The 115,791-nt window shown below is 44.1% G+C and overlaps 1 protein-coding gene across 2 annotated transcripts; it reads right to left on the reverse strand.

Moving 5' to 3' along the window:
* Window positions 1-1,838: 1,838 nt before the first annotated feature.
* On the reverse strand, window positions 1,839-83,070 carry ABCG4 (ATP binding cassette subfamily G member 4). Of its 2 annotated transcripts, none has more exons than XM_082274545.1 (15): window positions 82,897-83,070; window positions 48,649-48,918; window positions 34,101-34,218; window positions 27,927-28,059; window positions 25,093-25,143; window positions 24,853-24,998; window positions 19,979-20,102; window positions 19,748-19,862; window positions 19,087-19,217; window positions 18,142-18,243; window positions 15,348-15,516; window positions 14,990-15,090; window positions 4,581-4,739; window positions 4,293-4,411; window positions 1,839-2,136 (listed from the first exon to the last, which is right to left on the reverse strand). In XM_082274545.1, the coding sequence occupies exons 2-15, from the start codon at window positions 48,872-48,874 to the stop codon at window positions 1,911-1,913; spliced, it is 1,920 nt and encodes a 639-aa protein (XP_082130671.1). In that variant the 5' UTR covers window positions 48,875-48,918; window positions 82,897-83,070; the 3' UTR covers window positions 1,839-1,910. The 2 variants fall into 2 exon arrangements, with proteins under 2 accessions (XP_082130671.1, XP_082130670.1); XM_082274544.1 differs by having other exon boundaries at window positions 18,142-18,246.
* Window positions 83,071-115,791: the final 32,721 nt, after the last annotated feature.

Raw genomic sequence — 115,791 nt, forward strand, 5'->3', positions numbered from 1 at the left:
AATGAGTATGAGTACACCTACGCCTACTAAGAGTACGTCTATGCATGAAAACAATTGAGCTACACATTACATATCACCGCAAACATTGGAGTGGAAGCAGAAATTCTCTAAACTGGGTACCAAAGTTTGGGAGCATGCACAATTTTAAGGCTTGACATATCGGGTATCTATTTATTCTTCACAATCTCATCTTTTATATTTTGCCAAGCATTGAGCGATATATTGTTTGTGTGCACTAAAATTAACCTTAGTGTAGTAATTATTGAAAATGTGCGTTTGATAAACATGTGCTAATATCATGTGACAGTAAAAATTGCAACTACCATTATTGTACTCTCCAGAGTCTTTGCTTTCAGAAAATATATATTGTTTGGGGGGGTGGGGGGTTTAACCAATCTTCATAACTAAAATGTGCATTTTAATGTATGCAAAATATGACAAAATAGCTTTTATAGAGAGGTAGTTAATATCTATAGAACAAAGTCAGGTAAGGGACTGCAGTAACATTTACTAAAACAAAATTGTACTCTATATAGCATACTTTCAGGGGATTTTTAAAAATATTTGATATTAAAGAATTTTGGAAAAAAAATTAAAGAAAGCAACATAATACAAAAAATTAAAATCAAGAGTAGAGAATACACAAAAGCAAAAGAATATTATTCGAAAGTATTTTGGCAACAGTATTAGCTAAAGATCTGTTAGACATGTATCCTGTGTGGGCATAACACTATGACTGCCTACTATTTCTTGCTTCTATATTGATGCTCACATAACTAGAAGCCTGGGCATTTAACAATGTGATCTCTTTTGAAAGAGAGGATCAGGGCTCAGATTGGATGATCATCCCTTCACTACAGATGAAGTCATCAAAGACCTGGGGTTTTAGTTAATTAAACAATACTGGAGGGATTCTGTAGCAGCATTTTCTCCTGGAATGGTATTTCAGTCCTTCTGTTAGATTTATCTAACCTTTCAAACAAAACTGTTAACATTGTGTTAGCACCATGGCAAAACCCAGTTTAACTTTAATGTCCTCATCCACAGCTACATGTATATACCTACCCCACACATCAATGCTGTTCTGTTTACTTACTGGATGCAATGAAAAACATTCCTGTTTAAACTCCAAATGTATCCATCTTCCCTGGTTGTGGAATAAATCTCTACGTTGAAGGACTAGGCATTACAGCAAACTATTTGCTTTGCTTTACATGGGCAAAACACAAGCTTGCTTTAAGTCAACAAGAAGTATAGGTCCTCTTTATTATCTGGTTGACGTCATGAATGACACCCTATAAAAAAAAAAAAAAAATCTAGATAAACAATGCTACATGCAGTGGGATATAATTATGAAGATCTGGTTCTATACTCTTGAGACAAGTAGAAGGAAAAGCAACAATATAATTCCTCCATCAGATGACAAGGTACTATTTCTTGCTTGAAAGTCCTCCAATAGCTAACAAGGTACTTCTTGCATTAAAGTCCTCCATTAGGTGACAAGGTACTTCTCCTTGCATGAAAGTACTCCACTAAGTGACAAGGTAGTACCTACTGCTTAAAAGTCTTCCATTAGGTGGCAAGGTAGTACTTCTTCCTTTGTCTTGCAGCCATTGGCTATCTTGGTCCCTAAGCTGATTTTAATTTGAAAGAGATTCAGTAAACATGCTTCATTACCCAAAAATTTGAACAGGAGACTTTTGTGCCACTCTCTGAAGAAACTGTGCATATTGTCATCACTTAGTTCAACTTATCATGATGGATGTTCAGAAAACAAAAAGTGAGATGTGACTGGAACATTTGAATGTGGGGATCTCCTAAGATGACTTTTTTGTAACAAGTCTCTGTCCTGTATTTCATTTGCTGAACAGAATTCTGTGTATGGCAATAAAATCCATGAATACTGCCTTCTACCGTTCAGACTTAACGCGGTAGCGTAACACAAGATAAGCGAGGAGGCGGAGCCCAAAAAAGAACCCTCCCAGCACTAGAAAGTCCACATATAGCTTTGCATCCTCAACATCTAATTGCTGCAGGACTTGTTGGGGATGCTGGAATGTGCAAGGAGGCTCAGTGCATTGAAGGTCAGCGCGGTCCATTCCGTAAATAGCCAGGATTACACCTTCAAATCCATATCTGTAGGAAAAAGGGAGATGTGATAAAAGCAGTACAGATAATCTAAATCTTCATTTGCTTCCTTTTGATCACATGCAAATCCGCAGCAATCCTTATGTACTTTTTTGGAATACCCTATATACTGTATACACAATAAATGACATACAGAATAAATCTAGGCTTAATTGTTTCTATATAGGCAAGGTGGTCCTTTACGCTGACATATACACATGTCATATGGGGGGGGGGGGGGTTTGATTTACTAATAAAAAATAGACTGTTCTCTTTGGAAGGGAAGTTACACTTTGCAAAGTATTTAACCCTAGAGTTTAGTGAATGAGCTGATGCTCTGTTCACTTCCATCATCCAATCATGTACAAGCAAAAATGCTGTTTTTTTATATTCACTAAGCCCTGGAGAAAATTCTCTTGCAAAGTGCAACTTTCCTTGCAAACTGGTCAAAATATTTGCCTTTAGTAAATCAACCCAATTCTGTCCAACATGTGTTACTGTATGTTTATCACCCATGAATGCCATTTAAAGCCTTATTGAAGCCAAACTGAAAATAGGGCAGAAACTTATAACATTGTTGTGCAAGCTTCAGTCACCCAGTATTTCCACTTTCAATCCCTGTTTCTTCGAGCACTGGTGACAAATCCGGGATAAACCTTTCCTGTTGGGAGCGTCACCAGCGTGTTTAGGAAATTAGATTTTGGGCAGAAACAATGCTTTACACACGCAAATGTGTCTAAACGCACCTAAACTATAGACACGTTTAGCCCTTGAGTGTTCATTCATTCCAATGACCAGACTTTATAATCAGGCCAATGGAATCCATAAACGCTCAAACGCTTGATGCTCCAGCTCAAGTCACACTGTGTGAGCATCTGTCCAATATACCGTACTACTGCTATGGCCCTTTCCTTTTCTGAATGATTGGTACTGTATACTGACTGTGTTCATTTATAACTAAAGCATATTATAGTGTGCTTAATATGCTTTAGTTTGTGAATGAACAGAAAGCCTCTCTGCACACAGCGCTTCCCATTTCCTCACTGTCCAGTGTAGCTGAGGCTGCAGAGAAAGGGACTGGGGAATTTTTAGACCCCTAATATTTCACCAAAGCCCCCCCCAAAAGGGCTCCTAAAAACTTGTAAAAAAAAAAAAGATAAAAAATAATATTGTAAAAAAATAATAAAATAAATAAAATGTCAAAAAACAATAATAAAAATAATACAAAAAAAAAACTACTGACACCGTCCACTGTCCTAATCTCTGACATCATCCACTGCTCCACTGACACACTCCACTACTCTACTGACTGACGCCATCCACTGTCCTACTGACACGTCCACTGCTCTACTGGGTGACACCATCCACTGTCCTACTGACACGTCCACTGCTCTACTGACTGACACCATCCACTGTCCTACTGAAACCAACCCCTCTGCCTTACTGACACCATCCACTGCTCTACTGACATACAGGTGTATATATATATATATATATATATATATATATATATATATATATATATATATATATATATATATATATATGCTTTGTATATACACACACACACGCATTTGTGTTTGAGCTTTGGGTGAACACTCTAATGCAGTAGGCTGCAAACACTTATGATAAAGACTCTGTTTGAACTGGAACTTTAATTACTTTATGGGTCTACAGATAATAGCTAACAATCTTGACTAGAGTCCTAATGTTTGCTAACAAGTAGCAGTCTGGCCACATAGCATGAAGGGACAGGCACAGACAGCTACTGACAGTTCCAGGAAATGTTTGGATTAAATATTGGAAAAAAAAGTTTTTATAAAAAGTTAAGGGGGCTGTAGAGTTTTCAGATCATCCACACAGTTGTAAAGCACTCATACCCACATGGATGTAAAGCACACGCATGGGTGTATGCTCTGAATGCAGACTACTTGCATTAAGAGCATACATTCATGTGCATGGGAGTGCTGTGCACCACCCCCAGGACATAACCACATACAGCCGCGTCTTCTAATTGATATCTATGGATGGCTGTACGCAACAGCTATAGGTCCTTGAAAAGTTTTTACAGAGGCTCTGGACACTGAACAGCCCCCTTATGACTGTGTGCATGGACATGTTAAGAATAAGATACAGAAATGTTGTTTAATTTGATCTCCTCTGACCTGACATATGAGATGTAGGAGCTCCATTGCAGATATGTCGGGATGGTTTTAAAGCTGACAAAGAAGCCTGAGAATAATAGTACAGGTATTGCAGTTACTGGGCCAACAAAGGTTGCAACCTAGAAATAAAAAGGTTGGTAAAATTAGAAATAGAAGTCAATTACAAAAATTCAACATAATAAAAAGAATGCAGGCTATGAGCAAAATTATTTTAATACACGTATAACTTTACACATAATCTGACCCCTAGACTTAAAGGCTAACGAGTTTGAAAAGACTGGAGCTCACCTGTAAGGAGTTGGATGCTGCACCAATAAGAAGCCCCAGAGACTGGGCCACAAGAGCAGTAGATGTAGAAAGAGCCGTAAAAAGGAGAAAACGTGTAGCCTCCAAGGGCTGACCAGTCATCCAATATACAATACTACAATATGCCACAGGACACAAAACCTGAAATTTAACATAAAATAATATATTAATCTATAAGATTTTGTACTATGGATCTGAATGTTAGGAGGATGATTGGATGTCACTGCTTTGATTGGGACAATAACTACAGCCTCAAAGAATAGCCGCCAAGGCTATATACAGCGCTTGCTAATAACCTATTACGATATATGAGTGTATAATTATAAAGTTAATTGAAAAAAATGATAAATATGGATTGAAAATCAGTGAATACAAATTATGATGGATAATAAATAGTAAATATATGGTAGCAAATAATGTGACAAATATTAGTGCAAAATATTATTAGTGCAAAATATAGTCCAACAAAAGTGACAAATATAACAGATATAAATCAAATAAAGTGATAACATCACAGGAAGTGACGAAACGCATCAGTTCTTAAACGCAAGGCGGTACGCAACCACGCAGTGGAAAGCAAGCCGGAACATTTTGAAAATTTGTTAAATTGTAATCTGAGCACATTAATCCTCCTAGGCGCGGGGAGATACACTATAGTCCAGTGTCATCTTCTTTCTACAATAACTACAGCCTACAAAAGCCAGTTGAAGTGGCGTAGGAAATGCATGCACTGTTTAAAGACTGAAGAGGTTTAAAGCTGGCCATACATACAGTATCTCACAAAAGTGAGTACACCCCTCACATTTTTGTAAATATTTTATTATATCTTTTCATGTGACAACACTGAAGAAATGAAACTTTGCTACAATGTAACGTAGTTAGTGTACAGCTTGTATAACAGTGTAACAGCTGTGCCCTCAAAATAACTTAACACAAAGCCATTAATGTCTAAAGTGAGTACACCCCCCAAGTTAAAATGTCCAAATTGGGCCCAATTAGCCATTTTCCCTCCCCGATGTCATGTGACTTATTAGCGTTACAAGGTCTCAGGTGTGAATGGGGAGCAGGTGTGTTAAATTTGGTGTTTTCGCTCTCTGGTCACTGAAAGTTCAACATGGCACCTCATAGTAAAGAACTCTCTGAGGATCTTAAAAAAAGAATCGTTGCTCTACATCAAGATGGCCTAGTCTATAAGAAGATTGCCAAGACCCTGAAACTGAGATTCAGCATGGAGGCCAAGACCATACAGCATTTTAATGGGACAAGTTCCACACAGAACAGGCCTTGCCATGGTCAACCAAAGAAGTTGAGTGCATGTGCTCAGTGTCATATCCAGAGGTTATCTTAGGGAAATAGACGTATGAGTGCTGCCAGCATTGCTGCAGAGGTTGAAGTGGTGGGTGGGGGGGGGGGTCAGCCTGTCAGTGCTCAGACCATATGCCGCACACTGCATCAAATTGGACTGCATAGCTGTCGTCCCTGAAGGAAGCCTCTTCTAAAGATGATGCACAAGAAAGCCTGCAAACTGTTTGATGAAGACAATTAGACTATGGACATGGATTACTGGAGACCAAGATAAACTTATTTGGTTCAGATGGTGTCAAGCGTGTGTGGCGGCAACCAGGTGAGGAGTACAAAGACAAGTGTGTCTTGCCTACAGTCAAGCATGGTGGTGGGAGTGTCATGGTCTGGGGCTGTATGAGTGCTGCACACACAAACACAACATTGAAGAAATTACACTTTGCTACAATGTAAAGTAGTGACTGTACAGCTTGTATTACAGTGTAAATTTGCAGTCCCCTCAAAATAACTCAACACACAGCCATTAATGTCTAAACCGCAGGCAACAAAAGTGAGTACACTCCTAACTGAAAACATCCAAATTGGGCCCAATTAGCCATTTTCCCTCCCCGGTGCAGTAGCGGAACTATCAGGGTCGCAGCGGTCGCGGTTGCGACCGGGCCCTGGAGTTCCGCTACCTGAGGGGGGGCCCGTCAGCCCCTGTTTTCTTACAGCGGCCGCGGCGTGAGGGGGCCCGTCCGTCCGTCCGTCCGCCTGATGACTGTTTGCTAGTGGTGGCTGAGTGAGTGAGAGACTAGGCTGGATGCCGCCTTCCCCGATCGTTGTGCGGAGAGGAGAGATACAGGCATGTCATGTGTGCAGTCAGTGTACTGTAAAGCAATCTACGAGTACCTGCATTCTGTGCATCCTGCTGCTGTGCTGCCTGCACCGCCCTCAGCCCTGCCGATCCTCCAATCCGAGAGATGGCTGATGCAGTGAGGCAGCAGGGGTGAACAGTCACTGAAAGTCAGCTGACCAGCAATAGAGTGCAGGGGGAAGAGGAGTTCTCCCCTCTGCCAGACGAGTGTGAAGGGATCAATGCTGTGTCTGCCTGAGCCTGAGTGACTGACTGCCAGACTTGTATAAAGTACTCGAAATTTCTACTTGAGTAAAAGTACAAGTGCTCGATCAAAAAATTACTTAAGTAGAAGTGGAAGTGCTCGCAGAAAAAGTTACTTAAGTAGAAGTACTAAAGTATTCAACATTTTTTTTACTTAAGTATTGCAAGTAGTTTTTTCAAAAAATTTGCTACTTAAGTACTAAAAGTAAAAAGTACCAGTAGTTTTGAAAAAAAATTTCTACTCAAGTACTGAAAGTAGAAGTACAAGTACTGTGTTATGTAGTTATTAAAGAAATAAGTCAAAAGTTTGAACATCATATTGTTTTTATTATTTCAAATGATTTATTCAAATGATTAACCTGTGTTTGTTAGTAGTTTCTTGATGCACTTTAAGCGCTGTAGCACCATTTATTTGTTTGTTTCATATTTTCTTTTTATTGGAAAGATTTGGTATAGCAGCTTTTATTATACACAGCCTTTATTTTCCTATGCGCTGATTTACAAATGACATTATACACATTTTTTTGAGCTTTATGCAACCTGCCATCTACTGTTCTGGCAGTGGTAATTTTTTTAAAAGTAACGAGTAACTATGCAGCACAAAAAGAAAATACTTGAGTAGAAGTATCAAAATCATCGAAAAAATGTAGTGAAGTAAAAGTAGAAGTAGGAGAAAAAAATTCTACTCTAGGAAAGTACAGATACCGCATTTCGGTACTTAAGTACAGTACTTAAGTAGTTCTACTTCGTTACTATACATCTCTGCTGACTGCTAATCGTAAGTGAACTTAAACTTGCCTTCCCAAACTCCACCCTTGCTGGCTTACTGGCTTGCTGCCTCTTAATGATCCCATCCCATGCCTGGCACAGAACAGATCTCATCCTCTACAACAGAGCTTTTGGGGGTGTAGGGATGAGATCTGCGGTGGTGGGGGGATGGGATCAGTAAGACAGAGGTAGTGGTGACACCACATCCCACCCCTCCTCCACCCCCCCACCATTGCCCCCACTGATCCCTCTCTACCATCAACCCTTCACCACTGCCATTGATCCCACCCCCTCCAATCCATCACCCCCTCTCATAACCGCCATTGATCCCACTCCAATATCCACCCACCCCCCTCACCATCACCGCCACTAATCTCACCCCCCTTCACCACCATCACCACCTCTGATCCCACACCCCTCCCCACCACCACCGCCCCTGATCCCACACCCCTCAACACCATTACCGCCCCTGATCCCACGCCCCTCCCCACCACCATTACCGTCCCCGATCCCACACCCCTCCCCACCACCATTACCGCCCCTGATCTCACACCCCTCCCCACCACCATTACCGCCCCTGATCCCACACCCCTCCCCACCACCATTACCGTCCCCGATCCCACACCCCTCCCCACCACCATTACCGCCCCTGATCCCACACCCCTCCCCACCACCATTACCGTCCCGATCCCACACCCCTCCCCACCACCATTAACGCCCCTGATCCCACACCCCTCCCCACCACCATTACCGCCCCCGATCCCACACCCCTCCCCACCACCATTACCGTCCCCGATCCCACACCCCTCCCCACCACCATTACCGCCCCCGATCCCACACCCCTCCCCACCACCATTACCGTCCCGATCCCACACCCCTCCCCACCACCATTAACGCCCCTGATCCCACACCCCTCCCCACCACCATTACCGCCCCCGATCCCACACCCCTCCCCACCACCATTACCGTCCCCGATCCCACACCCCTCCCCACCACCATTACCGCCCCTGATCCCACACCCCCCCCACCACCATTACCGTCCCCGATCCCACACCCCTCCCCACCACCATTACCTCCCCCGATCCCACACCCCTCCCCACCACCATTACCGCCCCCGATCCCACACCCCTCTCCACCACCATTACCGCCCCCGATCCCACACCCCTCCCCACCACCATTACCGCCCCCAATCCCACACCCCTCCCCACCACCATTACCGTCCCCGATCCCACACCCCTCCCCACCACCATTACCGTCCCCGATCCCACACCCCTCCCCACCACCATTACCGTCCCCGATCCCACACCCCTCCCCACCACCATTACCGCCCCTGATCCCACATCCCTCCCCACCACCATTACCGTCCCCGATCCCACACCCCTCCCCACCACCATTACCGCCCCTGATCCCACACCCCTCCCCACCACCATTACCGCCCCCGATCCCACACCCCTCCCCACCACCATTACCGTCCCCGATCCCACACCCCTCCCCACCACCATTACCGCCCCTGATCCACCACCATTACCGTCCCCGATCCCACACCCCTCCCCACCACCATTACCTCCCCCGATCCCACACCCCTCCCCACCACCATTACCGCCCCCGATCCCACACCCCTCTCCACCACCATTACCGCCCCCGATCCCACACCCCTTCCCACCACCATTACCGCCCCGATCTCACACCCCTCCCCACCACCATTACCGTCCCCGATCCCATACCCCTCCCCACCACCATTACCGCCCCCGATCCCACACCCCTCCCCACCACCATTACCGCCCCCGATCCCACACCCCTCCCCACCACCATTACCGCCCCCGATCCCACACCCCTCCCCACCACCATTACCGTCCCCGATCCCACACCCCTCCCCACCACCATTACCGCCCCTGATCCCACACCCCTCCCCACCACCATTACTGCCCCTGATCCCACACCCCTCCCCACCACCATTACCGCCCCTGATCCCACACCCCTCCCCACTACCATTACCGCCCCTGATCCCACACCCCTCCCCACCACCATTACCGCCCCTGATCCCACACCCCTCTCCACCACCATTACCGCCCCTGATCCCACACCCCTCCCCACCACCATTACCGCCCCTGATCCCACACCCCTCACCACCATTACCGTTCCCTTTTCCCACACCCCTCCCCACCACCATTACCGCCCCTGATCCCACACCCCTCACCACCACTACCGTCCCCGATCCCACACCCCTCCCCACCACCATTACTGCCCCTGATCCCACACCCCTCACCACCACCATTACTGCCCCTGATCCCACACCCCTCACCACCATAACCGCCCCTGATCCCACACCCCTCCCCACCACCATTACCGCCCCTGATCCCACACCCCTCCCCACCACCATTACTGCCCCTGATCCCACACCCCTCCCCACCATTACCGCCCCTGATCCCACACCCCTCACCAGAAACAGAAATGTTTTACTTTGTTATATTGCAAAAAAAAAATATAGGGTCAAAAACATGCTTTTTCGGGGGGGGGGGGGGGGGGCCCTTAATGATTTCTTGCACCGGGGCCCTGAGAAATCTAGTTACGCCTCTGCCCCGGTGTGACTCGTTAGTGTTACAAGGTCTCAGGTGTGAATGGGGAGCAGGTGTGTTAAATTTGATGTTATCGCTCCCAATCTCTCATACTGGTCACTGGAAGTTCAACATGGCACCTCATGGCAAAGAACTCTCTGAGGATCTCAAAAAAAGAATTGTTGCTCTACATAAAGATGGCCTGGGCTATAAGAAGATTGCCAACACCCTGAAACTGAGTTGCAGCAAGGTGGCCAAGACCATACAGTGGTTTAACAGGACAGGTTCCACTCAGAACAGGCCTCACCATGGTCGACCAAAGAAGTTGGGTGCACGTGCTCAGCGTCATATCCAGAGGTTGCTTTTGGGAATTAGACGTATGAGTGCTGCCAGCATTGCTGTAGAGGTTGAAGGGGTCAGCCTGTCAGTGCTCATACCATACACCGCGCACTGCATCAAATCGGTCTGCATGACTGTCGTCCCAAAAGGAAGACTCTTCTAAAGATGATGCACAAGAAAGCCCACAAACAGTTTGCTGAAGACAAGCAGACTAAGGACATGGATTATTGGAACCCTGTCTTGTGGTCTGATGAGACCAAGATAAACTTATTTGGTTCAGATGGTGTCAAACGTGTGTGGCGGCAACCAGGTGAGGAGTACAAAGACAAGTGTGTCTTGCCTACAGTCAAGCATGGTGATGGGAGTGTCATGGCCTGGAGCTGCATGAGTGCTGCCACCACTGGGGAGCTACAGTTCATTGAGGGAACCATGAATGCCAACATGTACTGTGACACACTGAAGCAGAGCATGATCCCCTCCCTTCAGGGACTGGGCCGCAGGGCAGTATTCCAACATGATAACGACCCCAAACACACCTCCAAGATGACCACTTGCCTTGCTAAAGAAGCTGAGGGTAAAGGTGATGGACTGGCCAAGCAAGTCTCCAGGTATAAACTGTATTGAGCATCTGTGGGGCATCCTCAAATGGAAGGTGGAGGAGCGCAAAGTCTCTAACATCCACCTGCTCTGTGATGTCGACATGGAGGAGTGGAAGAGGACTGAAGCAATGGTGAACTCCATGCCCAAGAGAGTTAAGGCAGTGCTGGAAAATAATGGTGGCCACTCAAAATATTGACACTTTGGGCCCAATTTGGACATTTCCACTTAGGGGTGTACTAAATTTTGTTGCCAGCGGTTTAGACATTAATGGCTGTGTGTTGAGTTATTTTGAGGGGACAGAAAATGTACACTGTTATACAAGCTGTACACTCACTACTCTTCATTGTAGCAAGTTGGTAGTGGGAATGGAGACAAATTTAAAATTAAGATTTACAGGTAATCCTACAATTAGCACTAATTTCCAGCTGCTATTATCTCCAGATCCACTGAATTGTTCATTGGTTTTCACTAAAGCAAACCTCTGCATATGCACAGGGCCGGGACTAGGGGTGGGCAGCAGAGGCGGCTGCCCTGGGCGTGATGGCATCATGTGAGGTGGGGGGTAAAGTATTCATAGCAGAGTTACTACCACTGTCAGCACTGAGCTGTGAGAAGAGAGCTGGGAGGAGGTTCAGGCTGTGATCTCTCTCCCCTCCAGGTTCTTGTGGAGAAAGGAAAGATGTGGGGAGATGTGTGGTAAAGGGGGAATTTGGGGGGTGGCGGGGGTAAGATTTGTTCTAGTAGAGGAAATTTGGGGGGGGGGGTTGGGCTGGGGGTGATTTGGGTTGTGTGCTAGGAAGGGTGATTTAGGAGGATTTGCCCTGAGAGGGAGCATGGGGGGAAGAGGATTTGTGCTAGAAGGGGGGACTTGGGGTTGTGCTAGAAGGCTAGAAGGGGTGATGGGGGAGGGGGGATTTGTGTTAGAAAGGGGGTATGGGGGTGATTTATGCCAGTAGGGATGACTGAGGAGGATTTGTGCTGGAAGAGCCAGATTGGGGGGGGGGGGATTTGTAGTCAGAGGGGAAATTTGAGGGGTAGAGTATTTGTGCTAGGAGGGAGGATTTGGGTCAGGGAAAGGATTTGAGCTGGGAGGGGGATGGGTTAGGGGGTGAAGATTTATGCTGTTTGTGGAGAATTTGGAATTCAAAGGGAATTGATGCTTAGGGGTAAGCGCGTGTAGATTAGTGCACAAATCTTTGCTGATGATGTTTATAAATCTCATGGGCGGGGTGGGGGGGGATTAAATCAAGTCAGATAGGCTTTTGCCCAAAAAAGTTAGTGGAAAGATTTGTTTAATCACTGCTTCTTCAGTAGACAGGGAAATAAAAAGAATATTTGTATGATCCTGTCCTCTGTCTTTGCATGTTTCTGGCCTCTATAATTACCTTCCAACCTTTAATTATATAATTGCTTGCTTTTTTGGATTTTTGAGCAATTGATGATATTTAAATACTTAAAGTTACAATGGAAAGGTAATGATATGCCTTAAATGTCATAGAACTACACAGATAGCAATGTTTTAAAGTAAAGATCAAGGTAATCTACACAATACTTGTACATTTAAAGCTGAATTCTGGGTAGGGCACGTTAAACATAGTTACACTGGTCCAGCGTGAAAGCTGGAAGTCACTGAAGTAAGTAATGTTGCTACAATGATCTCCATCAGTTTCTGAGTCCTGTGCCAAATGGCTGTCCGGCTGTTTACTGAACAAAGGAGGTTGCCTACTCGGCACGGGCAATATTCAGGAAACACTTTGCATTTTTTCAATTATTTTTAGCACCTTCTAGTGCAGAGCTGTCAGTAAAGGAAAGTTTACTTAGCTCAAGGCTAAGCCTGAGCTGTGAATCTGGGTCAGGGTTCAGTGACTTAGAGCTGGATGACTCATTCTAGCAGCCTCTTTGGTGCCTCCCCTTGTTTTCTGGGACTTTGGAGAACGTTCTAAACATAGTGGGTGGGGGTGAGGAAGGGCTGCTACGAATATTTAGGAGGGCCTCAGCCAATCCCAAGTAAAGGGCTGGCAGGGGGCAGACCACCTCATAAATAGACATGAGTCATGCCAGGAGGCTGTTGGTGGCCCTTGAAAGTGGCCCCTAGTCTGGTGGGGTGAGGTTGGGTCGGGCTGGAAGCATCCTGCCAAAAACACACGAAGGAAGCCCATCCTGGAGGCACAGGAGCAAGGAGTGAGGACAGCAGGAGCAGGTCAGAACTACTGGGAAATCTCCTGAGAGTCAGCTGGGTGGGCTGGTGAGTGTCACTCTGGACTGTAGGAAGAGGTTAGCCTGTGGGCAGGGGAGGACTGGGCCAGGGGGCAGGGGGGAAATTGCCCCCTGGGCCACTCTGATGCCCCGTAAAAAGGCTGCACCACTTCTGCTACAGACATGCCTAAAGGATTCCTGGTGAAGAGAAGTAAAAAGCCCCCATCGATGACCTACCGAGTGCAGGTTGAAGACAAGGACAGAGTGCAGGCCCCCCCCCCCCACCCCAGCATGGATGGCCTGAATTGTGTCTGAGGAGAGGCTGGTTTAATGTCCCACTGGAGACTCTCCTCCCCCGGCCAGCCCCAACCAAGCTGTCCCAGCTCACCCCAACTGCCCCCTACTGGCCAGGTTGGGAACCAGGATTCAGCCGGTAAGTAGAGAGTACCGAGAGCGGAGCTTCAGCCTGCAATGAGGGTCAGGAGGAGGACAGGAAGAGGGAGAGTGGGAGCGGGACCATGTCGCTGCACCATGGGCCTGTGGTTTGTACATGCCCCCTGGGCTGAAAGTGGCCAGTCTGCCCCTGCCTGTGGGGCTAGTGAAAGGGGAAGTTGCAGCCAGGCGGGTTGGCAGTGCCTGAAGAGGTGATGCTGGATCACAGGAGTGATACAAGCTGGACACTGTTCTTTTTTCTACATATACAAGGGGTCTCAGGTTCCTGCCTGTAATGGGCCAAGGCTTTAAATCTGATTGAGAGCCAGTCAGATCTTCACAGTGACCCAGCTGAGTTTTGCAAGCGAGTCCTGGAGGGAAAAGTGGAGCTGTATATAGAGACTGTATATAGGAAGAGTTGTCCCTGAAGTTTGTTGTTGAAGTATCTCCCATAATCTCTCATCCCTATCCAAGTTGTTACCCTCAATAAATAACAAAAATTAAATCACGGACTGTTCTCTGCCTCAAGAGTTCCTATGGAAATTTGGTGTCCCTGGCTGTGCAGGGTGGGGGATCCCTGTTAACTGCTCCTTAGGAGGTGTGCTACAGATTGTTAAGTGTTCTCTGATTGGATATGGTGGAGATTGTGACATCACCACCCCATGTTGTCCAATTAGAGAACACTTTGCATTCATAGAGAGAAATGCAAGTTATTCTCTGAATAGCCCTCGCAAGATTGCAGGGCTACTACAGTGATTTACAGCTTCCACAGAATGCAAAGTGTTTCCTGAATGGTGTCCATGTCAAGCAAGTGACCTCCTGTGTTCTCAATGCAGCAGGGCAGCCACTCGGCAATGGAATAGAAATTTAGTGTAGTAGCAGTGCCAACTACAGTGATTTTCAGCTTCCACAGGAATCCCACCGATATGGTTCATACAGAATTGCATTGTTCCAAGCTGGACTAATGTGTAAAAACATCCAAATCTAAACTTTAGCTTTAATCTCTTCAATCAATTCTTGGAATCATTTGCATCATTTATATTTCTTTATTAATGTAGGTAAATATTTATCGTAGGAAACCCAAGAACAAAGCATATTACCTGAAAGGGGACATCTGCCATTGTCTTAGCCAGATAATAAGCCTTCAGGCTGTACCAATAGTTCAAGTGTTCTCTAAGGAACACAGACATTTCCAGGGGAACTGTGGGTAAATAATCAATACTGTGATGAAGAAGAACAGGGAAGACTTACTGAAAACCTTGGATGAAAGTAATGAGTGGGGATGAAGTAAAGCAACTGGAAAATCAGAAAGTGAAATATACTAATAATAAAAGAACAGAAAAAATTAAAAGGTGAACCATGGCATGAAAAGAGGAGGTCAAATGAAATACATAACGAAACATAAATTAGGTACGGGAAGAAGACAAATATAAAGGATCATATCACAGTTGCTCTTACAGGTAAGTACAGTGGGCATGAGAGCTGCAAACATGAGAAAGAGCATGGAGAAGAACAGGAAGCCTGTGTTATTGAACACTTTGCTGGCATCATCCCCAATGTGCAGGTACAGTAGCCCAATCAGAACCCCGATACATAGGTGAGACATGAAACGCAGGTGAGTCAGGACCTGGGAGGGTGGGAAAGTACAACATTACATATAATGCTCTGCTACAGAGAAAATGAACTACTTGGAGCAGGAACAAACCAAGTAGCATCATTTTATACATATATAACCTTTGAGAGGGAAAGTCATAGGAATTGGAATCAGACATAAAAATAAAGACACTAACAAGGTAAAGATATACTGTATAGATTATATCCGGCATTCATTTTTTTATTCGAATAAACAGAAAAGACAGTAAACTATTCTATTCTATTAACATCTTCATTTCCATTCATGTAGGGAAATATTTAACTTAAGATATGACTAGGTTCTTGTTTTTACACTATATATACAGTATCTCACAAAAGTAAGTACACCCCCTACATTTTTGTAAATATTTTATTATATCTTTTCATGTGACAACACTGAAGAAATTACACTTTGCTACAATGTAAAGTAGTGAGTGTACAGCTTGTATAACTGTGTAAATTTGCTGTCCCCTCAAAATAACTCAACACACAGCCATTAATGTTTAAACTGCTGGCAACAAAAGTGAGTACACCACTAAGTGACAATGTCCAAATTGGGCCCAAAGTGTCAATATTTTGTGTGGCCACCATTATTTTCCAGAACTGCCTTAACCCTCTTGTACATGAAGGTCACCAGAGCTTCACAGGTTGCCACTGGAATCCTCTTTCACAGCTCCATGACGACATCACGGAGCTGGTGGATGCCCCACAGATGCTCAATAGGGTTTATGTCTGGAGACATGCTTGGCCAGTCCACCACCTTTACCCTCATCTTCTTTAGCAAGGCAGTTGTCATCTTGGAGGTGTGTTTGGGATTGTTATGTTGAAATACTGCCCAGCGGCCCAGTCTCCGAAGGGAGGGGATCATGCTCTGCTTCAGTATGTCACAGTACATATTGGAATTCTTTGGACTCCCCACCTGGTTGCCACCACACATGCTTGACATTATCTGAACCAAAAAGGTTTATCTTGGTCTCATCAGACCACAGGACATGGTTCCAGTAATCCATGTCCTTAGTCTGCTTGTCTTCAGCAAACTGTTTGCGGGCTTTCTTGTACATCATCTTTAGAAGAGACTTCCTTCTGGGACGACAGCTATGCAGACCAATTTGATGCAGTGTGCGGCGTATGGTCTGAGCACTGACAGGCTGACCCCCCACCCCTTCAACTACCGCAACAATGCTGGCAGCACTCATATGTCTATTTATCAAAGACATGCTCAGCATATGACGCTGAGCACGTGCACTCAACTTCTTTGGTCGACCTGTCCTGTTAAACCGCTGTATGGTCTCGGCCTCCGTGCTGCAGCTCAGTTTCATGATCTTGGCAATCTTCTTATAGCCTAGGCCATCTTTATGTAGAGAAACAATTATTTTTTCAGATCCTCACAGAGTTCTTTGCCATGAAGTGCCATGTTAAACTTCCAGTGACCAGTATGAGAGAATGAGAGTGATAACACCAGATTTAACACACCTGCTCTCCATTCACACCTGAGACCTTGTAACACTAACGAGTCACATGACTCCGGAGAGGGAAAATGGCTAATTGGGCCAGATTTGGACATTTTCACTTAGGGGTGTACTCACTTTTGTTATTTTGAGGGGACAGCAAATTTACACTGCTATACAAGCTGTACACTCACTACTTTACCTTGTAGTAAAGTGTCATTTTTTTTAGTGTTGTCACATGAAAAGATATAATAAAATATTTACAAAAAATTGAGGGGTGTACTCACATTTGTGAGATACTGTATATATATCATATCAAGAATCATCTTGATCACCAGATTATTTGAATTGACCACCATTTTATTGACATGGACGTTTTATGGATACTTTCTTGCTATATGGATTTTATTGACTTATATCACTATAGTGTTTGCATGAGATAATTGTAAAATTGGATGTATACTTTTTTTACATTAGCCATAAAGAAGGGGGAGGCTTTTCTTTTGAAATGCATTGGCTGTGCCTGATGCTCTCAACCATTTCAAATTGAACTTTTAAATTAAATTAACTGTTGTACCAGATGTAACCATCCAAGAATTCACCGTCTGGCGAGCGTTCCTTTTGTTTCTCTCAGAATGGTAGCAGTCTTGGACCAGAACAAAGTCCACCCACACCATATTTTCATCACGGATTTGCAAATTTTAAGGAAAATACACCTTACTATATATCCAATCTTCATGTTTTTGGTCTAGCATTATCATACACACATTAAGCCAGTAAAATAGGAAAGTAATGGGGTATTTGAGGAAATGTATATCTACCTAATCTTATATAATGAACATGTTTCTATATAAGCACAAGCTGTTTTCACAAAGAAAATAAAGGCTGTGTGCCAGGAGAACTTCTTGAGTAACGCTGGATACACACAGGCCGAAAATCGGTTGGTTTGGCAAAAATTGACTGGCTTTCGGCCCATGTGTGCAGATCCCTGTCTGACAGAAGCCGGTCTCATGACTAGCTTCCGTCGAACGGACATGTTGGATTTGTCCAAATACTTCTGCATTATCTATGAGTTTCTACTATTTATCTGGGCAAATATGCAAGTATTTTCACTGTTATCAGCACTTTCTATCACTGTTTAAATGTTATATTTCCCCACTCATTTAACATACCGTATCTCTCAGGATAGAAACAAATGTGCGTCTAAAAAGGATGGAGAACTGGTTCATAGAGCTTGTGGCAAAGGTGTGACTTTCAATATGGCCAGACATATCCTGCTGGGAGAGAAATAATATTGAATTATTATAACACTGAGGTATAATAATATGTCTGGCCACCTAATGCCCCCACTGCATGATCATCCTAAACAGTGCATGCTCATCCTAATGCCCTCACTGTATGAACATCCTAAACAGTGCATGCTCATCCTAATGCTTCCAGTGCATGCTCATCCTAATGCTTTCACTACATGACCATTCTTACGCCCCCACTGCATGACCATCGGAATGCTTTCACTACATGACCATCCTTACGCCCCCACTGCATGACCATCCTAATGCCCCCACTGCATGACCATCCTAATGCCCCCACTGCATGATCATCCTAATGCTTCCAGTGCATGACCATTCTAATGCTTCCAGTGCATGACCATCCTAATGCTCTCATTGCATGACCATCCTAATGCCCCCACTGCATGATTATCCTAATGCTTCCAGTGCATGCTCATCCTAATGCTTTCACTACATGACCATTCTTACGCCCCACTGCATGACCATCCTAATGCTTCCAGTGCATGACCATTGTAATGCTTTCACTACATGACCATCCTTACGCCCCCCACTGCATGACCATCCTAATGCTTCCAGTGCATGACCATCTTAATGCTTTCAGTGCATGACCATCCTGATGCCCCCACTGCATGATCATCCTAATGCTTCCAGTGTTAGATGATCTGCCTTCAAATACTGTTCATTAAGTAGTTGCAGTGCGTTCACTACAGAAGTGGGGGAGTTCTATTCTCCTTGATCTTTTTGGCAGCTTGTAAGGCTTTATCTTTTTTTAAAGCATCATGGGTCACTCCTATTGAGTAGGGTTTGTGTGTGAGTATATATACTTACTGTGGGACATAGGTCTAGTTCTATCATAGATGGTTTACTCTTTTCCCTGTGGATCGGGCACAGTCCATCTTCCACTGCTCGGAATAATACTGGATTTAGGTCTCCATACTCCCCTGAGGCTATTTCAATAACTAGATAGTAAAATGTTCAGGTTTAGTCAGATACTAAGAGTGCACAAAAATAAATATACATATACAACTGTAAAACTTTGGAGCTTATGTTTTAAGGCAGTTCAAGGTGAATGGAGTTCAGAAACCCATAGCAACCAGATTTAGGGCTCATTCACACCAGGCGCATTGATCTGCATTGATCATCGCAGGCTTAATGCAAGAACAATTGTTTTCCATGTGCTCTGTTCACACCATGCAAGTGGGTTGGCGTTCCATAAAAATGCAATAGACATAAATGTATTTTTTTTTGTTAACGGTAAAGAAAGTAAAAAGATAAAAATAAAAAAGATTAAAGTAAAATACTTTGCAGCTCTGGTGCACAATGCACACCAGCGCAAGTGTTATGTGCACTATAATGTGCACCGACTGTTGTAAATGGGCCCTTAGAACAGGGAAACCAATTGCTGACTGACCCTGTATGGGTGTTATGGGCTGCTGCACTTTGCCTATGACTCTTGGCCCTATTATATAAAAGCCTGAGTATAACTTACTGAAGTCCGCAGGGTTGTGGTAGGTTGGGCAGTGTAATCCTAATCCCTTCAGATATGGAATAAGGTGAGTTACAGACCCTCGATATATGCACTGACCCTGACTGAGAATATACAACTGAAAACACAGAAATCACAAAGATTACAAATGGAAATGAAGATCACTAACCTGACTGCATCAGGAGCTAACACATACATGTAACAGAAGAGGTATGCAAGCATACAGTTACCCACCTTGTCAAACATTTCAAACAGCTTGGCACTTGGTTGGTGTATGGTACAAATGATGGTACGACCGCCTTGTGCCAGAGAGCTCAATAATGACACCACCTGGAAACAGGATGCACTATCCAAACCACTGCAAAAAAAGGCAACAAAAGAGAAAGTATGACTGCTAAAAATTTTAGAGACTGATGGCAGATCATTGTAAGACAGCAACAACAAACCTTGGTCTTTAGAGCGGAACTCCAGGAAAATATAAAAAACACAATTTATTACACCTCTGTATTCATTAATCCATCATTAAAGATTTTGTAAACTTTTTTTTTTCAGTACATTTGCCATCATGCCTTACTCTATAATTTTTCATGAATCAATTTATTTTTTGTGAATCTATTGTGAGATCACCTAGAGATCCTACCAGTAACAACACTGCTTGCAAGCTGACAACAGTAAGCCACTGCTTTGCAAAGGGTGCCAGTGTTGTCGGCCTGAAATACAAGCTGCTTTAGTTTGCCAATGGGCTGCCTATCTGATAGACCTGATATGCCTTCTAATGGCCAATGAAAGAAGTGCACACATCAGTTTAACTAACCTGTTACTAACTGCAAGACTGTAGCTTAGCATTGTCAGTCTGAAGTGGAAAAATGCTGTTTACCAGCAAGATCTCCAGTTAAGAACATTGCAATAGATTTGCAAAAAAATATTTGTTTAAGAAAGCTGTATATAGTGGGACATTGATGTCAAACACACTAAAAAACAGATTTAGACTTTACACTATAAATGATTTAATGCAAGCAGTGTAAATACCTGACTATGGTAGCAGCCTTTTGCACTCTCCTGCACAGCAAAACGTGGACTGGAATAAGGGGAAAGCATCACAAGGTGCAAATCTATTGCGCTGCAGTGTCCCCTTGCTAAGAAGGAACATGCTTATAGCAGGAGAGAGCAGAGTAACAAACAGCCCATCAGTCTGCTGCTTCTTATTTCACTGTCCAGTTGCAGGCTCTGGAGGCTGGGGCAGGGACAAGACCTTTAAGTGTTACTTAATTGCAGCAGAGAAAATGAGGTCTTCTGCCCTATCACACTAGGTTGTGCTTTGTGGCATAGACATGTAGTCTTAGGACTGGAAGGATAGAAATCCAAATCCTGTGTATTTAACTGTTTGCTTAGAGTTAGTCCCGGTTCACACATATGCGATGCGGGAACCCTGCACGCAGGCAGTTCACACTGCCATATGGGTGTGTCAATACAGAGTTAACGACACCCCCAGATCAGTTCGCATATCGCAGTATGCGCATATGTGTTATGCAGTCATAAAGGGGTTAAAGCAATATTTTTGGCAGAAGCTACCAACAAGATCCAGTGTTAAATTGTTCTGTATACATAACTGTCAGACAACAAACTAACAATATATCGAAACAGCAGGCTGTTTGCAGTATATAATATCTTTGAGAGACCATTTACATTGTTTTGAGCTGCAACAAGCGTCCAACTTCCCCATAGTAAAAATAATGTCTGTTCCCATCTCAGTGCTGCAGAGAGGAGTGCTTTGAAATTTTTTTTTTGCATTTCAATGCATTGGATGCATGCAATGCACATAGAAGTAAACGGCAGTGCACCAAACCGCATGTAACGGCAGTGCACCAAACCGCATGTAACATGTAATAATAAATTAAATACTCAAAATCTTGCTCTCACCTCAACTTTTTTACAAGTCCTTCTCTTAAATGATCTTCATTTAAACATTGTGAAACATATACATAATTTCATATAATTTGTCTTAACCTGATTTATACAACACAGAATAACATCAATTACAAAAATCATTGCATATAAAGATCAATGAGGGACATCTTACCACTATGAACCATTGAAAATATGGTCATCCAAGAGTTTTACTAGAAGGATGTAAGGTCCCAAGATCACCATAAACATTCAAAAAAGGCAGAGAAGGGGAACGACAACCCAGTGGCTACAAAATGGGGCACTTATATGCTGGTCAAAGGAGGGGCAAATTAGATCTTTGTTCACTATAAAAAATATGTTTATGAATCAAAATAGATGTTAAGTAAACCACCCCCAAACCACCCCTAGAAATAGGGATCAACAAATAGGGCAGGTACAAATATTGTAGTTTATTAAGGGGATGCTGCTTAAATTCTGGGAGAATGCTAAACAAATTAGTTAACTGGTATGCAAATACCTGGTGGATGGTAAATATCTCCAAACAGTAAAGTCTGCAATCCTTAACATGTGTACACAGCAGAGCTATTTAAATACAGCCCACTAAATCTAACTAAAGAAGGAAAAAAAGATAGGTGGTTACTAGAGTCCCATTGCAGGGAGAAATAAGAAAATGTCCCAAATAGTGTTGTTTATTTTTAGAGTCTCACCATCGAATTTATAATCATGTGGGAGTGACTTGCCAGCTTCTCTGCCCCTCAGCACAGCTAACGGCAAAAGCTCCTAAAATACCCCTCCCGCCACGCCTGGTGTGTTGACGCAGAGCAGTGGCGCAGACACCAAGAATATGCCCACAACCACCCCCATTAGGCAAAACCTCAGTCTGATGGAAGTGTGCCACACAGGCACTTGGTGCATGCGCACAGCAGGACCAACTCGACCTAGGCACGCAGGTGGTGAGACACCAACATATAAGAAAGAAACATCAGTGTCAGCTTAATTCAAAAAGACAAAAGGTATAACTTAAAAGGCATAGGGGAATGTAGAGCTACCTAGAGGTCAGAAAAGAGAACAAAGTCCAAATCACAACACTAGCTAGGGAGCCCAAGGACATCCCAGAGACTGCCACATAAACATCGGCTGTATTAAACTTTTTACTACTTGAATAGGTTTAAATTGCTCAAAGAGTCATCTGACCACGGATAGTCAGAGGTAAGAAGAATATATGTATAGATATTGCAAAAAATGTTTTGAGTCGAAGGTGTCAGCCATCCAAAAGGGCCCAGAGAGAGGAGAGAGGTACCTGATGTTACTATGGGAACGAATAGGGTGCACAATTTGACACCAGGCAGGGGACTCCACCAAATGCCTATAGGTTTAGGTGGAGGAACCCCTAAAAACCAGATGCCCTGGGCGTCCGTACGACCAAACTGAGGCATCCCCATTTATGCCGCTGGTGGTTATATCAAGCCAAACAAAATAATCTATTAGGGATCAGTATTACATAGATTGGGATTGATGGGAAAACATTAACGAGTTTTGTAAGAATATAAATGTAAAGGGCACACAGTGTGTGTACCCACTCTGTGAGCCTACTTAGTTCCCCACATTGATCCTGTACATCAAAAAACTGTTAAGTCAACACTATAATAACAGTAATATCATACATGTGTAAAATCTATGTAAGAACATACATGGCGGAGAAACTTGTGTATCTTAAAGAAATGTTACAAATGAGCGAATATATGTATATATGGATATTATAGAAAAGACTTGAAACCTATGGATTCGTTTAAGCCTGGAGATTTAGTGGCTTGCAAAGTAACAATCCATTTTGTTTCACATCGTAACAGAAAATGATCCTCATCTCCACCCCTTTCATGAATGAGTGCATATTCCAATGGGCAAAACCAGATATTGGATGCATCATAGTTGTGGTACAGACCCACATTACAGCTAATGGGAGTTTCTGGGTATTTTTTATAGATCAAAGTTACACGGTCCCTAATTCGCTGAAAAAAAGGCCCATTTGGTTTTACCTACATAAAACGCTCAGCAGAAGTATTGCATGAGGTATACTACGTCAATAGTTTGGCAATTTGTGAAAAATTTGGGTTTGTATTGTTTGCCCTTTAGGTAAGTTGATGATGTCAGTGCATGGTACAAAACAGCAGATTTGATATTTGCCACATGGGGCAATGCCTGTCTGGGGAATTCCAGTTATTTCTTAGTGCAATTCTGTCGTATCCTTAGATACTGACTATAGGAGATACTAGAAACCAATGGTTTCGGATGTGAACTGGTAGTCAGTATCTAAGGATACAACGAAATTGCGCCAGTCTTTCAGACTTCGAAACAATGAGTTGAGAATCTTCTATCAATAAATGTATCTGTGTATAAATTATGAAATAAGTAAATGGTAATTGGCTTTCCACATGATTGGATAACTGAAATGAATCTTCGCTAATTTTTTGGAGTGAAAATTCTCAATTCCTTTAAGCCTGGTACACACTGAGTTTTTTTCACTGTCAGCTCTGGTCCAAGCCGCTGCACTAACGATTCTACTTTAGTACAGCAATCTCCCGCTGCTGAGCTGTTGTGTCCTAATGGGGCGGGGGGGGGACCCCCCCGAGCTGTTGTGTCCTAATGGGGCGGGGGGGGGGACCCCCCCCCCCCCTCCAGAACACTCCAATCAACAATCTCTGCTATTGGTTGGTTCCAGCATGCTTGTCTGACAGAACCCAGCCAAAAAGCCAGCTTCTCTCGGAACGGCTGCTGTACACACAGGCCGAATGAAGGCTGTTTTTTAGTTTTTTAACCGTCTGATGCTGCCTAGCATTCGGCTTGTGTGTACAGGGCTTTAGTTAATCAGCTTTACTATATAGAGAGGCTTCAACTTTTATTTTAGCTTGGAGCTATGTTCTACCCACCAGATTCTAGGTTTTCTCATTAAATTCATTGCAAAATTTTTAAAGCTTTTTACAGAAATGAGAGGGATGTAGCCCCAAGCTAAACCAAAACGTTGGGACTTTACAGTTATGTTATTACGTACAAAGCTTAGTTATAACTTCTAATATTATTGTTTGATTGACTGATTTTGGTACCATTTATATAAATAAGATTGCCAAAACATTTACATTGAATCTCAAGAGTCAACTTCAAATTATTACAGTACACTAGTAAGTATAATGGAAAATGTATACCTAGTGGGTTCATCAAAGAACATGACTGGAGGATTGTTGACTAGTTCCAGGGCTATAGCCAAACGCTTGCGCTGACCTCCTGAGAGGTTTACTGTACGAGTTCCACAGCATTCAAGAAGACCAAGGGCTGTCAAAATCTCATTTACCTGCCAAAGAAGAGCATTTATATATGCGTCAGTTACATTGGGCTTCAATATTTAGCTATACCTAAACCTTTACACCAAATTACCCTACACTCACCAACTTTCTTTTGACATCTATCTTCTCACTGAGTTTCAAGTTGGCAGAGACCTATTTAGAATTAGGAACAGAAGACAAGACATATTGAAAAATATAATATTTTTTAAGCTCAGTGTTTTGTTGCCCAGCCACATTGCATAACTTCTTACCTACCTCTGTCAGCTTTGTATTCTCACCAAATAAGTCACCTCAAACCATGCACCAAGCTACTAGAATGAGAACAGTTGAGCATCAACTCAACTTATATGAGGTATCGCAATATCTGTTGGATCATTTTTTTGTCTTTTTTTGATTTCTCTGACCTTGACAATACAAGAAAGATCCTGTAACTATAGGAAATACTAGAATGACTAAAAGGCTATTTTCTAGGCTTCATGTACAATGGCAGCTCTTAAACTTGAGTTTAGGAGCTTTTGGCGTTTTTTTGCCAAAGCTTCTAAACTCAACTCCATAAAAGTCTACGTGTTAATGTACACATACTGTAGGCTTTTAGCAAAGTTTAGGAGCTGCTGCAATTAGGTGACGTCCAACTTTCCTCAACCTCCCTCTCCTGAATGTGGTAGATACCACGGCGCAATTTTGCTGCGTTTTTCTTTTTCCCACGGCCACATTAAATGACAGCCAAGAGTACATGAAGCCTAAAAGTATGTGAACACTAACAATAAACCTATCTTTTGGTACTGTTTGATCAGTTCAGTATATCATTGAAAGCATTTTGTTATATCTGTTTGATGGGTGCAAAATTACTTGTTGACCTTGCCAGACATTCTTTAAGCTAATACTGTAACTACCTTATCAGTTGCATTGTTCCTAGTTACTTTTGGGGACTATAGAACTTCGATAGAAGAAGAGGATAAAAGGAAGTTTCTTTAACCCCATCCTGTTTCTGTTATCCTGATAATGTAAGGTGAGTGAGCGTGTAACCCTAGTACAGGAAGTGTGTTACTGGCAGAAAAATCAGGTAAAAAAATAAATCAATTCAAAAGGAAACTAATACAGCCAACTCATTAATGAACTGGTAATCTGCAATGCATTACATTTTTTCATTTGTGGTTGGATACTATTAGGATACCAAGTGCTGGTATCCAACAAAAGCAGGGATATGCAGATCAGTGTAACTGCACTTAACCACTTAAGCCCCAGCCCTATTTCGAACACTTTTTGTTTACAAGTTAAAAGCAGTATTTTTTCCTAGAAAACTACTTAGAACCCCCAAACATTATGTATATTTTTTTAACAAAGACTCTGGAGAATAAAATGTCGGTCATTGCAAAACTTTTTGTCAAGCGGTATTTGCGCAGCGGTCTTTAAAACGCCATTTTTTTGGAAAAAAATTGAAAAATCACATTTCACTGCATTTAAAAAATACTAAACAGTAAAGTTAGCCCATTTTTTTTGTATATTGTGAAAGATGATGTCACGCCGAGTAAATAGATACCCAACATGTTACGGTTTAAAATTGCGCCCACCCGTGGGACGGCGACAAACTACGGTCAATAGAGATCTCAATCTGCGACGCTTTAAATTTATTTAATGGTTACCAGTTTAGAGGTAGAGTGTAGCTCTTTTTTTTAAATTATTGCGCATGCTCTGGCGATCGCGGCGATACCTCACATGTGGGGTTTGAACAGCGATTTCATTTGCGGCTCGACTTGCGTATACGTTTTTTTTGTGCGCGAGCTAACGGTGACGGGGGCGGCGAAATTTTTTTTTTTTTTTTCCTATTTATTTTTTATTTTTTTTAAACTTTATTACAGGTTTTTTTTAAAAAAAAAAAATCTGATCACTTTTATTGCTGTCACAAGCAATGTAAACATCCCTTGTGACAGCAATATGTGTGACAGGTACACTTTATGGAGGGATCGAGGGTCTAAAAGACCCTAGACCCCTCCATTACACTTCCCTGTATGCAAAACGCCGAAAACGGCATTTTTGCATACAGCCGTTTTTTAAATTTGCCGCCTTTTGCAGCACAGTAACCCGGAAGTGACGTCATGGACGCCGCCTCCGGGTTACGTCATCGGAGCCCCGATCGATGCCGTTTCCGGCATTCATTGGGACTCCATCCAGCCGGCGGACGTGCCGGCTGGGTGCTCGGGGCTCCCGGTGGGACGGGAGCCCTGGGCAAAGCCACGGAAGGCGGCGGGAGGGGGGGACGTCCCCTCCCGCCCCCCCGGGTAACGATCGAGCGGCTCCCGAGCCGCATCGGTCGTTACCGACGGAAAGCCGACCGTCGGCTTCAAACCACGGTACCGGGATGATGCCTCTAACTAGAGGCATCATCCCGGTATAAACCCGCAAAGTGTACCGACGTATCGGTACGTTGATATGCGGTAAGTGGTTAATGAATCTGAAATCTTGCTGTGTATATGTGAACAGTGAACCAAGTGACAGTAAACCTAACTAGCAACCTAGCTATCATATAATATATACAAATGAAGGGAAGAACACAGATAAGCAGAGTAAAATAGGAGATGCAAGGAACAACGTTGGGCATGGATCAGGAAGAGGGACAGAATAGAATCAGCAACAAGGGGTCCCATGTGAGTGTTAAATGGTTTGTCTCAACACTCTAACTGCTACATCTGAAGGACAGTTTGTTCTGTTGAAAAACTGGCAAGATCACCAGATTAAAATAAGAAAACACATAAAAAAAAAAAAAATTAATGCAACCATTACATCTAAGAATTAGTAATCTCCAGTATAATAAATGTTTGCTTTTGGGTTTAATACTTCTTTAAATGAAAGAAGCTGAAAATGACCTGCTCTTAAACAAGACAATTAAGTCTTCCATTCCTGATTGTAAGAAACTCTGTTTATGCTGATTAACTCACCATCATCGCTTCCTTGACTGTTAAATGTGGTAATAACATGTCATCTTGCATTATATAACAGGACATCTTCCTGAATGTTCGTAGCTCCCTCGGCTTTCCATTTACCTGGATTTCACCAGTCATTCCACTGTCCCTGTTTTAAAAACATTTTAGCACAAACTTTGGGTTACTTTCTGGTCCTTAGTTATTCAATTGTTTTATTACAGTACCCAACACTATAAGGTGCCCTGCTTTACACCCCCCCCCCCCTCCCCGGGCCATTTCAGTTGGCTGGGATGTCATTCTCTTAGCAGGGCTCTTGGCAGCCCAGCAAAGCAAATTCGATTTTAGTCAGCAAAGAATCGACTGTTCCCAAGATAGCAAGAATAACTTGCCACTAATTTGAGGCAGTGTTTAATTGTAAGTCTGGTAACTTTCTGCACATCTTCACTGGCAAGTTGTACACTTGCAGAGCACTTGAAGCACAAGTTCTAGCTGACACATTTCCAATTTGTAGCAAATTTGCGAGGCAAGTCTCAAGCAAGAGCAAAGTTGCAGTGGTGAGTCTAAAGCATGAGCTCTGCAAGTCTACAGCATGACAATTCAGCCACAGTGACCTCTGTGGTGGGATGACTATTGCACAACATAACTGAACCAAAACTTGCAGCAGTCTTGCAGAATATTTGCAAAGAAAGTGTATTTGGAGTCATGCAATGCAGACTTGCTGAAATTATGGAACAAACTTGTGAAGCCAGCAAGTCTAGCAATAGCTTAGCAAGTCATTTTAAAACTTGAATCACAATTGCTTGCTATCGGGGTCATATTTGGTCGCTAGCCTTTGATGTTTCCTGTTTTTGAAACTGTCATATATCTGCAAACCACAGATATTCCAAATTTCAGGAGACTGAAGACAGAATGCAAATTCCCCTAACTCAATGAAGATAATATGAACAAAATATAAAAGTAAGAATTAAAGTAGAATCATAGGTAATAGTTTTTTTCATTTTGGATAGAATATAGAAGAGGTATAGGTGGAGGTAAAACCCCTGTCAGATTTTATTTTTTTTTTGCCCTTTGTGTCCCATTTGGGAGATTTCCCTTCACTTCCTGTCTCAAAGCTGAAAAAGAAAGTGAGAGGAAATTCCCAAAGGTGAAGGAATCCCTTGTTGTCACCAGGATCACCTGGTGTCCCCATAGGAAGATTTCCCCTCTATCCCCATGCTGGGACAACTCAAAATTTGGGATTTTTCTTTACCTTCACTTTTAGTGGTAACAGTATATAAGACAAATAGAGACGGTGACTTTCCTTAACCTGTAGAACAGACAGCAAAACCTGACAGGTGTTCTAACCCTCTCCACTCTATCTAAATCTACAAAAAAGTTCTGCCGCTAGTTATAATTTAACTCACCAAATCAAAATGTATATAAACCCTAACATTGAACATTGTCCTCTATAACTGTTCTAGATTGATGTTTAATAACAAGTGAAAATGTTGGCACCGCTCATCAGTACTTTCTTCTATATAACTCTGGTTCTAACAAATCAATAGGTTCACAAATACTTTGCTGAGGTATTAGATTGGAAGGTTAAGGCAACCTATCTCAGCACTATTTTCATATGAAAGCATACAGTCCACATATATATATTTTTTTATTTAACCACTTGCCGACCACCGCCCGACTATATACGGCGGCAGTCAGCCCCTCCCAGGCAAAGTGACGTACTGGTACGTCACTAGCCTGGGAGCGAATAGGGGGCGAGCGCGCGTTGCCGGAGGCGCGCTCCCGCCCCCGCTCATACCCGACGAAGCCGGTGCGTGTGACGATGTCCGCCGGTCACTCGCGATCGTCGGGTAGAGAGGGAGAAAGGCAGGCGGCTAATGTAAACAAAGCCGCCTGTCATTCTCCCCTGTGTAAAAGCACAGATCACTCGGTCCTGCTATGTAGGACTGTTGGTCTGTGCTGTTACACCACTAGCCACATCTAATGACAGTTAGAAACACGCCCCTAGGGACACACTTAACCCCTCCCTCTCCAATAAAGTTAACCCCTTCCCTCCCAGTGTCATTTTTACAGTAACAGTGCATATGTATAGCACTGATTACTGCAGTAATGTCACTGGTACCCCCAAAAGTGTCAAAAATGTCAGTCAAGGGTCCGATCTGTCTGCCGCAATGTCGCAGTACCGCAAAAAAAATCGCAGATCGCCGCCATTACACGCTAAAAATAAACAACAAAAATGACAAAAATCTTTCCCTTAGTTAGTAAACGCAATAACTTTTGCGCAAACCAATCAAAATACGCTTATTGTGATTTTTTTTTTTACCAAACATAGGTAGCAGAAAACAAATTGGCCAAAAATTTAAAAAAATTTTGATTTTTACATTTTTTTGGGGGGGAATTTCATATAAAAAAATGTGAAAAATATTGTGATTTTTGCAAAATTGTCGCTCTTTTTTTGTTTATAGCGCATGATCAAAAAATCGCACAGGTAATCAAATACCACCAAAAGAAAGCTCTGTTTGTGGGAAAAAAAGGACGTCAAATTATTTTGGGTACAGCGTCGCACGACCGCGCAATTGTCCGTTAAATTCACGCAGTGCCGAATCACAAAATAGAAAATAAATAGCAAATAAAGAAAAAATAATATAGCGTATACAATTGTGACACAAGTCATATTGTAATTGAATGTTATTAAAAATGACCTTTCCTTTTCAATCTGCAGCTCTGTAATTTTCTGAAAATGAAATGCAATATGGCTACCTGGAGGTGTTCTGAACACAGAATGTATACTGACCACACCCCAGAAACATAATTTCCTGCTTGTGTGATTGGCCCATCGATTTTCCCAGAAGTCTGCCTAAGATACAAGTCAGATTTCAGGCATCCCCTGGAACAAAAATGTCATTTTAGGTGAGATACTCCCAATAGGAAATCACTTCTAATGGTATGCAGGCCCAGCAGCTTTTCTCATTAGTGCTCTGCAGCTGCACAGCCGATTGATAATTCTGAGACCACTCCTAGTAGACTCATTCAGCACAGAAGCACAGAGGAACAAATAGTGATTTCTTCAGAATAACAAAAAGTAGTAGGAATCTGCAACAAAGATTGTTATAATCCTTGTAATGTACATAGATCACAGAGGGGAATGTTTTCTTTTCTCAACAAAAGTGGAGTTACGCTTTAAATTATCACAAAAAGAAGAAAAAGTAAAGTATGAACCAATCAAGGTGAGCTTGCATTGCTGCCATTAAAATGGAAGAGACTGAATCCCTTTGCTGACTGCAGGGCAATGCCAAGAATAGCTACTGCTGAAAATAAGGGAATCATTAAGAATTTGAGACAAAACTGATTTCCAGCCAAAAACTTGGACAGGTCCAAAAATAAGAAAAAGGTTAACCCTGCATTCGGCACATTTTGTGCATTATTATTATTGTATCATTGTGGGAGATCTGTCCGCTGATACCCGCTGAGCAGGTGAATGGCTGGTCCGTGTCTGCTCCTCTTAACAAGGCGGGCACAGTCTCCTTTTCCCTATGGGTGGTCAGATGTAAATGGACCACGTGTCCGTTTACATCCTATGCAACAGGTTTAGTGAATAAAATTATGTACTCACGTTAGTAAGCATATATTCATGCCCATAAAACAAGGTCCAGTGTGGAGAAGTGTACATCATCCGGTCATGGACATCCATCCTGCTGGAGCTGAAATCCTTTCGCCGTGGCCGGCTTGTACGGCAAGGTTAGAACCAGGAAGTAGGCTCGGTATATTTGTATCCAGGGTCGACTATCCACCAAGCCTTGCTGTCAAGCAAATACACCGAGCCTACTTCCTGGTTCTAACCTTGCCGTACAAGCCGGCCACGGCGAAAGGATTTCAGCTCCAGCAGGACGGATGTCCATGACCGGATGATGTACACTTCTCCACACTGGAACCTTGTTTTATGGGCATGAATATATGCTTACTAACGTGAGTGCATAATTTTATTAATTAAACCTGTTGCATAAAGTCTACACTTAGAGGCGCCTCTGTCTGTCTTTGTTTTAGCCCTGTGGAACCCCTGGCTTTTGGTTTCTGGATGGCTGCCCTACATGGTGGACTTTTTCTCCCCCTGTGCCATTAATGACTTTAACTCCATGGACTGTTGGCTCGATATGTGATCAAGCGCCTGTTAACATTGTGTATGTCCGTTTACACCCAACTGCCATCCGATCTGTTAGATTTATGGGAATCCCCATCTGTCTGTTTTTGTCTGTCTGTATCTGCCGCTCCATAGAGGATAATGGAGGGTCCGATCGGTTCGCCTGTGTGAAAAGGGCCTAAGTGTTTGGCCACCTGATCTCTGTTTAATAATGCTGGCTAATACCACTGGCTAATAATGCTGGCTAATAATGTGGGCTAATAACGCTGGCTAATAAAAATGAAGAAGGATGGAATCAAAAAGTTATGCCCTCTGCAATGATTAAACAGCATTGTTATGTTTGGGTCCCTAATTTGACATTTTTTGAGCTGCTTAAAGGATATATAACATGAGGTAGGAATTTTAAATCTTTAATGGCACTAACATTATACATTTGAGGATGGTATTTTATTTTTCCAGGGATTTAATGTTTATTTTATGCATTGGACAGCAGAAACTGGAGTATTGTTTTTATATACTGTAGCCCAGTGGGGAAACATGTTGTGCAATACACAAAGCATTTAGGTCTCATACACTATTATCTTCGTAGACCAAATATTTCATACATTTAAAAAAGCAAAAAATTGGGGGAGCAAACCCTGAACATGTATATCTAAAGCCGGTGCAGCTATGGACCAAGCAACATGTATATTAAAGATATACATGTTCAGGGTTTGCTCCCCCAATTTTTTGCTTGTTTATTATGTATTCGGTCTGACCAGACTTCTGAGGTTGAGCATCCCATCCCCCACACACACACCTGTACTCTATTGGTGTCCTCTATCAAGTAGATATAGGAGGAGTCCCCTGCAGTGCATTAGCACACCTTCCCAGCAAGGGGTGTTGTCTCCAAGGGTAATGCCCTGTACACACTATCAGATTATCCGAAGACTTTTGTCTTCAGATTTACCTTTTCTATGTAGTGCAAGGGCCTGCCGGATTGCATATAAATTGAAAGTGTTTAGGTTTGACCTCATATTATATGGTTTTGGTAAGTCTGCAGACAAAAGTCTTCAGATAATCTGATAGTGTGTACAGGGCATAAGAGAGGCTGGATTCACCCCTTTTTTATGGATAGTGTAGGACCCACTGATAATGGGGTACTTTGACGCAGTGGTGGGCTTGAGCACGATATGGCCATATGGTGGAACTAAATCCCCATTTTTATTTATGGATCGTCTCCATATTTGATAGTCATTTCTTTTGCATGGTTGCGCTATTCTTTTTTAATATTTCATACATTTAACCCAATATATTTTTAATTTCAATATTTCTTTATTATGATTTTCGAAAATAACAAATATAACCAAATATATTTTTACCTTGCAACCAGCTGTTAAGTTACTGAAAGCACTGAAAGGAAGATGTACAGTAGATGGTTTCTTTGTCTTTAAAGGTCAATGCCTTACCTGTTAACTAATAAATACAATACAGCGCCAATCAAAAAATATTCATAAATAGTATAAATAAATAAAAAACAGTGAATAAATAAAGTGCATAAAGTGAATTGGTGCACCAATAAAGTACGATAGATTATAAAATAGTCTATAATAATCCTTTATTCTGGAGGAGGAAGGAGGTGTATGGCATTAGTGCTAAAAGCTTGTTTGGCTCATTGTGACAGATGGGTCAGACACTAAGGTGAGCTGCTATTGAGCACATTATTACACGGATTACCAGAGTGTAGAGTTAACACCAGCACAAGCACTTTATTTTTATTCAGCACTAAAGATTTATTTATTTGTATATTTATCATATTTTTATATATTTATTATAGACTATTTTATAATCTTTTGGATTTTATTGGTGCACCAATTCACTTTATGCAATTTATTCACTATTTTTTATTTCTTTATACTATTTATGATTATTTTTTGATTGGCTCTGCATTGTATTTATTAGTTATCATTTGGGTGTAGTGAAAGTATTTAATGTGAGCAGCCATCAAATATCACGATTTGGATTCACTTTGCGGATTGCGCTGATTATTTCTTTGGTTTTAGATAATGGCTTACCTGTATCCAGCTAGAATATTCATTAATGTGGATTTTCCTGCACCAGACGGTCCCATAATTCCTATAAGCTCTCTGTTGCAGAACATGCCAGACAAGCATTTTAGAAGTGTCTTGTATCCTAGAAAGGGGCAATAGTTGAACACATCAGTCAAGAAATTATTATTTAGACATATATGGAATAAATATACCTTGAATTTTTTGTTTAGCCAGCAAATGGATCACTTTCATTTTTACATCTGATACTCAATCTTTTTACAGCCTGTCTGAGAAAAAATGTTGTTTACATACAAAAGTGCACATGACTGAGCCATCCTGACTCATAGGTACTTTACATTTACTTTACTTTATCAATTGGATCAGTCCCAGATTCCAATCAGACAAATGTTAGCTAACCTATTGTGCTCTGAGATTCCTTTGTCACACAATAAATATTAATTTGTACAACAATTTCAACAATTATATATATATATATATATATATATATATATATATATATATATATATATATATATATATATATATATAGAGAGAGAGAGAGAGAGAGAGAGGGATAAACCTGTTCAATACGTAGAAAAATTGAAAGCCTAATGAATATTATCATATCACACTACAGTATATTAACTAACATTTTCTGACCTCTGACTTAGTCCCGGTTCACACTTCTGCGATGCGGGAACGCTGCGAATATGCAGCATGTTCCTGCATCGCATCCGCACCCCTGGCAGTTCACACTGCCATATGCGATATGCAGGGGGTGTCAATTAAACGTTAACGACACCCCCAGTTGAGATTGCATATCGCAGTGCGATCTGCAAGTTCGCACAGAATTGGATCGCACTAGTGTGAACCACCATGCGATCCGATTCTGCTGCGGATAAAAAAAAAGGGTCATGTGTGTGTTTAGTACGATTGCGGTGCGAATTCAGCCATATGGCTGAAATTTGCACCGCACAGAGATCACATGTAGTGCGCTCCGAATTACGTGCGATCTCTGTGATCACACTAATGTGAACCGGCCCTGAATGAGAATCGCTCACATTGCTCTTCCACTAAAGAAGACATGTTCTCTTGATAAGGCATTCCCCTGACACTGATGCCTAACCTGTAATTAACCAGTTCTGGGCCGGAAGGCTTTGCCCCTTAATAACCAGGCCATTTTTTGTGATTCGGCTCTGCGTTCTTTTAACAGAAAATTGCGTGGTCATGAGATGCTGTACGAGTATTAAATTGATCTCTTTTTTTCCCCACAAATAGAGCTTTCTTTTGGTGGTATTTGATCACCTGTGTGATTTTTATTTTTTGCGCTATAAACAAAAAAAGAGTGACATATCTGAAAAAAAAAAAAAAACAATATTTTTCACATTCTGCTATATAACATTTAAAAAAAAAAAAAATGTACAAATCTAATTTTTTTCATCCCTTTAGGCCAATTTGTATACTGCTACATATGTTTGGTAAAAGAAATCGCAATAAGCGTATTTTGATTGGTTTGTGCAAAAGTTATCGCGTCTACAAACTAGGGGAAAGATTTATGTCATTTTTATTAATTTTTTTTTTTTTTTTACTAGTAATGGCAGCAGGGAGTGATCGTGGGTGGCCGGCGGCAATCACGGCCGCCAGCCCAGTGCATCGGCATCCCCGCTGCCTAGTGGGGGCGAAAGCACCCTGCCGACAGCGCGCTTGCCCCGCCAGCACCACCCGCATGACTGGCGTACACCTACCTCGGTTCCCGCAGGAGGGGCTGCTTGCCGCAGTATATCTGTGGCAGGGGCGGTCCGGAACTGGTTAATATTGACCTATGGGAATCGAATTCCTCTGTAAGCTTTATGTCAGTTGGTGTTGGTGTTGTAGGTGTGAGGGATTAGCTCGGTAGCGGGTGTGGATAACCCCTTTTGGGGGGGTTCGTCACACAGGGAGATAGCCGAGGAGTGGTTGAAAACAACAGTTTATGGTTTATTCGTCCAATTTCTTCAAAACAGTGCATGCAGCAAAAACATCAAAATAAAACAAAACACAAAATAAATCCTGGCCACTGTGGGCGTCTACCTTCTCACACACCGGAACCTATCTAAGGAGTCTTCCCAACCTACTCTTTGGGCAGACCCTGCTGGTTCTACAGCAGACACTCAAATGTCCATTTGTGTTTTCTTTACACAGAAAAAAATTCAACACCTCACCTTTAGAAGTCTCTCATCTGACTGCTCTCCCCAGCTTACACAGCCTCAGGAGACAGCAATCAATAGACTCCCTTTGGACAAGTTATAGAGATCTTAATTGCCTCATTCTGAACAGCTGAAAGTGTTCTCAACTTCCGTACACCTTCCTGCCTACCTCTGCAGCCGACACCTGATAGCAATTAGTGAATTGTCTAAACCAAGCAGAAATATATCTCCCGTCAGTGACAACACCCATAGATTTTCCTGACTTCCTGTCACATACCCCCCCCTCTTGTTTCAACCCTAGGGTTGGGACACAGGTTGACAGGCACGCATGTGCACGGGACAAACCATCTGCATTCCCCATTTGAACACCGGGGCGATGCGTTACCACAAAACTAAATTCCTGAAGGGCCAGAAACCACCTATTTATTCTCCTATTGGTCTCCTTGTTCTGTGCCATCCACTTCAATGGGGCGTGATCCGTCACCAGTTCAAACTGTCTACCCAGGAGGTAGTATCGGAGAGAATCCAAGGCCCATTTCACCGCCAAACACTCTTTCTCAATGGTGGCATAATTCTCTTCATGGGCCTTCAACTTTCGGCTGAGGTACATAACAGGGTGTTCTTCCCCATTGATAATCTGGGACAGTACAGCTCCTAAACCCACATTTGATGCATCTGTCTGGACCACAAAGTCTCGTGAAAAATCAGGCGACTTTAAAACTGGCTGGCTACATAAGGCCTGTTTTAAAGCCTGAAAAGCTGTTTCTGCCTCGGGAGTCCATTTGATCATGACAGACTCCTTCCCTTTGGTCAGATTGGTCAGGGAAGCAGCCTGTGAGGCAAAATGGGGAATAAAACGGCGATAATAACCTGCAATCCCCAAAAATGCACGAACCTGTTTCTTGCTGGTGGGACGTGGCCAATCCTTAATAGCTTCAACTTTGTTTATTTGGGGCTTGATTAGACCTCTACCAATGGTATACCCCAGATACTTCGCCTCTTCTAGCCCAATGGTACATTTTTTTGGATTGGCTGTAAACCCAGCTTTCCAGATGGAATCCAACACAGCCTGAACTTTTGGTAAGTGTGAGTCCCAATCCTCACTGTGAATGACCACGTCATCGAGGTATGCAGCAGCATAGGCTAGATGAGGCCGAAGGGTCTTATCCATGGTGCGTTGGAATGTGGCAGGAGCATTCTGTAACCCAAAAGGCATCCTCCGATATTGGAAAGATCCGTCTGGAGTTACAAATGCTGTTTTTTCCCTGGCCGACCCCGAGAGAGGAATTTGCCAATAACCCTTGGTAAGGTCTAACGTGGTCATGTACCGGGCAGTGCCTAGGCGATCAATTAGTTCATCTATGCGGGGCATAGGATAGGTGTCAAACTTAGTGATTTTATTCAGGCGGCGAAAATCATTACAAAACCGCCAACTTCCATCTGGTTTGGGCACTAAGACAATGGGACTGGACCAATCACTATTTGACTCTTCTATCACCCCCAACTCAAGCATTTTTTTTACTTCCTGGCGAATGGCATCTCGCCGGGCTTCTGGAATTCTATAAGGCTTTAACTTGACCTTATCCCCTGGGGTGGTGATAATGTCATGTTTAACTCCCGAGACCCAACCTGGCAGGTCTGAAAACTTCTCCCTATTACGGAGCACAAATTCTTTAACCTCCTGTTTCTGAAGTTTGGACAGAGTCTCTGCTATCCCAACTTCAGGGACAGCCAGGTGAACTGGAGCAGAAACTCGGGTAGTCTCAGCGACCAAGGACTCTCTATCCTTCCATGGTTTTAACAAGTTCACGTGATAGAGCTGCTCAGGTTTTCGTCTTCCTGGTTGGCTAATTTTATAATTCACCATCCCTATTTTCTCCAATACTTCATAGGGCCCCTGCCATTTGGCTAGGAATTTACTTTCGACCGTGGGGACCAACACCAACACCCTATCACCAGGTGCAAAAGAACGGACCTGGGCCCCACGATTGTAAATCCTTTGTTGAGCCAACTGGGCTTGGGCTAAATGTGCCTTCACAATCGGCATCACTTGGGCAATTCTATCTTGCATTTGGGCAACATGCTCAATCACACTTCGATGAGGGGAACTCTCACTCTCCCATGTTTCCCTGGCAATGTCAAGTAGGCCCCGGGGGTGCCTCCCATACAGCAACTCAAACGGAGAGAACCCTGTGGATGATTGGGGAACCTCTCTTATGGCAAACATCAGATAAGGGAGCAGATAATCCCAATTCTTTCCGTCTTTATCCACCACCTTCCTCAACATTTGTTTTAACGTTTTATTAAACCTCTCCACTAACCCATCTGTTTGAGGGTGATATACTGAGGTACGTAACTGGGTCACTTTCAGGAGTTTACAAAGTTCTCTTGTCACCCTGGACATAAACGGGGTGCCCTGGTCAGTTAGGATTTCCTTAGGTAGACCCACCCGGGTGACAACTTGAAATAACTCCTTGGCTATGGTTTTAGCAGAGGTATTTCGGAGAGGAATCGCTTCTGGGTAACGGGTGGCATAATCCATTATCACCAAGATGTGCTGGTGCCCTCTTGTGGACTTCAGTAAGGGCCCAACCAAATCCATGGCGATCCTCTCAAAAGGAACCTCGATAATGGGCAGGGGTACCAAAGGACTACGGAAATGGGGCATGGGTGCATTAATCTGACACACTGGACAGGAAGAGCAGTACAATTCCACTTCCTTAGTGATCCCAGGCCAATAAAACCTCTGGGTGATTCTCTCCCGGGTTTTTTCTGCTCCCAAATGTCCCCCAAGAATGTGCCCATGGGCCAGTTCCAAAACCATCTTGCGGTACGGTTTAGGCACTACCAGTTGCTCAACAGTGTCCTCTATCCTCTGTGACACTCGATATAAGAGGTCCCTCTCAATAATGAAGTAAGGGAGGGCAATCCTCTCGTCAGGGTTAACTAGCTCCCCATCTATCTTCACTACATTCTCCCGGGCTCTTAGCAATGTGGGGTCCCTCAATTGCTCAGTGATAAAATTTTCTCGGTGCACTTTAAGGTCATCCAACCCTAACGGCCGCTGTTCCTCTTCTGAGGTAGCAGGCTCCTCCCTAGGGACTGGTGTTTCCCCGGCTAAGACTGAGCACGGAAACTCAGGATAATCCTCACAGTTAGAGGATTCTGGAGTAGATGGTTCAGGCTCAGAAGAACCACCTACTGGGGAATCTGGGCAATCCCAGAGTTCCCAGAATTTTGGGAAATCCCTTCCCACAATGGCGTCATGTGGCAGTTTGGGAACTAAACCCACTTGGTGACACAAGTTACCGAGGGAGGTTTCAAAGGAAACTGTAGTCACCGGATATTCTCGAGTGTCCCCATGTACACAAACTACCGCCATTTTCCTAGGATGTACGTTTTTTTTCACCACTAGATCACTTCTCACTAAGGTAACCAGGCTACCTGAATCCAACAATACCACAACATCTTTACCATCTAAACACATTCTATATAAAGGTTTCTCATTCCCCTTTACTGCAGTGTATGTGGTTGCAAAAAAGGACTGTCGTCTCTCTGTCAGAAAGTCACAATGCATGGGTTCATCATCCACTGGGCAAACCGCTGGGCAAACTGCTGCTACATGTCCCTCTTCCCGGCAACGGTAACAAATCAACCTTCCAGTCCTCTCCTGTGGGATGGGTCTTCCAGGTCGCTCTCGCCAAACATTAGTAGTAGTCCTACTAACACCTCGAGTTGCTCTTTGGATCCTCTCTCCACCCCCATCCCCTGACGCAGTCTTACTTATAGGTGGGGAGGGTCTGGTCTTGGGGTGAAAAGTCTGTGCATCTCTGGAAAAAGAGGTCAAATTCTCAGTTGTTAGGTACCTTTCGACCAGGTCTACTAATTTGTCTGCGGTTTCCGGACCACCATGGCTTACCCATTTCTGCAGGGTGTTAGGAAGAGACCTAAGAAATTTGTCCATGACTACTCGCTCCAAAATTTCTGGTCCGGACAGAATTTCTGGCTGCAGCCATTTCTTAGCCAAATGGATGAGGTCATACATCTGCGACCGGGGTGGTTTCTTCAGCTGATAACTCCAATTGTGGACCCGCTGAGCACGGACATCCAAGGTTACCCCAAAACGTGCCAATATTTCCACTTTTAATCGATCATAGTTTTTTGCATCTGCAAGTTCCAAGTCAAAATATGCCTTTTGGGCTTCTCCAGCTAATAGGGGGGCCACTAGTCCAGCCCACTGTTCTTTAGGCCAACTCTCTTTCTCCGCTGTTCTTTCAAACGTGGTCAGAAACATCTCAGGGTCCTCATCTGTAGTCATCTTTGGCAATAAGTGGTTTACCCGAAAAGTCGGTATGTTACTGGCCTGACTCCCAACCTCGGTCTGCTGTCTCTGAAGCTGTTTCACAATGGCCTCCATTTGCTGCTGGTGTCTCTGTTCCACGCCTTCAATGGCCTCTCGGTGAGCTTGTTGTTGAGCTGCAAAGCTCCGCTGAAAATCCGCATTTGCCTGCTGTTGAGCTGCATTTGCCTGCTGTTGGGCTGCATTCGATATAATCAGTTGTTTCAGTATTTCCTCCATTTTTTTTGGGTTTACTTTAACTGCCCGCGGCACTCCACCATATGTGAGGGATTAGCTCGGTAGCGGGTGTGGATAACCCCTTTTGGGGGGGTTCGTCACACAGGGAGATAGCCGAGGAGTGGTTGAAAACAACAGTTTATGGTTTATTCGTCCAATTTCTTCAAAACAGTGCATGCAGCAAAAACATCAAAATAAAACAAAACACAAAATAAATCCTGGCCACTGTGGGCGTCTACCTTCTCACACACCGGAACCTATCTAAGGAGTCTTCCCAACCTACTCTTTGGGCAGACCCTGCTGGTTCTACAGCAGACACTCAAATGTCCATTTGTGTTTTCTTTACACAGAAAAAAATTCAACACCTCACCTTTAGAAGTCTCTCATCTGACTGCTCTCCCCAGCTTACACAGCCTCAGGAGACAGCAATCAATAGACTCCCTTTGGACAAGTTATAGAGATCTTAATTGCCTCATTCTGAACAGCTGAAAGTGTTCTCAACTTCCGTACACCTTCCTGCCTACCTCTGCAGCCGACACCTGATAGCAATTAGTGAATTGTCTAAACCAAGCAGAAATATATCTCCCGTCAGTGACAACACCCATAGATTTTCCTGACTTCCTGTCACATAGGTTACAGATCTTCCCTATGACATGACAGTGTTCGGGCCTGACAAAAAGAGTTTTTGCTTACATACATGATTGAATGATGGAAATCAGCAGAGCTTTACTACATTTACTAAGCTCTGGGGAAAATGAGTGCAACTGCACTTTAAAAATGCACAGTCTATTTGTTTTTAGTAATAATAATGTATATAACAGGTAAAACCTTTGACCAATTAGTGGTGTGGAATAAAAAGACAGAGAAATTTACAGACAGAAAGTGACAGAAAGTTTTAAAAAGTTTGAGGAAATGTGCTTTTCAAAGAGAAAAGAGAAAAAAAAATGTTTTTAACCCAAACTACAGTCTATAAAGGACAGAAAAAAGATTTGTTATTCTATACAAACAACAGAAAATCTTGTTGTAATAACTCCCCTCAAACCAGAAGGTTCCTAAAGCAACTATTTGTGGTTGTTCACACATTCAGCGATTACCTGTAGTGATCGCTGCTGGATGCCCACAAAAGTAATTCATTTAGTAATGAGAGCCACTGAGAACAAATAGGCATAGCTAATGATGACTGGTTAGTAAATTAAGTCTGTTCCTGGATCTTTCATTGGCAATAGAAGTTCAATGGAATCTAGTACAGAAGCTGATGAGTTCTTACAGGCAATTCCAATGACTGGCGTATGGATAAATCTTTAGAGGCTGGGCGTGCCTAAACTCCTCTCTGGATGGGAACAAATAATTATGGATCATGAATTTGGTACAGAAGAAAATTATCCACCTAGGATACTGTTGTCACCCAGTTTGTCACCACATTGATGTCTTATGGCTTCAAAAACATTGATAACTAATTACACTTTTCATATCGCAATGGGGGAAGATCATAGCTGGTGACAGGGACCAGCAGGGTGCTGCACATAGCTTCCTGAAAACATCACAACAATCTGCCTTAGTACTTCTCTCATGAGCCCCAATGCAAGCAGTGGGTTGGCTCTTAGGAGGTGTTTGCAAATATCAATATGCTTTTATGTGTGGATGTCAGCCTGCAGGATTGGGGATTTCTAGGCTGGTAGCATTTGCATAGTTTTGGGCTGGACCTATCTCACCCCTGCAGATGGGTGGGTGTACCTCTCCTTTTGTGCATGCGCTCATTAATACTCAGGACCAGGCGGGGATGAATTCATGTGAAAATCAACATTATGGCTGAACCCCGGATTAGAGATGAGCCATTTACCATGTGCAGTTATGTGCACTGTAAAACATACTGTCCCGAGTTACTACACACCTTCCTCTATTTATGTTGCATATAGGAGGCACACTGCTGAGCCTATGTCCTCTCTGCCAGTCCAGCATACCTCTACCACCTCATTCCTAATGACAGAATGGCGTCCCTCTGTGCACAAAGCGTGGACCCCATGTGTAGACTTGTTAACCTCCTCCAGCTCTCCCATACCATGCAGCTAGGTACATGAGGTCTTCGTACCTTGGGTTCAGTCCAAGATACTTTAGGGCAGTGGTTCTTAACCTTGTTGGAGGTACTGAACCCCACCAGTTTCATATGCGCATTCACCGAACCCTTCTTAATTGGAAAAATAAAATATAATTTTTTCAAATTCAAAACATAGGTATATATTATTTTAGGTATATATTTATACATAGGTGAACAAAATGAACAAAACATTTTCGCAACAAAGTCTGTTCCTTTTCTTTGTTTTTATGTCAAGCATCCCCCCTTACAGCAGGCCAGGGTGAGGTGAGGTCCCATCCCCCATATAGATCACCCCCTTTACAGTAGGCCAGGGTGAGGGGGATCTATATGGGGGACCCCGGACCTCACCTCACCCTGGCCTGCTGTAAGGGGGAGATCTATATGGGGGACAGGACCTCTCCTCACCCTGGCCTGCTGTAAGGGGGGATCTATATGGGGGACCTCTCCTCACCCTGGCCTGCTGTATGGGGGGATCTATATGGGGGACCTCGGACCTCACCTCACCCTGGCCTGCTGTAAGGGGGGATCTATATGGGGGACAGGACCTCACCTCACCCTGGCCTGCTGTAAGGTGGGAGATCTATATGGGGGACGGGACCTCACCTCACCCTGGCCTGCTGTAAGGGGGGATCTATATGGGGGACCTGGTCCCCCATATAGATCCCCCCTTACAGCAGGCCAGGGTGAGGTCCCCCATATAGATCCCAGGTCCCTCATATAGATCCCCCTTACAGCAGGCCAGGGTGAGGTGAGGTCCGGACCCTGGCCTGCTGTAGGGGGGATCTATATGGGGGACCCCAGAGTGACCTAACCTCACCCTGGCCTGCTGTAAGGGGGGATCTATATGGGGACCTCACCTCACCCTGGCCTACTGTAAGGGGGATCTATATGGGCGATCGTGTCCCCCATATAGATCCCCCCTTACAGCAGGCCAGGGTGAGGTGAGGTCCCGTCCCCCATTTAGATCTCCCCCTTACAGCAGGCCAGGGTGAGGTGAGGTCCCTTCCCCCATTTAGATCTCCCCCCTTACAGCAGGCCAGGTTCCCCATTAAATAAATCCCCTTTACATAGTCTTCTCAGTGTTCTCACAAAGTCAGTCAGACAGTCAGTCACTAGACTAGTACAGCCAGTACTACTCCAGTCCTATCTTTTTTCACCTGTGTCCCGACTCCCGATCACAGGCTAGGTTTTCCTCCTGCAGGCTGCAGCACCACTGTCACCACTGGCTCTCTGGCCTCTCACCTGCTGGCTTCTTCTGCTGCCTGGCCTGGTGGTTCTCTCCCGCGCTGCGCTGGGCGGCCGCTGCACGGGTTAGTCCCTCCCCCAGACAGTCCCTCTCCGCACCGCACGCCTGGCCTGTCTCCCCCCCCCACCACTCCACAGTGGGCGACGCCGGCTCCGGCTGGATCGGATTCGGCCGGGAGCCGAGCTGCACAGCCAGCAGTGAGAGTGAGCCAGGGGCAGAGAGAGTTGCGAGTGCAAGCAGACTCAGCGGGCGGCGGCGGCAAGCCTATCATGACAGAGTGAGTGACATGACACTGCGGAGCGGATGCGCCCCCTCCCAGATGTTGCGCCCGGTGTGGCCGGCCCCCCCTGCACCCCCCACGCTACGCCACTGGATGTTATGTATTTCCATGATGACGGCGTGGAGCGGGAGCGGAAGGACATGCCCGAAACTGGAGAAATAGTCCCTGACAGCGAAGTGGTACTAGCGGAGGGTGTGCCGAACCCTCGAGACTGACCCACCGAACCCCTGGGGTTCGATCAAACCCAGGTTAAGAAGCACTGCTTTAGGGGAACCAACTGCTAGGGAGGGAGGCAGAAAACTGACCCCCTTGCTACTAGAGGACCTGTCACCTATGCCAGGTAGCACGCTTATTGACTGGCCGCTATACAATCCCACCAGTTCATAGTTTTCCCATGGCAACTGCTCTCTTCCTCTGACTTTTGCCAAGTTAGTAGTGGTAAAAAAAGAAGCACCTATTTACATTATATCTAGGCTGGACAGGAGGGAAGGACCCAAAAAGCCCAGGAAGCTGATGATCCAGAGCTTAACTCCTCTCTAACCTGGGCAGACCATTCTGACTTGCTACACAGAACATTCCCTTTGTAGACACCTACCTACATACAGACCACCCTAGAGAAAACCCATGTGTGATGCTGAGCTCTCCTGATTGAAAGAACTGAAATTCAATGAAAAAAAGTAAAGGGGCAGTAAGGCTGTGTCAAAAGGGTTAGATTATGCTGGATTACTTCTAGCCAGGAAATGAGGCGGGTTGTTTCTGACTTGCTACAGCATTGAATGTGCAGAAGCTCACAGTGTGCAGTGAAATTAGAGTAAGCAATGTCAGTTGAGAGAGAAGCCTGTACAACTGTGTAAGTCTGAAGGTAAGGCTGAAGTTCAGCTTTAAAATATGTAATGATAGTTTTCAAGTATATTACTTTGTTTTTTATATCACATAACATTAAATATACGCAGACCAAGCTGCCCAGAAAAAAAAAAAAGGTGCCAATACCTAGAAAGTCTTTAACGAGTTATCTAATGCTTGCTTATACAGGTACAGTATCTCACAAAAGTGAGTACACCCCTCACATTTTTGTAAATATTTTATTATATCTTTTCATGTGACAACACTGAAGAAATGACACTTTGCTACAATGTAAAGTAGTGAGTGTACAGCTTGTAAAACAGTGTAAATTTGCTGTCTCCTCAAAATAGCTCAACACACAGCCATTAATGTCTAAACCACTGGCAACAAAAGTGAGTACACCCCCAAGTGACAATGTCTAAACTGGGCCCAATTAGCCATTTTCCCTCCTCGATGACTCGTTAGTGTTACAAGGTCTCAGATGTGAATAGGGTGCAGGTGTGTTAAATTTGGTGTTATCGCTCTGTCAGGGAAGAGGTTAGAGGAGAACAGGAAGATACGCCAATACAAATGGAATGAGCGCATTAGCGAAAGGTACGCAATGGCGAATTAGCGTACGCAACGGTGCATTGGCGTACGCCGCGGTACGTCCTAATTACCAGAATCCACTGGCCTATATAAAGTCAGCACTGGCTATCACTCATTGCGGGATAATCTTCAGCTAGTATCCTGTGTTATCAATTCTTGCGATTACGGGAGGCCTCGATACTGAAAGGTAAGTTGACCCTTGAGAAAGAGTATAGCGAACAGACATTGAAGGAAGCAATTATGCATTCTGATTCATGCAATAGAGAAGATTTATTGCAACCGAGAATTAAAGAAAAGAATGAGTCTTTTGGTTGTGCCTTTTTTTCATCTTATTCGACGCAGCATTTTTCAGTTAAAAAAATCTTGCACCGCCATTGGCACATTTTGAAAAATGATGGAGTTTTGGGCTCCCTTATCCCAGAACAGCCCCAGGTGATATACAGGGGGGTACCGCCTCTAAATTACAGGTGGCCCCCAATGTTAGGGATCCCCCTAAGAAAATATAGTTTTTCCAGGAGCTGGGTGGTTTTTATCCATGCAGAAAATGTTCCATTTGTAAGATTAACCTTGAGAGAAACAGGAGAGTTGGTTCATTTAAGTCAGGCTCTACAGGGCAGGAGTTTAATATCAGGCCCTTTATTTCCTGTACTACTCGGTTTGTGGTATATTTGATTAGGTGCCCTTGTGGCCTTGACTATGTTGGCCGCACAATCCGAGAGCTGCATGTCAGGCTTAAGGAACATGTGGCCAACATAGTCAAAGGATTCCCAAAACATAGTGTATCACGGCACTATGATCAGTGCCACCAGAGGAATCCTAAGGGTACACTATTTTTGGGAATATATACATTTTCTGGCAACTGGAGGGGAAGCAATTTGACCCGAGGGGTATCCAGACTAGAGACTAGATGGATTTATAAATTAAAATCCTATACACCTCTAGGGTTAAACATTGAATGGGATTTGAAACCATTCATTAACAGCTCATAAGAGCTCTATACAAATATTGATATACATATAGTTGGTGGGTTAGGTGATACCCTGCTTTTGCGGATTGAGTTCTATTTTTGCATATATATTTTTAAATAATTATGGTTTTTAATATGTATTTTTATATGTATTTATTGTACGGATTCATTTTAAAATGTGTAGGTGAGGTGTGGAGTTATGTGATGTTCTCCCTGTGTGGTCTGTTCTGTGACCACTAGATGGAGCCGCTTTCCGAGGGTGTTTTTCTTTTCTGAGCATGCCCAGTCTTGCTAATATGCTTTCTGTCGGCCGAAATCTGTACTGACTGGCGAACAATCGGCCGTTCTGGTGTTGGCCAACAAAAATTTTAATGCCTGCACGACAGATTCTCTTCAGCCAAAAATGCGCTGTTGGCTGTCGGAAGCATCATACTAACAAGCCTACAATCGGCCGATCGGTCGTCGGCCGAATATTTACGGCCGACAATCGGTACGTGTGTATGGGGCTTTAATCAGAGCATGATCCCCTCCATTTGGAGACTGGGCTGCAGGGCAGTATTCCAACATGATAATGCTCCCAAACACACCTCCAAGACGACCACTGCCTTGCTAAAGAAGCTGAGGATAAAGGTGATGGACTGGTCAAGCATGTCTCCAGATCTAAACCCTATTGAGCAGCTGTGGGGCATCCTCAAATGGAAGGTGGAGGAGCGCAAGGTCTCTAACATCCACCAACTCCGTGATGTCATCATGGAGGAGTGGAAGAGGACTCCAGTGGTAACCTGTGAAGCTCTGGTGAACTCCATGCCCAAGAGGGTTAAGGCAGTGCTGGAAAATAATGGTGGCCACACAAAATATTGACACTTTGGGCCCAATTTGGACATACACTTAGGGGTGTATGCACTTTTGTTGCCAGCGGTTTAGACATTAATGGCTGTGTGTTGAGTTATTTTAAAGGGGATAGCTAATTTACACTGTTATACAAGCTGTACACTCACTAGTGTAATTTCTTCAGTGTGGTCACATAAAAAGATATAATAAAATAATTACAAAAATGTGAGGGGTGTACATACTTTTTTGTGAGGTACTGTAAGTAACTAAATGTAACAGGGATAAAGAAGACAAATCTAAACTTTGTCCTAGTTACCACTGTGATAGATAGAAAAAGAAAATTCCCCTCACTTTTGAAAGATTTCCTGTCACTTCTAGCTAGGTCTTCAGAACAGGAAGTGAAGGAAAATCCCCATAATGGGACAAAAAAAAAACTACCAGGAGTCCTAACCATCCTCTACTCTATGTTTTGGTTTTAAGTTTCATCCATCTTAGTGAATTGAGAATGGTCACAGTTTTTTAATGACTGTTATGATAAACTCAGGCGATCACTCTTTAAAATTACTCTAAGGTAATAAGGCTTTAAGCAGTTAAAGCAGAACTTGGGTGAAAATATTGATAGCTTAGCTAAAGTAAAAATTTAAAAAATTGCTTTTCTGCTATACTCACCTTCAATCCAGAGCCTTCCCATGCAAAACATCCTCTATGCCACTAGATGAAGTGCTTCTTTCAGATTATATGACTGAAATTCAAGCGACTGCCTGTTAGCCCAGAACTGTCATGGAGCCACCCCCTGGGGTACATCACTATATCAGCCGGGCCCCACAGTAAGTAAAAATCTTTATGTGAGCCATGTTCTGTACTGTGGGAGCAGAAGATGGAGAACCTGCACCATTAGAAGACTGATGGATTGAAGGTATGCTTTTTTTATAGGTGCCCTTTAACAGTCCTGCCACTTACCTCTTCTTCTCCAGCATGGTCCCTCTCTCACGGAATAAGATAGCTCTTTAAATTCAATGTCTACAGATGATCTTTTTGGAAGATGGCAGAAGCGCCGTGCATCAGTGATGTGGTTTTCCACCTTCTTCAGGTGGGTGGCAAGAAGAGATGAATCCTGAACAAGTTGACACTGGCCATCCTCAACTGTGCTTGTGTCCTGAAGTGCTGAAGGCACCTTCTCTGCCATATGTGAGTGAGAGGACTTTCAAGCAGGTCCACAATGTCAAAGATCTAGAATAAAAATAAACATTAACATCAGTTTATAAGATACATTGTAATTTGCCCACCATTTTTAGGTTTCCTTTCTGTATTACAGCAACATACTATGCGCTTTGTTCCTGCAGCAGGACAGGAACTTCTTGTCCCATTTCCGAAACAAAATTGAATTGGGCTGAGTGCTGCTTACTCATTCAGAGGAAGCTTTGTATTCTATGAATGAATTCAAGGCTTCTTATGATTTGCCAAGGCGGCGATCATGACCTCTCTGCCTCTCAGAAGAAGCTTTGTATTCATTCATAGGATACAAAGCTTCCTGTGAATGGCTGAGCAGTGCTCAGCCATACTTGATTTTGTTCCAGAAGTTGGATGGTAAGCTCTCATCCTACTGCCGGAGCACAGGACTGTGCACTGTATGTAGCTGAGACTATATACAGTTTATAAAGCACTTACAGCTGCTACAACTTGGTCCAAATTAACTTAAGTGAAACATGGAGATCAGCTTTAAGGGGGGATGTGGTCAATTTTTGTAATTATATAAATAGTCTGTATAGGAAATTTAGTGATAAGTTATTTAGTCTATCGGGGAACTGGAGAAAGTACAGAGAAGGGCAACCAAACTGATAAGAGGCATGGAGGACCTCAGCTATGAGAAAAGATTAGAGGAACTGAATGTATTCTCTTGAGAAGAGGAGATTAAAGTGGAGTTCCACCCTAAAATTATACTTACCTCCATCTTCTCGCTCCGGGTCACCTGAAAAACAAATGGATAATCGCAATTTTTTTTTTACTTACCTCGTTTAGAAGAAAATATACTCACCTTACTTCCTTCTTCCTCCCCTCGGCGGCCACGGCGATTCGTCACTTCCTGGCTTTGCAATGATTCCTGGGAGCTGAACATCATCGCTCCCAGGAATCAATGCGCCTGCACCGGCCCCGACGTCAGTTCCGGTGCAGGCCCTGTCATACCTTGCAAAACAGCTTCTGGGCATGCCCAGAAGCTATGCAGGGATGACGCTGCGGACCCAGAAGTGACGGCGGGGCCGGTGCAGTGCATCGTGGGACCGAAGAAGACGGAAGAGGACGCAAAAGAGGATCGTGCTGGCTTCAAGCTGCCCACACCTGAGATGGCAGCACTGGACAATACTTTTTCAAGGTAAGTATTTCTTCTAAAAGGTAAGTGCAACCCGGGACCGATCAGAGGCTAGCCATTGTGGAATGTACTAGCCCTGACTGTCCCGGGGGTATTTTTATTAAAAAAAGTATTCCCAGGGTAGAACTCCGCTTTAAGGGGGGATATGATCAACATGTATAAATACATAAGGGGTCCATATAGTGAACTTGGTGTTGAGTTATTCACTTTAAGGTCAACACAGAGGACAAGGGGGGACTCTTTATATCTAGAGGAAAACAGATTTCAGAACATAAAAAATAATATTTCATGCAGCTATGTATTCATTAAAAAATGTATTTTTACAAGCAACAGTGGTAAGTACCTGAATCTGTCTTGATATCAGCCTTTTCCAGTTCTCTGTACTGTAGTGGCGTCTCTGCAATTTGTGCAGTAAACTTGGGCCCCAAAGGGGACGGGACCCACTGTGCCCTCACACATTTTTCATCAATTGTTTTTTCATTGTTATTTTTCATTGCCAGAATTCTTTTTTTTACATTTCAGCTGTCAGTGGGGAAGCCCGTTAACAGCTGATGAGTCATCGGTTGTTAAGGACGCAGCAGTCGGCTTCCCGGCCCGCTCCTTAACAACCAGCTATTCTTTACACAGAATTTGAATTGGTCGATAATTTTTTGACCAAACAGAATTTGAATAGTTCTGAAAATTTGTAATTCATTAGAAAACGAATATACAAAACAAAATTAAACTAATTATAACGTAATTTGTTACCATTTAATTTGGAGATTCAGGTACATCCGAATCTCCGAATAACCAAAAATTCCAAATTTGTCCTAATGATGTTGGGGGTTTTTATTGTGTCCACTGACACCAATACTGGGTGTTATTATTGCTGTCTCTGACACCAATGTTGGGGATTGTTACTGCAGTCTCAGACACCACTGTTTGAGGTTATTTGGAAGTCACAGACATCAGTGCTGGGGGTTATTATTGCTGACTCTGACACTAATGTTGGGGGTCATTATCGCAGTCTCAGACACCACTGTTGGGGGTTAATATTGCGGTCACTGACACCAATGCTGGGGGTTGAGATTTATAACAGATTTTTTGCCCTGGGATACAAACCAAAGGTCCTTTGTAGGGGTATAAAGAGGTTACACCTAGGGAAAATTGTTAAAAACAAAAAAAAAAACAAAGTCTAATCTGTTTAACATACCCATCTTTTCCACTCCCTACAGTATAGAATTTAGTAAGATCAGAAAGTTTATAGAATGCCATATACCAATTTTATATGAAGATGAATGCTATGTTAACATTTTGTATAAAGGCTTTAAAATGGTGTCATGGCAGGGTCCCTCCTTAGCTAATTCCCTATCTACTAGTGATTATAGTTCCTGTGCTTGCGGCAGAACCCTACCGAAGAAGTCACTGCGCAAAGTGCCGACTTGACGCGTATAGGAGGCGGAGCCTGTCTTGCCGAATGTCACATCCTTTCGAACTGTCTTGCGGAACTGCGTTATGTTGACATGCACTGCTGAAGGCTTGTTCTGTGAGTACATGGATTTTAATACATTTACTTGTGATCATCCATACGGAGAGCATTAGATTTCTTTTGTGCCTTTTCCCTTTCATGCTTGGTATTTTGTTCTGGGGTGAGTAGAACATGATCCTGGAAAGCCTGTAGGTGTCCTTTTGGAGATCCCTCCTACCATTCTCTGACCCCTGTGGGGTAAAGCTGCTTATGACCCAGGGTGATTCTTGGGTCAGAGACTAAGGTGAGAGGCTTTAATTTATGTTGGTGGTGGATTGGAAACACATTCACGGAGGTGCAGTGGTGGTTACTTATGTGAAGATTTGGAATGCTTTATTCACAAGTCACATATTTATTTGGATACACCATATGATTGGACACTTGGAGCACTTATTTATATTGATTCTTATATTGACATTTTTTGATTATATATTATCTGGCGCAGCACTGTTTTTGTTTCATATCGCGCAAGAACATGGCTAGATTTTACAGGGACATTTAAATGGGAAGCAACGAATTCTCCACGTTGTTCCGATTGATACAATCTGACCAGTTTCGATCTATTGCGAATAACAGGACCTTTAAAATTAAATCTTTCATACATTGCAACACTAAAAATGTGATCTATTTGATAACTTGCAAAGTGTGCAATCCAATATGTGGGTCGCCCAACTAGGAGACTTCGAGATAGATTGCACGATCATGCTTATGACATCGTGAAAGAACATGGCACCAATGTAGCTAGACATTTTAATGGGGCTTATGGGGGTAACACCTCCCTATTGCAGATTCAGGGTTTAGAGAAAGTCAGCACCCCTAGGAGGTGTGGAGATCAATTTAGAATTGTATGCAAAGAAGAGGTGTTTTGGATGTTTTCTTTACATTTCAGAATTCCAGTGGGTTTGAATTTTAAATCAGATTTGACCCACTTTTACGAGTAATTCCCTTGTTTTGATCTTGGGGGAACCATTTGGTATAGATGGTAATATAAATGGAATTGTTTTTGTCATGTCCACCGGTGTGTTTATACTCCTTTAAATAGGAGCATATGCTATATTTTTATTTTTGTTTGGTTTGCTCTCTGTCCTTTTTGTTTTTTTGTCTCTTTTGTTCCTTCAGAGGTTCATTTTTGTTTATAGAGATATTAAGACCCGGTCCACACTAGCGCGACTTATCAGGCAACTTGTCAGCCTGACAAGTCGCACTCCCTCGCAGTCCATTGACTGCTACAGGACCCGTTCTAATAGGAGCGACACAAGTCGCTCCGACTTAAAAAAAGGGTCCTGTACTACTTCGGGGCGACCTCGGAGCGACTCACATAGACTTCCATTATGTGAAGTCCATGCAAGTCGCTCCGAAGTCGTGGTGCATGGGAATGCACAAGTCGCCCCCGAAGTAGTACAGAGTCGTGTCGCCCCAGTGTGAACCGACACTATGTATCGTTTTCTTTTACAGATACAATTTTTATTTTGAATGGTATTTCTTCTGTTGAAAGATATAGAATCAATTGATATGTCTTCTAGAATGGGAACAAGGATCAGAATAAGCAAGCTAGACCACTCAATCAATTGATTAATTATACCTGTATAATCATGTTATGTTTGATATATATATATGCATTGTGGCTATGTCTTGTATAGTTTTGACAAAGCAAGATGGTCGTGCGAAACATGTCATATTATTTCCCCCTGCCTGTACACCATTATGTGTGTTTTTTTGTTTTTACTTTGTCTCCTGAATAAACTCAATTGCATCATCTATGGTAGTGCGGCCATTCTTGTTTTTTTTTTTTTTTTTTTCCAATAAAGTGCTTTATTGAAGTTAATAATTGAAAATACAATGAAAACAGTTATTGGTTTAACAAGTAAAGCGCAGTGTAACAATAATGAGATACATCTAGTAGTCATTGAACATACATCAGGCAAACAAATGTGCAACCAATTAGACTTAGATGTAAATCAGCGAAAACATGTTCCAAACAAGGGGGTATGGACCAGTGTCCACACCAAGGGCCTGCGGCCCATAGAAGAGTGAATAGAAAAAGAAAGAAAGGAAAGAAATAAAGTAAGAAATATAGAGGGGGAGGAAGGGGGGGGAGGGGGTGTAGGTCACATAAAAAAAAAAAAATAATAAAATTTAGGGAAATGGTCTCAAGACATATTAGTCATATCTGACTGACTAGAGATTGGCCGATTACCGGGTGATAAATTTAGTGTAATTGGAGGACAAAGTGAACATAGTCCAAGGTCTCCAAAGTTCGTGAAAGGTTAAGCTGTTTTCCTTCTTAATAGCAACGATTTCTTCCATTTCAAAGAGCATTTTAACTTTGTTTGCCCAGTCTTTAGTTGATGGGGTGTATTGAGAGTTCCAAAAAAGAGGTATGACGGCCTTTGCCGCATTCAACAAGTGTCTAACTAAGGAGTTCTTGTAATTCTTGTAAGAGAGAGTGTTTACGTGTAGCAGGCAAGTTGCAGCATCTAACACCATTGGTTTTTATCCACAATGCTGGGGGTTATTATTGCCTCCATGGATACCAGTGCTGGGGGTTATTACTGCATCTCCTGATACCAATGTTGTTTTTTTTTTTTGTGGCCAATGACACCAATGATGACTTAATCTTTCACTTCAGTGTGCATTGTGGTGCATTGCAAAAAAATGTAGCAGCACCATCACTTTCAGATATTGAGGTCATTTTGAATGGGCTGCCTAGCTCAAAGAAAGTCACCTCAACATATTACTCATTGCTATTGTGTGGCCCTCTGGAAGCGTTGGGGATGACACTTGAGGTCCCCTATTATTTTCATGTTGACCACCACTGCCCTAAGTTATTAAAGGTACTTAACAAGAAAGTTTTTGGCTTGATATACACTTCAAAGAGGAACTTTACCACTGTTTCTTACATTTTTTTTCAGTCCACTCTTACCTTATCTGCTGGGTTGTCATAAGAAAACATACTCACATGCAGAGCAGATCCAGCGTTGCCTGGTAATCCTCTGCCGTACCCTGGGTCCCATACTGACATCTTTTTTGTTTATGACATTGGGAGCCGGATGTCTCTTCTAGGTTTATGCAGCTGGCCCCCTGATGAGACATCATAACTCTGACACATAACATTGCATCATTCTGTGGCATGTGACTAACCAGGAAGCGTTGGGTCAGCTTAATAAAAAAAGGTACTTTAAAAATAAATGCATTTATGATTTTTTTTTTAAAAGGAGGGGTGAGTAACATTATAGAATGCAAAAGAAGGGGGTGAAAGTAATTTTAAGATAATAAAGGAGACATACTGTCTACTGTTTACACAGACTTTCATAAGAGTGCAATTGAACAGGCATGTCCATTTTCAACTGACCCATTAAAAAGAGACTGCTCAATTCAAAGTGCTTGAAAATGTCTAAACAATACCTACAGTAAATAGATGCAATTGGACAAACAATGCCTTATGTCAATAGGTGCCTATTAGAGCTACATGATTCTGGATAAAATGAGAATAACAATTTTTTTGCTTAGAATAAAGATCACAATTCTGAATAACTTTTTATTTTAAATATTCACAACCCCTGAACATTAAGTTATCACACAAGATACCAATAAAATAAGATATAATACTCTGGTTCAATCAAACAAGATGACTGAAAATATAATAATGTAGCAGCTAGCACACACAAAGGTGACCTCCAATAGACCATTAGATAAACAAATTTGGTGTAGCACTTTACATATATGAAAAAAAGTCCATGCGTTAGATAAATAAAGTTCTATGTGTAACCAACTGAGGTGAACTGAGGATCCTTTCTTGATTAGAAGCCCACTGTGACAGTGCAATGTGTCAAAACACTTACCAAAAGAGCGAATAATATCCAGCATTCAACTATAAACACTTGTGCCCAAAGTGATGCACAGTGCTCCTTATTCGTGATAACCCTCCACCATTCTATACACTCACCAGATGTTGAGCCTTTGCCATAGAACCTGGTGACATCATATCCAGAACTGTAGGGGGTTAAGAGGATTTCACAAGGAACCGGCGATAGATTTCCTATGAGGTGAATCCCTTGAGAACGTGCATTTGCGCAAAACATGTCAGGAAGGGCCTACACGCTGACATCATTTCCACCGTGACTTCGTAGTAGGAGCAGCGGCCATCTATCGCCTGTTTCTCCTGAAGTCTGCCTAACCCCCTACAGTTCTGGATATGATGTTGCCAGGTTCTATGGCAATGGCTTACAGTCTGGTGAGGGTATAGATTGAATGATGGAGGTTTATCACGGATAAGAAGCACTGTGCAACACTTTGGGTAAAAGTGTTTATAATTAAATGCTGGATGTTATTCGCTTTCTGGTGAGTGTTTTGACACATCGCACTGTCCCCGTGGGTTTTTGAATCAAGAAAGGATAGTCAGTTCACGGCAGTTGGTTACACATAGGACTTGATTTATCTAACACATGGACTTTTTTTCATTTATGTAAAGCGCTGCACCAAATTTGTTTATCATATGTTTCTCTTCTGTCCTTGAAAATATAATTGGCTGAATCATAGAAATACTGGATTAATATCAATATCGTTTGGGGGGGGGGGGGGTCGAATCGCGATCTTTTAATAAAAAATCGTGCAGCTCTAGTGCCTATATTTATCTCAGTGATCAGGTAGACTAAGTCTACCAATAATACAGCTGTATGTAGGTTGTCTTTGGGTAGGTTACATCTATAATGCTGCAGCTTTAATTTGGTGTATTTGTGTCTGTGAACAGTGCAGCATTCTTTTTATCAGTTTCTAAGTACTCAGTGCTGTGAAGTGCAGTTCATACATTTTTAATGTTTGAGTACTTAGCACAGTTACACTGCATACTGCATTTATTATCTGTGTTTTTAAAATGACTTTACATTTACAATGTCCATTAATAAAAATTATCATCTGTGCAGAAAAAGACACAATATCATTTGACAAATACATACAGTCATTCCACACAAACGCATTCACTATGTGCAATTGAATGTAACACCATATGATAAATGTTTTACAGTCTACAGACCTATTTATAAAATCATGATATTAAAGCGTATCCAACCTTTTGTGTTTAAGTTCTGGATAGACTAAGGAAGGGTTAGGACCTCTGCCAGTTTTTTATTACCCTGTCTTTATGTGAGCTGCACTCAATTAGCATGCCTATTAAGATTGTAGGTTCCTGGTGGGCAACCTGCAGCTTGGGGGCCACATGCAGCACTTAGGCAATTATTATGTGCTCCTTTAGGGCCCCAGGAGACCAATGAAAGAAAAATATTCTTCAGACTGACTTCTAGTAACTACAATTTGTGTTGTATTTCGCTCACACTGTCTTACGTTTTCTGGGTTATCTCTTCTCTCATTTAATTTTTTTTTTATTCTAATCACTTCTTATTAATTTTGCTTACAGACAGAGATATTAAATATAGCACCAGAAAATTTTAAGGGGGCTGTAGTAGCACAAATTTGAAAGCATTGGTTTTAAAGTGTCTGCAATAGCAGTGAACTCTAAGGGTCACAAGGAATGCATCTGAAGGCCAAAATTGTCACCTGAAACATGTCCCCAGTCTCCACCAACTCTTAAAGCATGTTCAGAGTCTCTGACTGTTTTCTATAGCAGTCTCTGTCCCTATCCTGTTTCATGTATGCAGTCTCAGACCATTTTCTGTATCATGTCAGCAGTCTCTGACCATCACCTATAGCTTGTCTGCAGTCTCTGACCATCTCATATAGCATGTCTGCAGTCTCTGAACAATTCTTGTAGCATGTTCAGAGTCACTTTATTGTCCTGGTGACCATTGTAATGAAGACAGAAATGGAACAGGAATAGAGTAGAAATCTTCAGATGGGACAGTTATTCTGGTAACAACTATCTAAGATGGGATGTCCCTCATATTTGAGAGATTTCCTCAATGGAATTGTGATGGCAAAAAATACAAACACACAGGAGTTTTAATCATTCCTCATTCATTTCTAGGTAAAAAAAAGATGGCATTATAATTACATTTTCATGTATGAAATAATTGGTTCTGACATACAGCGTGTGTATATATATATATATATATATATATATGTACTATTTTCAACTAAGGGGAGCTGGAGAGGCAACCTTTATTTAAGGTGATGACATTGTTTACTAGGAATTAGCAAATCAATCTACACAAGGAAATCCGGTTCACTTTGAACCAGGATTGGTAGATGGTGAAGAACTTGTGGTTGTACGACATGTGCTATTTTTAAAGCAAGTGGACTCTCGTTATCACATTGGCAGCCCTCCCGCCGCATAATCTTTGGCTCCCATTATGTTCCAGGATAACACGTGTATGCTTTCTCCAAAAGCAGGGTAAAGTGCAAATGTTTTAAGTGATAAAGAAGAGGGCAGAATGTGTTAGGAAGGCAGATGACACATAACAAGCTCTCACATCTAGTGGAGTATTTAAAAAAAAAACTTGCAGAGCTAATAAATTAATCCCACAAAACTACATGTACATTCAGTGGCTTAGCGTGGGGGGTGCAGGGGGGGCCAGCCGCACCAGGCACAACATCTGGGGGGGGCGCATCTGCAGTGTCACTCTGTCTGTCTGACATACACAGTTCACACACTGTCTGCGGCTGCCTCCATCTTTAGGCTCCATCTTTAGGCTGGGAGATGTCCAGCGCGGCTGCCCTATGGATGAAAATGGCGGGTCGAGACGGGGCTGGACTGTGCCTCACCTGTCCATTGGTGTAGGGTGGGGTGGTGTTGCAAGCCAAGCCCCGCCTATGCCCCCTCTCCTCACTGCTCAGTCAGTTTAGCAGCCTGGCGCTGTCACAGAGTGGGTTTTTTTTTTAATCGCCTGATTAGAGCCAGAGGCTCTAATAGGCTCCAAAAAAGGGTGGACCCGGGGCGCAGAGCAGTGCGCCCCGAGCCCACCCATTGTGTGACAATAGCGAATGAAAATTCGCTATTGTCACACGGATCCTCCTCCTGGCCAATCAGGAAGCAGGTCCGAGACCCGCTTCCTGATTGGCCAAAGGCGAACTCATGCCATTGGCCGAGGAGGAGGCAGGGGGACTCGAGGAGACGCGGAGGACTCGAGAAGATGTGGGGAACTGAGGAGAAGCCGCCGCTGCAGGTAAGTCTCTCTGCAATGAAAGGGGGCATGCTGGTCTCTCTGCATTGAAGGGGGGCATGCTGGTCTGTCTTCATTGAAGGGGGGCATGCTGGTCTGTCTTCATTGAAAGGGGGCACGATGATCTCTCTGCATTGAAAGCAGGCACACTGGCCATTCTGCATTGAATGGGGACACGCTGGTCATTCTGCATTGAAAGGGGGCACGCTGGTCTCTCTGCATTGAAAGGGGGCACGCTGGTCATTCAAACTTGTATTTAGATGCATTTTACTTTAATTACATCAGTATTTTCATAACAAACAATACATGTGCTTAGGGGGTAAGGGTTTCTTTAACTAATCTAGTGGAAGAGACTCGAGTGCTAAAATCCCGCGGGTTAGGGGGGCGCAAATTACTTGCCTTGCCCCAGGTGCTGACAACCCACGCTACGCCACTGTGTACATTCATTCTGTATGAATGCTGGTAAAATCAAATGCTTTTATGACATTTTCTCTCCAGCTTAGATGTTCTCTATTTACAAGAATCGCGCACATCAGGAAAATACTGCATTATGGTCACCAGATGGAGCTGATGATCATAGGAAATACAATCTTTTTTTTAGCCATAATGTAGTATTTTTCTGATTCACGCCATTTCTATGAATCAATAACATTCAACCTGGATGCTTATTATTTTTATAATTACACTCCTTACTCATTACTTTTTATAAAGCTGAACTCCAGGCAAACAGCTAAAGACACAGCCCAAATTCATATGAATTAGATTTTTTTTCTACCAAAGGATCTGCTCTGATATTAACACAGTCAAGCAGACAGCAAAACTCACCAGGTGACCTTATATGCTCTTTAATTCTCACTGAAAGTTGTCTAGAGGTATGACCTATATATTGATTCCCACAGGGGCATTCAAGCACATACCCTACTTCCCCTGTGGAACACGTTATGAAATCCTTTAAATTATACTTTATATCTGTGCTTGTAGCTATAAAATCCTTTTTCTTTCTACAGTTTACTTTTGATGTTTTACAAGCTTTGCATTTCCCACATGTGTAAAAACCTGATAACAGTGGGAAAATGCATTAGTTTTTTCTCTGTATTGGAGGATCAAGCACTCCAGGGGCTAAAATGTTCCTAAGAGTGGATGCTTTTCAGTGTACAAAACGTGGATGAGGTGGTAATATTGTAACCAATACTTTGTCTTTTAGCAATATGCCCCAATATTTGATAATTTTTTTGTTTTATTTGTTTGTGTTGTGTTATATAATAAAATATTATACATAAATCATAATTATTTAGATCTACTTCAGATCCATTCAGTTTTTCATCTATTAAAGTGCCACTATCCATATCTTTAACTTTCCTTATTTCCTGCTCAATCACTGATTTCTCATACCCTTTTCTGTAGAAATCCTTTACTCAAAACCTTGGATTGCTGAACAAACTCTTTAACCATAGTACAATTCCTTTGTAAATGGATGAAATGACCTCTGGGGGTGTTAAATAGCTATGATTTACGATGTCAACTATCAAGGGAAATGTAGCTGTTACGGTCCTTTAGGTTTAAAATGATTTCTGGTTATACGTAAGCTTTCCATCTTTTACTGATATTTCCAAATTGAAAAAAACAATATTACTTTTACTTGTTATTCCAAGACAGCACCTGAGCGCAGCTTTGTAATCTCCTTGCCCCTAACACATGACCAGACACTGAAGAAGCAGTAACAGACTAATAATGTCACCTCTCTGCTCTCTCCTCCTATTAACATGTTTCTTCTCAGCATGTACATGCAGAGCATCAGATCAGTGCCATCCCTCCCAAGTGCTACTGTACTCTAGTCTTTAATAAAAAGAGACCTGATTTGGTGGACAAACTCTATTTTCACTCAAAAATGTAACACAATTGATGCTAAATTGGCGTTGCTCCACTGCCCAGATCCTGGACCTCTACTCCTACCAGCAGAAACTGGCCACTTATCTATTTATAGCCGCTAAATGTGCGATAGCTAGGGCCTGGAAAAAAATAGCTGTTTCATTTGCAGAGGTGAAGAGCTTCCTGACAACTCTCATGATTAATGAGAAGATAAGTAGTATCCTCCATGACTTCCATGCTAAATTTCTTAATATGTGGGCCCTGCGGTGGACTTACGGTCTTCCAACTTTGCATCCAAGCAGCTTGGGCCTCTCTAATGACCCCACTTGTCTCCCAGCCTGGGGGGAACTATTCCCTTCTACACCTCTTTTTCCTCTGCCTTTTCTTCTTTTGTCTTCCCTTTCACCTCCCTCTATCTCCCCTATTACCTGAAGGCCCTCCATTCCCCCCCCTTTATTGTGTGAGTGATCTAAGATTCGTTATCTAGGTTTTTGTGGATTGCTCCACACTCTAGCTCCTGAGCCCTAAGGCTCAGGCACCCAGTGGTGACTCCCGCAACTCTGGTCGGAGGGTTAGGGCTCTTTCACACGGATGTTCCGTATGTCCGTAAATCACCCCATCCGTTTGCGGGTGATATACGGACATAATGAATGTCTATGGGATTGCGGATGTCTGCGGATGACCATCCGCTGACATCCGATTTTCATCCTTTCAGTTCTGTTCCGTTTTCTGGAACGGAACAGAACCCTATTTTTGTTCCGTTTAAAAAACGGAACGGATGCAAAATCGGATGTCAGTGGTGTCATCCGCAATGCCCATAGACATACATTATGTCCGTATATCATGTCACTATATCATCCGCAAACGGATGGGATGATATGCGGACATACGGAGCGGATGACACAAGTGTCATCCGTGTCCGTGAAGTGCCGGAGCGGATCGCAATACGGTCCGCTCCGTGTGAAAGAGCCCTTAATGTTATTTGACAGTTTATGACTTAAATACATTACATATGTGTTTTTTTTTTTTTTTTGCTGTGTTATATTAGGCCTGCTGTTGGTTTCTCCTGCTTGGGAATATTACAACTGTATTACTTTTTTTCTATTTGAATAAAAATATTGTACCAGAAAAATGTAATACAATTATTTTTGTACATAAAAAAAAAAAAAAAAAACAATATTCTCCTGAATGTTTATTAATTATAAGAAATAAAACTGCACTGCAAGTTATTAGATAACAAATACATCTTAGATTTAAAGCACACATGTATAAAACAGTTTCCCTTTATCGTATTGTAAAGTGCTGCACAAACTGTTGGTGCTATATAAATCCTGCATTATCATAAAAATAACACAGATAAGCAAAACTGTCAGTAGGCAATGAATTAAACAATTACCACTCCCATAAAGCCCAACTCTGGGCAAACGAAAAAAAAAGTTTTCCCATGCAGTGGAGCTGTGCCAACACTGTACAGGTTAACTGCTTGTTTTTTTTTTAGGGGAGAGGAGAAGGGAGATATACTTACCTAAACCTCTGATGCTCCCAACACAAGGTCTAGCACCCCCACGCTCGTGGACTGTTCCTGACATCATCAAGCCCAGAGCAGGCTCCATAGACCAGAAACAGTCCACCGCTGGTCCATGGGGGAATGCTATTTCCCGTTGGAATGAAGAATCAGTCGAATATAACTCACCCCTAGACAAAAACAAGCAGCTGACCGGTGGAGTGTGGGCACAGCTCCCCTGCATAGGAAAACCTTTTTTTGCCTGGAGTTGGTTATTAATTTAGCCAAACTGCAGGCAAACATGTTATTCTGTTTTAAAGGCAACAGGGAAGTGTTAGAAATATTAATCAGATTTGTATTGCCATCTGCCTCCCTCTGGGGGAATTTTCTTTTATTTCCTATTAGGATAGGGAACAATGATAGGAAATGTCCCAAATGGGAACCCATTGCTGTATTTATTATTATTTTTTTCAGGTACTTATATAGCGTTGTCAATTTACGCAGCGCTTTACATATACATTGTTCATTCACATTAGTATGTGCCTTTGGTGTTCCTGGCAACAATAGCAGCCCACTATACCTATGTCAGAACTATTGTGAAGAAATAAATATATTTTCATAATTTCAATATGGATGTTCAAGACTGTACAGGTCCCAGAGACAAAGGTCGGTTTCAGAACACAAGTCACCTGTGGTTTTCTCACTCTGTTGGAGGTCTGTAAACAAGCTGTTTGTAGAACTGATAATATAACAATGAGTATGTACCTTCTTTTTCACTTAAAAGCCAAGATTAATCTATTTTATGGTCGCTATATAGAATTTACTGTATTTGAGGACCCTTGGACCAGTGATAAAACCCTGAAAAACAAATATCAAATGACTTTCCAAAGCCAAAATACACCATATTCCAACAATGTATAAAGAAAAAAGACTTGGGTGATGTCTACCAAACTGGACAACCTCTAAATATACTTCTGTACACAAACTCAGGCTAGTAGAAAACCTGAATTTGCACCTAAAATTTCCCACCACTACAGCTCAGACACCATATGTGGGCTCATTTACTAAAGCTAGAGAGGGCAAAATCAGTCACAATTCTGCAGACAAAACCAATCAGCTTCAAACATCAGCTTGTTTAATTAAACTTTAGCAATAAAACCTGGAAGGTGATTGGTTTCTCTGCAGAACTGTGACTAATTTTGCCCTCTCTAGTTTTAGTAAATAAACCCCTATACAATGAAGATCCCACTAGGGATATTAACATAAATATTGATGTACAACCTCTATGGTCTATGGCAGTGGCGTCACCAGGGCCGGTGCTAGACTATTTTACGCCCTAGGCAAGACCAGCTACTTGCGCCCCACCCCCAAAAAAATAAAAAGGGAAGGGGTTAAAAACTCCTCTATGTCATACCCAGTGACCCTGATCTGATGGCTCCTCTATGTTATGCTGTCATACCCGGTGACCCCCATATTCCTCCATGTCACACCTGGGGACCCTAATGTCCCTCTATGCCACACCAAGGGACCCCGATGATCCTCCATGTCACACCAGGGGCACCTGATGTTCCTCCATGTCATACCCAGAGACCCTGATGTTTTTCCATGTCACACCTGGGGACCCCGATGTTCCTCCATGTCACACCTGGGGACCTCAGTCCCCCATGGCACACCCAGGGACCCCAATTCCTCATTGCACACCTGGTGACCCCGAAACTCTGTTACACCCGGTGACCCCTATCCCCCATTGCACACGTGGTGACCCTGATTCCCTTTTACACCAGGGAACCTCCATGTCACACCCAGGGACCCTGATCCCCTGTTCTGGGGACACTCACTGGGCGGAATAAGGAGAGTGGCCCGCACTCTGCCCTCCTTCACCGTGATCCTGCTGATTCCTTCTTCTAGGATGCTCCTCTTCTGGACCACAGTGCTCACCACAGCTCCAACTGGCTCCTGGTGAAGGGAGAAGCAGCAATCCGAGAACTCCGCACGTCCCTAATCCCAAACCTCCTCAGACCATTCCGGTGCCTCATCGTTTTTTCTCCAGTAAAGGTGCCACCCTCCAGTGCCAAGCTTGGGGTCAGGTTCAGCTCTCCTCCGCTCCCTGCTTAATACCGACCCAGGGAAATGAATGGTTGCCTACCAGCTCAGTGCAGAGAGTCACTTCCTGCCCAGGGTTTACCCCATTCAGCTCCAGCCAAAGAGGATCATCATGCAGGCAGCACTCCTGTGGGCTCCCTTCCTGCCTCTTGCCCCCCCCCCAACAGTGGTGGAAAGCCAGGGCCTGGTAGTTCAGCCACTGCCCCAGACACCTGGCATCTTCCTCTGTCCATTCTTCCTCCCCCACTGCCGCCCCCTCCCCTCAGCTCACAAGGATCATTCATGATGGACAGAGAGTGCCAACTCATGGCTGCGCCCCTAGGTTGCAATGTGCCCTAGGCGGCTGCCTAGTTTGCCTAGTGGAAGCACCGGCCCTGGGCGTCACTAGCGGGGTGCGGTGGGTGCGGTCCGCACCGGGTGACACCCGCCAAGAGGGGTGACACCACATGTTTCCCCAGCTGCCTGCAGTGCAATCTTCACTTGTCACTCTGTGTACACTAAAGCAGTTGAAGCTTTTGGCCGTACACCGCCCCTCCTCCTCTTGCTATGTTTTCCTTCCTGTACACAGAGGGGGAGGAGGGGGAGGAGGCAGTTCGAGGTACCACGCTGCCTGAATAACATTCTCCAGGATAAGAGAAGCTGGCCGTCTCTTCATTGCACAGTTATTGCCACCCCGGTGAGTCTGAAATGGCTGTCTACAAATACATTTGTATTGCACAACTGCTTGGACAATGAGGACTTTTATTTGGCATATTACAGGATCACAAGCCTTGTCCGTAACCCTAAAATGAGACTGCATAGTTGAGCTGGTATAGGTAAATTGCAGGTAACCCTTCAACTGCTGGCACATTATCACTGGAAGGATCGCTCATGTTCTTTTTAACTTCAAGAACATTGAACTTCAACAGTATTTTATGTTTTAGGAGAGAGTGCTACAGTAATATGCCATGTATGTCTACAGTCTCTTGTATACTACAGAAGCATGTCCGCAATCTCCGACCACCCCTGTACTATGTCCACAATCTCCGACCACCCCTGTACTATGTCCACAATCTCCGACCACCCCTGTACTATGTCCTCAATCTCCAACACCCCTGTACTATGTCCTCAATCTCCAACACCCCTGTACTATGTCCTCAATCTCCAACACCCCTGTACTATGTCCTTAATCTCCAACACCCCTGTACTATGTCCTCAATCTCCAACACCCCTGTACTATGTCCACAATCTCCAACACCCCTGTACTATGTCCACAATCTCCGACCACCCCTGTACTATGTCCACAATCTCCGACCACCCCTGTACTATGTCCACAATCTCCAACCACCCCTGTACTATGTCCACAATGTCCGACCACCCCTGTACTATGTCCACAATGTGCGACCACCCCTGTACTATGTCCTCAATCTCCAACACCCCTGTACTATGTCCACAATCTCCAACACCCCTGTACTATGTCCACAATCTCCAACACCCCCTGTACTATGTCCTCAATGTCCAACACCCCTGTACTATGTCCTCAATCTCCAAAACCCCTGTACTATGTCCACAATCTCCAACACCCCTGTACTATGTCCACAATCTCCAACACCCCCTGTACTATGTCCTCAATCTCCAACACCCCTGTACTATGTCCTCAATCTCCAACACCCCTGTACTATGTCTCCAATCTCCAACACCCCTGTACTATGTCCACAATCTCCGACCACCCCTGTACTATGTCCACAATCTCCGACCACCCCTGAACTATGTCCACAGCAGGCTCTTTTCCTTGCTCAGTCCACCAGAGAACAGGTAGCGAGCTGCGGGCTGTCAGTTTATCTCCCCGCCCCTTTTCTCCTGTCAGCAGTGCAGGAGAAGAGAGAGCGGCTCTCATCTGATTGCCACCCAGCTTACTGCCCAGTCTGTTTCCCTTCCCGCTGGCCACCGTGGAGGGCCAATCAGAACAGACTAGGGGGGCATCATGGGACATGTAATTCCGGAAGATTGGCAGCCCCATTTGTTGTCCACAGGGAGCAGACCACAGCCCCCATCATGCACTCTGCTGGGGGGACAGATTGAGGACTGGGAACCTGGGAAAAACCTGAGGGAGTGAGTGCTACACCATAAAGAGAGGACGGTGCTGGGGGAAGTGAGAGCCACACTGCCCAGCACCACCAGAGAGAGGGCCACACTGCCCAGCACCACCAGAGAGAGAGCCACACTGCCCAGCACCACCAGAGAGTGGGCCACACTGCCCAGCACCACCAGAGAGAGAGCCACACTGCCCAGCACCACCAGAGAGAGGGCCACACTGCCCAGCACCACCAGAGAGAGGGCCACACTGTCCAGCACCACCAGAGAGAGAGCCACACTGCCCAGCACCACCAGAGAGAGGGCCACACTGCCCAGCACCACCAGAGAGAGGGCCACACTGCCCAGCACCACCAGAGAGAGAGCCACACTGCCCAGCACCACCAGAGAGAGGGCCACACTGCCCAGCACCACCAGAGAGAGGGCCACACTGCCCAGCACCACCAGAGAGAGAGACACACTGCCCAGCACCACTAGAGAGAGGGCCACACTGCCCAGCACCACCAGAGAGAGGGCCACACTGCCCAGCACCACCAGAGAGAGAAAGACTGTGTCACTGCCAGGGTACAGATGGGCTACACTACTGACCAAAGTCAGCCTGGTCAACCCAGAGGGAGCGAACGTCTAACCAGAGGGATCACTGCTGCAATTTTGCTGGGTCTGGCAGGATGGCCTATCAGCCATTATCCGTTACTACTCCTAGGGACTGAGCCATTAGGAAGTGCCTAACCTGCTATCCTGTAGGCCTTACTGACCGTCGCAACCTGCTACAAAAAACTCCCAACGCTGAGCTGCTGCCCGGCCCGAATATAGGGGAGGGGGGGGGGGTGACACCATGTTTTACCGCACCAGGTGACACCAACCCTAGTGACGCCACTGGTCTATGGTCCATAATATGAGGGGACTATAAAGTTTTTATGTATTTATGATAATATTCTAATAATAACCATACCATCTCCACATATATATAAGAGTGTATGATTATAAGTAGGGTTGAGCGAACACGGACCCGAAAACTTTACTGTATATTCGGGTTCAAAATCCGTGTTCGGTAATTTTATTTCCTGTTTTGTATGTAATGGCGCGGTTTTAATGGCACGGTTTCAACAGCCAATCAACAAGCGTTTAACTGGTGTGCCATAGAAGCCATCACAGCCATGCCTACTAATGGCATGGCTGTGATTGGCCAGCTGAAGCATGTGACCCAGGTCTTTATAAGCTAGAGACACAGCGCGGTGCGCGTCAGTCTGTTCAAGTGTAGGGAGAGAGCACACACAACGGTGCTGGCTGCTGCTGATTAGGGACAGAGACAGGAAAAAAAACATTGTGGCTGAAAAGAATGTAGGGACAGGTCGGAGTGTAGGCAGGGAAAGATAGAAAAGCATTTTAGGGACAGGCTGGAGAGAGTACGCAGGGAGAGATAAGGAGACACAGGACAGAACAATCGTCCGTTAGCGATCTATATAGATTTTGCTGTGTGGTGGGTGGTGCAGTGAACAATCTTTTTGCCCTCACTTGAGCCCACTGAGGGCTTAAATTTACAAATTTAAAGGGGAATTTTTTTTTTCCCTTCATAGCCTGCTGCTGACCGTGACATAAAACATAAGACGCTGCTGTGTTCACATTGAAAAATCACCAATTTTATACACTTTTTTCTATTCCGCTATTCAATATACACCCTTTTGGAGTGAAAAAAAATTAAATTGCGGCATAGTCTGTATCGGTACGTGTGAGATACACCTTTTTATATACTTTTTTCAATTCCGCTATTTAATATACACCCTTTTGGGGTGAAAAAAATTAAATTGCGGCATAGTCTGTATCGGTACGTGTGAGATACACCTTTTAAATTTGTTTGGCGCATCTCCTTCCACCGCCAAGGATTGCAGGGCACTTCAGTTTGCCTCCTGTTCCGAACTCCTCCTACTCCTCTTCCTCATCCTCCCTTTAGGGTACAAAAAATTGTAATCGGGGCCTAGTCTGTGTTTGTACGTGTGAGATACACCGTTTTATATACTTTTTTCTATTCCGCTATTCAATATACACCCTTTTGGGGTGAAAAAAAATTAAATCCCGGCATAGTCTGTTTCGGTACGTGTGAGATACACCTTTTAAATTTGTTTGGCGTATCTCCTTCCACCGCCGAGGATTGCAGGGTGCTTCAGTTTGCCTCCTGTTCCGAACTCCTCCTACTTTTACTCCTCTTCCTCATCCTCATCCTCCCTTTAGGGTACAAAAAATTGTAATTGGGGCCTAGTCTGTGTTTGTACGTGTGAGATACACCGTTTTATATAGTTTTTTTTGTTCCGCTATTCAATATACACCCTTTTGGGGTAAAAAAAATTAAATTTCGGCATAGTCTGTATCGGTACGTGTGAGATACACCTTTTAAATTTGTTTGGCGCATCTCCTTCCACCGCCGAGGATTGCAGGGCGCTTCAGTTTGCCTCCTGTTCTGAACTCCTCCTACTTTTACTCCTCTTCCTCATCCTCCCTTTAGGGTACAAAAAATTGTAATCGGGGCCTAGTCTGTGTTTGTACGTGTGAGATACACCGTTTTATATACTTTTTTCTATTCCACTATTCAATATACACCCTTTTGGGGTAAAAAAAAACTAAATTGCGGCATAGTCTGTATCGGTACGTGTGAGATACACCTTTTAAATTTGTTTGGCGCATCTCCTTCCACCGCAGAGGATTGCAGGGCGCTTCAGTTTGCCTCCTGTTCCGAACTCCTCCTACTCCTCTTCCTCATCCTCATCCTCCCTTTAGGGTACAAAAAATTGTAATCGGGGCCTAGTCTGTGTTTGTACGTGTGAGATACACTGTTTTATATACTTTTTTCTATTCCGCTATTTAATATACACCCTTTTGGGGTAAAAAAAATTAAATTGCGTCATAGTCTGTAGAGGATTGCAGGGTGCTTCAGTTTGCCTTCTGTTCCTAACTCCTCCTACTCCTCTTCCTCATCCTCTACCACCTTCTCATCCGGTCAGCAGGCAGTTTTAAAAATTGCATGTTTGGGGGAAAAATCCCACACCGCGCATGAGTTGTGGAGGAGCATGGAACAGCAGACCGATGAGTTGTTGGTGCCAGCGAGCCTCAAGCCCGGCATGGTGGTGTGCGATAATGGGCGAAATCTCATAGCAGCTCTGGGCCTAGCCGGTTTGACGCACATCCCTTGCCTGGCACATGTGCTGAATTTGGTGGTGCAGAGGTTCCTTCAAAACTACCCCGATATGTCAGATCTGCTGCAGAAAGTGCAGGCCGTCTGTGCGCACTTTCGGCGTTCTCACCCTGCTGCTGCTCGCCTGTCAGCACTGCAGCGTAACTTCGGCCTTCCCGCTCACCGCCTCATATGTGATGTGCCCACAAGATGGAACTCCCCCTTGCACATGCTGGAAAGACTGTGCGAGCAGAAGCAGGCCATAGTGGAGTTTCAGCTGCAGCACGCACGCGTGAGTCGCTCTGCGGAACAGCACCACTTCACCACCAATAACTGGGCCTCCATGTGAGACCTGTGTGCTTTGTTGCGCTGTTTTGAGTACTCCACCAACATGGCCAGTGCCGATGACGCTGTTGTCAGCTTGACTATCCCACTTCTATGCCTCCTTTAAAAAATGCATTGTGCGATGATGGAAAAGGATGTGGCACAGGAGGAGGAGGAGGAAGAGGGATCATTTCCATGGCTTTTAGGGCAGTCATTCACAAGTGGCTCCGAGGGTGGGTTCCTGCACCCACAAACGCCAGGTACACAATTGTCCAGCAGGGGCACAGTTCTGGAGGAGGAGGAGGAGGAGATGGAGGAGGAGATGGAACCATGTTCATAGCAGTGTGGCACCCAGGCCAGCTCATGGCCATCACTGGTGCGTGGCTGGGGGGGATACAGAAGACACAGACGATACACCTCCCACAGAGGACAGCCTTTCGTTGCCTCTGGGCAGCCTGGCACACATGAGCTATTACATGCTGCAGTGTCTCCACAACGACCGCCGAGTTGCCCACATTCTAACTTGTGCTGATTACTGGGTGGCCACGCTGCTGGATCCCCGTTACAAGGACAACGTACCGTCCTTAATTCACTCACTGGAGCGTGATCGCAAGATGTACGAGTACAAGCGCACGCTGGTAGACGCGATGCTGCTGGCATTCCCACCTGACAGCGGGGCCACAGTGGAAGCACAAGGCCAAGGCAGCGGAGGAGGAGGAGGAGGAAGAGGTCGCCAACGCAACCAGGGCACCGCCAACACCTCAGAAGGCAGGGTTAGCATGGCCGAAATGTGGAAAAGCTTTGTCAGCACGCCACAACAAACAGCAGCACCAGCAGCTCATATGGAACGTCTTAGCAGGAGGCAGCATTTCACCAACATGGTGGAGCAGTATGTGTGCACACGCCTACATGTAGTGAATGACGGGTCTGCCCCCTTCAACTTCTGGGTCCCCAAATTGGGCACATGGCCTGAGCTCACCCTTTACGCCTTGGAGGTGCTGGCGTGCCCTGCAGCCAGTATATTATCTAAACGTGTATTTAGCACGGCTGGGGGCATTATCACAGACAAGCGCAGCTGTCTGTCCAGAGACAATGTGGACAAGCTCACATTCATTAAAATGAACCAGGCATGGATCCCACAGGACTTTTCCGTACCTTGTGCAGAATAGAGATGGATACCGGCCTTACCCAGCCATTGTTATATTTTTGATCTTTCTCACTCTTTTGGGGTGTACCCTAATTTAAAATGACAAAAAAAAGCAGTGTTGGCTACCTCGTCCCCCTCCACCGCCGCTTCCACCTACACCGCCACATTCACCGCCACCTCAACCTCCCTCCTACTCCATATGGGCCTCGTCCTTCACAGATGAAGAAAATTGTTTTATTTTTCTGTTTTGTTTGTTGTTTTAAGTTATTTCCCTATCCACATTTGTTTGCAGAGCACTTGCCATGCTCTTAACTACATTTTGCTGCCATTTGCAGCACTCTAGCCCTTTCCATTGGTTTTTTAGAGCCATTTTAGTGCCTGAAAGTTCGGGTCCCCATTGACTTCAATGGGGTTCGGTGTCCGGGTCAAGTCACGGACCCGGACTTTTTTTTTCAAGTTCGGCCAGACCCACCGAACAGGGACATCCAGGTGTCTGCTCAACTCTAATTATAAGACTATAACCTCATGTATCATATCCCCTGAAATGGATTTAAGTCATGATTTTATTGTCTACTGGCATAATAATTTTGTTATGTAGCATGTATTTAATCTGATTAGAAATATACCATATGTAGAAATAGTTTAAATATACAACTTATTGTGTTTAGATATATATATATACTATAACCATATATATATCCATGTAGATTTGTTATTTTACCTAGATGTATAATTAATCATTATATCTATATATATGTGAAACATCTCTTCCTAATCAATAAAATTATGTTTGGAATATTTCTGCATTAGAAATGTATACTCATCTGATGGTGGTCTCCTAAACATTACAGATTTATATTAGAAATATCATGTAGCCACACCTATACAATGAGAAAATGGACATTCTGATAACAAAGTATTTATCAGAATAATTTAGAACAAATATATCCCTTGCTCCATGAATAACACTTGGTGACTAAGAGAGGCAATGCCTAAACAAATAACGGAATTAAAATTTAGCCACATGAACCAATGAAAAGAAATTCCACCTTCTGGGGTAAGCTTATTAAAATTGTATTAACTTATTGTCCAGAACGGTATATAGGACCAGGAGAGAAAGCCATTAGGACACACAATTCATTCAGGAAATAGACTTCACTTCATCCATCACACTTCATACACACTTCATACATTCATTATCACGCCTCATTATTTGACACTTTGAAGATGCCAAGACGCAGCTCCACCTTGACGAGACGCCATTGTGGAAAACCAGCCATTTTAGGGGACTCTGGTAATGACCATTGTAAGTCAGCAGCTATTTTGGAAGGGTAATTATAATACAGTGATCTTTTCATGATTCATTGATTATTTGAATATTCCAATGAATGATTTCTTATGATATTTATATTGTTCTTCCCCCAATATAATAACCATTTTAGATTTTCCTTTAATTTATTTTTGTTTTTCCAATTTTAATCATCTTTTGTTTGGCGCTTTAGTAGCATACTGTTTGCTTTATTTTACGTAGTTTAACCCTTACTCTTTCTGTAGGAGAGTAACTGTTGGGCTGCGTAACTCGCAGACTATTGTCTGGTAGTTATTTATATATACATGGTTATTTTGTCCACTGGGAGAAATAATCCTTTTGTTCCATTTATTTTGCATAGCAAAACACATTAGCAAGTGTTGCATAATAATTTTATATTTTATGCAAGATTTTCATTTATGTCCATCCACAAATCTAACTATTTATTGTTTATACATGTCTGGTGAATAAATATTCCATATTTAGTCTGTATTCATATCATGTGATCTGTGTTTTTTTTTTCTTAGTTTGATTGGTGAAAACTACTAAATATAATTATCGTTCAGGCAATTTCTGACGCAAACGCACAACACCTTTATGGATGTCACAGGGACAGTACGAAAAACCCTTACAGTAAATAAAAAAACACCCACTATTCTCTAGTGCCTCTGCTTTAAAAAAAAATGTATAATATTTGGGGGTTCTAAGTAATTTTCTAGCAAAAAAATGCTGATTTTTACAGTTAAACAAAAAGAGTCCGAAAAGGTCTGGTCTTCAAGTGGGTAAATCTTTTTCACTCTACTGAATTAAAAATAAATGGATGAAGTCTGGTTTCAAACTAAAATGATGCACCTTTATGCACCGTTAAATAGTTTGTATATCTCTAGCATATGCTAGGATACCAATGCGTAGTAGGCATTAAAGGGAAACTATGTGTCAATTTTGTAGAAAATAGATATATAATAGATATTACACAATATCTCTAAATATACCAGTAGCACAAACTTTGCAAAAAGAAAGTGCCAAAAATAATGTACAAAATCTGCACACAGTCCAACTGTTCCACAGATGTCACACTAGCATCAGGAAATGATCAAGATGACATAGAAACAGTCCATGCTCCTTCAATCTATCTCCTGAAATGATTGGATAAACACGTGTATTCCTCAAAGGGATCACCACCACCACCGTGCTTCAAAAGGGGGGGAGGAGAAATGCCCACTCACCAGATGCTGTGGCCCAACCCACTTTCGTGTTTGAGCATTCAAGCTTATAGTAATGGTCACGGTATGTGTCAATTTTATTTAAGCTACTCTCTAAGAGTTGGTTCACACTATGGCGACACGACTTCAGGGGCGACCTGTGAAGTTGCCGTGCACCGCGACTTCAGCGCAACTTGCACGGACTTCACATAATGGAAGTCAATGCAAGTCGCTCCGACTTCTGTCAAAAGTAGTACAGGAACCTTTTTCTAAGTCGGAGCGACTTAAGTCGCTCCTATTAGAACGGTTCCCGTAGCACAGAATGGACAGCGACTTGTCAGGCAACCAAGGTTAACCGGGACTTAATAGTTTTGTATCTTTTTTACTGTGTGTGTGTGTAAATGTATTTTTTTACAAATAAACATTGAAAGTGGAAAAAAATTCTAGAAGGGAAGGATTTTTGCATAAAATAAATTAAATTAAACGTGTGCTTCCCAACAACACATTGTTTAAAGTTTTTGTCCTAACAGCTTCCCGGCGCCCATGATGCCAACAATCAGGGCTGCAAATCAGAGTGCGCTGTACAGCCTACCTGACACCCCCCCCCCAGGTGTGCATCTGCAATTGCACGGCCCCCAAACACAGACAGTATGCATTTAGGGCCGCTCACCCACACCTGCAGACCTGCTAAATTATCAACTGTGGCTGTGTTCGTACAGCCTCTGTGTCCCCACGAATTAAACTTAAGTGCACAATGCCTGTCGGGAACATGCACATAATCAGATGCTTTCCCGACACACACAAAAATGCGCTGTCATTTAGCAGACATGTGGTGGTGATATTAATTGTTAAAAACACCCCCATGCCTCTACAAATACGCAAGTTTCTGCATGTGCCAAACCGTATGGTGCTGCAGGAGCATGTGCTTCAGTGCGCCGCATTTTGAGAAAATATTCAGGGGCTTCTTTTCTACATTTCGTAGGCTGAAGTAAAAAGGCTCCCCAATGCGTGAAAATGCTCGGAAATGTGCCTACGCTTGGTCACACCTGTAGGTGTGAGCAAAGTTCAACAGAAGATAAGAAACAGGTGCATTGCTCTAGAATGTAAGGAAAAAGGGCATGAACTATGCCCTCCATTTTTCCTCATGGGGCTGTGACAGGGCAGATTAGTATAGGTGAGCATAGGCTATTAGTTAGATAAGGCATAGGCTATGAGGGGTCAAATGAATTTTTGACCCAGCTCTCTAGGCTCTCTCCCTTCCCACTTAAAAGGGCTTGTATCTGGTAGAATTTGAGTTCCCCTGGCCTTCCCGCCCAATTTTCCCCTGTATCTGGGGAGAATTGGGTCTTCACCCCGTTTCCCGCTCTAATCTGCTGCCCTAAACTGTCAGCCGGTTAGTTCTGGTTCTCAGTTTGGGGCTATTTAAGGGGCTCCTTGCCGCCTGGTTCCTCAGTTCACCTCAAGAAGACAAAGAAGAATTTTTTACTTTCCCCTCCCTCCCCCTCCCTTGGCTCTCGCGGCCAAAGTTATTATTTGTGGGTCACCTTTGTTTGATGCAAAGGGGGACAATGTGTGTTAAAGTTTTTTGAATTAAATGTGGATAAAAAAATGTATGATTTTTTATTTATTTACCGCCTGGGTCATGGTGATCAGGTGTGTTACAGTGTTAAACTTATTGTTGTGTTTTTAATTATTTATTTATTTACATTTTAAAACAAAAAATAAACGCCCGCGGCCTATAAAATTTATTCCAAAAAACAGATGGTGTGGTGTCTTTTATTTAAGGTATTATTTAATAAGTAAAGTAAGGGTGATCCTGGCTACTGCCCCATAAAATGACTATAAAGTATGTGAGTTGCAGCTCCCACTAAAAACAAGCACTCATAAAACTTGCCCAATGCAATGAATAGAAATGATAAAGGTGGTGCGCTACTCAAATTGTGAACATGATTGGTAATCTCCAGCGATATTAATAATGGAAAAATAGGAGATGAATATAATGATTATAAACACAACATTAATTCATATAACAACTGTAATAAATTACATAAAACATCCGACCAATGACAATATATTGATTAATAACGTGAATATGAAAAAGAAAAACAATTGGGTGAGATAAAGTCTATTATCCAAAAATTGTGCAGTATGTGTATTTCCCTCAAACAATAACAGTGCGTAATTGTACAAACTTAGTATGTACAAATGGTGGAAACGTGCCAAATCCTTCACCGGAGACTCAGCAACCAACCCTATGTGCAATGGCCGCTCACCTTCAGGACACATAACGTGTACAACCAGTAAATTAATCAGATGATCCTCCTAGAACTCCTTTATCCTCCTATGGACTCCTTGGAAGTTATGGCTCCATGGTAAATAGAAAGAAGAGAGTGCCTCATAGTGTAGTATGTCAGTGAATTTTATTTAATGAAAACGTGCTCCAACATATCGCACTCACATTTAGTTGATTCAAAGCAGGCAATTTGTAATCTCTTTCCTCGGCTACACAGCTGACTAGTGTTGAGAGCGAAGGGCGATCAGCTGGGGGTGACGTCACTGGCTCCTCCTACACGCTGCGTCACTGGTTGCGTTGTGACACGTTGCGTCACTGATGAAGTCACAGTTGTTATATGAATTAATGTTGTATTTATAATCATTATATTCATCTCCTATTTTTCCATTATTAATATCACTGGAGATTACCAATCATGTTCACTATTTGAGTAGCGCACCACCTTTATCATTTCTATTCATAGCAAAGTCCAACAGGTCGCTCCAGCCGCATGAACAAACCACTCATTAATGTGGCCAGAGTGATTGTGAGAATAAGCCCTTAAATATGTTTTTTGTTATTTTTTTTCCATTTTAATTTTTCATTTTTTTTTACGGGGAAAATATCAGACCCCTGAGACAGGAAAGTGATTGCAGACACATTCCTCAATCGCTTTCTCTGCAGCCTCAGCTACACTACAGAATGTGCTCTGTACAGAAACCTCCTGTTCATTTACAAACTGAAGCGTAGTAAACACAAGAGGGATCACTACCAATCGCTTACTGTGTACATTCAGGAAAAGAAAGGGCCAGTAAACTTTACATGTTTACTGTACCCCCACCCACATCCATCCTGATACCGATCCTCCTGTGCCCTGCAGCAGCTGACAGATGGCAGGAGTGAGAGAATGAGAAACCGAAAGCGCTGTTTTGGGGGAGCACACAGGGAGATTGGAGCTGCAGGAAGGGGGACAGGGCCACTCATAGGTAGGGACCACGAGTCCTCTTGCAGGGGACCCGAGCACAAAAAAGGGCCCACACAGGGAGGGGGATTAGCGATGGACAACAAATACAGAACTTGTCCTCCAGCAGCTGAAAGCTGATCTATCTCCCTCTCCCTGCTGCCAGCTTTTTTCTACTGTCCCTCACTAATCCCCCTCCTGTGTGGGCCCCCTCCCAGCCCTGACTCTAATGTTAGCTCTGCTCCTGCGTTTGTTATCTCTAACTTTGTTTCTCTCCCTCTGTCTCTCTGATCCCGGAGCTCCAACTGCCAAGCCTGTATATTTTTTTCATCTCATCTTCATTTTTATTTATTAACTCAGTTTTTTTTTTAGATATAAAAAAAATATGTGAGTTATGTTGTATTGGTGTCTGCTAATAATGATTTTATTGTAATTATAGCTAAATATATCTTTAAGCTCCATTCACATATAGGCGTCTCGGAATTGCCCCGATTCTGCCCGCGATCCCGAACCATTGCAAGTCGCGGGTCATCCGAGCAATTCCCGTGACTTGCAATGGCACCCCAAACGCGGCACGATTTTGCCGCGATTGTGGCCCGACGAATCGAATCGACAAAAGAGGCTCTTAAACTTTTTTTGGGCGACAGGTGTCCCACAATTCTGTTTGCCTGATTTTACCACGATTCGTCGGGCGACAATCGCGGCAAAATTGTGCCGTGTTTGGGGTGCCATTGCAAGTCACGGAATCACACGGGCCTCCCGCAACTTGCAATTGTTTAGGATCGTGGCAATTCTGGCTGCAATCCGAGACGCCTATATGTGAATGAAGCCTTAATGTTTTCTTGGGGGGGGGGGGCCTGTCAGTCGATATAACGGGGCCTCAACTATGACCCATGACAACACTAAAGGGGTGCTCATAGTGTTCAGTATGTACTGAGAATGCAGATGTACCGGAAGAGATGATGGTCAGAGACTGTGGACATGCTACAGGTTTGGTTTGGAGACACACTGCAGAAGATATTTTAAGACTTTGGACATGTAAGGCCTCATGCACACATTGGACATTTTGCTTTCATCCTGGCATAAAAAAAAAACGCTTGGCGCTTGTAAACGCATGTAATGCATTTAGGCACATCAAAGGCTTGGGGCGGTAATTAATTTAATTGGCCAAAAAAAATGTATTCATTCTTATATATTATTATTAGCTATTACTATTACTACTATTAGCTATTATTTAGCTCAGGTGCTAAATAATAACAGATGACCCCTTGTGTGGAAACGCGTCGGAAGGAGCTGGTCGCGCTGTCATTTTGTCACGATACCGTTCTGCAGACGGCCGTGACGTTCTTCAGCTTGTTGCATCTTTTTAACTTGGATTGCTGTAAGTGTATTTGCCTTTATTAAATTTGGTTTTAAAGGATAATGCACTATTGGTCCCTTTCTTTCTTTTGGGAATGCATCTTTGGGCCATTTCATCTAGAGCCGCACCAAGTTTTTTTCTGGATGCTGTGGGTGGATGTGATCTGGAGGATCCTCAAGAAGAGTGCTCCACCTCTTCAGTCCTGCTAACACGGGATCATCTACCTACTTTGCTTGAAGTTTTTACCTCCATCATCTCTGGTAAGAGTCCATCTTTATCACTGGGCGTTATTTTATTATCACATTGTCAAGTTTATTTGGAGGCTCTGTTTTGTCTAACACATGGTAAGAGGCCATTCACTACGTTGGAATTTGAACACAGTCACCATTTAAATGTGGACTCACCACTGAACATATTATTTGCACATATTTGATTATGGACTTTAATTGATGAACTGTATTTTGTTTACACATGATTCTGAAGTCCTCAAATATTGAGCACTATTTTTGCACCTACAAGATTTGATTGTTTTACACATTAATATTGTTGGTTTACTATTGAAGCGCATTACTATCCACTTTCACTTAATTTACATATCTCTCTAGTGCTGCTTCTACTTATTGATTTGCGCACCTTTTTTGACTTTTCATCGCTAAATAATAACACACGTTTAGGCGTATCAAGCATTTTTTTCTGCCAAAATTTTGCTGCTCCTGGATGCACTGGAACACGTAGGTTACCACCAAATGCCCCTAGGAGCAGCAGAAAAAAACATCCAGTGTGCATGAGGCCTAAAGTTGTATGAAGATTCTCAGAACATTCGAATGTAAATCAAACTCCTGCTGGAGTCCAAAGGTCCCACAACAAATACCAAAGAGTCGCAGATTGGCACGAGGGTTTTAGATATTATATCACTTCCACATGTTTACACAGGCAAGCTGGCATGCCACCATTTTCCATAACACATGTCTTTCAGAGTCAGATTTAGGGCTCGTCTAAACACATGTCACTCTGTGAAAAGCAATCCGTGGTATACATTCCCATTCACTTGAATATGTTGTTTGGCAGCAGTACTGCTCACCGAATGCAAATGGGGGGGGGGGGGGTGGGATCGTTTTTGCTGTGCCGCAATGCAAAGCATTACAGCTGGGACATGTGTGTACTTCCGCTCTGTTGCATTTGCAATGGGGGGAGGCGGTTGGGGTGGTGGTAAAAATGTGGCTCAAATGCCTGTTTTTACCTCACCCAACTGCAAGTATAAACTAAGCCTAAGTGCCAGTTCACACATATGCAATGTCAGACATCGGGTGTGATTCGCAGCGCACTACTCATACTATGCAGATTGTATGGCTGAATTTGCATCGCATTCGGACCAAAGTCGCACAGGACCCTTTTTTTGGTCCGCACCAGAATCAGATTGCATGGGTGCAGGGAAGCACTGGGCCAGGGGGTAGGGGCGCAATTGCCCCCCCCCCCCCGGCCACTCTGATGCCCTGTAAAAAGGCTGCACTGCTTCTGCCACAGACATGCCTGTATTCCTGGTGAAGAGAAGTGAAAAGTCCCCACCGCTGACCTACTAAGTACGGGTTGAAGACAAGTTCAGAGCGCAGACCCCTCCGGCCCCCCCTCCCTAACATGGATGGTGTAAACTGTGTCTGAGCTGAGGCCGGTTCCATGCCCCACTGGAGAATCTCCTCCCCTGGTGGCCAGGTCGGGAACCTGGATTCGGCCAGTGAGTAGAGAGTACCAGGAGTGGAGCTTCAGCCTGGAATAGGGGTAGGAGGAGGCCAGGAAGAGGGAGAGTGGGAAGAGGCACCATGGGCCTCTGGTTTGTTCTTGCCTCCTGGGCTGAAAGTTGCCAGTCAGCCCCTGCATGGGTGTTCACACATATGCGATCTGATGCATGTCCGAACTGACAGTTCACACTGCGAGATCTGGGGGTGTCGTTAACAGGGTATTGACACCCCCAGCGATTTGCATATAGTAGTGTGAACTGCCTGCGAGTCGAGTGCGATGTGGGAACACCCAGTGGATTCACAGGGTTCCCGCATTGCATATGTGTGAACCGGCACTAAAACAGTCATCATTTTTTTGCAAGTCAACACTGATAATGAGATGCTGAGCATATATTTAGAAACACAAAAACTGTGAGAGTGTCACCTTTCAAAATAGGTAGCTTAGAGAATGGGTCAAGGTTTTGTTTGTGGTTTGGGAATTTTTTAACGAATGCATGATTTATCATAAGGATCCCATGCCTATAGGAGTATGGAAAAGACTACCAAGAAACAGATCTCCCAATCAGATCTGTCTCATCCTGTCTTCTCTAGAAGACATCACCAGGCCTGTCTTTCACAAACAGAAATCAAAGCTATAAATAGCAATGATATACCATAAAAATAACCTGTTTAAGCTCCTAGAAAATGCTTCTGACCATTAAAAGACTGGGCAGGAAATGGCAGATTAAACAGACTGCTGACTCGTACAAGCTCCAGGTCAGCCATCCTTATTTCCACACTACCTAGTGAGGTCAGCCATCCTTATTTCCCCACTACCTAGTGAGGTCAGCCATCCTTATTTCCCCACTACCTAGTGAGGTCAGCCATCCTTATTTCCCCACTACCTAGTGAGGTCAGCCATCCTTATTTCCACACTACCTAGTGAGGTCAGCCATCCTTATTTCCACACTACCTAGTGAGGTCAGCCATCCTTATTTCCACACTACCTAGTGAGGTCAGCCATCCTTATTTCCACACTACTTAGTGAGGTCAGCCATCCTTATTTCCACACTAACTAGTGAGGTCAGCCATCCTTACTTCCACACTACCTAGTGAGGTCAGCCATCCTTATTTCCACACTACCTAGTGAGGTCAGCCATCCTTATTTCCACACTACCTAGTGAGGTCAGCCATCCTTATTTCCACACTACCTAGTGAGGTCAGCCATCCTTATTTCCACACTACCTAGTGAGTTCAGCCATCCTTATTTCCACACTACCTAGTGAGGTCAGCCATCCTTATTTCCACACTACCTAGTGAGGTCAGCCATCCTTATTTCCACACTACCTAGTGAGGTCAGCCATCCTTATTTCCACATTAACTAGTGAGGTCAGCCATCCTTATTTCCACACTAACTAGTGACGGCAGCGATCCTTATTTCCACACTACCTAGTGAGGTCAGCCATCCTTATTTCCACACTACCTAGTGAGGTCAGCCATCCTTATTTCTAAACTAGTGAGGTCAGCCATCCTTATTTCCACACTACCTAGTGAGGTCAGCCATCCTTATTTCCACACTACCTAGTGAGTTCAGCCATCCTTATTTCCACACTAACTAGTGAGGTCAGCCATCCTTACTTCCACACTACCTAGTGAGGTCAGCCATCCTTATTTCCACACTACCTAGTGAGGTCAGCCATCCTTATTTCCACACTACCTAGTGAGTTCAGCCATCCTTATTTCTAAACTAGTGAGGTCAGCCATCCTTATTTCCACACTACCTAGTGAGGTCAGCCATCCTTATTTCCATACTACCTAGGGAGGACAGCCATCCTTATTTCCACACTACCTAGTGAGGTCAGCCATCCTTATTTCCACACTACCTAGTGAGGTCAGCCATCCTTATTTCCACACTACCTAGGGAGGTCAGCCATCCTTATTTCCACACTACCTAGTGAGGTCAGTCATCCTTATTTCCACACTACCTAGTGAGTTCAGCCATCCTTATTTCCACACTAACTAGTGAGGTCAGCCATCCTTACTTCCACACTACCTAGTGAGGTCAGCCATCCTTATTTCCACACTACCTAGTGAGGTCAGCCATCCTTATTTCCACACTACCTAGTGAGTTCAGCCATCCTTATTTCTAAACTAGTGAGGTCAGCCATCCTTATTTCCACACTACCTAGTGAGGTCAGCCATCCTTATTTCCATACTACCTAGGGAGGACAGCCATCCTTATTTCCACACTACCTAGTGAGGTCAGCCATCCTTATTTCCACACTACCTAGTGAGGTCAGCCATCCTTATTTCCACACTACCTAGGGAGGTCAGCCATCCTTATTTCCACACTACCTAGTGAGGTCAGTCATCCTTATTTCCACACTACCTAGTGAGGTCAGCCATCCTTATTCCCACACTAACTAGTGAGGTCAGCCATCCTTATTTCCACACTACCTAGGGAGGTCAGCCATCCTTATTTCCACACTACCTAGGGAGGTCAGCCATCCTTATTTCCACACTACCTAGTGAGGTCAGTCATCCTTATTTCCACACTACCTAGTGAGGTCAGCCATCCTTCTTTCCACACTACCTAGTGAGTCAATGATCTACAACAAGCATGCGGTTCAGTTGTTTCCAACCTTCTCTGACAACATGCCGCCAGGTTCCAGGCCAGCGACTTAACAAGTAGAGAAGCAAACATTTCCCTTACAGCCCCTGAGCTGGCACTTTAAATCAGCAATGGCAACTCCCATATTTAATTCCGATGAGTCTCCTTTAGAGAAATAAATATTAGGCCAACCTGTTTTGATTAAAACCAGTAAGATTACATTTATTTCATAGGATTTCACCTTCTTGGATCATGCAGGCTTAGTTCTGCTGGTTTCTATGAGTTACCTCCTATATATCCTGCAGAGTAGGCAAGTCTGCATTCATCCACAGCATCTTCCTCTGGCTGCTTTTTTTTTTTTCAATCACCCCCCTCCTGGTCCCACCCATGTTGTATTTCTGCTTAGGTAAAAAAAAAACATTAAAGGAATGCATTCGATTTTTATTATTCTCAGTACATGACAATCATCTTCCCATCAACCCGACCCACCACTCCTTAGGCTCCCAGCCCTTTCCCCATCCTCAGCACCCAGGATCCTGCAAGCCTCCCTCTTCCCATTCACACACACACAGATGGATGTCATCGTTGCGGAGGGTTCCTACCTTGGAAATTTGGAGGAGGTCACAGTTGGCCCCCCTTTTGTCTTCTTCCTCCAGCTGCTGTTCTGTGAAGCCAGCCCTGGGAATTAGGAGGAGGGGAGGGTTCAGGACAGACAAGTGCAAGAAAAGGAAGGCACAGCAGAGCCATCACCTTGTGTCTGCTTAGCCATGGCCATCCTCTTCATTCCTGCTGCTGCTGCTGCTGATGTTCAGCTAGACAAGGCTGGTCCTGATGCAGAGCCATGATCTGACAGGCAGCACTCAGCTCTCCTTAAAGGCACAGCACACCTTTACAAATCAGACATGATCATAAGGCAGAAATCAATTCATCTGATTCATGCAGGGATATATCATTTCTAGATTGTATGCTTCTATAAAAAAAATGATGGTCAAAACCATAAAAGCACACAGATGCTGCTCACCAACACATACAATGGGCTTGACGTACTATATTATGTTTGTATGCAGCACATCGATTGCCCGGACAAGTAAATTGTATAATCATTGGAATTTCTATGCAGCCACTACCATGTATATACATTATATTTACTAACATTTGTTATGGAATGTATGCTCTGACGTCTACATGTACATTGGATGAGCTGAGGCATGCCTAAAATAAGAACTGTATGTTCTCAAATGCTTTTTGGGTCTAACTGCTGTTAGGGTTCACCTACACCAGCAGATTTAAGCCTGGTACACGCATGGAAATTATCGGATGAATGATCTTCCGTTTTTTTTTTTTTTTTTTGCATAGTCTCCATTTTGAAAATGAAGAGGTTACTAAAGTTCGAAAATTCTTGTGAGACAGAAGAAAAATTTGAAAGTGATGTCATGTGTTATGTTGTATTCGTATTGTGTTTTTGGACGGAAACAGTACTGATTAACCACTTCTGGACAGGAACATTTTCCCCCTTAATGACCAGGCCATTTTTTGTGATTAGGCACTGCGTTATTTTTACTGACAATTGTGCAGTTGTGCGACGCTGTACCCTAATAAAATCGATGTCCTTTTTTTCTCACAAATAGAGCTTTCTTTTGGTGGTATTTGATCGCCTGTGCGATTTTTATTTTTTGCGCTATAAACAAAGAAAAAAGGGGGAAATTCTGAAAAAAAAAAAAACAATATATTTACTTTCTGCTATATAACATTTCCAATAAAAAAAAAATTAAAAATCACATTTTTTTTCATAATTTTAGGCCAATTTGTATTCTGCTACATATTTTTTGGTAAAAAAAAATCCCAATAATGCCCCATACACACGTGCAGATTATCTGCAGACTTTTGTCTGCAGACTTACCTTTTCTATGTAGTGCAAGGGCCTGCCGGATTGCATACAAATTGAAAGTGTTTAGGTTTGACCTCATATTATATGGTTTTGGTAAGTCTGCAGACAAAAGTCTGCAGATAATCTGCACGTGTGTATGGGGCATTAGTGTATATTGATTGGTTTGCGCAAAAGTTATTGCGTCTTCAAACTAGGGGAAAGATTTATGTCATTTTTATTTATTTATTTATTTACCAGTAATGGCGGCGATCAGCGATTTCTAGCGGACTGCGACATTGCGGTGGAGATATCGGACACCTGACATTTTTGACACTTTTGGGGGGACCAGTGACATTACTACAGTAATCAGTGCTAAAAATATGCACTGTTACTGTACTATTGACACTGACAAGGAAGGGGTTAACACCAGGGGCGATCAAAGGGTTAAATGTGTTCCTAAGGGGTGCTTTCTAACTGTAGGGGGGGGTGGGCTTGCTGCATGAACACAGAGATCTGTGTTCCTAAATAGGAGGAACACAGGATCACTGTGTTCATAACTGACAGAACAACGGTCTGCTGTGTTTACAACAGCAGACCACCGTGCTGTCTCCACTGAGAGGTGCCCGGCGGCAATCAGACCCACTGATCAACTCCCCTGTGGCGAATGGGCGTGCGCACGCCCCCGCCCCCTCTAGCGGTTCTGCGAAGCAATGTACAGATACGTCATTTCGCGGGACAGAGCCGACCTTCCGCCGTAAAACTACGGCGGCTGGTCGGCAAGTGGTTAAGATCGGCCCGCCCAGCCAGCAGTATGAGTCTGATTTCTCCTGTCTGTAAACGTCTATGGGAGAGGAAAAGCTGTTTGTAAATGTAGAGGTGGCTGGCTGCACCTGTGTCGGCTCAGTGTGATTATCACAGTGTCACAGTGCACATTTCCCCCTGCACAAATGGAAGAGAAGAGAGGCTGGATCCGCTCTTCCTTCTCCCGCCCCTCTCCCTCTGTGCCCGCCCACACACTTTCTGAAAGCGCAACAAAATCCCTGCATGCTGCATCTTTGGCACACTTTCAGAACATGCAGCAAAAACTTGCAACCTAATAGAAATCAAGAGGACTGCAGCTAAAACTGCAGGAAAAACGCAGGAAAACTGTGGAAACACAAGCAATGCGGCCAAACTTTTATGTATTATGGTATGAGTCACGCGCTGTCTGAGGAATTATATATCTAAATTAACACTTCCAAGATGCTGCATGTACCAATACTGAAAACCATGCAGTAAAAGGCTAGTAGTAAGGGGTGGGGGATACTGCGCTTCTGGGAAGTGGTATGACTAGTCTTTGAATAAATGCTTAAAAGCAGCTTAAATGTGAATTAGCGAATGTGATTATTTGTATAAATTAAGGTCCCTAAAAAATGGGAAAAATGAATAGTGATATTCGTTTATAAAAAGGTACATCAGGTGTAAAGTGCCTTAGTGTAATCAATAAGTTAAATAGATAAGCAAGTTAACACTCTTATCTCAATAAAACATGTATAAAAACATATGATTAATCAAGTGACAGGTAAAGTGCTCAGTGCAAAAAAGTGCAAAAAAGTGCATAAAATCATACAGTCCTTTATAGAATGCCGCAGGTGACCAAAAAAGTTCAAAGGTGAAAAATAAATATTCCAATACTGTATCCAGGTGAAAGAAGTTTCATAGAGGTATAAACCCTCCACCTAACACCGTGTTAAATATGTGGGGTGCTTCTTCTCACTCGTGTACCCCTCTGGGTGTGCTAATTGCTCACCTCCATATATCAGATCATGCGCTTGATGAAAAATACTCAGGGTTCCTCGCCTCTCCTTCCTTGTTTTTCAATCAATGATGGTATTCAATCTGCCTTAGATGGATCGGGCTTCTATACTCTCCAGGTGGCCAGCGAATCTCAAAATGAAAGACTCACAATAGTGCAATATTGCCGTATACTCTCAACTTTATTTCCATAGATTAAAAACACTTACATATACCGCTCAAAATAAGCGCCTTTGGTTTGCAGAAAGGGAAGATCGCGGTCCTCACTTCCGCGTACATGCGTCACTTCCGGACTTGCGAGACTGCGACATTGCGGCAGACAGATTGGACCCCTGACTGATATTTTTGACACTTTTGGGGGGACCAGTGACATTACTACAGTAATCAGTGCTAAAAATATACACTGTTACTGTAATAATGACAGGCAGGGAAGGGGTTAACATTATGGGTGATCAAGGAGTTAAATGTGAGCCTAGGAGAGTGATTCTAACTGTGGGGGGGTGGGGCTTTCTGAAATGACCATAGAGACATGTGATCCTATATAGAAGGATCACATGGGCTCTATGATCATTACAGGGAGAAGAACGGTCAGCTGCATTTACAGCAGCTGACCGTTCTTCTCTCTCAGCGGGGAATGATTGCGGGTGTCAGGCGATAATCAGAGCCACCTGACACACGCATCGGCCTCCCCCCGCTGTCGAGCCGCCGGCGCGCGCTCGCCCCCTAGCCTCCTGAGAGCGAGCGACGTAGATCTACGTAGCTTTGCCAAGGAGCGGCTGCCAGCTGCGGTAACTGGTTAATTTGCTTTTACCTTTATGCAAAGCTGTGGCCTGTACGCAGGGCTACCGCTTGAAATCTGGGGGTCCCCATACAGAAAATGTCAAAATGACATCATAAAAAATACACGGAAATCATCATTAGTGGACACAGACATAACATAACTTACAAAATTCTTGCCAAATCTAAAACATAAAAAGTTAAAATAAAGCTCTTTGTGTGTAAATGACGTCTTGGTCCTCAATCACATGGGCACTGTAGCCTGTACAGGGTAAATCAGTGTTTATTTTTTATGTGGCTATGGCTTCCAGCATCCTATCTCAGCATAAATCCCTCCCGCTCAAAAAATAAAAATAAAAAATCTGCACTAATCAGCACATTTACCCTCTAAACATAAATTCTGTCTGCCAATATACTCCCCAAACAAAAATGCAAATATTCCCCCTCCCAGCACAAATCTGTGCTCCCCAATCCCAGCTCCCAGCTCAAATCCCACATCAACTCCTATCAGAAATCTCCTTTACCCTAAAAAAAAAATCACCCGCCTAGCACACATCCTCTTTTTTCTCCAGTTCCTCATCCTAGCACAAATTCCCTCAATATCCCCACCCAGCACAAATCCCTCCTGTGAGCACCAATTCCACCCCATCTCCCCTCCTAGCACACCCCCCCCCCCCAATCCCTCCTCCTAGCACAAATCTATTCCAATCCCCCCTCCCAGGAAACCCCCCCCCTAATCCCTCCACAAATTCCCAACCCCCTCCCCCAGTACAAAATCCCCCCCAATCCCCACTCTTAGCACAAATCCCCCAACCCTGCTCCAAGCACAAATATTCCCCCCCCCCCAATCCCCCTTCTGGCTCAAATCCCCCAAACCCTCCTGCTAGCACATATCCCCCCCCCATTCCTCCTCCTACCAAGTGACCCCCCCCCCCAAATCCCCATTACACTTTCTAGCACAGAGAGCTGCCAATCTCTCCTCCTACACAAACATCGCAGGTACAGTGCCTTGCAAAAGTATTCGGCCCCCTTGAACTTTGCGACCTTTTACCACATTTCAGGCTTCAAACATAAAGATATAAAACTGTAATTTTTTGTGAAGAATCAACAAGTGGGACACAATCATGAAGTGGAACGAAATTTATTGGATATTTCAAACTTTGTTTACAAATAAAAAACTGAAAAATTGGGCGTGCAAAATTATTCAGCCCCTTTACTTTCAGTGCAGCAAACTCTCTCCAGAAGTTCAGTGAGGATCTCTGAATGATCCAATGTAGACCTAAATGACTAATGATGATAAATAGAATCCACCTGTGTGTAATCAAGTCTCTGTATAAATGCACCTGCACTGTGATAGTCTCAGAGGTCCGTTTAAAGCGCAGAGAGCATCATGAAGAACAAGGAACACACCAGGCAGGTCCGAGATACCGTTGTGGAGAAGTTTAAAGCCGGATTTGGATACAAAAAGATTTCCCAAGCTTTAAACATCCCAAGAAGCACTGTGCAAGCGATAATATTGAAATGGAAGGAGTATCAGACCACTGCAAATCTACGAAGACCTGGCCGTCCCTCTAAACTTTCAGCTCATACAAGGAGAAGACTGATCAGAGATGCATCCAAGAGGCCCATGATCACTCTGGATGAACTGCAGAGATCTACAGCTGAGGTGGGAGACTCTGTCCATAGGACAACAATCAGTCGTATACTGCACAAATCTGGCCTTTATGGAAGAGTGGCAAGAAGAAAGCCATTTCTTAAAGATATCCATAGAAAGTGTTGTTTAAAGTTTGACACAAGCCACCTGGGAGACACACCAAACATGTGGAAGAAGGTGCTCTGGTCCGATGAAACCAAAATCGAACTTTTTGGCAACAATGCAAAACGTTATGTTTGGCGTAAAAGCAACACAGCTCATCACCCTGAACACACCATCCCCACTGTCAAACATGGTGGTGGCAGTATCATGGTTTGGGCCTGCTTTTCTTCATCAGGGACAGGGAAGGTGGTTAAAATTGAGCACAGGAGACAGGAACACTCTTTGCATCGGACTGTATACACACAGTTTGATTACCGCCCCCTACCCACATTTCCTGCTGTCAGGGTATGAGCATCCCATGGAGGAGGCAGGGGGCAGTAATCAAACTGTGTGTGTGTACAGTCCGATGCAATGTAAGAATGTTCCTGTCTCCTGTGCTGCATGGACGAGTGTTGTTCTGACAGGAGGGGAGAGCCCGGAGTGCACAATACAGCACACCCCCTTCTAGCTCTTTCCTCTCCACCACTCCTCCAGGCTGCTGTCCCCTTGTCCTGACTCTAAGTGTGGGCGGGGACAAGCAGCTGCAAGCTGGAGAGAGGGAGAGGGGGAGAAACCAGCTTCCAACTTGTGGGGGAAGAGGCACACAGTAGGGATCGAACGATTATCGGCAAGGCCTATATTTCGAGGGCTGATATGCACTTTCCCCGATACATCGGAATCGACCCCGGAGGTGACCGATATTGCCGATATTGTCGTGACGTCATTGCTTATGTTGCGCCACGCGCCCCCGCGCACTGGGACAGCTTCTCAGCCGCCTCCCTCAGCCTCGTCTGGAGTCGGGGAGTCTCGGGACAGTGAGTGTACAGTGCACACAGTGTGTTTAACACAGCTGCCACATACATACACCCACCCTCAGCTGCTGGTGCCATCCAGCCACCCACACACCCACAGGCCTGTACCAGCCAGCCAGCTACAGGCCCTGCCTGTACCAGCTAGCCAGCCACAGGCCCTGGGCCTGTACCAGCCAGCCACCAACCAAAAACGGTGCCAGTCAGCCACCCACCACAGGGTGCCAGCCAGCCACCCACCACAGGGTGCCAGCCACCCACCCACCAAAGGGTGCAAGCCAGCCACCCACCACAGGGTGCCAGCCAGCCACCCACCACAGGGTGCCAGCCAGCCACCCACCAAAGGGTGCCAGCCAGCCACTCACCACAGGGTGCCAGCCAGCCACCCACCAAAGGGTGCCTGCCACCCAGCCAGCCACCCACCAAAGGGTGCCAGCCAGCCAGCCACCCACCAAAGGGTGCCAGCCAGCCAGCCACTCACCACAGGGCAGCTGTCACTGGTGAGAGACCACATGGCAGCTGTCAATGAGGAGAGGCCGCATGTCAGCTGTTCCTGGTGAGAGACCACATGGCAGCTGTCCCCGGTGAGAGACCGCATGGCAGCTGTCCCTGGTGAGAGACCACATGGCAGCTGTCACTGGTGAGAGACCGCATGGCAGCTGACCCTAGTAAGAGACCACATGGCAGCTGTTCCTGGTGAGAGACCACATGGCAGCTGTCCCTGGTGAGAGACCACATGGCAGCTGTCACTGGTGAGAGACCGCATGGCAGCTGTCCCTCGTGAGAGACCGCATGGCAGCTGTCACTGGTGAGAGACCGCATGACAGCTGACCCTGGTGAGAGACTGCATGCCAGCTGTCACTGGTGAGAGACTGCATGGCAGCTGTTCCTGGTGAGAGACCGCATGACAGCTGTCCCTGGTGAGAGACTGCATGGCAGCTGTCACTGGTGAGAGACCGCATGGCAGCTGTCCCTGGTGAGAGACCGCATGGCAGCGGTTCCTAGTGAGAGACCACATGGCAGCTGTCCCTGGTGAGAGACCACATGGCAGCTGTCATTGGTGAGAGACTGCATGGCAGCTGTCTCTGGTGAGAGACCGCATGGCAGCTGTCCCTGGTGAGAGACCGCATGGCAGCTGTCCCTGGTAAGAGACCGCATGGCAGCTGTCACTGGTGAGAGACCGCATGGCAGCTGTCCCTGGTGAGAGACCGCATGGCAGCTGTCCCTGGTGAGAGGCCACATGGCAGTTGGCACTGGTGAGAGACCACATGGCAGCTGTCCCTGGTGAGAGACCGCATGGCAGCTGGAACTGGTGAGAGACCGCATGGCAGCTGTCCCTGGTGAGAGACCGCATGGCAGATGGCACTGGGGAGAGACCGCATGGCAGCTGTAACTGGCGAGAGACCACATGGAAGCCATCACTGGTTAGAGACCGCATGGCAGCTGTCACTGGTGAGAGATCGCATGTCAGCTGTCACTGGTAAGAGACAGCATGGCAGCTGTCACTGGTAAGAGACTGAATGACAGCTGTCACTGGTAAGAGACAGCATGGCAGCTGTCACTGGTGAGAGACAGCATGGCAGATGTTACTGGTGTTGCTGCTGGTGAGAGACCACATGGCAGATGTTACTGGTGTTGCTGCTGGTGAGAGAACACGTGGCAGCTGTTACTGGTGAGAGACTGCACAGCATGTGCTATTGGTGGTGTTACTGCCACAGAGAGGCTGCACAGCTAGTGTTACTGGTGAGAAAAAATGAAATTTGTTTTAGCAAAAAGAAATTTCATTTTATTTCCATAAAAAGGCCCACCAAAATCTTTAGCACCAGGCCCATAAAGCTCGTAATCTGGCCCTGTCTGTGAGGTATTATTTTTTTATTATTAATCATTATTTTTCATAGTTTGTAATGTTTTAGTGATTTTTAGTGTTGTATACTTTTATGTTATATTGATTATGTGACCTATGCTGCTTCAAGTATAGAGAAGTGCGAGCCATGGGAAGCTGAGGTTTGTATTGTGGGTGTAGGTATTCACTGGCAGTTTAATTCTAGGATTGCGAGTGACTTGCATTGTGTCCCTGATTCCATTTACCCTAATGAGACAGGAACGAAGCTTTCCGGTGCTTAGCTTGGATTGGGTTATCATTTATAAGTGGCAGGTGCAGGATGAGGCTCCACCCACTGACAATATCCAAGCATAGGACGCAACGCGTTTGGGGAAATAGGAGCCATACCTTTGGATGTCTTGCCGCTGCTAACCAGTGCTGGGACAGGGTCATCCAGTGCCCAGGGCAAAGATGCCAAACTGCTCCCCCCTCCCTCTCCCATCCCGTTCATCATGTGCAAGCTTAGGGGATCCTACGCCCAGCATTCAAAATCACTGCCGCTGTCACAACTTTTGTAAGCCTTATAACAGAAGGAAGGAGCTTCTATCTCTACAGTAAACCATTGCGCCCAGAGCAACCGTACCTCCCGCCCCACCTCTTGTCCCGGCTCTGCTGGTAACTACCAAGAGCATGCTGGGATGGAGCTTTCTACCTTTTGTACCAGCACGGTTTAGTGCCATATATGTGGTTTCCCATCTCATGTTTTACTTATTTTTAATAAATTATTTACAGAGAGCACTAGATCTTTCCCTTTTGTTTTATATACTGCGGATGGTAGTTATGCACCCAGTGGTGTATTTTGGTTTTGTGCTGCCCTAGGCAAGACTAAAATTGGGCGCCCCCCTCCTATGTAAATTTGCTCCACTCCTTCCTTTTAAACAAATGTGACTCCCTCCAATATTGAAGGACTACAAGTCCCAGCATGAACCCCTGAGATCTCAAGAGAGGGGGGAGGAGAGAGGGGTGGGAGAGAGAAAGGGGGATGAGGGAGAGAGAGAGAGGGGGTGGGTGAGGGAGGGAGAGAGAGAGAGAGGGGGGGATGAGAGAGAGAGAGGGGGGATTAGCGAGAAAGCGAGGATGGGAGAGAGAGGGGGGACGAGAGAGAGAGGGGGTGAGAGACAGAGGGGGGATTAGACAGAGAGAGGGTGATGAGAGAGAGGGGGGTGAGAGGGGGGGGGGGTGAGAGACAGAGGGGGGATTAGACAGAGAGAGGGGGATGAGAGAGAGGGGGGTGAGAGAGAGGGGGGTGAGAGAGAGAGGGGGTGAGAGAGAGAGGGGGGTCAGAGAGAGGGGGGATGAGAGAGAGAGAGAGAGGGGGGGGGTGAGAGGCAACTCTAGCAACCAGTGGCCAATAGATTCTAAGGTATATATATATATATATATATATATATATATATATATATATATATATATATACATACATACATACAGGGCTTTTTTTCTCAGAGAATAGGTGCAGGAACTCCCCCCTCCTTTCTGAGTCACCCCTTTTCTCTGCCCCCACCCACCTCTGAGCACCATTCCTTGGGTCCAATCCCCCTGCCCACCTCCCATTACTGCCCTTTTAGAGAATACAAAACTACGTATCATTTTGAGGTGCAGAATAATCTGTATAGAATTTGGAAAGGATAACAAGAAAAGCAGTAAAATAGATCCCCTGCAGCCAGTAACAATAGGCCCCCCGCCAGTGACAATAGATCCCCCTAACAACAACAGACCACCCGCAACAAAATTTTCCCCCTAGCATCAATAGACTCTCTGTTAGCTAGCAACAATAGACCTCTCTCTCAAAAGTAGATCTCTCCCAGCAACAACTGATCCGCAATATAAGACCCACCCCTAGCAACAGTAGGTCCCCCACCAGCAATAATAGACCTCCTCAGCAACAAAAGACCCCCATGAAAAAATAGATCCCCTTCAGCGAGAATAGATCCCCCCAATCAATAGACCCTGCAGCACAACCCAGCACCCCTTGCGACTACAGTGCTGGAGGTGCCGGAACTGCGTTCCCCCGCGTTCCCGCTGAAAAAAAGCCCTGTAATATATATATACTTTATATATATAAAATGTTTGAGGCCAGCCTTCTCCTTGTATACGTTTTTGTGATTGGATATGTCCATGACAGAAATTAAATGCGCATATAATGTCCTGTATGGACTGAAAAAACGTTTATCTAAAAGCTGTTGTTATTAATGTAACTTTAATGGAGTCGCCAGGGAAAGATACAAATGGAGAAATAAACCAGGAAAATACTTAGCAAGAATACTAAAGAGCAAACAGTCAAACAACTACAAAGAAAAAAATAAAAAATAATAGGTGGAGAAATAGTCTACTCAACAACAAAAATAGCAAAAGCATTTCAATGTTACTATGACGCTTTATATACCGTGCGGCAAAGGGAATCATATGAAGCAGAACGAAATAGAAAAAAAGGATACAAAAATATATAAAGGAATCAAAATTATCAAAATTACCAACTGACAAACTATTAGTTCTAGAGACAGCAAATCAGAAGGAGATAATCGAGGCACTAAAAAACTCACTGACCGGGAAAAGCCCAGGACCAGACGGGTATACTACCCGCTACTACAGAAGGTACAAGGAAATATTATGAACTCGTGATTTTAAAACCCGCGCTAAGTGGATACAATACCAAATATCAATATAAAAGTATGATGCAGCTGCTGTTCATCAAGTAAAAACTTGGACAAAAATGATATGACAAAAAACACAGCGCTTGCAAATAAATTATATAGTGCACAAATAATTCTGATTCATAAAAGTCCACAATTAGAAAAGTCCAAACATCATGTGCAAAATAGAACCGTATGTGCAACTTTTTGGAGTAAAGTGCTATTAGTGCTAAAAACCAAATTGTAGTGCAATATATTAGAAAAAATATTTTTGAAAAAATATTGGTGCTTCTGTGAAAAGTGCTGAAGTGCTCCAAAAATAATCACTGGTGTTAGGTGACATGTCTTTGATAACGCCCAAGTGGGAGGGCGAAACGCATCGACGTACTTCGGGTGCGGCACTTTCTGACGTCACTTCCTGGTCTTTCGTGGAACGCACGCGGCCGCAGCATTCCCGGAACCATCTCTGCAAAGCGGTATTGTTCTTATACAGGTTTTTACGGTTGAGCATAATGTGAGTACATTTTTAATGTGGGAACTAATAAAAGTTTAAAACGGGCTTCACCTTGTGGATTTTCAAATTTTTTGGAGCTGCCCAGGGCCAATACATTGCAAGGGGTCACTATTATAGAGAACTGAAGACTCCTGAAGACGTCAAGCGTATGACGAAACCGGTCGGGTGAGTCAGATGTGACGATACCACATACCCAACAGCCGGCTTGCTCGTGGTTCCATACTGAAGGAGATGTTTGTTCGCTCCGAGGTGTTTGGTGACCGCTGTATATGCTCTTGATACTCATCGAACATGTGAGTTTGATACTAGCTTTTTAATAAACAAGAAATCATTTACAGTATTACGCTATGTCCCTGTTGTCATCTCTTCTATATGCATTATATGGATTCCTATTTCTGAGTCGGTGAAGTGACACCCTGTGGCCAGATTTGGTATTTCAATCCTAAAGCTTCTGTAGGTCTACTCACTGATCTGAGTGACCCACTCCATTTGGTAAGCTGCTAATCTCCCTATCACACGGTGATCTGCACATTGGTGATTTTATCTATCAAGAATTTTTTGGATGCAATATCTACTGGGATTCTCTGTGGCTTGTTTTGAATCTTGAACTTTTTCCTTTTTTATTCACTGCATCACTTCACAGTGGTTTTTGGATACAAATTTTTTCTTCTGCATGGACTTGATTATTTTTATATATTGGTTAACACCCATAATACGAGATATCAGTCACTAATTATTTTATTATATGATTTAACTGCACCATGTCACTTTATATTATCCAATCATGTCACACTATATCATCGAATTAATTTGTAGCGCAGCACATATTGTCACTGGATGTTATGTGGGGATTTTTTTTATGATTCCTATGTGCAGCAGCTGGTTTCTTTTATTAATTCTATTTTCTTAATTGTCGTCATTTTATTAGCGCGGAATTTTACACGTATTTATTATAGAGAACTGCATTTTTACATCAATGAGAGGATCTGCTGTACCGTTTGTTTGGACCCATCAAGGGTCTCACCAGTGAGACAGCTTGGAGGAGTTCCTTCTCTGGTGATAAGCTTCCTCTGACCCCAAACAGGGGTCCATCGGTTCTGGTGAGTAGGGTCTCAGAAGGGGATCAAGTCACCTGGCACCAGTGATTAATTTTGGAGCACTTCAGCACTTTTCACAGAAGCACCAATATTTTTTCTAAAATATTTTTTCTAATATATTGCACTAAAAATTGTTTTTTAGCACTAATAGCACTTTACTCCAAAAAGTTGCACTTATGGTTCTATTTTGCACTATTTTGGACTTTTCTAATTTTGGACTTTTGTTATGAATCAGAATTATTTGTGCACTATATACAGTAATTTATTTGCAAGGGCTGTGTTTTTTGTCATACAAGGAAACATTAGTAACAAAACTTTGCACATATATGATTTGGATAGGAGAAAGGGGGAAGATGAGAGTAGAATCCTTACAGGCTCACATAACAGTAATACCTAAAGAAGAAAAAGATGCAACCTTATATTCTAGTTACAGACCAATAGCACTGTTAAACGCTGACACAAAATTATACGCAAAAGTTCTAGCAACTCGATTAAAAGACTTATTGGCAGAGTGGATCCATGCAGATCAGACAGGATTCAACCCAGGTAGAGAGGGGAAAAACAATGGGATTAGAACATTATCACTATTACACAAAGCTAGAGGTTTTAATACCCCAGCCCTCCTGCTGTCAATAGATGCTGAGAAAGCATTTAACCGAGTGGACTGGGAGTTCATGCTGGAAACAATAGAAGACCTGGGCATTGGGCCAAGGATAATCCAATGGATAAGAGCACTGTATAGGAATCCAACAGCATTGGTAAAGGTAAATAGTAATTTATCACCCCAGTTTGAAATGTGCAATGGGAGGAGACAGGGGTGCCCTCTCTCGCCCCTGTTTGTCCTGTCGCTAGAACCACTACTAGTGACTATAATGAACAACGTAGATATAGGGGGGAGTAAAGGTTGGACAGGAGGAATGCAAAGTAGCAGCATATGCTGATGACATCTTGTTTTACATTACCAACCCCAGAATAACCCTCCCAAATGTTATTAAAGAGTTAAATAAATATGGGGAATTATTAAATTTGAAGATCAACCCAATAAAGTCAGAAAGTTTTAACATCGGGCTAAGTAAGAAAGAAGAACAGACACTACAGAAGGAATTCCCATTTACCTGGGCAAAAACAAAATTAAAATACTTTGGGATAAATTTAACTCCATCATTAGAAAACCTCTACTACGCCAAATATATACCCATGTTAAACAAGATAAAAACAGATATTAAAAATATATTGAGTCACCCACTCTCTTGGTTGGGGAGAATAAACATAATCAAGATGATAATACTGCCCATAATTCTATATAGATTTCAAATGCTACCAATTGCTATACCATCGAAATATTTTTAAATAATAAAAACAATGATATTAACCACTTGCCGCCCGCCCGCCATAATATTACTGCAGCAGGGCGGCTCGGCTGCGTCCAGTCACATAGTACTACGTGACTGGAGTGCCTATGTGTTTAGACACAGCAGAAGGTGGGCGGCGGGAGGAGCGGCGGCGATTGCCACTGCCCTCCCTCGATCGTCCGAGAAACCGAGAGAAGACCCGCCTGCTTATGTAAACAAAGCAGGCGGATCTTCTGTCAGACAGGCAGGGAAAGATCAGCAGTTTCAGCTAAGCTGAAACTGCGATCTCTCTGTGCCTGTCACAGAACCATTCCCCCACACACACACACAGTCAGTAAGCATATTAGGCATACATTTAACCCCTTTGATCACCCCCAGTATTAACCCCCTCCCTGCCAGTGTAATTTAAACAGTAACAGTGCATATTATTTTGCACTGATTACACAATTAGTGTCACTGGTCCCCAAAAATGTCAGTTAGGTGTCCGATCTGTCCACTGCAATGTCGCAGTCCTGCTAAAAATTGCAGATTACTAATAAAAAACAAAAATAAATAAAAAGTCCAAAAAATCTATCCCATTGTTTGTAAACACTATAACTTTTGCGCAAACCAATTAAAATACGCTTTTTGGGGATTTTTTTTTACCAAAAAATATGTAGCAGAATACAAATTGCCCTAAACTGATAAAAAAAATAAATTTTTTGTATTGAGAATGTTTTATAGCAGAAAGTAAAAAATATATGGCGTTTTTTTCAAAATTGTCGCTCTTTTTTTGTTTATAGCGCAAAATCTAAAAACTGCAGAGGTAATCAAATACCACCATATGAAAGTTCTATTTGTGGGGAAAAAAAAGGACATCAATTGTATTTGGGTACGGCGTCGCACGACCACACAATTTTACATTAAAGTAACGCAGTGCCGAATCGCAAAAAATGGCCTGGTCATTAAGGGGGGTAAAACCTTCCGGGGCTGAAGTGGTTAAAGTTCATCTGGCAGGGGAAAAAGCCTAGAATACAGTATACAGCTCCCAGTAAAGATAAATCACGGGGGGGATTAGCGGCACCAGACATTAAAAGATATTACACTGCAGTTATAATTTCACGCATGATAGAGTGGACAAAAATAAATCTAGACAAAAGATGGGTTAAGATTGAAACCACACTAAGTTAAACACAATAAAATATAAATATTTGGATTCCACCAAATATAGAGAAATGCATGGAGATACACATGAAATGACGAGAGTTGTATATAAAATATGGGACATGATTTACAGACAATCTAAATGGGAATATAATTCTCCTTTAATATCACTAGAAGGCACATAATATTTTGCACCTGGGAATGAGACACAATTTGGTACTTGGGTAACAAACACACAGTTAAAAGATATAAGGCCCCTTTCACACATGCTGTCCGTTTGTCCGTTTTTCATCCATCTGTTGACGGATGAAAAACGGACATCAATGTATCTCTATGTAAAAACAGATGACAACGGATGATCATCCGTTAACATCCGTTTTCATCCGCTTCCGTCAATGTCCGTTTTTTGGAACGGATGAATGCCCTATTTTTCATCTGTCAAAAAAACCGATCGGACGAAAAACGGATGACAACGGATGACAACTGACGAAAAACGGATGACAACTGACGAACAACAGATGAAAAACTGATGACAACTGACGAAAAAAGGATGGAAAATGGATATGAACTGAGATGAAAACGGACGTTGACTGAAGATAAAAAACGTGACTGAACTGATGAAATGAAGAGCCCTATGTGTGAAAGGGGCCTAAGGGCTCTTTCACACGGGCGTTCCTTTTTTTTTGCCCGATCAGGTCCTTTTTTTTTTTGTAACGGACACGGATGACACTTGTGTCATCCGGTCCGTATGTCCGTTTTTCATCCCATCCGTTTGCGGATGAAAAACTGACATAATGCATGTCTATGTAAATACGGATGTCTGCGGATGACACAACTGACATCCGTTTTTGCTTCAGTTCCGTTTTTTGAAAGGAAGAAAAAATAGGGTTCTCCTCCGTTCAAAAAAACTGAACTGAACTGAACTGACAAAAAACGGATGTCAGAGGATGATCATCCTCTGACATCCGTATTTACATAGAGATACATTATGTCCGTTTTTCATCCGCAAACGGATGGGATGAAAAACGGACATACGGAACGCCCGTGTGAAAGAGCCCTAAGGCTTCTTTCACACGGTCCGCCTCCGCAGGCGGATCCGTGTTGCTCAGCGGGGATCGATCCGCGATCCCCGCTGAGCCGGGGGCGGATGACAGCTCCGTCTCCGCTTGCAGAGCGGAGAGGGAGGTGTCTCAGCACCCGCTGCCCTCTATGGGGGATCGGAGGAGAACGGACCGCTTGTCCGCTCTCATCAGATCCGCTCCGCTCCGATTACTGACCTCCGCTGACACCCCCTGCCCCATAGAGCTGCATGGAGGATCCGATCAGATCCGCCTAAGAAACTGACAGGCGGATCTGATCGGACCGCCCGTGTGAAAGAGCCCTAACACAAGGTGGAAAGATTAGGTCATATCACAAACTCAACACTAGGGGAGGAAACATGATATTGAATGAATGGAGATTTCCTGACAGACTCCATGGCAGCATACGTTTGGGTAGCCCCGCCTCCACTCCTACCCTATAGGACCCCACTCCCATAAATCCTTGCTCCCTTTCAGCATCCGTGTTCTTTTTTTGTCCTCCTCCATGCACCTTTTGGTGCTGATTTCCTACATTTTTTATTGGTTATTTTGGAAAGAAGACCGAGACGCAGGGACAGTGATGTCAGCAAGATTTGAGTCCCCGATAAGCCCTTGCTGCTGCGGGGTATGGGGTGGGCAAATTGAAGAGGAGCCCAAGATGCCTGACTAAGCAGGCCGTATGGCATGGCCGATTAGCCCTGCTGCTGCGGGTGGCCGTTTATATTGCCCCAACGTTGGATTCTGTGTCCTGGCTGCTGACTGTTATCTTTCCCTGGTGTCTAGTGGTAAGCATCTGGTCAGGTAAGTGCCTTTTTTATTATTATCATTACCTGGTGGTGTAGTGGTACAGTCGCCCTGGTGTCTAGTGTGTGGCTGTACTCTTCTGGCTTCCTGGTGGTCCGGGAGGTTCTCTGAGCGCCATGGAACGCTATGCGTTCCATCTTCGGTGCCTCTCGGCCGCTCTGCGCATGCGCGCCGACCGGCCGGGAGCGAGGCTTGGTTCGCGCATGCGCAGTAGCGGCGATTGCCGCTATTCGCGCATGCGCAGTTGACGCGGCCGTGACGTCACGGCCGGCGCCAAATTTAAAGAGCTGTCAGTCCCACAATCGGTGGGACTGACTGTAGAATCGGCGTTCCCACGCCCATTGCGATGAATTCCAGGTATGTGGATCTGCACCAAGGGGGGGCATTGCTGCTTATATATACATTGTCATATACTGATTTTTTGCACTGTACTGCATCAATCTCTTTTAGTGCATCTGCTGTGTGTCAAATGGACACCTCACCGCTCCCCTGCGACCAGCCCTCTCTGAGGTAAGCTCAGGGCTGGTATGGGGGGGGGGCAGAACGTTTGTCAGTCGATCCTGTATTCCCTATATATATTTTTTCTTTGCAGCTCCTCCTCTAGGTCCGATCGACCTCAGGGCACGCGGGAAGATCGCCATGCTAAATCGCATCATCGCTCTTCCTCCAGACATGGCTCATCTAAGTCCAGATACCGTAGTAAAGACCGGTCACCTCCTAGGTCTTCACGCCAAGCCAGAGAGACAAAGTGCTGGGGCTGTGGTATCCGATTATTGGACGGAAAATCGCTATGCGACTCCTGTTATTCCCGGGCAGCGGGTGAAAGAGGAAGTTCTGACCAGCATCTTGAATCTATGGTCAAACGTATAGTAAAAGACTCCCTGGCTGGTCTTAACAAGCAACAGTCTCCAACGCCAGATCCATCCGCCTCTCCTGCTAGAGAGTCCACTGGCGGACGGGCCCTGGAATCGTCTGAACCTAGCCATCCCTCCGTGTTTGAGTCTGACAGCGATTCGGATCAAGACGAGCCTAGCTTGGGATTTTCATTTAATCTGGTTCCACCATTAGTAAAGGCCGTCAGAGAAACCTTGAATTGGGAAGACCCAGCGGTCTCCGCCCCAAAGCAGCGAAAATATTTTAAGCAGCTGAGCAAGGAGCGGCTGAACTTTCCATTTATTCCCGAATTGGGGGAAATTATAACGGAAGAATGGAGCAAGGTGGAGAGAAAGAACTCCATGGTCTCAAAATTGGCTAAACTCTATCCGTTCAAAGAAGAGGAAGTCAAACACCTGGAATCTCCTCCGCTTGTGGATGCGGCTGTTATGAGGCTAGTAAAACATGTCACTTTGCCTCTTGAGGATACGGTTTCCTTTAAGGATCCCCTTGACAGAAAAATTGACACGGATCTGAAGCGTGTCTATCTTTCAGTGGGTGCTGCTTGCAAGCCGGCCCTAGCCTTGGCATCTCTGTCCAAAGCCATGGAAGTATGGGTGGACAATGTCGATGATTCCCTCAGAAGCTTCTCTGAAGATGCAGCCAAGAGCTCTCCTATCCAGGAGTTAAAACTGGCATCAGCCTTCCTGGGGGAGGCGTCTATTGATATGATCCGCCTGTTAGCTCGAGGGATGCTATCATCAGTTACGGCAAAGCGTGCTCTTTGGCTACGCCCTTGGTTGGCTGATCCTGCTTCTAAGCAGGTATGGTGCCGCATTCCCTTTGAGGGTTCTTCCCTCTTTGGGAATAAGTTGGATAGCGCCATCTCTAAGGCTACTGGTGGTAAGTCGGGCTTCCTTCCCCAGGATAGGCGTCTTCTTGGTCAGAAAAGACTTCCTCCCAGAAGACAAAGTACTGATCGTGCCAGGGAGGCACGTACTTATAGGCCAGGAAGGGAATTTGGAAGAAATTGGAAGTCCAGGCAATCTTCCTTTCGGAAAGGCCCCAAGAGCAATCCATCTGCGGATAGAGACTCCACAAAGTCCTTTTGAGATTGGGCCCGCTCAGGCCAGTCAGGTGGGAGGTCGTCTCTTTCACTTTCGGCGGGTCTGGGCGGCCTCAATCCGGGATGCTTGGGTCGTCAACACGGTCTCTGCAGGTCATTCTTGGACCTTCATCAGTATTCCCGGAGACAGATTTTTTCCTACCTCCCTTCCTCGGTCAGGCGACAAAAGAGAGATTCTCTTGTCTTACGTAGACTCGCTAGTCACTCAAGGAGCAGTGGTTCCAGTGCCAGAATCCGAAAGAAGACTCGGAGTGTACTCTCCTCTGTTCATGGTGCGCAAGAAGAGCGGCGCCTGGAGACCAGTGATAGATTTGACGCACTTGAATCGCTTCATCGAAGGAGAAAAATTCAAGATGGAGACTCTGTTCTCCATTCAGCAAGCCGTCCAACCGGGGGATTGGATGGTCTCAGTAGACCTGAAGGATGCATACTTCCACGTGCCAGTGGCAACGGAGTTTCAGCAATATCTAAGATTCTCGGTCGGCCAACGTCATCTACAATTTGTATGTCTCCCATTCGGGCTTTCCACGTCGCCTCGTACCTTTTCGAAGGTCTTATTAGCGGTGGTAGCCTTGATAAGACTGAGAGAGGTCCGTCTTTTTCATTACCTGGACGACCTCCTTCTTCTGGCCCAAGACAAGTCTGTCATCCTGGAACATCTAGCTCTGGTCATCTCGTCTCTAGAGAGGTTCGGCTGGATCCTGAACAGAGAAAAGAGCCATCTGATTCCCACTCAGTCCCTGGTCTTTTTGGGCGCGCTGTTCAACACCAAGAACAGTACCATCTCTCTGCCAGAAGAAAAGATTCCGGTAATCAGGGACAGAGTGTCTTTGGCTTTGTCGGCATCCCGTCTCACAGCAAAGCAATGCCTAAGGGTAATTGGCACCATGGTGTCAGCAGCCCCTATGGTGAAGTGGGCTCTCTGGAAGATGAGGCCTTTTCAGAGGGGTTTTCTTCAGCAGTGGAACGGAGTCAGCATTTCTCAGAGAATAGTGATAACCACAACCATGAAGAGCTGGCTGCCTTGGTGGCTACAACTGAAGAACTTGCGCAATTGTCACTCCATAGCCCCCATATCTTGGGTGATAGTGACATCAGACGCCAGCAACACTGGCTGGGGCGGTCATTGCGGAACGGAGATGGCCCAAGGGAAATGGGACTTTTTGTCTCGCCAGACTGTGTCCAACATTTTGGAACTACGAGCGGCCTTCCAAGTGTTACTAGCCTTTGGCCACCTCATTCGGGGCACCTCAGTCATGCTGAGGTTAGACAACACGACTGCAGTAGCCTATGTGAGGAGACAAGGCGGATCTCGCAGTGCATCCCTGCTTCGGGAAGTAGAGCCAATAATGACCTGGGCTCAGAGAAACCTGGTCAATCTGTCGGCAGTTTACATACCAGGGGCACAGAACACACAAGCGGATTTCCTCTCGAGAACACAACTCAACAACAACGAGTGGTCTCTCCACGAGGATGTGTTCAACTGGATCCTGTCCTTGGGGTTCATCCCAGAAGTAGATCTATTTGCCTCCTTCAACAACAGGAAGTTGCAGAAGTTTTACTCAAGGAACAGAGATCCCAGAGCATTCGGGGTGGATGCCCTGACAGATTGCTGGAAGTTTCACAAGGCTTATGCCTTTCCCCCAGTGCCAGTCATCTTTCAATTTCTGCGGAGAGTCCAGATGGAGTCAGTCAAAGTGGTTGCAGTAATCCCGTTCTGGCCCAAGAGACCGTGGTTTCCCCTATTATTCCAGCTGAGCTACCGCGATCCAGTCCCTCTTCCTCTCAGGGCAGATCTGCTGTCCCAGGGCTCCATCCTTCACCCATGCCCAGCCCGTCTGCACCTTCGGGTCTGGTTTTTGAGAGGGGAAGGCTGGAAGCGTTAGGATGTCCGGAAGTAGCCATACCAACTCTTTTGAGTGCTAGAAGACAAAGCACGAATAAAACCTATGAAAGGATTTGGGCTAGGTTTACCTCTTTCCTAGAGTCCAAAGGAAAGTCCTGGTCCTCTCCTTCCGTGCGAGATATTCTGTCTTTTCTTCAGTCGGGATTGGAGTTGCCTCTTTCAGTGAGCGCCTTGCGAGTTCAAGTTTCAGCCATATCCGCTTTCACAGGCATTTCCTGGGCTGCACATCCTTTGATCAGGCAATTTTTCAAAGGGGCAGTAAGGCTAAGGCCACAGAAGAAACTGAGATTCCCCAAGTGGGACATGCCTTTGGTCCTTAATTTCTTATCCTCAGTTGGCTCAAGTCTTGAAGATCCCATATCCGTGAAACATCTCACCCTTAAGACGGTCTTTCTGGTGGCCGTCACATCTGCAAAGAGGGTGTCAGAGATCCAAAGCCTGGGAAGTAAGGAGCCTTTTCTGACTTTCTTCCCGGATAGAGTTGTCCTCATTCCAATGATGGGAGCAAAGCCAAAAGTCACGTCGGTCTTTCACGAGAACCAAGAAATTGTTCTCCCTACTTTCAATTCATCGTCCGAAACTCCGGTAGTCCATCCTCTGGATGTGGGCAACACACTCAGACAGTACTTGGAAGCTACAGCCTCTTTTCGAAAGACAGATTATCTCTTTGTCCTATTGTCTGGGAAGAACAAAGGTATGCGTGCCTCTTCAAGATCAATTGCCTCCTGGATAGTAGAGGCGATTCAGTGGGCTTATAGAGAGAAGGGCTTGGTTCCTCCTAAAACGGTGACTGCGCATTCTACTCGTGGTGTCGCTACTTCATGGGCAGCTTCAAGACATGTCGCTCCGGATGTGGTCTGCAGAGCAGCGTCTTGGTCGTCCATTCATACATTTATGACACATTATTGTGTTGAGCCGGCGGCTCTTTCTTCTGTTGGTTTTGGTGCTCAAGTGTTATCTGTTGCAGGTGTTAATTAAAAATTTTCAGCATCTGCCCACCCAATTGTGTTTTGGCGAGTTATTTCCCAAACGTATGCTGCCATGGAGTCTGTCAGGAAAACGGAAAATTTATATCAAATACTTACCGTAATTTTCCTTTCCTGATGGACTCCATGGCAGCAGGAGTCCCCTCCCAGTTCCTGAGTAGGCTAGTTACAGAACACGGATGCTGAAAGGGAGCAAGGATTTATGGGAGTGGGGTCCTATAGGGTAGGAGTGGAGGCGGGGCTACCCAAACGTATGCTGCCATGGAGTCCATCAGGAAAGGAAAATTACGGTAAGTATTTGATATAAATTTTCCGTTATCTTCAGGTAAAACATTTTGTGAGATCCCTGCCTCAACCCATCAGATCCGAGAAGGACCTGAATTTAGTGGAAAAATGTATAAGGGTCCTTTCACACGGCCGCTCCGTGTGAAAGGTCCGCTGCGGGACTTTTTTTTTTTTTTTTTCCACGGAGCGGATGACATTTCTGTCATCCGCTCAGTGTGCCCGCATATCATCCCATCCGTTTGCGGATGATATGCGGACATAATGTAAGTATATGGCACTGCGGATGTCAGCGGATGACACCGCTGACATCCGATTTTCCTTCCTTTCCGTTTTTTACATGGAAGAAAAAATGGGGTTCTGTTCCATTCGAAAAAACGGAACAGAACTGAAAGGAGGAAAATCGGATGTCAGCGGATGGTATTCCGCTGACATCCGCAGTGCCATTCACTTACATTATGTCCGCAAATCATCCGCAAACGTATGGGATGATTTGAGGACACACGGAGCGGCCGTGTGAAAGGACCCTAACCCACCAACAAAAATAAAACATAGTATATCTCAGATATACAAAATATTAACGGAGATGGCAGGCCTGAGGAAACCTTTCTTCATAGAAATGTGGGAAAAAGAGACAGGATCATGTTTAACCACTTCACCACCGGAGGATTTTGCTGTCTTACGTCTGGGCCACTTTTTGCGATTCGGCACTGTGCAACTTTAACTGACAATTGCGCGGACATGCAATGCCGTACCCAAACAAAATTTACATCCTTTTTTCCCCACAAACAGAGCTTTCTTTTAGTGGTATTTGATCACCTGTGCGATTTTCATTTTTTGCGATATTAATAAAAAAATGCGACAATTTTGAAAAAATAATATTTTTCTACTTTGACAGTTAAAAAATATCCAATATATTAAATTTTCGTCATATATTTAGGCCAAAATGTATTTAGCTACATGTCTTTGACAAAAAAATTCTCAATGAGCGTATTTTTAACCGCTTTAAGACCAGAAGATTTTACCCCATTCCTGACCAGGCCATATTTTGTGATTCGGCACTGCGTTACTTTAACGGATAAATAAAAGTACAGCGCCAATCATTAATATAGGACAATATCTGGAAGGTAAGAGTCCAAATATTAAAATTAATTATCCTCAATAAAACAAATGTGAGAGTCCAGCCACCAAAGATGGAGTCAGTAAATGGAAGACATCATCACCCCGTGCAACAGATTAGGTGTCAGCTTACCGGAAACCCTGGACCCCCTGTTAGGGTGGGTCACATGAGCGAGTGGTAAATGAATCCAGGAAGAGGGTCCTCTGCAGTGTAGATAACAATCCCAGGATGATCTCTCCAAGGAGGGCACAATTCCAGTAACTCAACCCGTGCAGTAGGTGAAAAATACCTCAAAATCAAGAGGAAGACTCCAATGGCATAGTAAACTACTCAGCTTTAATAATAATAAAAAAGATGCAAATGGCAACTCACATTTAGGTGACAAATCAATGCGCATAAATGGTACACCAAAAGTAAGCGTAAAGACAAGCGGACGCGCCTGACGTTTCGTCCTTCCCTAGGACATTCTCAAAGGCCTATTGTTACTTTAACGGACAATTGCACGGTCGTGCGGCACTGTACCCAAATTAAATTTATGTTCTTTTTTTTCCCACAAATAGAGCTTTCTTCTGGTGGTATTTGATCACCTGTGCGATTTTTACTTTTTGCGCTATAAACAAGAAAAAGCGACAATTTTGAAAAAATAACAATATTTTTCACATTTTTTTTATATGAAATCCCCCCCCCCCCCCCCCAAAAAAAATGTAAAAATCAATTTTTTTTAACATTTTAGGCCAATTTGTTTTCTGCTACATATTTTTGGTAAAAAAAAAAATCGCAATAAGCGTATTTTGATTGGTTTGCGCAAAAGTTATCGCAGCTACTAACAACGGGAAATTTATGTAATTTTTATTGTTTTTTTTTTTAACTAGTAATGGCGGCGATCTGCAATATTTTTTGCGGGACTGTGACATTGCGGCGGACAGATCGGACCCTTGACTGACATTTTTGACACTTTTGGGGGTACCAGTGACATTACTACAGTAATCAGTGCTATAAATATGCACTGTTACTGTAAAAATGACACTGGCAGGGAAGGGGTTAACTTTTATTGGTGATCAAGGGGTTAATGTATGCCTGGTGCTTACTAACGTGTGTGGGGGGAGGGGACTATGTGACACAGGCACAGATCGCAGGTTCAGCTATGCTGAACCCTGCAATCTGACCCTGCCTGTCACTTAGGAGATCCGCCCGCTTTGTTTACACAAAGCGTGCGCGCCGCCCACAAGGGGAGGAGTCCAGCAACGTAGGTCTACGTCACTGGACGATAACAAACCACTTTGCCGCAGTAGTACCCATGTGAGCGGTCGGCAAGTGGATAAAAGAGCACGAAATGAATGCAATACTGAGAGCCATACATCACTCTGCGATAGATGTGAACACCATTGACATGAACTACAAATGCTTATAGAGATGATATATAACGCCAGTAAAAGCACATAAATGCCATCCAGAGAAATCAAATTTGTGCTGGAGGGGCTGCAATGCACGGGGCACAATGTTTGATATCTGGTGGGAATGCCCCAAGATCAGTGATTACTGGCAAAAGGTACAACAGTATATCAGGGAAATTACAGGAGTGAGCATCATGGATGACCCATGGACGTGCTTATTTCATAAAACAGATAAACAACAAAAGCAGTATAAAAACATGATTGTTCCAAACCCAATAAATGCACCACAGGGGGCAATACCAAAGAAATGGCTAGATGCAGGAAGCCCCAACCTTAGAGATTGGTTCAATAGAACGGAATACATATACAACATGGAGTACCTTGGCAGTAGAGATGAGGAACAGGTAGAGAGTTTCTCAGATGGAGAAAATTTCAAAAAGCCCAACAAATACATAGAAGTATGGGTAGATTAAGGGTGTGATTGAAGAGCTAGGTAAATGTAAATGGAGATGTAGGAGAAGATGCACAATAAAGGAACAGTGGTATAAAATAAATGGGGAGGGAGGGTTTATGGGTTTTGGGGGAAAAGGTTTTTACTGTAATCTGTGAAGTATTTTTGTATTTGCTTGTTCACATTGAATTGAAAACTAATAAAATTGACATATAGAAAATGGTTATGGGTGTTTATTTTTGCTACTTTGCTTCTTATAGATGTAATGTATCTTCAAGCTTCTTCACAGTCCTGAGGAAGCAGTTAAACTGCAAAACTTATTGGCTGCTGCTTGATATTACATACTGTATGTATTGATAATACTGTATTGTATTACATACACATGGATGAGCATGTCTTTGTATAACAAATGTGGTTTTATTAGGTAATTGTATTAAATCTTTGTTATATTTTATTCACTGGATATACTGTAAATTGGTCATTTCTGGGGCAGTCAATTTAAATCCCATCTCTACATTGTTTCCAATTGGTTTGTTGCGTACGTGCACTGTGTTAAAAAACACATTGCTGTACTCGCTTTTTTTTTAAGTCCGTAGACACCTCCACCTACAATGATATGACCACTGGATCCATCACCAGCCACGACATCTTCTCTCCAGGCTTCTTCCAGGTGCCAGGTCTTCAGCCTCTTGATTGGCCGGTGGGGGGATGACATGAATCCTGTAAATGCACACAGGAATCATTCATTCCAATGTGTTGGGAATTCTCACTAAGCTGTGCATGCGCAGCTCAGTGTACATCCAGTAGAAGGCTGTGAACAGGCAGGTAAATTTGCCATAGCATGTCTCTTCTGCAATTAGGAGCTTGCAATTTTTTTAAATTGTATGTCTAGTTTCACTTTAACTTTTTTATAATTTGATGTTTATATAAAGCCTGGGAAATTTTAAAATTGTCCCTTACAATGGGGTTGAACCCACAGTGCAAGGGTTAAAAGCCTGCTTTCTCTAGGGGAGAAGAACAACAGTTTTACTTACTTGATGCCCAACTCCGCTGGCAGATGGTAAACCCCCCCCCCCCATACCCTGGCAGTGGACTATCCCTTGGAGTCATCATATCCAATGCATGGCTTTGGACCCTGCTTTGGTGTTGATGACAAACAAGCAAATGTACTGTCGGTGCAGCACCTATTCCCTGCGCTCTGAGTGGTGCAATCCTCTATCCAACCTGGCTGTAGGCTTGTAGATGAGAACAGATGACACGGCAACTTGATAATACTTCAGCCTTGCAGCCCCTCGCTGGACCAGGGTGGTCCGGAAACACTATAAACGACAACAAACACAAGGGCGCACCGTCCTAGTGCATTATCTCTTAGACAGGTTTATTAAAATAATAGATTAAAAATACTCACAAACGAGTTTCTTGATAAAAAGCACATCAAAATAGATATAAAATCCTCAGCAACAAGATCAGGATTGGATCGTCCCCTGATGCTGTGCAGGCTTACGCGTTTCAAGGCAGCGCCTCTTTTTCAGAGCCTGAAGAGCATGTCTAAACACATGCTTTATATATAAACAATGAACAAAGACTCAGTGGATTCAGTACAATTAGGTGGAGTCCCTCCCACTCCAAGGCGTGTGCATGAGGTACCCACCCATAAACTATCGTCTATAAGGGATAGAGCCATACCCCCAGAGACTAGGGAGGGCACAGTCATAAATAAATAAATAAATAAATAAAACTCTGGTAGGACCTGAGTGGTTTGGCTTATAAAGACCTGTTGTAGTACACAAATAGTTAATACCCATGTGTAAAAAATTATTATTATATGTATATACATACGCACATACATATATGTATATATATATATATATATATATATACACACACTCACATACATGCAGAGAAACACCGGTATCGGCTGAGATAGGGTTGTACTTAATTAGAATATAATGGTGAATGCGACTATTCAGATAACCATTGTTACTACTAGTATCGCTAGCAAACCCGAAGGTAAGGGCGACAATCCAAAAAACAACAAAGTTCGAGCAAAGAAAGCAACCTCCAAATGACACCTCCAAAAAGAAAAGAAGGAGGGAAAGAGGGAAGATAATAAGTGAGTGGTAAAAACAAAAGCTGTATACAATCATCCTGGTCAACCCAGTGCAATGATTCCATAGATTGCACAGCATATTTCTTACGTATACAATACATACACTATCATATGTGTTTTTGTGAGTATTTTTAATCTATTATTTTAATAAACCTGTCTAAGAGATAATGCACTAGGCCGGGGCGCCCTTGTGTTTGTTGTCGTTTTTGGTGTTGATGACATCAGAACCTTAGACTGCTAGATCATGGGGGCAAAGAAGCTGCAAGAACCAGTATAGCTGAGGGGAGGAGCAGAGGATCAGGTAAGTAAATCTTTTTTCCCACTAGACCAAAATGATAAATTAACCCTTGTAGTGCAGGCATAGCCCCACTTTAAAGTGGAGCTCCACCCAAAGGGAGAAGCTCCGCTCATCAGCCCCCCCCCCCCCCTCAGGTGCCACATTTGGCACCTTTAAGGAGGGAGGGGGGAACGGGTACCTTATTTTGCAGCAGCGAGATCACCTGGAAGTTTGGCTCCCCTTCGCCTTCCCCTGACATGGGGCTATTCACAAAGCGCAGCGCACTTCGCGTATGCGCAGTAGGGAACCGGCTGTGAAGCCGCAAGGCTTCACTCCTGGTTTCCCTTACAGGCAATGGTGGCGGCATCACTTGAGAGCCAAAAGAAACTTTGGCCTGGATGCAGACATAGCTGGATTCCAGGACAGGTATGTGGTCTAATATTAAAAGTCAGCAACGACAGTATTTGTAGCTGCTGACTGTTACAGTACATTTTTCGTGGAGGGCTGGACCCCCTCTTAAAGGGATCCTTTTTTCGTTTCTCAGAGTTGAGATTTACCTCTATGTGCAGCAGCGCATAGTGCAGCAGCACCCACATACGCAGCATGTTGGTGTAAACTAAAACAATAGGGCATAAGGCATATTCCCTTGTCTATGACTTGGCACTGGGTTGCCTAAAACAGCTCAGGGGTGTTGGTGTGAACAAGCATTTTAAATGCACATGCAATGCAAGAATAAAACCAAATGTGCCCAAACTCAGTAAACTACAGTATACGCAGAGCAGTGGCGAAACTACCAGGGTTGCAGCAGTAGCACTTGCGACTGGGTCCTGGAGTTTTGCCATGGTGGGGGGGGGGGCCTGTTGTACTGTCACTGCGAGAGGAGGGGGCCCACCACTGCCTCCCATTCTTTCACTGTGAGGGGAGGGGGCGATCACTGCGAGAGGAGTGGGCCACCCCCGCCCGCCCGTTCTGTCACTTTGAGGGGAGGGGGCAGTCACTGTGAGAGGAGAGGGCTCATGCCCGTCTGTTCTGTCACTGCGAGGAGAGGGGCAGTTCCTGCGAGAGGAGTGGGCTCACGCCCTCCTGTTCTGTCACTGCGAGGGGAGGGGGGCAGTCACTGCGAGAGGAGGGGGCCCACGCCCGCTCATTTTGTCACTGCGAGGGGAGGGGGCGGTCACTATGAAAGGAGGGGTCCGCCCCTGCCTGCCTACCTGTTCTGTCAGTGGCTCAGTCCCTCCGACCTCGCATTGATAGGAGACCGCTGATCTTCTCCTCCCGCCCCTCTCCTGTGTGCACCGCGGGAAGTGGGAATGATCACAATCAGCTGCTGAGCTTCACCCTTCCTACTGTGCACACAGGAGAGATGCGGGAGGAGATGGAGCAGATCAGTTATCTTCTATCTTTGCGTGGTAGGAGGGGCTGTCATTGCAGGCTCTGAGTCTTAGCTGTATGAGAGTACTGTTGATGGGCACTGGTAGGCAGCATTGATGAGCATTGATAAGTGGCACTGATAGGCAGCACCAATGGGCACTGATAGGCGGCATTGATGAGCACGAAGTTTCACTAATAGGGGGCATTGATGAGCACTTATAAGTGGCACTGATAGGCAGCACTGATAGGCAATACTGATGAGCACTGATAGGTGGCACTGATAGGCAGCATTGATGAGCACTGATAGGCGGCATTGATTAGCAGTGACAGGTGGCACTGATAGGCAGCATTGATGAGCACTGATAGGCGGCATTGATGAGCACTGATAGGCGGCACTGATAGGTAGCATTGATGAGAACTGATGGGTGGCACTGATAGGCAGCATTAATGAGCACTGATAGGCAGCATTGGTGAGCACTGATAGGTGGCACTGATAAGCAGCACTGATGGGCACTAATAGGCAGCATTGGTGAGCACTGATAGGTGGCACTGATAAGCAGCACTGATGGGCACTGACAGGCAGCATTGATGAACACTGATAGGCAGCATTAATGGGCACTGATAGCCGGCATTGATGAGCAGTGATAGGCGGCACTAATAGGCAGAATTTATGAGCACTGATAGGTGGCACTGACGATAGCATTGATAAGCACTGATCGGCAGCATTGATGAACACTGATAGGCAGCATTGATGAGCGCTGATAGGCGGCATTGATAAGCACTGATAGGTGGCACTGATAGGTAGCATTAATGAGCACTGATAGGCAGCATTGATGAGCACTGAAAGGTGGCACTGATAGGCAGCACTGATGGGCACTGATAGGCAGCATTTATGAGCACTGATATGCAGCTCTAATGGGCATTGATGAGCACTGATAGGCGGCACTGATAGGCGGTATTGATGAGCACTGTTTGGTGGCACTGATAGGCAGCACTGATAGGCGCCACTGATAGGCAGCGGGCACTGATAGGCGGCATTTATGAGCACTGATAGACAGCATTCATGAGCACTGATAGGTAGCACTGATTTTACATTCACATTTCTGTATGTGGATGATGGCACTGTAATTATTTTAATTAAAAAAATAAAAATATCTAAGTTTTTCCTAATCGATAATCCTGTCACATGCCCCAGCTCTCTCCCAGCCCGTCTGATGGGAAACATAAGCAGGGGGAGCTTCTAGTCCTCTGCTGCTGGTCACATGTTCAAAATTAAAACAGCCTTTGGAATACAGAGTAAAAATAAATATTTACTATCAATAAACTGTTTTAAATTGTCATAAAAATGTATAGTTCAAATAAAATATGTATTATTTTTATCATTTTAGCATTACCATGGTGTAGGCGAATTTCTGCCAGTCACAGGCTGTGTTACACCCAGGGCTTTTCTTCTCAGAGAATAGGTGCAGAACTACCCCCCCCCCCCCATGTGAGTCATCCTTCGTTTCTGCTTCCTACCCACATCTGAGCACCATCCCTTGGTTCCACCTCCCTTTCACCTCTTAGCACTGCCCCTTTTGGAGAATACAGAACCAAGTATCATTTTGCGCTACTAAGTGACTTTGGTAAAGATAATAAGAAAGACAGCAAAATAGATCATCTGCAGTGAGTAACAATAGACCCCACCCCAGCAACAGTAGACCCCCCCAGCAACGATACATCCCACCCCAGCAGCAATATATCCCCCAAAACAACAACAAACCCTCTAACAACAATGGACCCCCCACACCAAAACGCCACCCCAGAAACAATAGGCCTCCACCAGCAACAACAGATCTCCCAGCAGCCAGCATCCAGGAGCCAGCAACATTAAAGCTCTCCATCAACAGTAGATCCCTCCCAGCAACAATTGGCCCCCCACCCAGCAACATAAGATCCTCCAACCAGCAACAGTAGACCTCCACAAAAAAACAGATCCCCATCAGTCACAATAGATCCCCCAGCAGCCAGCATCAATAGACCCCCTCAGCACACCCCAGCACTCCTTGCCTTTACATGCATTCATTGCTGAAGGTGCCAGAACTGCGTTCCCGCTGAAAAAGAGCCCTGGTTATGCCCCTCCAGCCTGTGTCTAAGAATAGGAGGGAGGTGAACCTTCCATCAATCTACATGTAATACCCAGCCCCCATTGTGTTTAGCTGGCTAGTGGGCATAGAGGAGGAGGGAGGGAGTGGGCTGTCATTTACCACTGTGTATACACCCACATGTGTGACACTATATATTTACATGGGCTGCTCAAATGTGATAGGGAGGAAATGTTCAGCATAGAAACTCACTGAAAACTGAGCATGTGCAGAGCTGCCACCAAAGCTGCAAAATCCGTAGCTGAATTGGGGACATGGACAGAAGGTGGAGATAGAGGGCAGCAGGATTAACCAGGTTTTTGCAGAATACAGAAAACAAATCTCATAATTACTGAGAGTATGAACAGCATGAAATTAATAGTGTTTGTTCTAAAAGATGGATTACAAGGTACCGACATCCCGATTGTATGTAAACAATGTTTGTAGGGAAAGAGACCCTAAGGAAAGACTGGGGGGTGGCTCAAGGTGTCAGAGCCAAACGCCAGAAAGGAAGGGAAGGAAGAACACAAAAATTACAGAAGAGAAAGGAGAAAAGAAAAAGGGAAAGGGGAATGGGGAAGGGAGAGAAAGGGGGGGGGGAAGGGGAAGGGGGGAAGAAAGGAAAAGGGGGGGGGGCAAGGAAGAAAGAAAAGGGAAGGAAATGAGAAACAAGGAAAGAGAAAGAGGGAGAAGAAAAGCCAGACAGGAAACGGTGGGCTGGTGGGATTTTTAAAAGGTACCGTAGCTCATAAAATAACAGCGATGTATAAAATATAAAGTATTTATTAATACATATTAAAAACAAGTACTAAATGGACACATAAATTGTAAGAACAGACAACAATGCAATACATAGATGCAAAATATTGTGGCGGCAATTCATATAAGTATACAACTTGTCCAATGAAGGGCTCATCGGAAATCAACCCGACATGTTTCGCGGACTAAATAGATCCGCTTCTTCAGGGGTATATGTCATGATATAAAGAATATGCCTTTTTTAACCTAGGCAATAGCCACTGGTTGGATATAATGTGGTGAAAGCAGCAAGGATATTGGCCTTGTATAGGACTATCAAAAATGAAATAGGAGGTTCCTCATATAGTAGAAACTGAACAAACCAGAGAGGCCAGCTGTTAGGTCACCTTCAGCTTTAAAGATGGTCACAGGGTTGGCTGAGAACAAGCCGGTCCCCGAGTGAACCCGTGGTTGGTAAATAGGGTGTCCGGGATAAGTTCCAGTATCAAAAATACATCATATGATGTCTGTGCTAGCGGTGAGGACCATCTCTCTAATGAATGAACAGCATGTAATGGCATGTAACAGCATGTAATACAACATATATTGATATTTTTTTTTATGATGTAGGTTTAATGACGCTTTATGATTGTTTTTAGAAATGCAATGGGTTTTTAATAACTGCTGAGGCTTATGGTAGCTTCTTTCAACTGGACCTGTTAATGTTCAAAAACATGGCACACTTCTGGGGTGTCGGATATTGGGTTGCCACCTTTTCTTCAAGCCAAACCCGAACACTTTAGCTGAGCACGGCAATTTTTTTTTCTGTAGTATAAACTCTACGGTTGTAAAAGACCGCTGTGGCCGGCTTTGGTCTCTATGCTTCCTTCCACCAGCAGTAGCGATATAGATCCCAACAAGAAGGGATCCCAGCACACATCTAAGGACATGCTTTCCGAAACACCTGGAACTCTTCACGAGAGCGAAGATTCCTTAATAGAGATGGGCTCTGGCGTGTTCGAGTTACCACGCACCATGAAGCGGACTGGACGCCCCGCTAATCACAGGCAGTGAGACTTTTCCCATCTGTGCAGCTGCGGATCGGGAAATATCTCACTGTGATTAGCGGTGTACAGTGTTGACCTCCTGCCAGGATCACGCATGTGGGAACTCGAACACGCCCGAGTCCATCTC

The sequence above is a fragment of the Pelophylax lessonae genome, assembly GCF_965119305.1.
Source record: "Pelophylax lessonae genome assembly, chromosome: 12".
Lineage (NCBI taxonomy): Eukaryota > Metazoa > Chordata > Amphibia > Anura > Ranidae > Pelophylax > Pelophylax lessonae.

Coding starts and splice junctions, on each gene's coding strand:
- ABCG4 (XM_082274544.1), bottom strand. CDS start 48,874: ATGGCAGAGAAGGTGCCTTCAGCACTTCAGGACACAAGCACAGTTGAG. Junction 20,103..24,852: donor TTCTTTGATGAACCCACTAG/GTATACATTTTC, acceptor CTTTTTTTGCAG/TGGTTTGGATAGTGCATCCT. Junction 4,740..14,989: donor TGGCAGATGTCCCCTTTCAG/GTAATATGCTTT, acceptor GTTAAATTTCAG/GTTTTGTGTCCTGTGGCATA.